General features: G+C 46.5%; 2 protein-coding genes across 5 annotated transcripts; one reads left to right on the top strand and one right to left on the bottom strand.

The window, feature by feature from the left end:
* On the bottom strand, positions 7,875-42,268 carry LOC102166005 (translation initiation factor IF-2-like). The gene is made up of 10 exons (XM_021088391.1): positions 41,732-42,268; positions 40,834-41,639; positions 37,222-37,381; positions 36,484-36,697; positions 31,917-32,624; positions 31,282-31,369; positions 30,212-30,423; positions 22,831-23,048; positions 16,193-16,320; positions 7,875-13,971 (listed from the first exon to the last, which is right to left on the bottom strand). The coding sequence occupies exons 1-3, from the start codon at positions 42,266-42,268 to the stop codon at positions 37,282-37,284; spliced, it is 1,443 nt and encodes a 480-aa protein (XP_020944050.1). The 3' UTR covers positions 7,875-13,971; positions 16,193-16,320; positions 22,831-23,048; positions 30,212-30,423; positions 31,282-31,369; positions 31,917-32,624; positions 36,484-36,697; positions 37,222-37,281.
* Positions 41,174-116,842, top strand: ST6GAL2 (ST6 beta-galactoside alpha-2,6-sialyltransferase 2). 4 transcript variants are annotated; one of them, XM_021087112.1, is made up of 6 exons: positions 41,174-41,256; positions 81,852-82,790; positions 90,642-90,739; positions 92,916-93,017; positions 95,869-96,043; positions 111,535-116,842. In XM_021087112.1, the coding sequence occupies exons 2-6, from the start codon at positions 81,908-81,910 to the stop codon at positions 111,786-111,788; spliced, it is 1,512 nt and encodes a 503-aa protein (XP_020942771.1). In that variant the 5' UTR covers positions 41,174-41,256; positions 81,852-81,907; the 3' UTR covers positions 111,789-116,842. The 4 variants fall into 4 exon arrangements, with proteins under 4 accessions (XP_020942771.1, XP_003124903.1, XP_005662405.1 ...); XM_003124855.4 differs by lacking the exon at positions 41,174-41,256 and adding an exon at positions 41,554-41,643; XM_005662348.3 differs by lacking the exon at positions 41,174-41,256 and adding an exon at positions 41,940-42,123.

Below are 143,733 nucleotides of genomic sequence, written 5' to 3' on the forward strand. Positions count from 1 at the left end.
GGCAGGAAGGCAGCATCTGCGCCTACTGTGCCCTGGGGCTGCAGGAACACGACCCTGAGACGCATTCTGTGCAGGTGGAGGAACCAGAGCATGTGTGTGAGCTGCAGCTTCCATCATTCAGTGGCCTCAGGGATAAGAGGAAGCACAGGAGTTCCTGTCATGGCGCAGTGGTTAACAAATCCGACTAGGAACCATGAGGTTGTGGGTTCGGTCCCTACCCTTGCTCAGTGGGTTAACGATCCGGCGTTGCCGTGTGTTGTGGTGTAGGTTGCAGATGCGGCTCAGATCCTGCATTGCTGTGGCTCTGGTGCAGGCCAGGGGCTACAGCTCCAATTCGACTCCTAGCCTGGGAACCTCCATATGCCGCGGGAGCAGCCCAAAGAAATAGCAAAAAGACAAAAAAAAAAAAAAAAAAAAAAAAAAAAGAGGAAGCACATCGGCCTGTTACCAGAAGTAGGTGTGTGACCACTGAGCTTCAGAGGCCGTTATCAATTTCACACGTCCAGTCTCATAAAACATCAACTGTGTCATTCTAAGACCTTTGGAGATGTTTTCCTCCCAAGACTACATAGTTTAAGAAATAAAAGGGGACCAGGTGGCTTAACTCGCCACACCCACTGACACGCTCCACCACCGACAGTGTCTACCTAATGATCACCCTTCAAAAGCCCAGGACGAAGTGTGATGTCTAGTCTCTCAATAATCCAAGTTGATGTCACCTTGTCAGAGAAGGAAACTGTCAGAGAGGAAACTCTGACATAGACTCCGAAGCTGACAAGTGGTTCTGACTCATTCATCTCTGGAAAAAATTCTTCAGGTCTAAGTAAGACTGTTTACCCTTTTTTCTTATTTTCTTTTCTTTTTTTTTTTTTTTTTGTCTTTTTAAGGACACACCTGAAGCATATGGAAGTAACCAGGCCTGGGATCGAATTGGAGCTGCCACACAGCCACAGCAACATGGGATCCAAGCCTCATCTGTGACCTACACCACAGCTCATGGCAACACTGGATCCTTAATCCACTGAGCAAGACCAGGGATTGAACCTGCATCCTCATGGACACTAGTCAGGTTCGTTAACCAGAGCCACAACAGGAACTCCAGGTAAGCCTGTTTAGAGATGATGATTTTCACAACCCGTAACTAAAGAAATGTCTGCTTGTCCCCATTCATGAAATTTTCTCCCTGATTCCTTTGATTTGTTTCTTTTTCTTTTTTAAATTATAGTTGATTTACAATATTCTGCCAATTTCTGCTGTACAGCGACCAAGTCATACATATATACACATTCTTTATCTCACATTATCCTCCATCCATTTAATTCTTGCCATAAGTACTGACAGTACTACCTGAGGAGAGGTGAGCTGTCTTTCAGGAACAGCATATGTCCAGCTGCCTCCAGGAAGCCTCCCAGGGACATGCAAATCTGCCCACCACTCTCCCCTTCTCTAAAATCCGCATGGCAGCCAGAGTCCACAGCACTCCTTTAAAAACTGACTGTATAAAACTTGGCTTCCAGCACAGCTGCTATCAGCCCAATCCATTTGTCTATCTCCTGGAGACAGAACTCCAGCTATGGGATGTCCACTTCAGGGATAGTCAAATGATTAAACACAGTTTTGTGATCATTCAGAAATGGATTTAGAAGGCAGAGTTCATCCACAATGTACCAATTCATTTTACGAACAGTGACTGTGAAATTCCTACCGTAATTCTCTCAGTGCTGACCCAAGTTGAACTGCCATCTTATCTAAAACCATCCCTTGAGTATGATTTCATAAAATATGATTGAGGTACCATACATATATATATATATATATATATTCACTAAGCTATGGTAGATTCATAAATATATGTAGAATCTTGGTAAGCACAGGCTAGAGATACACAACTAATTAGCTTCTGAGTTTGACAGCCTACTGAGAAGTGGTAACAATCATATAGCATTCTGAAAAGCCTCCCTTTCCTAATTTTATTTACTTATTTATTTATTGTTTTTTGGGGGCTACACCTGCGGCATATGGAGGTTCCCAGGCTAGGGGTTCCAATCAGAGCTGCAGCCACCAGCCTACACCACAGCAATGAGGGATCCAAGCCGCATCTGCGACCTACACCATTGCCCACAGTAATGCCCAATCCTTAACCCACTGAGCTAGGCCAGGGATCCAACCTGCATCCTCATGGATCCTAGTCGGGTTTGTTAACTGCTGAGCCACAAAGGGAACTCCTCCCTTCCTGAATTTAAAAGTTATTAAAACATGCTACTTATAAACCAGTTTACAGAAAAATAAGAAAATAGTTTTCATTTTTAAATGCAATCTGCAGAAAACAGAGATGAGCTCAAAATGTATGTTTAAGAATATTCGTTCTCAGGAGTTCCCATCATGGCTCAGTGGTTAAGGAACCCGACTGAGAACCATGAGGTTGCCAGTGCCATCCCTGGCCTTGCTCATTGGGTTAAGGATCCAGCATTGCTGTGGCTGTGGTTAGGCCAGCAGCTGCAGCTCTGATTCGACCCCTAGCCTGGGAACCTCCATATGCCGTGGGTGCGGCCCTAAAAAGACAAAAGCAAAAAAAAAAAAAAAAAAAAAAAAAAAAAAAAAAAAGAGTATTTGTTGTCAGATTATATATAAGATTAAAAAACGGGAAACATCATAAAGTTTCAAGAAACAGGGTTAATACAATGCAATATTATACACTCATTAAAAGAGTGTTTCAGCAGAATTTTTCATGACACGGTGAAATGTTCAAAATTACATTAAATTTTAAAAAGTAGATTAGAGCACTATGTACAGTATGGCTTCTTATTTATTTTATTTTATTATTATTATTTTTTTGTCTTTTTGTCTTTTTAGGGCTGCACCCGCAGCATATGGAGGTTCCCAGGCTAGGGGTCTAATCAGAGCTGTAGCCACCGGCCTACACCACAGCCACAGCAGCGAGGGATCTGAGCCACGTCTACGACCTACACCACAGCTCACGGCAATGCCGGATCCTTAACCCACTAAGCGAGGCTAGGGATGGAACCTGCAACCCTATGGTTACTAGTTGGATTTGTTAACCACTGCGCCACGAGGGCAACTCCACTTCTTATTTATTTTAATGTATAAGATTTCAAAGAAAAAAAACAAATTTAAAAAACATTAACTGTGGAGTTCCCGTCGTGGCGCAGTGGTTAACGTATCCGACTAGGAACCATGAGGTTGGGGGTTCGGTCCCTGCCCTTGCTCAGTGAGTTAACGATCCAGCGTTGCCATGAGCTGCGGTGTAGGTTGCAGATACGGCTTGGATCCCGAGTTGCTGTGGCTCTGGTGTAGGCCGGTGGCTACAGCTCCAATTCGCCCCCTAGCCTGGGAACCTCCATATGCCGCAGGAGCGGCCCAAGAAATAGCAAAAAAAGAAAGACAAAAAATAATAATAATAATAAATATTAACTGTGATTAGCATTCGAACATGAAAACTAAATTGTTCCACTGCCTTATTTGTGCCTTTCTCTACTTAAAAACCTTTCCACAGTGAAAAAGTAAGCAGTTTTTTTTTCCCCAAAATAATTGATATTCTGTACTGGAAATACAAGTTTTAAATAAATTCTAATTTCAAAGAATAATTTTTATTAACACAAGAAAAGAGATGAAGATAAAATTTTCTCTGAAATTAAAAAAAATAAAGTGTAACTCACCTCATAGTCTGATTTCGTTTTCCAAATACCGTTTTCCAATCAAAGAAACCAAGTATTTTTAAGCGTTGAATTCCAGGGACTGAAGCAGAGAAAGGTCAAGATGAACTTTGAATGTTTTTAAATTTTTAAAAAATTTTTTATTTTGCACAGTTACTTTTGTTCTTAATTATATAAGCGTCCCATACAGAAACAGTGGCTTGCACCCTGGCCCTCTCCCAGTGTTGCCGGTCCTAATCCAAGCCTTTTCTTTCTTTTTGTTTTGTCTTTTTTGGGCCGCACCTGCAGCATATGGAAGTTCCCATACTAGGCGTAGAATCAGAGCTACAGCAGCCAGCCTACACCACAGCCACAGCAATGCCAGATCCAAGATGCATCTGCAACCTACACCACAGCTCACGGCAATGCCAGATCCTTAACCCGCTGAGCAAGGCCAGAGATCGAACCCGAATCCTCATGGATGCTAGTCGGGTTCATTACTGCTGACCCACAACAGGAACTCCCTAATCCAAGCCTTTTCCAAGGCTCAGAAAGCTACCTTCCCACATTGCCATCCCTGACAAACCAGACGTGCTCTTAAGGTCCCAGATAGCAAGCAAGCAGTGCTCAAAGAATAACGCTGTGATGGCAAAAGGACACAGGAGGCATCTTGAAATTGCTCCCAAGGACCACATGAGACAACTCGAGCAAGAAAATCATTACAGAAAAGGATTGTAATCCATTGACTGTCTGAAACATGTCTGAGAGTCCATACTGACATAATGATAGATGATATAGGCAGACAGACTGACAGATAGATAGATAGATAATAGATGATACATGATACATGGTAGATGATAGATAGATAGACAGATAATAGATAGACAATAGATGATAGGTGATAGATAAATAGGTAATAGATGAAAGATACATGATAGAGAAATAACAGATGACAGACGATAGATGATAAGTGATAGATAGGTAATAGATGATAGATAGATGATAAATAGATGATAGATAGATAGATGATAGACAGATGGATAGAGAAATGAGGGGGAGGAAAACTTCTCCTTCCTGTGGAATTCCAGTTAATAAGTGCGATTTTAGTAACTGCACTGTGGTTATAGAAAATGCTAACATCTGATGAGGTTTGATGAAGGAAGTCAAGAACTCTCTGTTCTGGGAGTTCCCGTCGTGGCGCGGTGGTTAACGAATCTGACTGGGAACCATGAGGTTGTGGGTTCGGTCCCTGCCCTTGCTCAGTGGGTTAACGATCCGGCGTTGCCATGAGCTGTGGTGTAGGTCACAGATGCAGCTTGGATCCCGTGTTACTGTGGCTCTGGTGTAGGCCGGTGGCTACATCTCCGATTGGACCCCTAGCCTGGGAACCTCCATATGCCGCTGGAGTGGCACAAGAAATAGCAAAAAAAAAAAAAAAAGAACTCTTTGTTCTAGTTTGGCAACGTTTTTGTAAATTTAAAATTATTTCAAGATGAAGAGTTTGAAAATTAGGATGATTTCAATAACAAGGTATAAGTATTTTATATTCTTCAATTAATATGCCACGGTTGTAGAAAATTGAACAGCAGATAAAAATATCACGACTCATTTGATCCATCATAAGAAGATACATTCCTATTGTCTTTGCTCTTTAATGGATATCTCTGAAGACATTTAAAGGCAAGAAGCCATGTAGATCTAAAGAGAAACTTGCAATGCCTGCAGGGTTGATTCCAGTGTATGACCCTGAGCTCTCACACAGGACCCTCAATAGCCATACTTGCAGTGTTCTGACTCAATTAAATCCACATGTTGAAATGTGGCAGGACAGCAGGCCGCCATCAGACATGCCAAAGACGGCCTTTTCCCAACTGCTCAGAGCAAGCTTCCAGCCTGGAAACCACTGCCAACCCATCTGGAGAACCTTAGCAGGAATTTGCACTGGTAGCATCGAAAGCCCCCACGGGCATGAAGGGGCCTGATAACAACCGGGAGATGCTAAACAAGATTTCCAGCAGCAGAGAAAGGGCGAAAATTAGGTTTAAATTAGGTGACACTTCTTTTCTTAATATAGAACCTGGATCAAAACCCAAAGCGTCCGAGGTCATTGCAAGGCATCGACCTGGTAAGGCACCATGATAACTTGTAAGCAAACAAACGAGAGGCATCCAAAAGGATGCGCCCTCCATTCATAGCCACCAGGACCACGTTTCTTGCTGCTACGTTATGCCCTCCACTAGAAACAGTGGTTATAGCTGGACAGTGAGAGAGAAGCAAGCCCAGAGTTGCACGTGAGCCAGCGCAAGGGACCCATTCTCTCCAGCTGGAACTAGGCTGTTGCTATAGCAACAACCAGATGACGGACAGATTTCTGAATGTGCAGTGGTCCATGGTGATAAGGGCTTCCAGCTCTCCACAAAGTGCTTCCAAATCTTCTAAAACGTGCACCCTGCGTAATGGTTCTAAATGCTATATTTCAAGATCAACCGTAAATGCCATTCTTTTAAAAATTGAAAGGATAGACAATCTGAATGATTTTTAGCTCTAAATAACCATTTGTGCTAATACCAGTTTTCAGTCACTTGCCAAGTCAAAACTCCCATTCTTTTTCTTTTCTTTTCTTTTTGCTTTGCTTTTCAGGGCCTCAACCGGGGCATGTGGAAGTTCCCAGGCTAGGTGTCGAATCGGAGCTACAGTTGCCCACCTACACCACTGTCACAGCAACACCAGATCCAAGCCCTGTCTGTGACCTGTGCCACAGCTCAGGGCAATGCCGGATCCTTAACTCATTGATCGAGGCCAGGATTGAACCCACAACCTAATGGTTCCTAGTCAGATTCATTTCCCCTACACCGCAACAGGCACTCCAAAACTCCCATTCTTTGGGCAGCTCTGCTTAACCTTCTTTCAAGGAAGGTGGAGCAGAATTAATGAAAAAGTAGTGTCCCCTAGATCCCCAGAAGTTCTTTTGGAGGTGAATTTAATGCCAGGAGTTGGGCAGGTTTTAGAAATCATTTTCCAGAAAACATAGCAGGATGCTTTTGGCCTTCCCTTGCTGTAGGTAGTTGACTCACTCCCCTAAGAGAGTACCGTATCTGCAAAGCAATTTCACTTCGGCTGAAATCAAAAGGAATCAAGCCTGTATGACAGGAGCATTTCCAGGCAACCGAGATGCAGTTCTCTCGGTTTTATGCAAAATATCCTTGACTTCAACACATCTAAAGTGCTTTTGACACCCAGCATTTAAAAATGCGGTGAGATGCTTCGACTTCCTGGAATTTGGAGCAAGTGGCTTCCTCAGATGACTGCCTAGCAGAGAGCTTAGGGATCAGGTGTGCCACGGCTAACGAAGGGCTGATCTTAACGTCCACACAAACCTTTCAGTGTGTTTATAATTCTAAGCTAAGTTTCTCTGATCAAATGTGGGTTGGCCTTCTTAAGACCCTTAGGCTAAAAGTCATCATCTATTTTGAGGCAAAGACCAGCAGATTGATTGGCTTCCATAACATTTTCCTTGAAGCATGTTATACTCAGTCAGATAGATGTACCTGGATCCTAAGTGTTATCAGCCCAATTAATTCTCGCCAAAATAACGCACCTGTGCAACCAGCCCCTAGATGAAGAAACAGAACATAAGGGAATAAGAACCCAGAGGGACCTTCGTGCCCTTCCCTGTCCCTCGGCCCGATGACAACGGTACCCTAACCCCATAGATTAGATCCTCCTGCTGCTGAGCTTTATGCCAGCTGTGCCCTGTGTCTGGTTCCTTTAACTCTACTGTCCTTTGTGAGGGTCACCCAGCTCCTTGGTAAGGACAGTTTGTTCATTCTCTTCCCGGTATCATGCTTTATCGTTCTCATTAAAAAAAGATGATCTGGATCTACTTTAACACGGTTGGTTCTAGGGAATGCTTACAATTTTCAAAATAACTTCTTCTCAAAGCTGAAAATCAAAAAGGAGAAGTAGCTGGGAGGTACAAGTATGTTTTTCCTTGAAATCTGAGTGATGATATTCTCGCCGTGTTGCTTTGATGGGATTAGAATGAACATCAAACATGATGGCCTCTGAGCACTGAAAAGCATGGAGAAATAGTTCAAATAGTTCAAAGGCATCGTGACTGTCTCTGTACAACACGTTCAAGTCCCACGTATTTTTCTTCCACTTCTGAAACCCATCCTAAGATTTGGTGGAACAGTTTCAGGAAGGTGCTAATGGATTTCGCCTTCTTCTTCTTTTTTTTTTTTTTTTTTTTTTTTTTTTGGTCTAAAAGACCTAAAATGATTTTCGAAAGGAAAAAAACGAACACATTGCCAGCATGCCTATTTTCAAATACATGACTGGTCAGGGGAGGCAAAAGAAAAAAAAAACAACAAAAAACCCAGGCCTGCAGTAGCATATCTTCAGACACATCCTCATGTTTATTTTTGTTGTTGGGCTTGCGCTGGGACAATTTACAGAAGCTCATATGTAAATACATGATTTGGAGAGTCTGCAGCATCTTAACACAGCTAAGCCATCAGACTGCCTTCCTGGAAGTGCTTCCATAGATCTCATGACATCATCCAGATGAGGAGAAATTAACAGGGTCACTGATTCATTCAAACACACAATATTCTCAAGCTCATTTCCATGGAGAAAAACGCAGCCTCTCTTGCTAAAGGCAGATATAGACCAAGGCTTAAAAGTCAAAATAATTCTATTCTTTAAATCCTACTGCGTTAATTAATGCATCAAACGTAGATGATCGTTTGCTTTTTTTTAATGGCTGCATCTGCAGCCTATGGAAGTTCCCAGGCTAGGGGTCAAATTGCAGCTGCAGCTGCCAGCCCACAGCAACATGGAATCTGAGCCACATCTGTGAATGTCACTGCAGCCTGTGGCAACGCCGGATCCTTAACCCACTGAGCAAGGCCAGGGATCAAACCTGCATCCTCACAGACACTATGTCAGGGTTTTAACCAGCTGAGCCATAACAGGAACTCTGATCTTATCTTTTGAAAAGGAGTTTTAGGAGCTCTCACGACCAAGGAGAGAGAAACCAGGTAAATATTTCACTTACATTCACTCCAAAAGATCTGAAAACACAGAATCTTCAAAAAGTAGAAGTGTGTCTTTTTAGTCAATAGGTGTTTATTCCTGGTCAAGTTCTCCCTTTTGATATTTGCAGAGAAGATGGGTGTATGGAAAAGCAAGTTCTAGGCCGATTTCAGACATGAAGGTGGCATGAACACACAGACACACTTGTGGTTCTGTGAGTGCACACAACACACATCATGAAATCTCAAACAGAGCTGCTGTCTGGAGTGACCGGCTGGTGGAGAAGGGCCAGAACCAGCCTTGACATCGGGGTCTGCGGGGGGGCGGGGGGGGGCAGGCTGGAGGATCAGTCTCCCCAGGAGGTCAGGACAGCAGGGAATCCTCCCTATCTGTGGATCTGTTTTATTTTTGATATAACTCAAAAAGACTTGACTAGATGGGCTGCGTTTCCTTCCAGAACCAACAGACTTTGATCCTTCTTCAGGAATAAATCCAATGGTGAGAGGCGGGAAGGAGGTCAAAGCAGAGGCCAGGAGCACCGAGGTCAGGGTCATAGGAACCTGGCAGCCATTTAGGAATAAAGGATGAGAGCCCCCGGGGATTTCAGGAAAGGCTTCAGGGTCTGGAGCAGCGATAAAGGCACAGAAATGGCCAAATCTTAGTTCCCCATATGCTGCCTGCTGATGAGGGGTGTGGGGGAAACTAAAAGGGGTAGTGTCTGGTCCAAGGCAGGGGGGCGAGTTCAGAGGACCTACATTCCCAGATTGTGGCTCCTCACCCACTTCAGAGAAAGCAGTTATATGGGGCAGAATATAAGATTTGGATTTTTTAAAAATAAATTTTTTAAAAATTTTAGAATAGTTTCAGATTGCATAAAGATAGCACATTGACCACTCTGCTCAACAATGGATCAATAACCTGAATGAGTAATCAACCTTTGTTGGATTAAATTAGATTCAATTAAGCAACTGTGATTTTAGGGTCCCTTTTACTGTAGCATAACCTAACATGGCTTTTGTTTTTGTTTGGTGGTCGTTGTTGTTTGCTTGTGCCCATAGTATGCAGAAGTTCCTGGGCCAGGGATCGAACTCGTGCCACAGCAGTGACTAGGCCAGATTCTTAACCCACTGAGCCAAAGAGGAACGCCTATTGCATAACCTGAATTCTATTTCTGTTGTAGGATTTACCTTTTTTCTCCCAGAAACCTGCCCCATAGTATCATCTCAAATTGTCTATTTTGTGCTTCTTCATCTATCATGCACAAAATTGGAATTAGGGTCAATTTCTGAACTTTTTTTTTTTCTTTTCTGTTTTCCATTGTTCTAATTATACAGCAATACCATGATGTTTTAATGTATCTGATTTACAAATCTCTGTTTTTTGTTTTCTAAGTGTAATTCTTGCCCATTGCCCTTCTATTTCAGAGTTTTCTTCATATTCTTGTTAAACATTTTTTTCACATGCAATTTCCTATTTTCTCAGCTCTGTGCACCTACTATTAAATGTGTCAGTTTTAAAATTGATCTTTTGATCCAGTTATTACAAATACGACAGTTATTTCCACAATTTCTTTCCCTTTTTCTCTCTTCATTGTATCAGTTGTCTCATACACACATCCTTGGGTTCTTTAGCACCGACATTTGTGGGGGTCTTGGTTTTCCTCCTCCATGTGCAATGCTCACCTTAAATCTTTCACTGTGAGGGTTCTTGTAACGTCTCTTGGTCATTAGCTAACAAGCATCTTCCAATAACCTCCTTGGATGAGCTCACAGGCACAATGTTTTCCTGGGTTTGCACAAGTTCAAAACCATTTGCCTGCAGCCCTTATACCTGAAGGATGCTTCCATGAATACAAAATCTTTAGCCCACTCTTCATACTTTGGATGTCTTTACCCTTTGCAAAAGTTGCTGTGTAGAAAAGAGCAACATTTCTCCGTAGGTCTTGGTGTGCCCCACTGCATTAAAAGTTCTTTTTTTTTTTTTTTTTTTTTTTTTTTTTTTTTTTTTAGGGCCGTACCTGTGGCATATGGAGATTCCTAGGCTAGGGGTCAAATTGGAGCTACAGCCACCGGCCTACACCACAGCCACCACAATGCAGGATCCAAGCCCCATCTGTGACCTACACCACAGCTCACCACAATGCTGGATCCTTAACCCACTGGGCAAGGCCAGGGATTGAACCCGCATCCTGGTAGATAACAGTCAGATTCATTTCTGCTGAGCCATGACAGGAACTCCCCCCATTTATTTATTTATTTTATTTTATTTTATTTGTCTTTTTGCCTTTTCTGGGGCCGCTCTTATGGCATAAGGAGGTTCCCAGGCAGCACACTTTTACCCTAAATATATCAGTATATTCCCGAAAAACAAGGATACTCTTATGAAACGACAGAAGAATGTTCAAATCCAGGAAACTGAATATGATACAATACTGTTATGGAATTCGCAGTCTCTGTTCAAAATGTCATTAATTGTCCCAATAATGTCTATCATAAAGGACCCCTGCCCAGCCCAGGCCAGGGTTTCACAAAAGGACACGTATTATATTAATCATGATCACTTGAGTCTCCTTTAATCAGAAGCATGTTTTTACATTTCACTTTCTTTAAAAACTTTGAGCCATTGTTTTGAGAATGTCACTCAGTGTGGGTACTTAGATATTTTGTCGTGATTTGTTGCAGGTCACGTATCTGGGGCAGAAGACCCTCGGAAGTGACGCTGTGATCGTCTTACGAACCATAGCAAGGGTGACTTGACCTCGTTTGGGGGTGAAGGTAACTTCCGTCCTTTGGGGAATGTGGCGTCTGCAAGGTTTCTCAGGTGCAAAGCTCCTCTGTGGTCCTTTCTGTTAAGAAGTATCTTGGACCCTTGGAAACAAGATGTTTCGTGGCTCCAACTTTCTACCCCTGGTTTTGGCCTCAGTCAACAGCTGTCAGACAAGGACTTCCTAACCTTGCCTTCCCTTCCACGTTTCTTTGTTGGTTTTCTTCAGCAAGGAGGAGTGTTTCCTTCCCGTTCACTCAGGGAATGAGCAATTCTCAGTTCATTCAATGGATAACTACGTCTTTCTATCCTTATGTATTTCGATGCTCAAATTGTACCTGAAATGACCAGTGGAACATCTTCATCAGTTGGCTCGTGCAACGTCTTCGTCAGCACGGGGCTCCATTCTCTGGTCACTTTCTTCCATCCCATTCTAGCCCTCACCTTATACGTCCCTTGACACAGCCCTGGACGCAACTGTGTCGCCAAGGAAACCATTGTTTCAAGCCAATTTATTAGAATGGTTTGCAGAGCTCAAGATGTGAGTTGTCACAGGTGCCGAGGCAGACTGCTCCAGGGCCCCTTCACCCAGGAGACCCGAGGACTCTGTGGCTGGAGTCACGAGTGCGTGTGCACATGCATGTGTTTGTGTGTGTGTGCATGCACGCTCACATGCAGTCATTACACAGATGTCCCAATTCCCCTGCACACAAGTTCTTAATCTCCGCCCTCGCCATACTTGGTAACTCAGCTCTCCATCAGAAGAGGAGAAAGTTACAGGTGCTTGTTCTTAAGGCAATTACTTCTCTATCCAAAAATACTCAGAAGTGGTTGCCAAATGAGTAGCCCAAATGACCAGGACCAACAAAGCTCCTAGTTAGAATTCAGCATGGGTACAGCATTTTTATCTTCAATCTGAGGTACAGAGTCAACATACTATGCTCAACATTATTTGGGCTAGTTTCTTGCATACCTGTGTCCTGTGATAAGTTTAACACTTTTTTCCCATTTTCTTTTGACTTTTCTCGCTTCTACTCTTCAGGTCACCTCATTTTTCTTGTTAGTGTTCATTTGCCTTTGGACTCTATCCAATGCCATCCTCATCTTTCTGTCCTGCCCTCTGCCCACCTGTGATTAACATCCTCCGTTTCTACATTCTGAGTTCTTGCCTTTAGGCTTCATTGTACACCTCTTAAAATAGCATTTATTTTAAACGAATGAAGATTTCACTTCCTACAATTTTTCATCTCTTGCAAGGCAATGCTTTTCTGGAGAATTCCCTTCCTCTGTTGGTAATCTGTGCTGCCTTTTCTTTCCCTTCTTTTGCAGCATCTTTGTGTGGCTGTAGCATAGAAAGGCCCTTGTTCTTTTCCCATCATGCTGGTCATGGGAGCCAGTTACCTGCAGGACTTCGTAGGAGTGACAGGGTGTGTCTCCACAAAGCCTATTCGGTCTGTCCCTAGAACTCCACTCAGAGGTGCTTCTGCAAAATTGCTGTTTCTATGCAGGTCCACGCACAGTCCACCTCCTCCGCTTCTTTTCATTGTGTCATCTGATTTTTGTAATCTTTTCTTTTCTTTTTAGGGCCACACCCACGGCATATGGAGGTTCCCAAGTTAGGGGTTGAATCAGAGCTGCAGCTGCCGGCCTACACCACAGCCACAGCCACGTGGGACCCAAGCCGCGTCTGTGACCTACACCACAGCTCGCGGCAACGCCGGATCCTTAACCCACTGAGCAAGGACAGGGATTGAACCTGCATCCTCATGGGTACTAGTCAGATTCATTACACAGTGGGAACTCCTGATTTCTATAATCTTTTTTTCACATTTTCCCTCAGAGTGAGAGCCACGCTTCCTCAAACTTGGCTTTCGTTAGCCCTCTGGAAGATCTGCAGACATGGGGCTCTGTTGTTGAGAGCATTCACAAAACAGTTGGTCTCATAAAAACTGTACTTTCTTAAGATCTTCGCCTGTCATTTTTACCACAGGCCAGCCCTAAGGACAGCTGCAGGTGGGCAGGGGGGTGTCACCAGCCATTGGCGGCCCCAGAAGTTACCCAGGCAGACTTAGGCGGTGGGTCCTGGTTCCCCAGGCGTTGTCCTAGGTTGAGTCTTTGGTCACAGCATGCTCATCAAAAACAACTCTTTTTACTAAAAAAACTGTCTGGAGATGGGTGACATATTATATGGTTATACAGCTGGACCGGGAACAGCAGCCCAGCTACCTAGAGGCAAGTGAGTTTGACACACTTAGAGGCCTCTGATCCACAGTCTGGAACAATTTTCTGGGTGTGTCCGAACGTTGAAGCAAGCTGCCCAATCAGTCACTCACCCTGAGAGGACGGGAAGAGCTTTTTCCTTTGCTCAGAAAGGTTAATTTCGAAGTTCTGGGGACCCAACTGGCTCCTGCATTTGTCCGTTAATATCCAGATATTTGGATATAAACAAAGTGGCAAAATGAATGAGAGAATGTTCACCTGATATTCTCAGAGGAGGAGGTGGGGTATCCAACAGGGCCTGAGAAAATAATGCAGAAGATAATATTCGACCTAAAAATCATCATCTATCGATATCATTTCAGTGGCGACAGGCATTGATTGAGTTTAATTAACTAGTCCCTTGGGTACTATTAAAAAGTTTCTGTTGGAGTTCCCATCGTGGTGCAGCAGAAGTGAATCCGACTAGGAACCATGAGGTTGTGGGTTCGATCCCTGGCCTCGCTCAGTGGGTTAAGGATCTGGCATTGCTGTGAGCTGTGGAATAGGTCACGGACACAGCTCAGATTCTGCGTTGCTGTGGCTGTGGTGTACGCCTGAAGCTGCTGCAGCTCCAATCTGACCCCTAGCCTGGGAACCTCCGTGTGCTGAGGGTGCAGCCCTAAAAAAATGCAAAAAAAAAAAAAAAAAAAAAAACCCTCTGCTCAAAACTACTTCAAGAGCGTACATGCAATTTAGAAATTGTTACAGGGTGTGAAATTCAGCCAAATCCAGAGCCTTATCAAACAAAATTTATCTTCCTAAATAATCTCTAAATATTTCCAAACCCAGACATCGCATTCAAGGTACCATTCTGCTTCTCGTAATTTTGGCTTCAAAGGTAAAAGTTAATGGCATATACTGAAAATCTCAATCACACCCCAGAGGTAAAAGTCATTCATTTTAATTATGAAATGTGCCCAGCACATCCTGTGAGCTGTGGTCGGCCAGCATCTGAAATCCAGAACAAGACTCATTCCAATATGCAAATCACAAAGCAAGGGGCAAGATTTTTCAAAATGTTTTCTTTCCCACAGAATTGAATTTGCATGTAAAAGCACAAAAAGAAATTTCTGAAAGATTAAGTCACAACACCAGCAAGAGAAACATTAGCTGCTACTGCCAAAAAGCTCTTTGCTAAGGCACTAAGGAGAAAGTAGGAAGAGACAGGCCAGAGAGTCCCTTGAGTCAACAGATCAGAAAACTGGGGTTTGGGTTTAGAAGAAAATGATTAGAGATAAGATACTGGAAAATAAAAACTATGACAAGAGTCTCTGCTGTTTTGCTCTAATATACACATATGCTATTTCCTTGATTCTATAATACCATGAATAGAAGTTACATCACCAATTTAATAACAGACTTTTTCTTTTTTTTTTCTTTTTTTTTTTGCTTTTTAGGGCCACACCCGTAGCATATGGAGGGTGCTCAGGGCAACACTGGATCCTTTACCCACTGATCGAGGCCAGGGATGGAACGTGCAACCTCACAGTTGCTAGTCAGATTCATTTCTGCTGCACCACAGTGGGAACTCCAATAACAGACTTTTGGAGGAAAAAAAAAATCTGTGTATATTTGGGCTTTGTGTTTATTTTTTTAACTCAATAAAAATAACATACATACCATATACTAATTCATTATTCGTTCCTTCTACTATGACAAAAGGTTTCCTGCTTTCAGAGACTAAAGATTATTCTAGAAGACTTTTGGCCATCACTCGCCATAGCTAAGATTATAGTGGCACATTGTCTTTCAAAATCCATATTCGCTTGTGTTTTTCACATATTTAGCAGCTTTAGAATCAACAGCATAATTGTGAAACGCATCCGGTAATATTGTGGTTTTGTCTGAATTTCCTAGGATTAAGCGTCTAGCTTAATTTTTTCTCTGACTTGAATCATATTCTGCTGAAAGTTAAGCAGTTCTTCTTGACAGATATTTTGACAGATAAATATTCACTGTCTGAGTAACAGAAACATGAATTATACCAACCATTCCAAATTCCCACTCTGAGACTTCTGGCAAGTCCTACAGCCTCTGATGATACTGCCTGTCACGTGACAGGCATTTTTTGGCACAGGAAATAATGGTCTTGTTCTTAAAACAGCAGTTGTAAAGTTACGATTTAACATATCTTAAGCAGTGAAGTACAGATCCATCCCAAACTGAGTTCAATTTCAGATGCTTCTTCTACTACTATTTCTATTGCAAATAACTCAATGGGTATATAGAGAGGCTGGACAGTACTTTCTAGGGCAAATCCATGAGTGATAATAACCAACACGAGTCAATAATCATTTATACAGAGAGTTTCCACTTCTGGCTGTGATGGGGTGGCTTGCAGCAGATCAATGCTCCTACTACCTACAAGATCCAGGTTAAAATGTATTGAAAAATCCATGTGCAGGAATTGGGGAGTGGCCAACACAAGAGTTGAATGGACAGATTTTGGACAAAAGGGAAGTTTTTAGAGGTGTACCTACCTTTCTGGGTTGCTTTTCTCCTCAAAATATGTTTTGATTCATGGCTCATAGCAAGAGTGTGAGGAGCTGGTCGGTGGGTAGCTGCTGGGAAGCAGAGAAGCTAGTAAAGCTTCAGGCATGTCATAAGCCTAAAAGACAAAAACGGAGTCAAGGTAGTTTTCAAGTAGTCAATGCAGGTTTCAAAGAAGCAACATTTGAGTTTAATTGTCTTTATCAGTTGCTTGTTTCCTTTTTCAATTGATTTCTGCTCTATCTGCTTTATCTTATAAGTAGCATAGAGTCCCTTTGCTTTTGTAGCCAGCCTGAATATCTCAGCCTTTTTATGGGAGTGTTTTTATCATTTACATTTAAAGTAATTATTGATAAGGTTAAGTCAAGGTAACCATTCTGTCTTTTCTGTTTTCCCTTTTGTTTTTTGGTCACTCTCCATATCTTTTCCTGCCTTCTTCTAATACTGTTTCTTTCAATCAAAGACAAAGCCCTTTCACTCTCAGGAAGCTATGAAATAAATAAATGCTCAAAGCGCATAAGTAGAACCTTTGAACCAATAATGCATTTGCCCAGGACCTTCTCATCCTAAAGAGAAGAGGTGAGTCAGAAAGGGAAGAGGGAATAAGCAGGGACTCCCACATCTAGCCACCCCACCCCCTTGACAGATCTTTGCTCAGAGCCAAAGTAAATCTGTCACCCGAGGTTGAGAAGCAACCTTACATATAATGGAATCAAACAGCTTAGATTAACAACAGCCTGAAATTATATTCATTATCTAAGCAAAATGCAACCAGCTGCACATTCGTAAAGAAATAAGTCTTCCTGTTGAAACAATTCTCTTTCAAAAGGAAACAACACATTTTTCTTTAATTAAAATGGACACTTTATTTGAAGACATTTTGAAGATGCACAAAAGTTCTAGTGTTCAAGTTCTCACTGAGATTATACTTTTTAGACTTTTACATTTCTTTCATTAAAGTATAGTTAGTTTACAGGGTTGTGTCAACTTCTGCTGTACAGCACAGTGACCCAGTCATACATACAAACACATTCTTTTTCTCATATTATCATCCATCAAGGTCTATGACAGGAGATTGGATATAGTTCCCTGTGCTATACAGCAGGACCTCATTGCTTATCCATTCTAAATGTCGTAGATTGCATTTACCAACCCCCAAATGAAAAGCTGATCTATAACATTCACATGACTTGCTCTGTCCTCTATTTCTGGCCAACTTCCTAGCCACAGTCCTTTACACAGCCTTCATTAAAAAGAAGGGGGGAGGGGTGGGGAAGCATGAGAATTTACGGGAACAAAAATCACACGCACAAAAAGGCTGTAATATACGTGGCTCAAAAACAGGCATTAAAAAGATGATAAAAGTTAATTTGTTCTCCAGTGGATTTTGATCTAAACTCATTAGCTGTCTCCTTTCAAAAGATACAAACTTGAGAGGGGAAGGGAAGAACAATGGCTGGATTCCCAACTTTTAAGATGCTAATAAGGAGGTGGTTGTTTTTTTGTTTGCTTGCTTTTCAAGTTTCTCACACACACACACACACACACACACACACACACACACACACACACACACACACACACACACACACACACACACACCCCCCAGTGGCTTGAACAACTTCCTTGTTACAGTTTAAAGGCAAGGCGACCAAGCTCTCACCCGCCCACTTAGGAAGTCTTTGCACTGACTACACTTGGCCCACCCCAGGATCCCTCTCTGCTGGGGCATCTCAAAGTCCCCAGAATCTCACCCGCCATTCCCCCCCCACACACACCCCTTATTCTCCAGAGGTCTCCCAGCCCAGTTAGCCTGTCTTGGAGACTTTAAGAAATTCTTGGCTATGGTATTTTCCTCGGCTCTTACAGAGCTTTTAAAAAGTCATTTTTTTTTTAAATAGCAATGTCACATTTAGGTTATTTTGAAGCCTTTGCAATCAGAGACTGCACAAGTAAAGGCTCTTATAGCACTTTCACCCACGTGTCCATCTGTTATATTTTGGATATAGGCAGGATGTTAAATATAAGCCTTAATAAATGCAGCGAGGCTGAAAGACGTCAGCAAGCGTGATATTTGCATTTATTATATTTAACCATGACTTTGCCTCCCTGCTCCAAATGAAGACAGACAACCTTGAGCACGAGAGGAAGAAAGATCAGGCTACTTGGTTTTTTGCCATATGGGGGACATGTATTTTATGTTTCCATTCTACCTTCTTGTTTCTAGTCTTTTTTTTTTCCATTTAGTTTTTTTCTCACCTCTTTATGAAATCTCTTCATAACCTCATATCATGGCTCCAATGTACAGAGAGGGAAACAATACCACAAAGAGTCCCTTTCAGGTATGTCTGAGACAAGACTCGAATGCAAAGGATCAGACTTGCCCGGGACCATGACTCATGTGATGGAAGCTACCATCTGGGTGCCAGCTGCGCTTTGTTTTGTGATTCAAGAGTCCTGACATGATTGCGTAGTGAAAGCAAGAGCTACAGGAGAACACATCCTTGTTACTTGATTTCAAGTGGGTTCGCAAAAGCAGCTTTTCAACAGCCACAAAGGAGCAACAGTCAGGTGCTCTTCCTGTGGAGCGGGCCAAACACCCATTTGGAAACTAAAGATGAAGAATCACTGAATCGTCATGAAGTGAGACACTTAGGTCTTGGGAAACATCAAACACAAGCTCTGGATGACTGGGTCCCTCTTCGCAGCTAAAACTCTATGACAACTGCCTTGTGCTGCTTACATAGAAGTCATAGTGCCCCATGTCACGGAATGGTGCAGAGCTAGAGAGAAATGGGACAGCAGTGGGGAGGGCTCAGGGGCTTGGGGAGGGGGGGCGGGGGAGCGGGACGGCTGGCTTGTTCCCCCAGCAAGAAGATGGGAGGTGAGCTAGAACGGAGGCATCACTAAGGACAGAGAGCTGCAATCTTCAAAGATACACTCCGCCAGGCCGGGGGGTAGGGTGGGGTGTTTGGGAGTGATTCCTGTACATGATCTCATTTAAGCCTCCAAACACCCTCAGCGTGTAATTCACACTGTTACTGTTACACTGGACTGCTAGCCTATGGTAGGTCACACTGTAGTCAGTGGCTCCCGATAGGAGCTCTGACTTACTGAGTGACTGTTGTACATCAAAAACTGCTCTAAGCACGTCATGTTTTACGTTTATGCATTTTGTCCTCATTTCAACCTATGAAATCAGTCTATTTACTAGGGGAGGGAATTGGGACACCAGAGGTCCACATACCTAAGCGACACACTTGGGGAAGCCACAATTCGTGTGACAGGGGTGGTCCTGCAGAGGACAACAATGGGGAACCCATCCCCCATGTTTCTGAAAATTGGGGGTATCTCAGTCTAACGTGTTCTGACCAGGGACCCCTTCCATCCACTGCACACGTGACCACCACGAGTAAGTATCGTTTACGGATGCTCACTGCTCCCAGGTAGAGCCCTGTGCCCTGCTGGTCTTGGGGTTTTTCATGGCTCCTGTTTGTAAATGCATATGCAAACCATCTGAACACTGAATATTTTCAGCTATTCCTCACCTCTGCTCCACACTTCCTGTGTCTTCATCCTTCTCAGAAGCCACAGCCCCACTGCTATTACCAGTTATTAGCAATAGCGAATAATCGAGAAAGACACAGAAAAATGCAGGGAAGAGAGGGGGTCTCGTACTTCCTTTATTCACCACGATCCTGGCCACTAACAACCAGTTTTAAATGTTAGCATGTAGTGCTCTAGGATTTACTACTTTTACCCCGGAATACATAAATATACATTTCTTCGTTCTAAAAATAAGAACCTCTGGTTGGACCTTTAAGAGAAAACCATCATATGTCACGCCTTAACTATCTTTTCTGCAAATGTCGTTCAAGTATTTATACCCACCTCAGATATTCTCAATTCATGGAAAGCTTGAAAACAGGAACTCATTGCCCTGGAGGAAGCAGAATTCCAGCTCCCTCCAATCAAGCAGACAACAAAAGCAACACGAGTAAAGAACGTTGCTTAGGACTATCACCCACCCTCCCCTGTTTGGAAACAAAGTAGGCGGGTAACAAGGGAGGTGAGCCCCAAAATCACCCCTTCAAAAAGAGAAGGCACTGGGAGCAAAAACCGAGGTCGGGAGTTCCCGTCGTGGCACAGTGGAAACGAATCCGACTAGCATCCATGAGGATGCAGGTTCGATCCCGCAAGGGGTTAAGGATCCAGTGTTGCCATGTGTTGTGGTATAGGTTGCAGGCGAGGCTCAGATCTGGCGTTGCTGTGGCTGTGGTGTAGGCTGGCAACTGCAGCTCCGATTCGACCCCTAGCTTGGGAACCTCCATATGCCACGGGTGCGGGCCTAAAAAGCCAAAAATAAATAAATAAATAAAATTAACTAAACAAAAAAAACCTAGGTCGGCAGCTCCCCTGAAACTTAACAGCTCTGAACCTGCCAGCAAATGATTATGATGCTTCTCTAACCTAAGTGTTAAAACCAAGGCAACACGAGCCATCTTTATTTATTATTATTTTTTCGTCTTTTTGTCTTTTTAGGTCTGCACCTGCAACATATGGAGGTTCCCAGGCTGGGGGTGGAATTGGAGCTGTAGCGGCCGGTCTATGCCACAGCCACAGCCACGCCGGATCCGAGTCACGTCTGCAACCTACACCACAGCTCACAGCAACGCCAGATCCTTAACCCACTGAGCAAGGCCCATGGGATTGAACCCACAACCTCATGGTTCCTAGTTGGGTTCGTTAACCACTGAGCCACAACGGGAACTCAGCGTCATTCTTTAAGAAAGAAGAAAACCTTTTCAGAGACCCACCAGGGCCACCAGCAAGGATGAATTCTGTTCATTGGCCAGTTTTTAACTGGTGTCTTGGTTTTCTTGTTGTCCAATTGTAAAAGTTGGTTGACTGTTTGGGACACCAGCTCTTTCCCAGGTGTGTGTTCTGCAGAGATGTTCTCCCAGGCGGTCTTTACATTCTCTTTACAGCACTTTTCACAAAGCGAATTCTTTTCCAGTTGAACGAAGTCCAATGTAAGGATTTGTTTTTCTCTTTCATGGATTACGCTTTGAGGTTTACATCCAAAAAAGTCATCTCCACAGAGTGCCCGTCATGGCTTAATGGTCATGAACCCAACTAGTATCCATGAGGATGCAGGTTCCATCCCTGGCCTTGCTCAGTGGGTTAAGGATCCAGCATTGCTGTGAACTGTGGCTTGGATCCCAAGTTGCTGTGGCTGTGGTGTAGGCCGGCAGCTGTAGCTCTGATTTGACCCCCAGCTTGGGAACTTCCGTATGCCTTGGATGAGGCCCTAAAAAACTAACTACATAAATAAAGAAAATAAAAAGTCCTCACCTCAGCAAACTAAGATTCTAAGGCCATCTAGAATTTCTGCAGTGTCACCTACACCCCAGAAGAAGATGCTGTATAGTTTTGCATTTTACAACTATGGTTATTCTATTCCTCTCCATTCCTCTTACTGGTAACTGCTGCGGAAATGAGCAGAAACACACTTGCCTGCCTATAGCAATCTCTGGTCAGAGGAATAGAAGGAATTTAACTGGCTTTGACTACTGATTTTCAAACTTATTCCAACAATGGAAGCACCTGGCAGATTAGTCAGGATGGGACTATCCAGAGAAACAAAGGCAATAAGGGGTGTGTGTGTGTGTGTGTGTGTGTGTGTGTGTGTGTGTGTTTAATAAGGAATTGGCTCACAATTTATGGAGGCAGGTGAGTGCAAAATCTGCAGTGTGAGCCAGGAGGCTGGAGGTCCGGGATGGTATCGTCCCAGCCCAGAGGCAGTCTTAGGGAATCCCTCTTGCCCAAGGAAGCAGGTCTTTTTCAGTAAACTGGATGAGGCCCAGCCACACTACAGAGGCAATCTGCATATTCAAAGTTCACCCATTCAAACGTTCATCTCATCCAAAAATACCCTCCAAGTTGACACATAAAATGAACCATCATAATAATGCCATGGGCAGCAATATGGATGGACCTAGAGATGATCATACCAAGTGAAGAAAGTCAGACAGAGAAAGCCAACCATCATATGATATCACTTATAGGTGGAATCTAAAATAATGATACAAATGGACTGACTTACAAAACAGAAACTGACTCACAGACTTTGAAAACAAACTTATGGTGACCGAAGGGGAGGGGGAGGGGCAACTGAGGGGTTTGGGATTAACCTATACACCTACAATATATAAACTAGATCATCAACAATGACCTCTTGCGTAGCACAGGGAGGTCTATCCAATAGTCTGTAAGAACCTACATGGGAAATAAAAAAATGGATATACGTATATATATAACTGAACCACTTTGCTGTACAGCTGAAGTTAATACAACGCTGTAAATCAACTGCATGCTATTTGGAAACAAATCTGACTAGTATCCACGAGGGTGCAGGTTCGATCCCTGGCCTCACTCAGCGGGTTAAGGATCTGGCATTGCTGTGAGTGGTGTAGGCCGGCAGCTATAGCTCTGATTTGACCCCCTAGCCTGGGAACTTCCATATGCCACAGGAGCTGCCCAAAAAAGAAAAAGAAAAAAAAAAACAAACCCGACATGCCAATGTAAAATAAAAATTAAAAAAATAAAATAAAATCAACCATCATACCTGGGGAGCTTTACAAAATACTGATGCTGGCTGAGTCTCATCCCCAGTGACTGATTTCCCTGGTCCAACATGTTCTCCGCATCCTGATGTTTAAAAGTCCCCTGAGGCACTGCGCTGGGCCACTCAAGTTAAGAACCTCTGGATTGGCCAATCTTTGGGGTTGGAGAAGAGCTCTGGAAGCATGAGACGTCTCGATTTCCTGAACAAAACTGGAGTCGCTGAGAAAAAAGTAGATGGGGTACTAAAATGATAGTGTGGATTTGAAACCTACTGCTTCTGCAACAAAGTTCTAAAAAGGTTTTTGTTTTTTCTAATTCTTTCTATTACTCATCAATCTCCTCATTCCTCCTTGTCTTACATAAGGCCATTTAAATTTATATTTATAGTAATTAAAAATAAATACAATTGGGGACTCCTTTCATGGCTGAGTGATAAAGAATCTGACAAGTAACCATGAGGATGCAGGTTCCATCCCTGGCCTCGCTCAGTGGGTTAAGGATCTGGCATTGTCACGAGCTATGGTGTAGGTCACAGACACAGCTCAGATCTGGTGTTGCTGTGGCTGTGGTGTAGCTCCAATTCAACCCCTAGCCTGGGAACCTCCTCATCGCAGATGCAACTGTAAAAAGAAAAAAGACAGAAAAGAAAAAAACTAAAAAATAAATAAAATTTAGGGTTGTTGCTGCTGTTGTTGTTTGCTTTTTAAGGCCACTCCTGTGGCAAATGGAAGTTCCGGCTAAGGGTCGAATCACAGCTGCAGCTGCCAGCCTACACCACAGCCGCAGCAACACCAGATCCTTAACCCACTGAGCGAGGCCAGGGATCGGATCTGCATCCTCGTGGATACTAGTCGGATTCGTTCCCACAGAGCCACGAGAGGAACTCCTAAAATTCAGTTTCTTAATCACAACAGGACTTTCTCAGGATTCAGTGGCCACCCGCTGGCTAGCGTCCAGGCATCAGGTAACACAGATACAAGCTACTTCAACTTCAGGGAAAGTTCTGTTGGGCAGCCCTGATCTAGAACAACAAACTTAGCTCCACTCGATCTGTGCCAGAAACCATTATGAACACACAGTCCTCCCTTCACAACCCTTAATAGGCAGCTGAAGAAACAAAGTATGTGAATACATCATTATAATAACATATGATATTAGCAATCATAACATACTCATGGCACAAATATTTTGGAGATAAAGGTGATCGTGATCCACTTTTCTTTTAACAATCCATCTTTTAAAACATTTCAGTCTCACTTTCTCCTTAAGTATTAAAATAATTTTAAAAACTTCCATATAGTTTTTTTTTTAATGTTTATAAGCATGGGTAACAGGAGTAGTGGGGTAAGGATACACATTTTAAGTATTTGCCTGCCCCATAAAAAAGGACCCCCCCCATCACCAGCACTAGGGACAGGCCTTGACCCAGGGTGGACCCACCAAGTTCAAAGCATTGAGCCCTGTCTGTCAAGTATGACAGAACCAGGAGGACGTAATTAAATTAACCCTCAAGAGTTATAAACTGAAATGAGAAACATGAATCCTGAAATTTGACCAGAAGCAGTGATGCAGCTTCTCCCTTGGAAAGCTGACAAGACAGAGCAAATGCCAGAATGGGGACTCTCACATTCACAGCCAAGCAGGCCAGAAACTTCTGTCAGCCCCACAGTGGAATTCTCACCCCCAACCCCACCCCTCCAGCCCCCCACCTCCCTATCCCACCACCTTCCCACCCCCATCCCTCCACCCCCCCACCCCTAGGTGAACTGCAAGGAAGAGGGGCTAGTCCTCAAAATTCTGTTTGTGCTGTGGCATCAGTTACTCTGTTTGGCAGTGAAGTGGTGGCCCAGGGTGTCTACAGATCCAGAAAGGAACTACCGTCAGGCTGCTTAGACATGCCAAGGAAACAGGGTCTCAACACAAAGCAGATCAACTTTGGGATTTAGGTTTGGATCAGCAGATCAACTCTGAGATTTAGGTTTGGATCCCTCTCTACTCCCTGTTCTTCCTCTGGTAACTGACCCGCTCCTTTCCCCCAGACCGACAACCTGAGAAGCGAGTCCAGAACCTGGGGAAACCATTTTCTCTTCGCTGGGCATCTCAGCTCTGTCCGCACACCAGGCAGAGGCTCAAGGGCGGTCACATGACACGGGACCAGCCATTCAGAGTCCTTCCCCCTGACTGGGTGGGGAATCCACCGAGGCCTCATTTCTGGGTCCTGACTTCGCGCTTGGAGCCCTGCTTCTGGCCTTGCGGAGGATGCTTCCACTCGCAGAGAACAAACCTTCAGAGGGATCTGCAAGCCTGTAAGTAGTAACGTCTCTTCTCAAAGAGCAGAAATGCTGGAAAGGGGAAATATAAAGGTGTTTGCTCTTCCGATACAACTTTAATTTTACCATAATTTTAATCCAGGGAAACACATTAAAAAAAAAAAAAAAGGAGGTCTCACTGTGGCACAGAGGGTTAAGAATCCCGATACAGCAGCTGTAGAGGCACAGGTTTGATCCCTGGCTCATCTAGTGGGTTAAAAGAGCTGGTGTTGCTGCAGCAGCAGTTTGGATTCAGTCCCTGGCCTGGGAACTTCTATGTGTTATAGGTGCAGCCATAAAAATAAATAAATAAAATAACAATTAAATTAAATTAAAAACAGAGAAAGAGAAATGCTATAGTGGATTGAAGGAGGGTCCATAAAGACAGGTCAGGTCCTAACCTGGCAACCTATGAACATGACCTTGTTTGGAAAAGGGTCTCTGAAGATGTAATTAAGCTAAAGAGCTTGAGACAAGGCCATCCTGTATTATCTGGGTGAGCCTTAAATCCAATGACCAATGTCACAGAGGAGGGACACAGAGGGGTCAGCCATGTGAAGACAGACACAAGTGATGCAGCCAGGAAAAGGAACGCGCGGAGCCAGCAGAGGCTGAGGGGAGCCAGGAGGGGCTCTTCTCTACACCCTTCAGACCAGAACCTGGATCCTCAGCCTCTGACCTCCAAACTGAGGAAGAACAAATTCTATCATAAGTGACCACGTTCTTGGGCATTTGTGGCTGCAACCTTAGGAAGCCAATATAAATGCTGAATAAAAAACACAGTTTGCTGAATCATTCAAAACATTGGCTATAGGGCACATATACCTAAAACCAGCTTCTGGGTGTATTAATGCTTTTGGTCTGACATTAAACAAATATCAAAATGCTTGGTGCCCATCCAAAAATATTTTCTTTCAAGCTAAGCCATTTTTGGAAAAAGTCTTGGCCTGGTTTCACAGACTGGCTTCGAATCCTATTTCTTAAGTCAAAAGCAGTGCCCTTTTTGATTGCCACTAGAAGTGGCAGAGGAAGGGAATTTAAAAGGGAATTTTTATCTTCAAATGAATCCCGGATTTCTTACGTGAGGTTTCTAATCATGTGAGTATTTTGACAGATGCGTTTAAGGCATTTAAAAGTATTTTCATTGTTTGGTTCCGTAGTCTTACACTACAGGCCAAGATAAAACACAGAAAAAGGGTTAAATTGCTATTATGTTTCAGGAAGTAGCGGACACCATCTCCTCTAGACATTTAAATTGGGGTCTTCTTACATTTTTCTAAGGCTTCCAGTACCCAAGGAGCAGAAACGGCACTTCCCTCTTTTAAAGTGTCATGTGGTTCCCAGCCAGGAAAGCATCCTATGTGATTGTAGGGAAAATTAAACAATTATCTTTTTGATTGATTCTCACAATGCCCCAGTGTGGGAGCTCAATATTATTTTCACTTTCTTGGCAGATGAAGAACAACGGTGTTAAATTATTTCCTCCCAAAGCATCCAGTGGCTCAGGAAAGGATGGACCTCTGGCTTCCAGGTATTTGCATTAAAAGTCCAGGGCCTGGTGTTAATTTCCTCATCCACATGGCTCCCTGGCCCAATGGAACCTTCCCAGGAGGCTGCTGGCCCTTCAGCGGAAGCCAAAAGGACACTGGCTCTAGAAGGGCTGTGTGAGGCCACCCCCTGGAAATTACAGGTGTTCCCCTCCCAGCCTGCAGAGGGCAGCAACTCTCAGGGGCTCAGCTGCCCCTGAGATACTGGCTAAGAGGACCACAGCTCCCAGAGGAAGTCCCCAGGCCCAGAGACGAAATGGTAGCAGCTGGAAGTCAGCCTGGCGCATTGCCATGGCCAGGCCTGGTGGACTCTGAGCACCTACAGTATCAGCACCACCAGCCAAGCAGGCATCTAGAGGGCACCGAACTGCTCCCTTGGCACACTGTGGCACAGTCTAAAATCCCCAGTGAAAGAATGCCTTTGGACAGTCCTTCCTTCCCCTCTTAGAAGGTGACAGCCTACAGTGGTAACATCTCGTGGTGGATTTGTCTGAAGCTGTCTGAGAGTGATGAGATGTGAGGTCACTCAAGAGCCCTGGGACCTGTTCTTGAAGGTCTCACAAAGGGCAATGACGTTGCTGACACAGGATCCCGAGAAGCACCATCCTGAACAGCAAGTGCAGAAGGAAAAGTCAGGGAGGGAGGGCTCCAGCTAAAAACGACATTCCCCTTTCACTGGGGATTTTAGACTGTGCCACAGTGTGCCAAGGGTACTTGGGTACTGTCTAGATGCCTGCTTGGCTGGGGGTGCTGATGCTGTAGGTGCTCAGAGTCCACCAGGCCTGGCCATGGCAGTGCGCCAGGCTGACTTCCAGCTGCCACCATTTCACGTCTGTGCCTGGGGACTTTCTCTGGCGGCTGTGGTCCTCTTAGCCAGCATCAAAGATTAACACCCCCTTCCATCCCACCTACCCCTCAAGCAACCCCAGACCTTGAACAGGAACTAATGCGGGAACCCCCTGCTCCATCATGCTCTGAGCTGAGTGTGCTATGCTAGTGCCCATGGAGCTCTTGCAGAATTAAGCTCTGGGTTGTGATGCTGTGATGTGCTGCACAATACTCTCTTTATTGGCCTCTTTATGCCTCTGCCTTCCTTCTCCAATCCCCCTCCTACCGATGTTTCCCGGGATCGCCTCCAAAAACACTTGCACTTGTCTAAAGGCCTGCTTCTGGGGAAACCAAATTCAAACAATTGGCAAAGCTTTCTGTAAGCAGAACTTTCGCTCTGCCTAATGGCTGTGGGCTCTGCATTCACAAAGGTGCTCCCTGTTCATAACAGTATCTTATTGTCTCAAGAGAGAATCAGCCAGAATGGTCATCTGGCCTAAATACAGTTTTCCTCTTGGCTCATGAATTGCTTGTTGACAGAAAAATACCTTTAGATCTATCACTTTTAATACATCAAGAAAGAACAGTATGCCAGGCTGCCAAGGTGGTGTCAGCAGATTCCTGGGGGGTTACATAAATCCCACCCCCACCCAGAAATCCAGAGTGTCCCACTCCGCCCCCAAGGAGGCCAAGTGGAGAGTCTAGACTTGCTCTTGGGCATATATCCAGACAAAATTTTCCTTGAAAAAGACACATGCACCCATATGTTCACTGCAGCACTATTCACAATAGTTAAGACATGGAAACAACTTCAATGTCCATCGACAGATGATTGGATTAAGAGGATGTGTATGTATACACAATGGAATACTACTCAGTCATCAAAAAGAACAAAATAATGCCATTTGCAGCAACATGGATGCAACTAGAGACTCTCATCCTGAGTGAAGTAAGTCAGAAAGAGAAAGACAAATACCATATGATACCACTTATATCTGGAATCTAATATATGGCACAAATGAACCTTTCCACAGAAAAGAAAATCATGGACATGGAGAATAGACTTGGGGTTGCCAAGGGGGAGGGGGTGGGAGTGGGATGGATTGAGAATTTTGGGTTATAGATGCAGACTATTGCCTTTGGAATGGATAAGCAATGAAATTCTGCTGTCTAGCACTGGGAACTCTATCTAGTCACTTATGATTGAGCATGATGGAGGATAATGTGAGAAAAAAGGATGTATGTGTGACTGGGTCACCTTGCTGTACAGCAGAAAATTGACAGAACACTGTAAAACAGCTACAATGGAAAAAAAAAATCATTACCAAAAAAAAAAAAAAAAAAGAGAGAGAGAGAACCTAGACTTGCACCACCACTGGGATCTCACAAGGTGATACCCCCTTCCTCCCAGTGGAGTGGCCAGAGGAGCTCTGCCAAAACACAGGACTTAAATAAGATTCTGAATCGTATGATACCCCCAAATATCCAGGTTTTAATTTTTTAAAAATCGCGTGTCATACAAATATCAGATGAGGAAAGACAATCAGTGAACATCGACACCAAGACAATACAGTCATTAAAATGGTCTGACAAGGATTTAAAGCAGCCATCATGAATATGCCTCGCTGACCAAATATGAAAAGCCTGCCACAAATTTAAAAAATAGGAAATCTCAGAAAAGATGTAGAAGATATAAAGAAGAAACAAAAAGTTTAGAACTAAAAAGTATAATAACCAGTGATGGGATAGAAATAAAAAAACTCTGTGATGGGAGCAACCGTAGAATGGACAGGAAAGAAGAATCAGTCAACTTGAAGATAGAATAGTAAAAATTACCAAATATGAACCACACAGAGAGAAAATAGCAGAAGAAAATTTAATAGGGTCCCCGAGACATGTGGGATTGCAACAAAAGTTCTAACAGTTGTGTCATCCTAATCCCAGGAGATCAAAAGGGGGATGGAAATAAAGGAAATCAGGGAGTTCCCATCGTGGCTCAGTGGTTAACGAATTGGACTAAGAACCATGAGGTTGCAGGTTTGATCCCTGGCCTTGCTCAGTGGGTTAAGGATCCAGCGTTGCCGTGAGCTGTAGTGTAGGTTGCAGATGCAGCTTGGATCTCACGTTGCTGTGGCTGTAGTGTAGGCTAGTGACTACAGCTCCGATTAGACCCCTAGCCTGGGAACCTCCATATGCCGCGGGAGCAGCCCAAGAAAAGGCGGAAAGACAAAAAAAAAAAAAAAAAAAAAGAAAGAAAAGAAATCAGGACTGAACACTTCCTAAACTTGCCAACAAGTATAACCCTACAAATCAAGAAATGAACAATCTCCAAACAGAAGCAAACCAAAGAAACACATGCTAAGCTACATTATGGGCAAACTTCTGAAAGCTGAAAACACCTGTGTGAGACACCGCTTCCTTCAGGTCTGTATCCTGAGATGCTCAGTTGTGGTTCATTGCTAATGAGTCAACCAAGTGTATTAAACAAGATGTCTTTAAACAAAACACACATTGTAAATGGTTATGAATTGATCAACTCATGAAACTGTGGTGGTCAGGAAAAAATACTTCTACTTCATTCCTAAATATCAACAATGACTTCGTGTGTGTGCCTGCTGGGCGCTGTATGACTTCGCAAGCTTGGGATCGGATGGAGCCTCTATATCTGATTCCACTTGGGTTTTCACATAATACTTACTTTTAATCCCAACAACTTCCAGAAATGCGATTTCAGAGAGAGATGACATCTTCAGTAAGTGCTGCACAGTCTAATGGAGAGACCGTCAAACCATGTTATCCCACAGGGGCCAAGCATCACTGTGCTTCCCTTGAAAAGTTAAACCTTCCTGCAGCCTCTCAGTGAGTTTCCGTGGGGTCCACGTCACCTCACACAGTTTGAGCCCCATGGATCTAATTAGAGGAAGAATAAAGACACAGCAAAATTGAATATTTTGTTTCATAAAGGACTAATTTTGTTATTTTTCCAATATGGAAAAAAATTACATTCGGGGAGGGGGGCAGAAAATAGTCTGGGAAATGATGTTTGAACCAGCAGGTGAAGACTGAATGCAACTTTAAAAGTGTTTAGTGGAGTTCCTGTCATGGCTCAGGGGAAACGAATGCAATAGGAACCATGAGGTTGCGGGTTTGATCCCTGGCCTCGCTCAGTGTGATCTGGCGTTGCCGTGAGCTGTGGTGTAGGTCGCAGACACGGCGATCTGGCGTTGCTGTGGCCCTGGCATAGGCTGGCAGCAACAGCTCCCATTAGACCCCCAGCCTGGGATCTAGATCTCCATATGCCATGGGTGCGGCCATCAAAAGACAAAAGACGAAAAAAAAGTGTTTAGTTTTTATTCTGAAGGCATTAGAGAACCAAAGATGGTCTCCAAGAGGGCAAGGCAGATTGGCAAATCTGCATCTAAATATGCTGATATGATATGCAGATATATCTGTGCCTAGAGATAGATAAGTTTAACTATGTCTGTGTGTGTGTGTATGTAATAGAAAACATGATAGACGTGAGTAATATATATGTAAAGTATGCAAATATAAATATAAATAGATAAATGCATGAATTAATTATATACATAAATGCATATGTAATTATATACAGAAATATATACATAATTCTATATGTTTTTTAGGAACACAACATGGTGGCCATGAAGGATGAATTGAACTGGGGAGAAATTAGAGGCAGGAAGACCCGACTGTACAATAGTTTCAGTGCGACATGGTGAGGGCACATTATACAATGTGTGTGTTTACCTGTATGTGTGACGTCCTCTCTGATGTTTCCTAGCACCTAGAGCAGGTCCCGGAATGAACATGTGTTGAGTGTAATTAGTTTTGTCACCTGTAACAAAAGAAAGACACTCTGTGCCACGAAGTTATATTGTTAAAGGACCTAACTGGGTCTGGGGTGTCAGGAGGTTTCCTTGAAGCTAAGATGTGAAGGATGAAAAAGGGCTGCTGGAGGGTAGACACCAGGCAGAGGGTCCAGGGAGCAGGTGTGTCAGGAAGGGGACAGAGCAGGACGGCCAGGCTACACCAGCCTGCAAGGTGATGCAGGGTCCATGGCACTTACTGAGGTGGGCAGAGCAGAGAAAAGACAAGTGGAGCTCAGACCACTGTCCACCAACCAGGGGCCCCATGTTCTAGAACATTCTCAAGGACAAATGGGCTCCAGTATAGGAGTTCTCAAACCTTTTTATCTGGGGACTTCTTTCTGTTCTTAAAAACTATTGAGGATCCCAACTTTTAGGTACGTGGGTTTGTCTATGCAAATCAACTGTAATTATTTGTTGGGTTATAGCGATTGCATATTTCCCCAAATTAAAACTGAGGAACTTTTAAACCATGTAGTTCATTTAAACATTACAATTATAATAAGCTATTATTACCTGGTCATGCCAGTCACACATTTTTGTGAAAATGTAACTATGGTTTCCAAAACAAAACCAAAAAACCTAGGCAGGAGAGTAACATTGCTTCCATTTCTGCAAATTGCTGTAATGTCTGGCTAACAATACAGGTGAATGTTCATAGCTGTTTCTGCAATCAGTCTGCACCATCAGTCTGCACTCAGTTTGCAGTTAGTCTCCACCGTCAGTCTGCACCATCAGTCTGTAGTCAGTCTGCTCAATCAGTCTGCACTATCAGCTTCTAGAAAATTCCCCTGTACAATCAGGAGAGCAGGAGACTGAAAAAGGAACAAATCTCTGGTATTATGAAAATAGTTTTGACCCTAGGAACCCTTTTGGAGAGGGTCTTGAGGACCCTGGGCCACGCTTGGGGTCACTGCTCCCCCACGGAAAGTGTCTGTGGGCATGAGAACAACCCAGGATGCTGACGTTTCTGTTCTCTTCCTTCAAGAGGGCTCCTCAGGGGATGTTATCATTCTCAAAAAATTTTTTAAAAAAAGGAAAATCATGAATGTGTATGGACTTCTCCTTTTATCATTTCTCAATGATTCAATATATTAAAATATCCTCTCCAGGCGTTCTGCTGTAGCCCAACGGGATTGGTGGCGTCTCAGCAGCACCAGGACACAGGTTGTTCCCCAGCCCCACACAGTGGGTTAAAGGATCAGTGTTGTTGTAGATGCAGCCCTAAAAAAGAAAAAAAAGAAAGTAAATTTTACTTATTTTTATTTATTTATTTTTGCTTTTTAGGGCCGCACCGTGGCATATGGAGGTTCCCAGGCTGGGAGTCGAATCGGAGCTCCAGACTCTGGCCTACACCACAGCCACAGCCACGCCATATCTGAGCCACATTTGCGACCTACACCACAGCTCGCGGCAACGCCGGATCCTTAACCCACTGACAGAGGCCAGGGATCGAACCCACATCCTCATGGATCCTAGTCGGATTCATTTGCACTGCACCACGATGGGACCTCTAAGAATGTAAATTTTAAAAGCGCTAATCTTTTCAGAACAAGCAGTTGGTATTGTGACCCTAAGCTTCTGCTACAGTAAAAGGGGAAAGACATCAATCCCATTCCTTCCCGTAAGTTTTCATGTCACAGGATAACGGATCCGCCAAAGACAAGGCCCTCAAAAATTTAAAAATTTTTTCTTGCGTGGGATGTGATACCTTGGCAAATTCTCTTTTTCTTAACTCTTGTTGATATTTGAATTAAGAGATGTAGGACTATTTAAATTGTGCGATTCAACACAGAACTTATCATCAGTTTCAGCTCTGTGAGAATTCTTTTGGGAAGCAAGTATTGATTTCAAACTGCTCTAGTTAAAGGAGACCTAGATATATGTTGGGGAGAATAATTTGAGTTGAACAAGAGACGTATCATGCAACTTAGTACTTCTTTAAAAAAAAAAAAAATGAACAGGGTTTTAAAAAGTGGTCCAAAGTTCCCATTTGCATTCATGCCCCTGCTGGCTCTTAGATTAGTGCCATTATTACCCATTAGTTTCTATAACTAAAGCCATCTCATACCATTTCCATCATTGACTGAAAAAAATTTTAAACTGCATTGGATTTAGACTTCTGAAATGGAATGCTATTTTTCACTCTGTTGTAATTGTGTGCAGTACAGGCTGCTTCATCCTAAAATGATTAGTGTTTTGTGAAAGAGAGATAACAAATGGCAGAGCTCATCAATGGGAAAATTACCCAGCAGTTGAGGTAGGTTTTAATTAATGATATTGCTCGCTTGTTAGAGAGAGGTCTTTGAAAAGGTAATCACAGAAACATCACATGTGGGCTGTTTGTTCTCGTGGGACCATTTCATTTTATTACTGTTTTTATTTTTTTGTCTTTTTAGGGCCGCACCTGTGGCATATGGAGGTTCCCAGGCTGGGATCGAATTCAAGTTGTGGCCACTGGCCAACACCACAGCCACAGCCACACGGGATCCAAGCCACATCTGCGACCTGCACCACAGTTCATGGCAATGCTGGATTCTTAACCCACTGAGGAGGCCAGGAATCGAACCTGCGTCCTCATGGATACCAGTCAGATTTGTTTCCACTGCATCGTGGGACCATTTTTAAAAGGAAAATGTCTTGACTCATTTTCAGTCCATCTCCAAATCCTCCTAAGGATTCAGGATGGAATTATGTGCCCTTCTAGCAACTTTCTGATGGGTCCCCTATTTCCCTGTGTGCAAATGAAGATGCCCCCCCACCCTCCTACAAAAAAATGAGAAGCAGTAAAGGCTGGGTATTCAGGGCCTGCGAGAGTGGAGGAGTTGGATACCATCACTTTATTTTGACAGGGACTCAAAGGCAGATAAAGGAGTAGGAAAGGTTGATGGAGAAAAGAAGGGACGCTTCTGGGCATGCCTTGATTAGAGGCTGCGGCCCGGGGAAGCTTATATAGGTGTTTTACTTTGCAAGGATTGCCATAAGGAAAGACTTCAAGGTGGGTGGTTACTTCCCACATTCCGGGCGCTAGAAGTCCAAGATCAGGGTGTCGGCCCAGCCCCTTCCTTCCCAGGCACCTCTCCTTGTCTGGCACAGGGCCAGCTTCTGGCCCTGTCCGACCCACGTGGTCTCTTGTCTGTGAGAGGGTCCCTGATGTCTCTCTGTGTCCTGAGCTCCTCTTTGTATAAGGACAGCAGTCACACTACATTAATACCCACCCCAATGACCTCATTTTAACTTAATAATCTCTTGAAAGGCTCTAGCTCAAGATACAGCACATCCTCAGGTATCAGGGGTTAGGGTTCAGCATATGAATTTTAGAGGAGAGCCTCAGGCTGACTAGAAGCAGGGAACCCTATGTGGCTGGGTAGGGAGCAGACGTGGCTTTGCAGGAATGGTGTGAGGGTGGAAACGGGGCAAAGATTTGAGAAGCTGGCACTTATTGGGGTCTGACTGTACAGACGCTGTGATTTGGCTTTTCTGGTCTGGCTACTGCAGATCATAGGGCAGAATTTTATTGTCAGATATGGTCTGGGTGTTACAGGTTCTGATATTTGGTCTTAAACAGGAGACCAAACCAAACCAAACAGAAACACCTGCTCTGTCACTGATGTCTGTATCTGCAGATCTGGAACAGACCCTGGCAGACGGTTGGCGCCTGAAAACAGGGGCTGAAGGCGTGGGCTTGGGGTCAGGAGGCTCCTTTGTGACAGGCAGTCTTGCACCATCCTCTCCCCCCACACCTGGATTTTCTTATCTCTAGAATGGGCACACTCCCAGCTCCTAATCACAGCCTAGTAAGAGTAATAATTGTTATTATTTATAGTATTATAAAAGTACTGAACAATTACTAGATGCACAGTTGGGGTAGGCACTTTTGACAAAATGTTTCTCTATTGATAGTGGACACAAAACCCTAACTGAGGGATTTGCCAATTCCGAACTGCAAGCCTTAGCCCCGATACGGTCATTAGTCCTAAAGGATCTATGATAATATACATACAACTGAGGCGATTTCTAGTGACTATCCAAAAGGCACGGGTCCTTTCCCCCAGTGCAAATGACTTTTTGTGTGGTCAGTTGACTTTTCCAGTCTAAGTCTCATGGAACCAGTGATCAGACTGAACAGCTCTGCGGATGATTATTTTCATTTCCCCTCCAGGTGTGGAAACGGCTTCCGAGTTACTGCATTGCCCAAGTTACTTCAGGTCACTGGATGTGTCTGTGTCACCCGGGACGGTGTGCTCCCTCCATCTGTGACCTTTCGGTTTCCTCTTTAGAAAGAAGGAAACAAAAACCCTGGCATCAGAAGCGTGTTGTGAAGTCAAGAAATGAGGGGAAAGAACAAAAAACTCTTCCTTATGGCAACATGGGACTAGGAAATGGCCATAGATGCAGGTGAGCATCCTGATCCGAAGCTTAAACCAGTGAGTGAAAGTTTGAGGCGAAACAGAATATCTACATGGTCTCCACACAAATTCCTTTTAGTTCTAAAGGAACAGTAATTTTGCTGCAAAGAAAACTGGCAGATGCCACTTTAACCCAGTAACAAAAGTGAAGCTCGTCAGTATTGGAACAAATGAATCATGTGTCGTTTGGAAATGATACTCTAAGAAGGACATAGCACTGCCATATTTGGGGCCAAAAAGAAAAAAGGAAAAAAAAGCATAGCTGGAAGCTAATCTGAATTTGACTGTGAGGACACCAGAGACAAGCCCAAATGGAGGGCACTTAAAAATAAATGGTCTGAACTCTGCAAAAACGTTAAGCTTTAGGAAACTCTGTTCCAGATTAAAGAGACCCAAGAGATGAAACAACTAAATACAACAGATGATTCTGAATTGGGTCCTGGGCCTTATTGTTTACCATTATTATTTGCGCTATAGAACATTAGTGGGACAGTTGGTAAAATCTGAATAAGGTCCAAGATTAGATAATAGTGTAACAGTATTATTTCCCTAGTTGCTTAAGAGACTGTCTCTGTAATGAGGAAAATAAAGTACGGGTTTCCCCTGCTATCTGAAAGCACCGCAGTCCCAAGAAAGCGTTCATAAACTGCAACAGCATAAAGGCAAGAAGGTACCTTAGGTCCATGAAATAAACCAGATAAAGCACAGATGCACCACAGATGTGGTTCACAGCTCGAGCTGGATGCTGAGATTCGGAGGTGCTGAGATGTGGAGATGCTGAGATGCTGAGTGGTTCCAGGAAAGAAGTTGGCCGGGCCCATCTTGCTGCCTCTACAACCATTCGTGCAAAACACACGCTGAATGCAACTTCCCACTTTTCGCCTTTTTCTGTAAAAGTGAAAAATTATCCTAGGATTTATCTCTGTTAGCGAAAGCAGGTACTCATATAGGTTTTTTCTAAAAGCAAAGTGGCTTAAAGCAAACTTACAAAAAGTGCAGGATGCCTGTATTTAGGGGGAAAGGGGCAGGATGACAGCAACTTGCCCTCCCGAAGTTCAGGACAAAATAAACAGGAGTACAAGATGATAAAGCAAACTCAGCCCAGTGTCAGTGTTTGGGGAATCTGGTGGGGGGGGTAGGTATTGGTTATCCAATTTTCTCTAATTATTTCAAAATAAAAGGCAGGAGTTCCCCTGTGGCACAGTGGGTTAAGGATCCCGTGTGGTCACTGCAGCAGCTCAGGTCTCTGCTGCGGTTTGGGTTCAATCCCTCGCCCAGGAAATTCCCCATGCCACAGGCCCTGCCAAAAAACAAACAAACTAAAAAAATATTTTTTAAAAACCCATAAGCTGATAATTATAAAGGGCTTAGAATGCAGCCTTAAAACATCAGTGTTAAATATTACTGTTTACCATTTAGAAGTGGCAAGGCCACCTGTAGATGGCTTTCAATCCCATCAGACCTTCATTTCCTCAGAGATGAGGGAGGAGAAGCATTTCCATCAACTGTGAAGTGCAGTGCCCCTGTGGATGCCTGGGAGCTTGTGACGTGTACTCGGGTTCTGGAAGGTGACTGTGAAAGGGGGTTTAGTCTGCATTGCGGACAAGGCCACTGAGGCACAGAAAAGAATCAGCTTCACAAAGGTGACAGGGTTGGAGGAAAACCCAGACCTCCCTGCCCCAGGTCTGAGTCCTGTCCCATCAGGTCATGGACTCCAAGGCAAAGTTTAGAAAAGGGGGATTTCTTTCACAGCCTGACTTGTTTTCACCTGCTCAGTCCTGCAGGTGTGGCTGTGACCCCTGATCCTGCCTGAGGCCAGCTCTGCTTTCCGGAGAATAGCTCTGGGAGGGGAGGTGCAGACTGGGGGCGGATGGAGAGGCAGCCTGGTGGGGAGGAGGGAGCAGGCTGGGGGGGATGGGGGTGCAAGCTGGGGGGAGGGGGTGGGAAGGGCAGCCTGGGGAAGCCAGTCCCGTCTCAGTGTCTTCTCTACATCTGATGCTGAAAAGGCATCTTTCTTATATCTGATGCTAAAAAAGATCTCTTTTTCTCCCCATCTGAAAATATCAAAGGCACGCTGGTATTAGCTCCAGCAGGCCCAGGATTCTGGCCTCGAGAGCATCCAAAATCCTGAGGCTCGTTCTTATTAGTGGTTGTCTCCTTATTAACCTTTCTAAAGACTGAACTTCTTTGCAGAACAGATGCTGACTCACAGACATTGAAAAACTTATGGTCTCCAGAGGAGACAGTTTGGGGGGTGGGGGGATGAGCTTGGGTTATGGGATGGAAATCCTGTGAAATTGGATTGTTATGATCATTATACAACTACAGATGTGATCAATTCATTTGAGTAATAAAATAAATACATAAATAATTAATTTAAAAAAAAGAGACTCCTAAACAAAACATACTAGCCTGGAGTTCCCTTGTGGCTCAGTAGGTTAAGGATCCAGCTGTGGCTCTGGTTACTGCTATGTCCTGGGTAGCCTGAGAACTTGCTCATGCCGCATGAGGCCAAAAACAAACAAAAGTAGGCTAAAACAAGCCTTTCCTAAAGAAATGTATTACTTGCATCTATCTGCTGTAATAAATATCAAGACTTTGATTACTTAATAAAATAAAAACTATTTGTGATCAGATAAAAAATAAAGACTAAATGACAATTAAAAAGAAAAAAAAAAAAAACATGGGATGGCTAGGGAAAAAAATTTTTTTTCTGACTTTAGCATTGATTGATGGGCTCCAAACAAGTGACTATCCAAAATTCATTTCTGCATGGATCACATACAAATTTATTTCACTGATTAGGTATGAAGAACACGTCTATAGGTTATTTTCCTGGCTGAGGAACTGGTTTCCTGGACAGAATGGCAGTCTCAGGAAAATCAAAACCTGAAGACATTACGGACTTTATGCTTAAAGAAAATGGTTCTAAAAAGAAATATGTGCCAGCCTCAGTTTCCCCATCTGTAAAATAATCTGTGGGTTTATTGTGAGAGGTGAACGGCATAACAAGAGAGGAAGATTTTCTATGAACAGCAGTTAAGTGGAAACAAAGACCCCAGATTTAGCAATGCTACAGTGAGAAAATATTCACTCTTCATTTCCTGCCCAAACCCAGACACTTCTCAGCTAGGTGATTCACGGAGCTTCCAATGATGCTAACCAAAGACAAACTCCTCAAAATGGAAAGAATGTTCCCAACGAAACACAGCCCATCATCCATCCACCAACAGTGGATAAGAAGCAACACAGTGGTGGACCCTCTGTTTAACATCAGGAAAGGCAATTCAGTTTGTTAAGAGCAAATGGATAACTGCAAGCGAGCTTCTGATCCTCAGGAATAAGTTTCTTCTGGATTTGGTTTGGTTTTGCTTAAGGACAGGAATATTAAAGTGCCAGAAGAGCCTGGGAGTTTCTCAAAAATCTGTAGACTAATAAAAAAAAAAAAAAAAACATAATCTGCTCCTCCTTGGGGTGCCTCTAAGCAATTAAAGGATGTCAGAATATTTTATTTACCATATACTTTGACAGAAACAATCATGAGTTGATAGCTTTATGTATATCAACTAGCTTTCTGATTTCTTTAGGAAACAATAGATTAACTCGATTTAGCCCCACTTCACTGATTTACCCCGACCGTAAATAATAGACTCAATCCACTTAAAATTTTACAACAATGATTTGCATAATTGCCTTCAGGTGGTAATTTTTCTACAAGCATAAAGTTAATTGTTATTTGGCCACTCATTAAAACATCTTGTGAAAATTTCCTTAAGGTAATCAAGACATCAACTTCTGCAGCATTTAAATACATACACGCTGTAAGAAGGGCATGAAAATTATTTTTTCTATTTCATGGTTAAGGTATTTTAATAACAGCTACCATTATTTATTCATTACCTCAATTATTAAGTATCACAGTCCAGGCACTAGGGAGACATTACAACACTTGAGTGCTACCTCTTCTGATAAACTTTGAAGGCAGGTACTGTTAAGCGCCTTACACAGAAGGAAAAACCAAGGCCCATAGAGTTTTCAAACTGGCCAGGCCCCTCGAAGATAAGGGGTGGATTTTTGGACATTATTCCCACCCCAATGGCCCCAGGACTCTGTCACATCACTTTTTTGGTAGCCATATTGTCCATAGTTAGGACACATGCTTGTTTCAATCCCTGTGACCTCTTGCAGTTCCTCCAAATTCCAGCTGTCAGAAACCAGGCAACACTGAGGGAGCACTCAAGGTCCACATTTCTGATGGAGTATGGGGTGCATTCTACCCATGGGGTGGCACCCCTGTGATGCTGCTAATATCTGCAAGCTTCTTTTTTTTTTTTTTTTTGGTCTTTTTAGGGCCGCACTCCATGCTTCTGGAGATTCCCAGGCTAGGGTTCAAATTGGAGCGGTAGCTGCCGGCCTACACCACAGCCACAGCAACAGGGGATCCCAGTCGCCCTGCTACTTACACCACAACTCACAGCAATGCCAGATCCTTAACCCACTGAGCAAGGCCAGGGATCGAACACTCGTCCTCATGGATACTAGCCGGGTTGGTTAACCACTGAGCCCCCCTCGGGAACTCTCCTGCAAGATTCTTGAGGGCAGAAGAGAGATAACCAAACTTTACACCTCTGCTGCCCAACTCAGAGTCCCCAGCACGTAGGAAGCACTCAATAAATACTGCATGACTTGGTATGCAGTGCAGTTAATCGTTTTCTTCTAAAATCCACAATTAGGTCACTGAACGTACACACTAATTTTAAAATAGTGTATTTAGTGAGGGATTTGCGTCTCCAAAATGTTAGCCTCCTGCAGGGGCCTGGGATGTAGGGGGCAGGTGTAACTGGTCCCTCTGAGATGGCCACTACCTGGCAGTATCTTCAACTCAATCTTGCTCCACCTGGGGGCCCCACACCCACACCCGAAGGGCTCTTTCGGTCCGCCATAAGGACCACGGGGTGGGGAGCTGCCCACCGCCTCCCGGGCACATGAGAGGAGCGCGCTGAAGTTCAAAGGCTGGTGTTTACCAGCAAACAAAGGGCGGCGCGGTCTCGGTCCGGGACCAGCTGCGGCCGCTTCTCAAGAACCAGAGGTTGGAGGCAACAAATGGACATCCCGCACGCGAGCAGACGGACACCCTATCCGCAGCCACACCCGCGGCTCCCGCGCCCGGTTCTCCTCGCGCCAGGCCAGCAGTCCGGGTGCCGTCGTTCCGTGAACTTTGCTGGTCCTCTGGGAGCCAGTCGCGTTCGGTGGGGAGAACCCGACCGACGGAATTCCCAGTGGCAGGTGGCTCGCTCCCAGTCCACCTCCGGCTCCCGGGAGCAAGGGCCGGGCGGTGGCGCGGAGCCTGGCCGAGCGGGCGGAACAAAGGGAGCGAGCGGCCCGAGAGGATGCTGCACTCCCCGGCGCCCCACCCGGCCGGCTCCCGGGCACTGCCTGGCGCGCAGGTAGCCCGGCCTTCAGCGCCGCGGGAGGGTGTGTCAGAGCGGGGCGCACAAAGACTCACTTCCGCGGGGCCAGGCTCCGGGACCCCTTCCCCGCACTCACGGCTCGTCCTCTCTCCAGCATCCTTGCGGCCCGCGGGTGCCACGCGCCGTGCCAGGCGGAGCCTGTGCAGGTGACCCCCGGAGGACCGGGGCTGGCTGGAGGCAGCGGCGGGGGCTGGCTTGCCTTTCAGGCCGCCGCGCCGCGCGAGTCTGCGGCCACTCTCTGCCGGGAGCCGGGCTCGGCGCGCAGCCGGGAAGCGCCCCGCCGGGCACCCCTGCGCAGCCGCGGCCAGGCAGCGGAGCCGGGGCGCCGGGAGCGGCCGGGAACTTCCCGGGACCGCGGGCTAGGTGAGCGTGCGGGGAGGGGGAGGCCGGCGGCAGCGGCGCGGGCGGAGGGGCCCGGGGCGGCCGCAGGGGCACGCGGGGCGGGGCGCGCAGGCTCGGCGCGGGGACCGGGAGCCGCCGCCGGGAACAATGAGGCGCGCGGCGCGGGCTGAGCGCAGCCCCGCGTCCCCCACCCCCCCCGGAGGCCGAGTCCCCGGCGCGGCGCGCTCTGGCCCAGAGGCGACCCCGCCAGCCGCCCGGGACGGGAGCGCGGGTCGCCAGGGCTCCGAGGCGGCGCCGGAAGGCTGCTCGGCGGAGGCCGGCGGGAGCCGCTGAGCGGCGCGCGCGTCGGGCGCCCGGGCCCCGGGTCCCCGCTCCAGTCCGGGCGAGTGTGGGAGCGCGTGGCGCGCGCCCGGGCGGCTGCCGGGAAGGAAGATGTGACACGCTCGTCACCGACTCCAGCGCCGCGGGGTCGGACGCCGGGAGGCGCGGCGTCCGGAGAAGGTGGGCGATCCGGGGCTTGGGGTCGGGCGGTGCCAGGCGGGGTCGCGGCAGCCAAGGCGCAGCTCAGCACCGAGTTAGACTCGGCGACCCGGAGCCAGACCTGTGTGGGGACATTGAGGGCGGTTTGGGGGGAGAAGCGGGACATTCTCAGAGAGGTAAGCCCACCAGAGGCTTGCGCTGGGGACGGGCGGACTCGGTGTGGGTACCCCAGTGGCCCAGTAACCGCGGTCTTTTCTTTAGGCTTTGGAAGGGAATCGAGATCTTTTAATTGTTTTTCTCGACTTTCCCCTCCCCCTCCCTTCGGCCAAACTGCACTTCTTCGAGCTTCAAGTGCGTTCCATTGATTTCTAGTTTTCCGTAGCTGGAACGTTTTGGGGCAGAAGGTATCTTTCCCGGGTGTTCGTTCTTGCGCACTTAAGCGAGGAAAACTCTTCCTTTTGAGTTGTTTTACTTTCCAGCGAGAGGATATTTGATGCATTGGGGGGCGCGGATTGTAACATCCATCTTGTCCGGATTATGCGATGCGAGGGGACGGAGTTAAACTCCTGGCTGGAATCGGCAATCGGAATCGCTATTGGGAGAAGCCGTGCTTTCCAGGAATTTAAATGAGACTTTCTGTGGTCGCCTTCCAAGGTCTCCCTCCTAGTACCATATTTGTTTTGTCAGGCCGAACTTTCAAAGCTGTTTTATAATCCGAGAAGCACTTTAGGAGAAAAGCAATGCTCGGCTGGATTTTTGCGAACGTATTTTTAGTGGTCATGCTGAGAATTTGAGGAGACACAAACCATATTTGGTCGAAATCTTTGCTTTCTGTGCGGTTGGCGTTCTAGCGGTGAAGGGGCCAGCTGATTCTCAGCGCGGCCGGCTGTTTGCTTGGTGAGGACATTGGTGGCGGACTCGGAGGGCGTTTTTAGTACTTTCTGCACATTTTTAAAGCTTCGTGTGGGTTACTTGATATTTACCTTTTTTTGAAATTTTGGTCCGCATATTTTGCCATATTGAAATAAAATTTGTGACTGATGCATTTCAAAAATCGAAATGAGGTATAGGTCCAGATGTTGCAAACTTGGCGTTAACACTTATTTTAAAAGAAAAAAAAAAATGATGTGTGGCCTTGAACTTGGTTTTACCCTATGATTTTGGCAACCCAAATTTTGACAACACTTGAAGGCTTGCATTTCCCACTAGAGCATCAGGAAAACTGTTTTGACAGCAAGGGATGGATTTTATGACTGAAATGAGGTGGAGCCTAAAATACTGGGTGGCTCGCCTGGAATTTTACAGCTAGGTTTTAAAAAGTCACTCGAACATATAAGCTGTGGCATTTTACATATAACATATAAGCATATAAGCATATATAGCATATAAGTGTAACATTTTACACTCGAACATATAAGCTGTGGCATTTTTTGCTTGAGGCAGTTGAAGGTTCTAGGGCTTTGAGCTAAGTCCCTGCAGAGATTGTGGTGCGAGCCTCAGCTCTAAATGGGGTGCCGAGCCCCACAATTTAGTTGGGGGGAGGCCATCGGAGAGAGAGTTCAGAGCGGAGACTAGCATTTGGTGAGTTTATTATGTGGTGCACGCGATCTGGGAAGTAAAGATAAAGAAATGAGGACCATTAGGCAGGAGGATTCAAGGCTGAGATCATTTAATATTTATTATGCAGAGAAGGGCAGTCAACTGTGCTCAGTCTCTGATGAGGATAATTAAGAGGGAAAGAGTCTACTCCTGGGGCGTAGACTGAAGTTGGATCTTCGGCTTTGTGAGCAACCAGCGGGAATGGTTATATAGTGAAGTTGTTGCTGAGAAATTCCTATAAATGTTCCTCTCTTGGGCTCTTTTTCTGAGATTCACCTCTTCTGACTGAAGTGTCTGAGTCTCTCTGATCAATTGCTTATGCTAACTGAAATTTTCTGCTCCAAGGCTACAGTTTATCCAGGCGTTTCTCAAGGGCTTAGGTTTTCCCACAAGGACACACTCTTTCCTAGGCTTCTGCACCTACCCCTTAGGCAAACAGACCATGAGGTCCTTTCCAGAAACTTGGTGATATTTGCCCTTTGAGAAACTTTTAATTAACTTTCAGATCTGGGTGTCTTATGCTTGATACTTTTGAATAAAAATATCTTACATGTTGATAATTGGGAGTCTGTAACATTCACCTCTCTTTAAGGACACAGTTTTTTCCCCCTTCCAGATCTTGTGTTAGATGATCTTAAATTTTTTGTTTAAATTAAGTGAACTACCTTATTCGACTTGCGCAATGACTTAGCAAAAGATGGTGCCTTCAGAGTTCCCATTGTGGCTGAGCGGTTAGCGAACCCGACTAGTATTCATGAGGACGTGGGTTCTATTCCTGGCCTTGCTCAGTGGGTTAAGGATCTGGCGTTGCCGTGAGCTGTGCTGTAGGTCAAAGAAACGGCTCGGATCCCGCGTGGCTGTGGCTGTGGTATAGGCCAGCAGCTATAGCTTGGATTGGCCCTCTAGCCTGGGAACTTCCATATGCCATGGCTGCGGCCCTAAAAAGACAAAAAGACCAAAAAAAAAAAAAAAAAAAAAAAAAAAAAACCCAAAAAAACAAAAACAGATGGTGCCTTCAAGGTAGGTGTATGTTAAGTTTTGAGATTTTAAGCATTGAAAGCCTCTTCTTAAATAAGAACCATGGGATCAAACTCACAACTGACTGTAAGAGAAATAATTTAGTAGAAGCAGATACTAATTTTGGCATCAGGGCAGTGCAAGTGTAATTTACACAGCAGTTTTCACTGTTCCTTTTTTTTTTTTTGGTTTAAATAGAGTTTATTTGATTATTAAAGAGGAGGCACATTTCTTCATATGGTAAGAGCTCTTGGGGGACTTTTTTTTTTTAATTAACGTATAGTTGATTTACAGCGTGGTGCGAATGTCTCCTGTACAGTCAGCAGTTCTTAACAGGTTGGTTAGGAACCAACCCTGAGTCTGCTGTAGAAAACCAGCTACTGTTAGTGGGTAAACCTCAGACTTCCCATCGAATACATCTGCCATGTTTCTGAAAGCCCTCCTTCCTACTTTTGAGAGATGTGTTTGTAAACACAGGGCATAGGCAGAAACATGAATTTCTTAGGACCCTTACCAAATTCCACCTGATCTGAAATTCCAAGCCCGCCCCCTCCAAAAGTGATGGAGAACCATGGCAGGTCCGAAGGCTTGGAGCCCACCTGCCCTGTGGTTGAAGTGGCGGCCGCAGGGTACAGGGCGTGAGGCGTGGCCCCAGCAGCCCTGAACTGGTGGTTTGGTTCAGCACTCGCATCCACCTTACACCTGCCGCTCGGCGAAAGCTGGATCCCACAGTCACCTGGCTGCTGGCTTCGCTCGGCCACAGGCAGGTTCCACTCTGTCCCTCAGGGTGGAGTCCCTCCTGCTCTGGGGAGGAACTGCTAGAGGATGGAGATAACATCACAGCACTGTCACCCCCCTCTCAGGGCTTCTGTCTGTGCCGAACCATCTGGGGCCCTCCTAGTCTCTGCTGCCCCCTGCGGTCTTCTCTAGGAAAGCGTTCCCAGTTCAAGGCAGATGTCCTTTCTGATCAGGGTGTGAGGGTTGGGGTTGCAGTTTTGCACTGGACTTACTCAGCGAGGTAGCAAGGAGAGAGCTTGGCAAGCACTCCTGACACAAGTCCTGGAGTGACCAGCGCAGTTTCCAGGGCTGTAAGATGAGGCTCAGGTTAAAGCCTCTCCAGGTACAGGGATTGCTGCCGGGGTGTTCTAGCATCCTGGAAAACTGATCCCCCTCCTCCGAGAGAATGAACCTTTACTTAACATGCTGGACACCCCTTCCGACACCAAGCAGCCCAGGGGGGAGCAGAGATTCAAAGAATAGTAACAGCCTCTGCTTGGAGGTGCCACCCACCCCACCCGGCCACCCTGGGCATCAAGGGGCACCTTGGCCACAGCCTGGGGCCGCTTATTGCCCCCATTTTACAGGTGAGGAGGCCGACCTCAGGAAGACGGAGCACCTGCCTCAGGAGTGAGAACGTGGCAGAGCTGGGACTGGAACCTGGGTTTGTGTGTCCCCTGAAGCCGTGCTGCGAGGTGACAGCCTGCAGAGGAAGGGGGTGAGGTGATTCCTCTCCTCCTGTGCTGGCCCAGGAAGGTTGTCCAGGATGCAGTCAGATTCGGGGAGCCCATGTCTTCCAGAACCTGGAGGCAGAAGGGGGCTTTGAGCTGCAGCTTAAAGGGGGCCCTACCATTGGCAGTATCCAGTATTAGGATGAAGTGCAAAAGCTCACAGGGTGTCACAGTGGTGACATTTCCAAGGGAGAATATAAGCCAGAGTTCAAGAAAATTATGCCCGTGCTTTGAGTTATTGGGTTGGTGAAGAGAGGAGGCTTAGAAAGTGGTCTCTTGGGACATTTAGAAATATATTGGCTAAAGTATTAGCGAATACGCTGTAAAGAAAAATCCGGCAATGTCTTCATCATAAGCCTCTGTTTTCAGAAGTTTCTAATTCACACATTAAATCCTCCTCTAGGCTGCTGCTAGGATTTGAGCTTGAGAGGAAAATGCTTTTATTAAATTTAGAACAATTGCTTTTCTGTGTTCAAATGATACAAATTTTTCAGGGAGTGATTCTTGTATGTTGGCAAGTGTCGTGGTTTCTAAAACGACTTAGCTTTAAATTCAGCGGGGGAAAGGGTCAATCTCACAGATACGCCGATTGCTCTCAGGCAGAAGGAAATGTGAGAAGTCGCTTCCTCACAGGTGGAGTGATGACTTTTCTGAAATCTCAATATATTATGTATTAAAAACCTACGTTTGTACCTCTGGCCACGCATGGATACAACAAAGTACAACCAATACAGGACTTGTTTTCTCAATGATACGCTTAATCCAATGACCGTGTGAAACTCTAGGTGCATGATTAAATGAGTAAATTTGGTTTTACTATTAGAAGAGGGATCTTACTATGTAAATTACATTTTACAATTGGGAAAACTATATCCCCTGAGATGTTCCATACCAAAAAATAAATCAATAAATAAAAGACTGTCTTTTAAAAGAACGCACACACTCACACCCACACATAACTAAGGGAGTGATATACCCCTGAGCTGATGTGTGTTTATATCAGTGATGAGGAAAGGAACTTGAATTAGGATACGTGCATATTCATGGCTAGGATTCATGGCTATTGAGGAACAAAATTGGGACTAGATTCCTGACCTTCTGGCCGAAAGAACATTCCATTTGCTGTATCACTGATCTCTGGAGAATTCCAGGTTATTAATGGAATAGGAAGAGATCAAAAATGTTTGGAATTTAAATTGTATTCTTGATTAATTATACATAGGGTATGTGTGGGAACACACACCTGTGTGAGTATGTGAGGGTCTTTCTTGGGCGTCTTCGGGGCCCCAGGTGGCCTGCAGGATGCATTCGATCACTGGGACTGATCTAAAGGGCGGCATCTCCAGCAGGGGCTCCAGAGCACTGGGCTGGCACTGCCTGGGGACTGGAGCCCTGGAGTCACTTAGCTGCTGGTGCCATGGCAGAGGCTGATCCATTCCAGGTGTTTCAGGTCAACTGGAATTGGCCACATAGTAGCGCTGACTCATTCCTTCTGGAGAACAGGTGATTCTTCCAAATCGCCCCGAACCATAAAGTCTTCTGATCACTTCAGACTTTAGGAAAAAGAATTAAGCCTATAATCTCATCAAATACTATACCTTCAAAGGGTCCCTTTGCTGCACAGCGGAAATTGATACAACATTGTAAATCAACAATACTTTAATTATATATAATATATATTTAATTATATGTAATTATAATATATAATTCTATTTATACATATAATATATTATATATTTATATGTGTGTGTATATACATACACACATTATATCTTCTATTTCCCAAGGTACTTTTTGGGCCATTTATAACTAATGGGAAGCTAACAGGTGCACATATACTATATATGTGTATATGCAAGTATGTAATGTGTATATATTTACATAATCTCTACTTTTCTTTTTTGTCTTTTTTTTTATAGTCTCTACTTTTCAAAAGGAAGTTTGCCCCTTTGAGTCACAGTGTAGTTATGAACTGTATTCCTCTGCCCTGTTTTCAAAATTAGTAGCTGGGAGAACTGGACTAATCATTTGCCTGTCTCAATACTTGGTATTTATAGTGACTGGATTCAGAGAATTAAACAGCTTTCTTCCTTCACTCTGGTTCTTCTCCCTCCATCGTCTAGGCTCTATTATGCACCCCGGATGTGCGCGCGCTTGCGCGCGCGCGCACACACACACACACACACACACACACGGTGAGTGGTCCCCCCTGCTGCAGCCTCGTCCCTTAACTGAAAGATCCTTCTTGCAGGTGGCCCTGCAAGCTGTTCCCTGGCCTCTCAGCACACCTCCAGGGACCAAGCTTAGATGCTTGATCGTGTCGCGTGAATGGAGCTAACATTCTGTTAGGTTGAAAGGACTTTAAAAAAACAGAGTTCCCCAGTGGCTCAGCTGGTTAAGGACCTCGTTTTCACTGCTGTGGCACAGGTTTGATCTCTGGCTGGGAACTTCCACATTCCACCAGCTTGGTGAAAAAACCAAAAAGAACTACCATCTGCCCCCTAAACATGGTTTCTGAAAATAGAGGGAAATGGTGAGGTCTTTTGTCTTTTCTTCAAGTGGAGCCCCTGTCTATGGATCTCCCCCGGTTCTAAGGACAAGGGACCATGAATCAGGAGGACCATTCTGTGCACACATTATCTTTAGAGTTGCCGTTCATCACTTTGGAGGTAGACACACTTACTAGCTATGTTAGGAGGTCAAAGTTAAACCATTCAACCTTACCATTTTTATGCCTCTGTGAATCTCACAGAGCAAACCTGAAAGCCGCCTTTCTTTTCATAATTATTACCAGTGTGGTTGGGCATCTCTGTTCCTTTCTTTAACAGAGCATTCAGAAGTGAGGGACACGTGTAATTGGTCAGTAATTAGTAAATAATTGAGTAGGATCTGCCCAGGGAGAGTTTATAAAAGCACTTCGCCTGGGATTCATAAATGCATCAAATTCTAACAATGTCCATTATTATTACCTGGTGTGATAATAAAGTCTGTGCCCCAGTGCAGCCAGGGCTCAGCAGCGTTTGTGGTTAGGCTGCGTTTGTTTCTGCCTGCCCACGAGTCATCTGTGAATAGACAGTAAAATCTGGAACGGATATCCAGACCAGAGAAAGTATCGGATACCAGCTGTCCATGAAGAAGTGTAAATCCAGTGTCTTGATGCTGCGATCAGAACAATCAGGTGCTCAGGGAGGCGAACACCTTTGGTGGGAGCCCGGGGTTGGCATGGGCAGTGCCTCCCACCCTCCCCTGTGTCAGATGTGGCCGTGACCTTGTTCTGCCTGCGCTCCCTGTAGGAGACGACCCCCCAGGCTGAGGGCACTGCCAGGGACAGAGGGTCAGCATGCATTTGGGGTCGTTAGAGGTTACGTGGAGCTTCGTGCATTTTCAGAGCATTTTCCTGGGCTCACATCCTCTGTGTGCTAAGTGCTGTCTGTGCATGTCTCGCCCCAAAGGTCTCATCGGAGCCCCGGGCATGGCTGGATGAGTTGGTTAATTAAAGAAACTCTCCCTTACTCTGAACTCATCCTAGAATTAAAATAAAAAAATGTAACCAGTGGTCGAAATTAGGGACTTCAAGCAATGCTCTGTGGTAAATAGAACATGGCAGGAATTTAATGATAGCACATGGAGCAAAAAAAAAAACCATACATGGGATATTTGAATATGCTATTTCCCTGCTCCATTTACATACGCTTAAGATACAGGGGCTCGCTTGCAAATACAGAGAGAGGAAGCTAAGTGTGGCTTGCCTCTCACCCGTGGAAACAGTTGCAAATCGCTTTCATAACCTAGTTAAGTGGATTTTAATGACTTCATATGTGTTGGTTATCAGCCTTGGCGCTGCTAGCTGCCCGCTGCCTGGGGTCTCCACAAAGTCGGCACAGGCTCGTTTCTGTCCTGGAGTCACATGCCCAGCAGAGACTCAGCCCTTTGGAGGAAAACTCCATCTACCTTAGAGATCTGAGTTAGGTCCTGAAGTTGCTGTTATTTAAAGTAATCTGTTGGAGTTCCTGCTATGGCTCAGCGGTTAACAAACCTGACCAGTATCCATGAGGTTGCAGGTTCAGTCCCTGGTCCCGTTCAGTGGGTTAAGGATCTGGCATTGCCGTGAGCTGTGGTGTAGGTTGCAGTCATGGCCCAGATCCCGTGTTGCTGTGGCTGTGGTGTAGGACAATGGCTACAGCTCCGATTTGACCCCCCGCCTGGGAACTTCTATATGCCACAGGTACAGCCCTAAAAAGACAAAAAAATTTTAAAAATAAAGCAACGTATTAACATTTGAAAATCTGTGGAAATGATAACAATTTTCTTAAGGACCTTAGCTCTCTGCACATCCGCAAGGCCTTTTAATTTTCCCGGTGAGTCTCACTGTACCAGCCTAGTAAGGTTCTGACCAGTTGGAATTTTTGCACTTTTTAGTTATGTTCTTGTCCTAGACAAGGTTTTTTGTTTTTCATGTGCTTTTTTTTAGGGCTACCTTCACGGCACATGGAGGTTCCCAGGCTAGGGGTTGAGTCAGAGTTAGAGCTGCCAGCCTATGCCACAGCCACAGCAACATGGGAACTGAGCCGCATCTGCAACCTACACCACAGCTCACGCAACACTGGATCCTTAACCCACTGAGCGAGGCCAGGGATTGAACCCACATCCTCATGGATACTAGTCGGATTCGTTTCCACCGAGCCACAACAGGAACTCCCCTAGACAAGGTTTTTGAAAACTGGGTGTGATTAGAAAATTGTGTTACTGTGTTCTGGAATTCTGGGGCCAACCAGGAAGGCCTTAGCCTTTGATTAAACCTAACCCACCAACTTATGCTGTGCTCCTTAGGGACTCACAGCTCGAGTTAGCTGTTGAAACTGGTTTCCAGTGAGTCACAAGCTTTGGGGAGAGGCCATGAACTCAGCCTGGGCCTTCATTATGGGCTTGGTGTTTGCTTGCTTATTTGTTTGGTTTTCGTTTTTCTAACTGCTTTAAACTCATGGAGGAGGTTCTCTGTCAGGCACAGAGCCTCGAGATCAGCAGAATTTTGTGGGCTTCTAGAAACTAGTCATGAGTAATTTGAATCCAATGAGAGTCCTGCCTTTTTCTCGCTTACCCTCTATGAATCTCTGATGTAGGTGGTAATCTCCACATTTCAGCCCCTCTTAGGGAATTACTGTGAAGTATTCTGTGTGCTCACCAAAATAATTGTGTCTTCTTTTTGGGGAAGAAAGGCCTTGCCCTGAGGGTCAGGGGCGTCCTACAGGGTGGCCTGCACACAGCCCTCAGCCCTCTGCCGAGTCGAGGTGGAGATGGTCTGTCTGTTGGGTGGTTGCGGGGTTCCTCGTCCACACCTGGCTGAGGGACACTCCTTGGGCCTAGGTGACAGCCTAGAAGGGTGGCCCTCTCCTCACCCGCTGCCACTGGCCATTTTGCAGACGTGCCTCCTGGCCATCTCCCCAGCCCCGTCGGCCACCCCGGGCCAAGGGGAACGTGGCTCAGCACAGAGGTGGCCCGACCGCAGTCCTCACCAACAGGTGGATAGAGGTCGGTGGTCTCCCAGGCGCAGAGGCCAGGTGCCTCCTGGGCTGAGCCCTCTATTCAGCCCTGCCAGGAAGGGGTGAGGGCTGCCGGGTGCTTCAGCTTTGGCCTCAAAGTCCTGAGCTGCTGATGGCAAGGCCTCAGCTATCTGTCAAGTTAATGAGAAGGACTTAAAAGCAAACGGATCCTTTCTTCCCTCTGCGAGGTCCTTCCCCTTCTGGAGGGATCTGACTGACAGCTTTGAACCAGACTCCGCCCAGGGAGGGGAGACAGCAGGAGGAGCCTCTGCCCTGTGCTAACCCAGCCTCTCCCTCCCTGACCCAGAAAACAGGAGGAGGGGATCCCTCTGGCCCCCGTCTCGGCAGGCGTCCTAAGAAAGGAACAGTTATTGCCTTCAGAGGTAGCTGTTGTTTGGAGGCTTCTGGAAGAAAAGATGAAACGAAGAGATGAAATGTGTTTTCTGTTTGCAGAAGGAAATGAACAGAGTAGCCTGGATTTGGCATTTCCTGAAGTATCTGAGTGGAAGGGTGAAGCTCTGGGTCCAGGGAGCTGCCTGTGATGCAGCCGCCTTCCCAGCTCCCTGGTTGCCCCTGCAGAAAGCTGCCCTTCTAGATCCTGATCCAGATCCAGACCCAGATTCAGATCCAGATCCTAATCCAGATCTAGACCCAGATCTGGATTCAGATTCAGATCCCGATCCTGATCCAGAGAGACACTCAGACTCAGATCAAGACCAAGACCTAGACCTAGATCCAGACCCAGACCTAGATCCAAACCCAGGCCCAGATCCAGATCCAGAGAGAGACTGAGATCCAGACTCAGATCCTAATCCAAAGAGAGACTCAGACCCAGATCCAGGTCCAGAGAGAGACCCAGACTCAGATCCATCAAGAGACCCATATCCAGATCTAGACCCAGATCCTGATCCAGACCTAGATCCAAATCCAGATCCAGATCCAGAGAGAAACCTAGACTCAGATCCAGCAAGAGACGCATATCCAGACCCAGACCCAGACCAGATGTTTGTTGAATTGAAGACCCCCCCCTTTGTTGCAGTCAGGAACTGGATCCTCACACATGGACTCTGTCTTGCAGCTGTGGTGTCACAGGCTGGCATGGTGCTCCCTCCAGAGTCATGCATCTAACAGGGTTTTTCATTCGCCCTCACCCCTGATTCACGCTCTTTGGCCAGAATGAATGTATGGGGGGAACAGTTTGACTGGGAGGTGAGACACTTCCTTCTCAAGAAGAGAAACAAGTGGGCTCCTTGGTCTTGTCTCTAAAGCCCCAAACTCTGCACTCAGGCTGGGTGGATGAGTTTCCATTCTGGTCTCTGTGCTCATCTTTCCTCAGCCTCTGTCTCTGACACATCGTGTCATTGCATTCTCACATCCACCTTAAGAGCCCGCTCTGTGGAAGCGCTGCTGGCCGATTCCAGCCACTGATCTCTGCCGTGAGACTTGTACGCAAATACTTAGTTTGTTATGGCAGGTCCTAAAAATTTATGACCTGTGAAAAGTTTCTTGTCAGTGTAACTGGGGTCAGAATGGCACATTTAATCTGAAATCCGCCTGGTACCGAGTGGCACAGGATGGGGGAGGTCTTTGTAAACTGTAGGGGGCAGCCTGCAGGAGACACAGGCCCTGGAGCCCACAGACTGAGTCTCAAATTCCAGGGCCTCCACTTTGGGGGTATTTGTGGGTGTTATATTTTCATTTCTTTTTTCTTTTCTACTTTTTTTTTTTTTTAATTAAGACTTTTAGAGCAGCTTAAGGTTCCCAGTACAATTGAGCAGAACATTACAGAAATTTTCCATGTACTCCCTGCTCTAACACAGGCATGGTCTCCCCCATTATCAGCAAACCCCCAAATGGTACCTTTGTTGCAGTTGATGAACAAGATTGATACATCATAATCTCCCAAAGCCCAAGAGTTTACATTGGGTTTCTTTTGGGCTGTACATTCTGCTGGTTTGAACAAACGTATCGTGGCTTGTATCCAGCATAATAGTACCACACACGGTAGTTTCTCCTAAAAAGTCCTCTGGACTGTACCCATTCAGCCCCCCTCACCCCCATCCACCTTCTCCGGCAGCCACTGATCTCTGACGGACCCCAAGTTTTGCATTTTCCAGAATGTCACATCATTAGAATCGCACAATATTTAATCTCTTCAGATTGGCTTCTTTCTAAGTAGTTATATGCATTTGAGGTTCCTCCATGCCTTTTCATGGCTTGATAATTCATTTCTTCTTTAGTGTCAAATCACATCCCCTTGTCTGTATGGACCACCATTAATTTATCCATCGCCTATTGAAGGACAGCTTGGTTGCTTCCAAGTTTGGGCAGTTGTGAATAAAGCTGCTATAAATATCTGGGTGCAGGTTTTTGTGTGGACAGTAAATTTATTCCTTGGAGTAAATACCAGGGAAGGTGACTGCGAGATTGTCTAGTGGGAGTATGTTTAGTCAGTGTTTTTTGAAATATGACTCATTCCATGTATGCTTTTATCAGATGAACATTAACTACTTGATATAACAAAATAGTCATTTTTAAATTACACACTCAAACTAAAAAAGGTTAATATACAGTTGAGATCAACATTAATAACAGCAGTTTTTGACAATATCAGTCCTTAAGGGGAAGCAATAAAAGAAAGATTTGGTTTCTATGCAGTCAAAACAGATGGAATAAACCCTAAAAATTCATTATGATTCATGCATTCATATATTACACTGCTTTTCTTTTAAGTTACTTTACTGAATTGAAACCTGTGTACAGTTTTTTAAATTAAGAAATCAGTTCTTGGAGTTCCCATCATGGCGCAGCAGAAACGAATCCGACCAGGAACCATGAGGTTGCGGGTTCAGTCCCTGCCTCACTGAGTGGGTTAAGGATCCGGCGTTGCCGTGAGCTGTGGTGTAGGCCAGCAGCTGTAGCTCCGATTGGACCCCTAGCCTGGGAACCCTCCATATGCCGCGGGTGCGGCTCTAAAAAGACAAAAAAAAAAAAAAAAAAAAAGGAAGGCAAAGAAAAGAAGGAATCAGTTCTTTGCTTTTATTTACTTGTGCCCATTCAGTCTAAACAGATGGTCAAGGCAGCTGTAATGAATACCTGAGGAAGATTTTGAAAGCATTCCTTCCTCAGAATGACAAAATTATTAGAGATAATTCCTTCTAGTAATTGTTTAAAAAAAAAAAAAAAAGCAGAAGAAGCATGACATTCAAATAGTTAAAAGTGAATACACTATCTTGTGGGCTGATTCCAAACATTCATCCCTTGAGAATAACTTTCTGCAATGAAGGCTATTTTATCTTACTTTGACCTCTGATGGTTATTAGCTGGTTGGGGTTATCTGTTGGGCACTACAACAAAGCTCAGCGGCAGAGTCTCCTGTCCCTGATGTTCTGGATGATGAGAGAAATGGTGGTGTCCATGTTGAGGATTTTCTGACCTTGTTTTTATTCACTTGCTCTTTATCTCTGATCTGTTTCATAAAATTGTCTGCCATGGTGGGTTCAAATGTACACGATAAGCAATGACAAAAATTCCTGTGTGTTAGATACCTCCGTAACTAAACTCGAATAAAGTGTGTTCCGTGTTGAAAGAACTCCCCAAACTACCTCCCAAAGAGGCTGCTGTAGCAGTTTGCATTCACCCCCAGCAGAGAAGGAGAGTTCCAGTTGCCCCACATCCTTTCCAGCCTTGGAGGTGGTCACTGTCCTTCTAGCAAGTGTGCAGTGGTTGCTGAGGGTGGTTTTAATTTGCATCTCCCTGATGACAATGATATGGCACATCTTCTGGTGCTTATGTACCACCTGTATGGCTTCTCCAGTGAGGTGTCTATTTAGGGCTTTGGCCCATTTTTCAATCAGGTTGCTTATTTTCTTGTTGTTGGCGCTTTAAGCCTTCTTGGTGTAACTTCAACTACAGTCCTTTATCCGGTGTGTCTTTTGCAAACATTTCCTCTCAGTCTGTGGCTTGTCTTCTCCTTGTCTTAACCTTCCTTTCCCAGAGCAGGACTTTGTAATGTTAGGGAAGGCCAGCTTATCAATTCTTCTTTCCATGACTGTGCCTCTGGTGTTGTGTCTAAAAAGCCATTGTCACGTCCAGGGTCATCTAGGTGTCTTCCTATGTAATCTCCTGGGAATTTTACAGTTTTGTGTTTTCCCATTATGTCCGTGATTTCCTTTCCTTTTTGTTATCACAAAACAGAAAAAAGCTGGCCAGATGCTGGGCCCCCGTTTCCTTCTCTGAAAAACGAGAGTGAATGATCTGGGTCTTTTTGACAAGCCATGGTTTCACATGTCAGTCAGCACATCTGCCCAGGGGTAGCATCTGAAGCTGTTACTGTCAGAACATCATTGCCATACAGTGGTCCAAGGGAATGGCTTTGACTGCGGGTCCAGAAATGCTTTTGGCCCTTCCTTGTGTAGCCCTCCTAAAGGTTTGGGTTTGTTGTCTTGGCTGTTGTGTTACCTTCTATATTACACCTTACCTTGGGACATGACTTACAGCTGATATCACTTACAGACCAGGGGTTTAGTGATGCAGAGGTCTTGGGGTGCTAGTTCCCTGCCTTGGAGACTGTGGGGCTCAGGCACAAAGCTCATCTGCTGCTGGGAGACCACATTCATGTCACCCAAACAAGCCCCCTCTGAGGCGGAAAGACTGTCCCCTTGGCCTGCCTGGTTGGCCCCTCCTCCTCTGGACCAGCCCCCCACCTCGAGAAGATTCCACCTGCCTCAAGTCAGGAGGTGATTCAGTGTCGGGGGTGGGCGGCAAAGAAGCAAGGAAGCCTTTGAAGTTCCATGAAAGTGATCATTGGGTTGTTTTCGGTCAGATTCTTAGAAATGCCTTAGCATCCTTGTCAGAAGCAGAAGCTTGGCTGACTCGCCTTGAATGACGCAGTTATGTGTCCCTGGGTCGGAGTGACTGCTTGCTCAGTGGATGGAGAAAATACAGCTTAAATGAGTCAGAGAAGGTAGGAAAAAAGGAAGAGTCAAAGGAAATGAGCACAGCGCTTTCAAATGTGCAGATTGTGGCCTAATGGCAAAGCTCTCCTGAAGCTCCTCAAGGAAGGCTCAAAAGGGTGGTGCCGACACAAAGGCCATGTGGCGTCAGCCTGGATTCACATCCTGACTCTGCCGCTCATAAGCTGGGTGACCCCCCAAGCCAGTGGGGGACCCCCAAGGGAAATGGGAAAAGCCCACGAGAGGGGTCCTGGCTCGATTGTGTTTCTTGGAACACCACTGCCTCTTTCTGCTCTTGATGCAACTTCTGGTTCCAGCAGAAAGCTTGGTCTGGCAGGCTATAGGATTCCCCCACTGAGATACAGGTGACAGGCTCACCCTGCCCTCTCTGGGAGTCTTGCTGCACTGCGGCTCGTGGCGGGCTCGCTGGCTTCTGTGCTCGCTGGACATCACGGCTGCTGTGGGTGGATGGGGTGATAAGGATCTGAGGGCACACGTGGTCCACATGTGTTCTGTGCGTCTGTTCCGCTGGATCACACGCTTCCCAGTCCTGTTCCCTCATGGGACTTGCTTAGAAAACCTAGACTCAAAGACACAGCTATTCAGAACTTCAGGACAGGGCAGCATTCTGCCCGATCTGGGGTACAAGTCATATGCCCATGAAGCCAGCCCTCATGATATCTGACGATTCCTTTTTTTGTTTTTTTTTTAGGGCCACACCTGTGGCATATGGAGGTTCCCAGGCTAGGGGTCGAGTCAGAGCTGTAGCTGCTGGCCTACACCACAGCCACAGAAACACCAGATCTGAGACTCATCTGTGACCTACCCCACAGCTCACGGCAGCACCGGATCCTTAACCCACTGAGCGAGGTCAGGGGTCAAACCCAAATCCCCATGGTTACTAGTCAGGTTCTTAACCTGCTGAGCCACAACAGGAACTCCTTTTTTCTTTTTTTAATTAAAATATAGTTAATTTGCAACATTGTGCCAAAGTCTGCTGTATGGCAAAGTGACCCACTCATTATCTTCCATCATGGTCTATCCCAGGAGACTGAATATAGTTTCCTGTGCTGTACAACAGGACCTCATTGCTTAATTTTTAACACACGTGCAGCACCACACCCAGAAATATTATCTGTGGCTTCTGTGTCTTCCCCGCTGAGAAGCGAGGACTCAGGAATTAAAATGAAGCTCATCCCAACTTCTTGGCCCTTGACACCCCGTCTCCATCTGTCCCCATGGTCACCCTGTGAAATGTTCAGAACGGTCGTGTCTCTCCTTATTTTTCAGTTGTGAGAACTCAGGGTGGCAGAGGTTAACTGAGGACCCCCGCTTCTCTCCATTTACCATGTGGTTCCCTCAGGGATGCTGCCCCTGCCCGCAGGAGCCCTGGCCACGAGTCCCAGGCCACCTGGTGGTGACCTGCTCCGGGCCAGCCTTGGAGACATTGTGCCTGGAAGGGGGCACCCCCCCCCAGCCCCAGGATATCTGGAGCTCCCCCAGGGTGATTCCACAGACGCGACAGGTAGCTGTTCGGTTCTTCCCAGTCCTCAGATGCATTTCCCGCGGCATTCTGCTCAGCTGCAGGACTCCATACTATCGCGGAAGTAAAATCCATGAGTGGATTTATTTAGCATCATTAGATGAATAGATGTTGCCCACAGAATAGACTCCTTCGGGTCTTAGGTATTTCCGTCCCTCCCCATCACTCAGTGGCAGAGAACAAGGCAGGACGAGGGCGGGAGCTTGAGCCAAGGAGCCTGCATTCTCATTATCTACCTCCAGCCAGCTTTGCAGCCACGGGTTAGCAAAGTGTGTCCCTAACCATGGGCTCCTCAGGGGCAGAAAGTGGGAGCTTGTGTTAGGTTTTCCCCAGTTTATGTGAAGGCTCTCAAGTGCAGGGAAAAAATATTGGCCCAGATTTCAGGTGCTTTGGCTTTTCCAAGACAAACACCACAGTTACATTGTGAACCATGCACTCACTTCTCTGTCATTGTGTTCATTGATCCGGGGCGTGCATAGAATAGAAATGTATTTTACCCATCAAACTGAGGATGTTTAGTTTAGTTCCATTGTGGAGTTCCCATTGTGGTGCAGTGGAAATGAATCCAACTAGTAACCATGAGGACACAGGTTCGATCCCTGGCCTTGGTCAGTGGGTTGAGGATCTGGTGTTGCCATGAGCTGTGGCATAGGTCGCAGATGCGGCTCGGATCCCGCGTTTCTGTGGCTCTGGCGTAAGCCGGAAGCTGCAGCTCCAATTGGACCCCTAGCCTGGGAACTTCCATATGCCACAGGTGTGGCTCTAAAAAGAAAAAAAAAAAGTCCATTGTTTCTTCTCTAAGGTTGTCACTTTTGTTATCTGTCCTGCCTGCATCTCTCTGGAAACTTGTTCTTCTCTGACCCATGTCTGTTTAATGCCTGGGTAAAGATGCTGGATGTAAAGGATGATAAAACCGCCTTCATCTCGGCCCATGTTCTCACATTTCGCTTAGAACTGATATTTATTTTATTGTAGCAGTGGGACTAAAAATTTATACTGGAATTACCTGGTGGCTCAGGGGGTTAAGGTCCCTCGTTGCCATTGCTGAGGTTCCAGTTGCTGCTGTGGCGTGGGTTCGGTCCCTGGCCAGGGAACTTCTGAATGCCACGGGCACAGCCATAAATAAATAAATAAGAAATAATTACAAATTTAGACTAAAATGAGAAGGGCAACCAAGTGAGAAGTGCTCTCTTAGCCTGTAATGGAGAGTAGACCCAGAGTAGCCGTACACAGCTTCCCTTGAACTTCTATTCTGAGAGCCAGAGCATATTCAAGAGTGTATTCATTTCCTTTGAATTCAAAGTAATAACTATACATTGTTAAGAAATGAACTCCAGATGTAGATTTTTTTTATCAAACTTTTCCGACATGTTAAATAAATTTTAGACCGATGAATTCAGTGTTTCTGTGATAAAGATCATAAAAACATGTTCCTTTTTCAGAAAGCAATCTGGGAGTGCATATTTGTACTGGAGTTAATGCCGTGTTAAGTCAGTGTAACGTAGCTGCTGCAAACATTTGTGGAGCAAAGAAAAAAATGCCTTTATTTAAATCTTGCCAAGAGCAGAAAATGAAATGAGCAAATGCATCCTGGAGGGAGATGCAGTGGGATGATTGGAGCTGTTTTATTACTGTGGGGCAGTGGTGCTGGCCTCCTGTTTAAGCCTCATGTACTAAAATGGTTATGACCACTAATAATCTCATGTCAGAGGGTGTCTTACAAGAGATGTTTGATGAGTGAATAAATGTTGGAGCAGTGATTTTTTTTTTCTGCTACGGAACTTTTATTTATTCAATGTAGATATTCGAGACAGAGACCCTAATTGTAATACTATTTGTATATTTACATAAAAGTAAGAAAGAAGAATAAATGAACATCAGTTCCATTTAATAATGAAATCCCTGGGAGTCCCTTTGTGGCGCAGTGGAAAAAGAATCCCACTGGTAGCGGAAAACAAATCCGACTAGTAGTGGAAAACGAATCTGACTATTACCCATGAGCATGCAGGTTCAATCCCTGGCCTCACTCAGTGGGTTAGGATCCAGTGTTGCTCTGAGCTGTGGTGTAGGTTGAAGACTCGGCTCAGATCCAGCAGTGCTGTGGCTGTGGTGTAGACTGGCAGCTGCAGCTCCTATTTGACCCCCTAGCCTGGGAACTTCCATATCCTGCAAGTGCAGTCCAAAAAGCAAAAAAGAAGAAAGAAAGGAAGGATGGAAGAGAGAGAAAGAAAGAAAGGCAGGCTGGCCCTTGGATGACACAGGTACCATCAAGTCAATGTTAGCAATATTTTCACTAAATTGTGGAATCATGAAAAATAAGACTCTGTTTTATCCTTTTGATTCCCACCATCTATCCCAGCACCTGAATAAATGCTTGGACATACTGTGTGTGCATGCGTGTGTGTGTGTGTCTGTTTGTGTGTATGTGTGTCTGTGAATTCTCATCAGGGGTGGTTAGACAGCTTATTTATGTGCACAACGTATTTGCAAATTGGGAGAAAGTCTTTGGAGGCCAGAGAGCGATTACAGCAGCTGGAGAAGGGGCTGGGATGGAGAGATACCCAGATTACTTGTTTAGCAAGAATATCAAACCAGAATTCTGTGATGCACAGGGTCACCTCAGAGACACACGATGTTCAGACAGCCTCCCTGACCTCCTTGGATGTTTGAGAGGAGGCTGCCCCAGGCAGAGGAAGGGCTCGTGGGAACTTGGGGCTGAGTATGCTCAGAGCCACGGGGACACAGCAGGAGCAGGGCCAGGTGGGCAGGTGGGATGTGACGTCAGAGAGACAAGCAGGACACGCCACCCACTTCTCGGAGGCCCAGCTGGCAGGTGTCTAACAGCAGGAAGAATAAAGGGTTGAGAGCAACCAATTGCTACATTATATCACCACCTAAAAAGTTCATCCCTGGTGGCTCAATGGGTTAAGGATCCATCATTGTCACTGCTGTGGCTTGGGTTCAGTCCCTGGCCTGGGAACTTCCACAAGCCTCGGGCACCGCCAAAAAAAAAAAAAAAAAAAAATTCCACCCTGCTCTCTGGATCATCTGCAGGAGCAGGTGCAGTAGGCAGGGAGCTTATTCCAGCAGCACAGGGGAGAGGAGGCCACCATGGCCATGGACATGAAGAAGACAGTCAGTCCTTCAGGTCTGGGTGTATTTTAGGGTTGGGACTGGACGTGAGCTTTTAAATGCAGAGAAGAATCAAGAATGACACCACTCTGTGGCCGGAGCGGCTGGGTGAGTGCTGTTCCTGGATGGGGACACCTTGCCGAGGAAGGGAGAATAAGTAATGATGTCTTGTGTGGATCTGGGGAGTTTAGGTCCCTGGAGCCATCCCACAGCAGGGGGTTTTATGCATCTGCAGTTGGGAGAAGCTGGACTGTGGGGTTGAGAGTGGAGGCATCGTAGACACAGGAGCAGCACTGTCACAGCCCTGCGCTGATGTGTGTCATCCTCACGCCACCTCCTGTCGTCCTCAGGCCACCTCCTCAGTGATCAGGGAGTGCAGCTCTGAGCTCCAGGGAAGCTGTATTTTGAGTTTCTCACTCTTCTGTTCCATTTCCCGTTCTCCTTTTCCATCAGCCCTGGGGCTGGGAGAGGGGGTCGTTTATCTGGCGCCTCCCCACCCCGTGCAGCAAGTATTCTTGTCTCCACCCACCTGCCCCTTAGGTACAGTTTCTGAAATTAAAAGCAAAGAATGGGGTCCTGGTTCCCTGTGACAGTTATCCGTGGAGCGGGCAGTCTTCTCTTTGTCCCCATGAGAGAAGGAGAGTCAGGAGCCAAAGGGAAAGTGGGCAAAAATCAGAACGCATGGTGTCCTGCAAGCCTTGGGTCTTTGGTGGCTGTCTTTCCCAAGTCACTTTGGGCTCAGCGTTTTTTTGGCTCAGGATATTATGCCTTGAATCAGGTTGTAGCAGGTGTGGTGTCCAGATACTGAGGAATTTATGAATGAATGAACTAATGGAAGATGAGTGCTGTGCTAGCATGCACACGAGGACCAGATAAAAAAGTATTGGACTCCTATCCACACAGGGACTGTGACCCAGACACCACTGGCCATGACCCGGGGTGGTTGGGAATTACAGGATGTTGTAACAGGTGACCTAGTTTCAGAAACTTCAGAAATGATTTTGTAAGCTGGAAATGTTTTCCTGGTTTGGAAAATGAAAACTGGAGAAGCATTCCAACCGTGACCGGTTACCCTGACGTCCACTGGGTCCTACCCCAGCCCCTCACCTTTACAAGAGGGGAGCCCTGCAGGAGGAGAACTTGGCTTTGAAGCTCACAGGGCAGAGCTGAAAGCGCCACACGGAGAGCGGTCTTTGAAGTCTCACGGTTTGTACTAAATCTTCGAGGTGATTTTATACTTGGCTCCATGGTAAGTGTGTATATGTGTTTTAAATCAAAAATGGATGTGTTTCTTCCAGCCCACTGTGGGCTCAGAGCTCTTTTATGCCTTCAGAAATCATTTTGGCTTTAAGTTTTTCTCTTCCACACTGAGAACTCATGCTGCCACATGACAGTTTCAACCAAAAAGTTGGAATCCAGGGTAAAAGGTTAGATTTGTATTTTTTTTGGGGGGGGGTTGTTTTTTGGGTTTTGTTTAAGATTTTAATTTTTTTATTAGAGTTGATTTACAATGTTCTCTCAATTTCTGCTGTTCAGCAAAGCAGCAAGTGACCCATCACACATATATACACACACACACACACATTCATTTTCTCACGTTATCCTCCATCATGTTCCATCACAAGGGACTAGATAGAGTTCCCTGTGCTATACAGCAGGAGCTCAGTGCTTTTCGATTTGCAGTTTGTGCTCATGTATTAACCGGAATTCTTACCTAGAGAGATTAGGGAAGAGAGATATAAACACAATTCATGAATTCTCCTTGTTTTTGAAACTTTCACGACAAGTTTGACGTTTACAAGTTATGTGGAAAGTCAAGACTTTAAATCTGCGTAAAACAGAGAAAATAATAAGTGAGTTTCCGTCCCCAGATTGAGTACTTGTTAGCATTTGGCCATGTGACACCAGATCCTGTCTTTGTGAGGAAGGACATATTGAAGCCTGAACGTGGCATCCCGCCTCCCCTCCCTCAGGTCTCTTTCCTCCTCAGGGGAGCTTACTGGCTAAAGTTGGTGTCTGCGTTGTCAACTTTTACACAGATGGCACCATGCGCTGTGTTTGTTTTTGCAGGTTCTGTTTTTGCCTCCCTGTTCCACTGAGATTTGCCCTCACTGATCTGGGGAGATGGAACTAAAGCAGAGACCCTGTTTGTTTTTGTTTTTGTTTTAAGATGGGGCTCTTGCCACAGAAAACTCTTTCTTTCTGTCAAGATCCAAAAGCCCCCCCATGGGGTGTTTGAAGCCTCCTGGAGGCTGTTCTGCGAAGCTCCCTTGCCTTGTGAGGTGCCCCGTTGCCCAGATGGAAGAGAGATGTCAGATTCTGAATCTTCAGTGTACTTTTGGTTTGCTGTTCTGCTGCTCAAGAGGTTAAATCTTAACTTTCTCAAGAACGTGATTCTGGTCTCCAAGGGCAAAGCAACAGGGGATATAGAGTCAGCCTCATAGTAGGCTGAATAAAGGTTCATTGAATTATAGCCGCATCCATTAGAAACCTCTGAGCAGGATGAAGCCACTGAAGGATGTTCATCAGGACCCTCAGGCCATGATGGGTCTACTTTTTACACCAGAAATGCCAGGCAGAGGGCTTTATTGGGGGTCACTTGGTGCTTGTCAGCTTGATCAGGGGCAGGTGTTTATCTAGCTAGACCAGGGCACACCCCATTTGGAGTCGTTAAACAGAAGGATGGCCACAGGTAAACCCTGAAGGTCCAGTATCCTTGGAACCAATACTCAACACAGTGAAATCCAGCATGGGGTGACTTTTTTAGTGTTATAGAATTCCAAAACCTGGATTGAAAAATACTATTTCTTGAGCCCTCCCTGTGGGCCAGGCACTGTGCTAATACATCTCCTAGGGCAACGAGAATCAGGCTGGATCAGGCTTTGTGTGAAGAAACTGAGGCTTAAAGGAGTCCTCCAGGGAGGGAGTGGGATGGAGGAGGAGTTTGGGGTTAGTAGATGCAAACTATGATGTGTAGAATGGAAGAGCAATGAGGTCCACCTGTACAGCACAGAGAACTAGATCCAGTCTCTTGGAATAGACCATGATGGAAGATAGTCTGAGAAAAAGAATGTATCACTGGGTTCCTTTGCTGTACAGCAGAAATTGGCCCAACACTGTAAATCACCTATACTTTAATTTTTAAAAAGTAAAATAAAATATTTTTTAATTTAAAAATTTAAATAAGTAAATGATTCATCCAAAGTGGCAGTGTGACCAGGATGTTAGCAGGGCTGTCCCGACCAGGGCGTTCTGGTCAACTCCACTCGGCAGAGCCATCCCAGTGTGGAGACCAGGGATAGTGTCCTTGAGCTGCCTCCTGAGTGGTGCCAGGACCCCTCACCACTGCATCTCATCCCCTGTGGACCTAAGGTGATGTTCTGGACGCCTGCTTGGATGAGGATGGAAGGCCTCTTCTCCTAAACAGGGGCGCTCCTGTTAAGAACCACCTGGCTGAGAAAGCAGTATGGAGGTTCCTCAGAAAACTGAATACAGAGTTACAATATGACCTGGGGAAATCCCGCTCCTGGGCATCTATCCTTAGATAAAACTACTATTCAAAAACATACATGCACCCCTATGTTCACAGGAACACCATTCAAAATAGCCAAGACATGGGAACAACCTATATGTCCATCAATAAATGAGCAGATTAAGAAGATGTGGTACATATACACAATGGAATACTACTCAGCCATAAAAAGAATGAAATAATGCCTTTTGCAGCAACATGGATGCAACTAAGAGATTCTCATACTAAGTGAAATAAGTCAGATAGAGAAATACAAATACCATATGATATCCCTTCTATGTGGAATCTAAATAAAATACGGCACAAGTGAACCTATATACAAAACAGAAAAGACTCACAGACATGAAGAACGGATTTGTGGTTGCCAAGGGGATGGGGGAGGAAGAAGGATAGAGGGGACGTTTGGGGTTAGTAGGTGCAAACGATGCCATTTAGAATGGATGAACAATGAGGTCCTGCTGTGCAGCATGGGGAACTCTATCCAGTCTCTTGGGATAGACCATGAAGGAAGATAATATTAAAAAAGGATTGTATATATATATGTATGACTGGGTCACTTTGCTGAACAGCAGAAATTGGTACAATGTTGTAAATCAGCTATTTTTGTATTTTAATATAAAAATAAAAGAATCACCTGCTGGCCGCCTACATGTTCACCACAAATCCCACTTACATTTGAGGAATCAGAGAAAAACTTTCAAATCTCAGTGGCAGGTATGCACTCTTGCATCTTGCCTATTAAACATAAGCGTGAAGCTAATTAACAATGTCTGCCATGAGCCTTGGCATGTTATGGTATAAAGTGTAAATATTTGAATGTGAATTGTCGTAAAACAAACAGAGCCCTGCGTCCGGAGCAGACGGGCTGTTGCAGGCAGCCCGAAACCCCAGCTGGCCAGCAGCCTGTGCCATCTCTGCCCAGCAAGTCATGGGCATCTGGAGCCCCTCCCCACTGCTGGGCACCTGCCACTCACTGCAGAAAGATCCAGAAGCTAAAAGCTGCCTAGAGCTGCTGGCCTGCCTGGGTCTTTGCCTTTTCAACAGCTTCCTACCTGCCCCGCCGCCCCAGGACAGAGCCTGTAGTGCTGAGCCCATCGGGGCCTCAACAGAAGGCCCCTCGCTCCTGGCCGCCCGTCTCACACCTGTCCCCCACCCCTACTGCCCAGCCGGAGGCAACTGGCCCCTCCATACCACTGTGTTCCCCATGTCCACTCGGGCCCCTCCTCTCTGAAGTAGCCCAGGGTGACCTCAGCCTTTGTCACGCCTCTGACTATTTACCCATCCTGGGAGCGAGAGAACAGTCGAATCGTTCTGTCTTCTGCCCGGATAACAAGCCCCGAGATCACGTGCCTTCACCCCGCAGCCTCTCTACGGCTGTTGGGGGCTGACCTCCCATATTCTGACCTGCAAAATCGTCTTGGTTGGTGCTCTCTGGTGACAACCAGCTCAAGGCAGTGTGGGTGCTGAGGCTCTCCTGGGAAAGTCCGTGTCTCCAGCGAACACAAACAGGGATGTTGCAGAACACAGGATGTTAGGGGACCACGTGGTTCCGCCAGGGTAGGGAGCTGGGCTGAAGTACCACGTGGTACTTCGAGGCAGAGAGAAAAAAAATCTCATTAAAATGTTAAATGTGGGCATCTATCCGGACAAAACTCTACTTAAAAGAGACACATGCACCCGCATGTTCATTGCAGCACTATTCACAATAGCCAGGACATGGAAACAACCTAAATGTCCATCGACAGATGATTGGATTCGGAAGAGGTGGTATATATACACAATGGAATACTACTCAGCCATAAAAAAGAATGACATCATGCCATTTGCAGCAACATGGATGGAACTAGAGAATCTCATACTGAGTGAAATGAGCCAGAAAGACAAAGACAAATACCATATGATATCACTTATAACTGGAATCTAATATCCAGCACAAATGAACATCTCCTCAGAAAAGAAAATCATGGACTTGGAGAAAAGACTTGTGGCTGCCTGATGGGAGGGGGAGGGAGTGGGAGAGATCGGGAGCTTGGGCTTATCAGACACAACTTAGAATAGATTTACAAGGAGATCCTGCTGAATAGCATTGAGAACTATGTCTAGATACTCATGTTGCAACAGAAGAAAGGGTGGGGAAAAAAATGTAATTGTAATGTATACATGTAAGGATAACCTGACCCCCTTGCTGTACAGTGGGAAAATAAAAAAAAATATATTAAAATGTTAAATGTGGCGCCACCTCCCTGTGACTTCGAGATACAGGGCCAAAAAGAGCTTCTGGACCAGAGGCAGGCAGGGAACCACTCAATACCGAGAGAATAATCCATTTGTCAGGAGTTGTTATAAAGATTAAACTGAGACGGAAGGGTTCAAGTGAGACGGTCCAGGTGAGGCGCTGGGCACAGTGCCTGCTGTGTGAGAGCCCCTCGGGAGGGATGTCTGATGTTGGTCTGCTCCGTTGCCCTGACAACTGCTGCTCAAATGCTGACTCGACCCGACCCAACCTGACCTGCCCAAAGTCACCCACCCTGGCACCTCTGCTAGGAGCCGCCCACCGGACTTCAAGGAGCTCACGCTCTTCCACATTGACACCAGCATCCAAATTTTGAACCGAGAGGAAGCCTGCCCTCATTTCTGTCATTTAGGCGTTTGCCAAGCGAGCTCCCTGGAGTGGTCCAGCCCCAGCATCCTCCTCCCCCCCACACACAGTTCTGCTCCCTCGTTCCTGGGGCCTGGGGTCACAGGTGACTGGCCAGAAGCTGCCAGCAGGGGCTGCCCTTCTGGAGGACCAATTCTGGTCCCAAAGGGGTGCTGAGTGTCAGGGGCTGCCCTCCCACCCCCGCACCCTGCTCCACCCCGGTTGCTATACTTGTTCTTTCTGTCCTTCTGGATCTTAGCTTGAGAACGAGCTGGGATAGAGATGGAGTGAATTAGGGAGTGGGCCCTTAGTGGCCTTTAGGATGCCTTACATTTATAAAAAAGATGAAAAAAAAAAAAAAGAAACTGAGTCTTTTGTGAAAGGACCCCTGAGGTGGTGAAGAGGCAGCAGAATTCCAGCTGAGTGGCATCTCCTGTGCTCTGCAGACAGCGTTTTCCTGGATGTGTGACAGAGCTAATTTTAGAAAGATGATTCTTAAAAGAAAATGACCCCCAAGGCTACTAAGATAAACTAAATCTTCTTCATTATTATTTCAGCATTAAGACAAATACTTAGAATTAAGATCATTTAGACAACGTCTACACACGAAAACGGGCACCAATGTTTCTCAGACCAAGAAAAAGCATGGCCCAGGGGCACTTGTAGCAGACACATCCATTCACGTGTGTTCAAAACACACTCTGTATTCAAGGAAGCTGGTGCTCAAGCTTGTCCACCTCACAGTGTGGGAAGGACATCATTGCAGCAGCAAAAGCCCAGGGTTAACCTCTCTTTACCCTGGCACAAAATAAGAAGGTATTACCCCTCAGCTGCATCGTAATGTTTGTCTGCGGTGGTGCTTACATTTCATAATTTTACTGGCCAGCATCATAAATTGTGCCTTTTGGGCAACATGGATGGAACTAGAGACTCTCATACTAAGTGAAGTCAGTCAGAAAGAGAAAGACAAATACCATATAATATCACTTATATCTGGAATCTAAAATACGGCACAAATGAACCTTTCCACAGAAGAGAAACTCATGGACTTGGAGAACAGCCTTGTGGTTGCCAAGGGGGAGGGGGAGGGGAAGGGAGTGGGATGGACTATGAATCTGGGGTTAATAGATGCAAACTATTGCCTTTGGAATGGATAAGCAATGGGCTCCTGCTGCCTAGCACTGGGAACTCAATCTAGTCAGTTATGATGGAGCAGGATGGGGGATAATGTGAGAAAAAGAATGTATATATGTATGTGGGACTGGGGCACTTTGCTGTACAGTAGAAAATTGACAGAACACTGTAAACCAACTATAATGGAAAAATAAAAATCGTTTTAAAAAATAAAAATAAAAAAACAAACTGCCTTTTGGGAAAATGTGATTTCTTTTTGAATGACTTGAAGGCTTTTGAGGGAGTTCCTGTTGTGTCTCAGTGGAAATGAACCCGAACTAGTACCCATAAGGACACGGGTTCGATCCCTGGTCTCGCTTAGTGGGTTAAGGATCCAGTATTGCCATGAGTTCTGGTATAGGTCGAAGACGTGGCTCAGATCCTGCATGGCTGTGGCTGTGGTGTACACCTGCAGTTGCAGCTCTGTTTCAACCCCTAGCCTAGGAACTTCCATATACCACATGTGTGACCCTAAAAAGCAAAAAAAAAAAAAAGCAAAAAAAACCCCCACTAATTATCATTTCTTTGAGAATTAGTATCTAGGGCGTGAGCACCAGAGTTTCCAAGCAGGTAGAACAATCTAAAGCATTTCTAGGAGTTCCCTTCATGGCTCAGTGGTAACAAACCTGACTAGCATCTATGAAGATGCAGGTTCTATCCCTGGCCTCACTCAGGGGGTTAAGGATCCAGTGTTGCTGTGAGCTGTGATGTAGGTTGCAGATGGGGCTCGGATCCTGCACTGTGGCTGTGGTGTAGGCTGGCAGCTGTGGCTCTGATTGGACCCCTAGCCTGGGAACTTCCATATGCTGTGGGTGCAGACCTAAAAAGAAAAAAAGAAAAGTATTTCTAGCAGTGGAATCATTGTTTTGTCTGTACCATTGCCTTCATGTTTCCTGGAGGCTTGGCTAGAAAGGAGACAGAGAGTGGGGGAAAGGTAGGAAATGGGGTGGGGGGCAGGGGGTGGAATGAGTGGAAACAGGCAGAGAATGTGCCCTTGGAGTTGACGCCCTAGCACGGCCAGGCGGCAATGTTGGGATCATTGCTGTGGGAGAGAAGAGAAAGCCACATGCCCAGCTGGCGTTTATGCCAGACCTCCTCCCAGGGACGGGGCAGGACCTCCACAGCCTCCGTTACTGAAACCATCCCGGTGAGGCTGGCGTGAACCTGTGGTTGGGAAGCCCCTTTTCACCTCGCCTGGGGACCAGTGATTTGCCTGATGGCCTCTATTTATAGCTGCCTGATGTGGATCATGCTGATGATGAGATGGAGTGGGGAGTGTCAGCTTGCAGTATTTCAGATGTGCTATACTAGGGGGGAAAAAATGTACTTATCCAACATTTCTTCCTATTAGGCCATATAGGAAGGCGAAGGCTGGTCCACAGCTATGACTTTGAGCCCATCCTCCACCTCTCTGTGTCCTGGATCTTTGCAGCTCTGCCGATGACAGGGGCCACGATCCATGTAATGATTTCTGTAGCATTTTGCCAGCAGAGGATGTGTGCAGCCTTGAGAGTTCATCATTTTGGAGAATGTTCCCTTAATGGGGAACAGGGGTTTGCCGTATCAGAGGATGCAGGGAGGGCTTTGGTTTATTAACGGCTGAAGGCTCACCAAGAACAGAAGCAGCCAACCCACGCCTTTCTACTATTACTGAGCATCAGGGCACGAAGTCTCACCTGACGAGAAGTGGTCCTGCGAGGAGTGATGCTGGTCCTGGCTCAGCAGAGGCCTCACAAACCCCACCCTGAACACCTCCCAGCACTTGGGGCAGGGGGCAGGAGGGTACCGTCTCCTCCAGGGTCCTGGCCCCTTGCAGCCCCATCCATTCTCTGGGCTTTCCCTTCCTCTCGTTTTTCTTTTCTTTTTTTGTCTTCAGGGCCACACCTGCAACATATGGAAGTTCCCAGGCTAGGGGTTGAATCGAAGCTGCAGCTGCAGCTGCCAGCCTACACCACAGCCACAGCAACGCCAGATCCTTAACCCACTGAGCGAGGCCAGGGATCGAACCTGTGTCTTCATGGATACTGGTCGGGTTTGGCACCGCTGAGCCACAACGGGAACACTCTCTTTCTCTCTTTGAGTCCCTGGACCTCCCTAATTACCTTCCTCACATTTCTCATCTCCTCATGAAGGAAAGGGCTTCGAGACTCCTTGGCTAGGTGGGAGCTGGGCGCCCCTCGGAGGCAGATGCTCTGAGTTCTGCCCTGCAGTGTGGGAGGTTCCTCTCCAGGTTCATTTCCTGCAGCCTCTAGACTCTGCTAAGTGGAGGCAGTTGGGGGGGGGGGACGGCACCTGGCGTGGGGGGACCCTGACCCTCAGCTCCAAGCTGCAGGCCCCTCCCCAGATCAAGGCTTCACCCACCCCAGCCCTTTGATTTGGGGCATTAAAAACAGTCTCTCCAAGTTCCCGCTGTGGGTCAGCGGTAATGAGCCCAGCAAGTATCCATGAGAACGAGAGCTCAATCCCTGGCCTTTCTCAGTGGGTTAAGGATCCAGCATTGCCATGAGCTGTGGTGAAAGGTTGCAGACTCGCCTCGAATCTGGCGTTGCTGTGGCTGTGGTGTAGGCCGACAGCTGTAGCTCTGATTTGACCTCTAGCCTGGGCACCTCCGTATGCTGCGGTGTGGCCCTAAAAAGCAGAAAAATAAAAAATAAAAACAGTCTCTCAAGCAAATGCTAAAGTAGGAGACCTCTGTTCCGTGTCCTTCAGTAGCCCTCAGACTGTTCTCAGTGCCGACAACAAGGAAAGGAACATTTCCAGCCAGAAGCAGACAGGCTGCCTTTTAAATCAGCCACTGCAGCCTTCCTTCCGTACCATAATTTGGTCTTTGTCCTCCTTCTGGCCCTGGAGCTTCTAAAACCTGTGGAATTTCCTGAGTTCTCAGAGTGTCTTTGTTATGCTAATGAGTTTACTCTGGGTGGCCTCCCAGAATGGGGTCCAGTCTCCAGGAGGAGCTGTGATTGGGGTGGGGGGTGCTTTGGGCCAGCCTGACCTGGAGGCCGGGAGGGTGTGGCAGGGGAGATGGAATATTGAGTTCGGTCCCAAGCCCAAGAGTCCATCAGTGATGTCATCTAATGAGACCCACCAAAACTGGAGACCATAGCTCACTGGAGCTTCGTGGTTGGTGAAGGCCTCCATGTCCTGAGAGAGTGACGTTCCCCCAACCCCAGGAGGATGGTGACATGGACTCTCTGCATTTGGGACCCTCCGGCCACCTCCAACTCTGTATCCCTTCCAGAAAGCCTGTGACCTCTAGTTCAGGGCTTTCCTGTGTCCTGCAAGTCATTTTAGCAAATTATCAAACCTGAGTGGCGGCGTGGGAACCCCCAGGTTGTAGCCGGACCATCAGAGGGGTGGGTGGCCTGGGGGTCCTGCTTCATTCAGGCTGGGGTCTGAAGTGGGGGCAGCCTCTCCAGACCGAGTCCCCTTGGGGGGGTTGCCGTGCTAACCGCTGTGGCTGGTGTCAGAACCCTATGGTCCTGCTCTCAGCTGGGGGGAAGCAGAATAACTGTTGTTATGGGTAATTCTGTGATTTCCAATAGGAAAGTGGAAATCCTGGAAACACTTTTAGATCTTTAGGCTGGGCTTCACAGTTTGAAGCGCTGTCTCCGCTGTCTCCTGAGCGGATAGGTTTAAAAAAATCATTTAGCAGCACCTGCCCAAAGCGTGGTCCCTAGGCAGTGCACGTCCACACACAGCTCTTTGGGTGTCCCTGATAAGATGGGGACAGAACTTGGGGGTGAGCATGGGGACATGGATGAGACATTCAGGAATGGAAATAGGAAAGTACTGAGATTGTGACAATTTAGGGGAAATGATCCTTTGCCACAGACTGTGTAAGAAGGGATATTTAGAGTCGAGAGCCTCATTCGATCCCATCAGATGGAATCAGAACTTAGGGCTAAAAGTGTGAGCAAATGGGCTTTTCTGTGTTATCTGCTGCTTGCTTTCTTTGTGGCTTTGAGAAAGTTACTTAACCTCTCTGGGCTTCAGCCTCTGCACCTAGAAAATGGGTAGAGCCATATTTCCATGGGAAGACCAAGTGAGATAATCCAGGAAATGTGGGAAGTGAGCACACGGTCTGGCAGAAAATGAATTGATGCAGCATTATTTCCTGTATGTTCCTTTCTTGGCATCAGTGTTTCTGGCTTGGGGAGAGCTTGTTCTGTATATGTGTTTGACACACGACTGTAAAGGAAACCCAGAGCTTCATTTGCATGTGAATACAAGGCCAAGCAAATGCTTTTTAAGAAGCCACAATTTACACACGTCATCCCTCTGAGAGGCCAGGCTCCTGTCTCAAGGATATAGGACTTTCAGAAGCATTCTGGGCACTTCTCGCTTGGCGTTTTTATCAGAGCTTGCTCCAATGATCGTTTCTTTTCTTTTCTTTAAATGACTTTTTTACTTTTACCATCATAGCTGGTTTACAGTGTTCTGTCAGTTTTCTCCTATACAGCAAGGTGACCCAGTCGCACATACATATATACATTCTTTTTCTCACATTATCCTCTATCATGCTTCATCATAAGTGACTAGATAGCATTTCCAGTGCTAGACAGCAGGATCTCATTGCTTATCCATTCCAAAGGCAATAGTTTGCATCTATTAACCCCAGATTCACAGTCCATCCCACCCCCACCCCCCTTGGCAACCCCAAGTCTGTTCTCCAAGTCCATGAGTTTTTTTTCTGTGGAAAGTTTTATTTGTGCCATATTTTAGATTCCAGATATAAGTGATATCATATGATATTTGTCTTTCTCCTTCTGACTGACTTCACTTAGTATGAGTCTCTAGTTCCATTCATGTTGCTGTTGCACTGAATTTGTAGATTGCTTTGGGTAGTATGGCCATTTGTGCAACGTTAATTTTTCCAACCCAAGAGCATGGGATAGCTTTCCATTTCTTTGAATCCTCTTTAATTTCATTGATTAATGTTTGAGACTTCTCAGCATATAAGTCTTTCACCTCCTTGGTCAGGTTTATTCCAAGATATTTAATTTGGGGGGGGGCAATATTAAAAGATATTGTATTTTTTATTCCTTTTCTAATATTTCATTGTTAGTATACAGAAATGCGACCAATTTCTGCATGTTAGTCTTGTATCCTGCTACTTTGCTGAATTCATTGATTAGTTCAAGGAGTTTTGGGGTTGAGTCCTTAGGGTTTTCTATATACAGTATCATGTCATCTGCATACAGTGACAGTTTTACCTCTTCACTTCCAACTTGGATACCTTTTATTTCTTTTGTTTGTCTGATTGCTGTGGCTAGGACTTGTAATATTATGTTGAATAAAAGTGGTGAGAGTGGACATCCTTGTCTTGCTCCAGATTTTAGTGGGAAGTCTTTCAGCTTTTCTCCATTGACTATTATATTTGCTGTGGGTTTGTCATAAATGGCTTTTATTATGTTAAGGTATGTTCCCTCTATACCCACTTTGGTAAGAGTTTTTATCATGAATGGATGTTAGACTTTGTCAAATGATTATGTGGTTTTTGACTTTTTTTTTGTTAATGTGGTGTATGACGTTGATTGATTTGCATATGTTGAACACCCTTGACACCTGGGATAAATCCCACTTGGTCATAGTGTATCATTTTTTTTTATATGTTGTTGGATTCGGTTGGCTAAAATTTTGCTGAGAATTTTCGCGTCTCTATTCATCAAAGATACTGGCCTATAATTTTCTTTTTTGGTAGTATCTTTTTCTGGTTTTGGTATTAGGGTGATGGTGGCATCATAGAATGTCTTTGGGAGTGTTCCTTCTTCTTCAACCTTTTGGAAAAGTTTAAGGAGAATGGATATAAGTTCCTCTTTGTGTGTTTGGTAGAATTTGCCTGTGAAGCCATCTGGTCCCGGACTTTTACTTTTAGGGAGTGGTTTTATTACATATTCAATTTCATTTCTAGTGATTGGTCTGTTTATTTTTTTTTTTACAATATTTGAATTTTTTTTCCATTTTTTTTATTCCTCAAATGAATTTATCACATCTGTAGTTGTATAATGATCATAACAATTTGATTTCACAGTATTTCCATCCCACAGCCCAGGCACATCCGCCCACCCCCCAAACTGTCTCCTCTGGAGACCATAAGTTTTTCAAGGTCTGTGAGTCGGCATCTGTTCTGCAAAGACGTTCAGTCTGTCCTTTTTTCAGATTCCACATGTCAGTGAAAGCATTTGATGTTGGTGTCTCATTGTAGTTAATCTGTTTCTTCTTGGTTCAGTTTTGGCAGGCTGTAAGTCTCTCGAAAGTTGTCCATTTCTTCTGCATTGTCAAATTTGATGGCATAAAACTGTTCATAGTTATCTCTTATGTTTTTGGATTTTTTGTGGTTTTTTTTTTTTTTTTTGTATTTCTGCAGTATCCATTGTGATTTCTCCTTTTTCATTTCTTATTTCGTTTATTTGGGTTTTTTTTCTCTCCTTTTCTTGGTGAGTGTAGACAGAAGTTTGTAAATTTTGTTTACCTTTTCAAAGAACCAGCTCTTGGTTTTATGGATTTTTTTCCTTTTGTTTTTTGAATCTCTATTTTATTGATTTCCTCTCTGATCTTCATGATTTCCCTCCTTCTGCTGATTTTAGGTTTTGTTTGCTCTTTTTCTAATTCATTTAGGTGGTGGGTTAAGTTGTCAGCTTGAGATTTTTCTTTTTTTGAGGAAGGCCTGTATCCCCCTAAGCACTGCTTTTGCAGCATCCCGTAGATTTTGGATGATTGTGTCTTCATTATTATTTGTCTCAAGGTATTTTTAAGTTCCTTCTTAATTTCCATGTTAACCCATTGGTTTTTTAGTAGCATGTTGTTCAGTCTCCATGTAGTTAGTTTTTTCTCATTTCTTTTCCTGTGGTTGATTTCTCCTTTCATGCCACTGTGGTCAGAGAAGTTACTTGAAATAATTTCTATACTCTTCAATTTGTTGAGGTTAGTTTTGTGCCCCAGTATCTGATCAATCCTTGAGAATGTTCCATGTGCACTTGAGAAGAATGTATATTCTGATTTTTTTTTTTTTTTTTTTATGTAATGTCCTGAAAATGTCAACTAAGGCTTTAAGTCTTCAAGTCTATTGTGGCATTTAGGATCTCTGTTGCCTTAATGATTTTCTGTTTAGAGGATCTGTCCATTGATGTGAGTGGGGTGTTAAAGTCTCCTACTATAATTGTATTCCCATCCATTTCTCCTTTTATGTCTGTTAGTATTTGTTGGAGGCATCTGGGTGCTCCTATATTAGGGGCATATATATTGACAATTATAATATCCTTTCTTTGAATGGATCCTTTTACCATTAAATAGTGTCCTTTTGTGTCTTTCTTTGTGGCCTTCATTTTAAAGTCTATTCTTTCTGATAGGAGTATTGCAACTCCTGCTTTCCTGTCTTGGCCACAGGGATGAAATATCTTTTCCCATCCCCTCACGTTCAATCTATGTGTGTCCTTTGCCCTAGGTGAGTCTCTTGTAGACAGCAGATGGTAGGTTTTTGCCTCTTTATCCAAGCTGCCACTCTGTGTCTTTTGATTGGAGTATTCAGTCCATTAACATTTAAGGTAATTATTGATAAATATGTATTTATTGCCATTTTAAACCTTGTTTTTCAGTTGATCCTATGTTTCTACTTTGTTCCTTTCTTTTTTTTTGGTTGGATGATTTCTACTTGTTTTATGCTTGAGTACTTTTCTTTTTGGTTTTTGTGAATGTAGTGTTTGGTTTTGATTTGTGGTTACCCTGTTTTTTAAGTATGTTAACCCTTCCTATATCTGCCTGCTTTAGCCTGATAGTCGTGTAGGCTCAAGCACATTATTAAAATTTAAAAAAAAAAAAGTCTAGATTTTCTCACTTTCCTTCCCCACATTTTATGATTTGAAGTCTGTTTTTAACATCTTCGTGTTTGTCCTTTTACTGTTCCTTGTGTTTATTGTCACTTTTATAGTCTTTTCCCCCCTTTTTAGATCTGTATGCTGGCTGTTGAAGTGATTGCTTTCAATTGTGATTTCCTCCATCCTATTTCTTCTTACTTCTTTTTTTATTTAGAGAAGGGCTTTCAGTATTTCTTTTAGAATGGGTTTAGTATTGCTGTACTCTTTTAGCTTTTGTTTGTTGGAGAAATTCTTTATTTCCCCTTTTGTTTTAAATGATATTATTGCTGGGTAGAGTATTCTAGGCTGCAAATTTTTTCCTTTTAGAACTTTGAATACATCTTGCCACTCTCTTCTGGCCTGAAGTGATTCTGTAGAGAAATCAGATGATAGCCTTATAGGGGTTCCCTTATAATTAATACTTTGTTTTTCTCTTGCTGCCTTTAGAATCCTCTCTTTATCTTTAACTTTTGCCATTTTTATTATAATATGTCTTGGCGTGGGTCTGTTTGGGTTCAACTTGTTTGGGGCCCTCTGCTTCCTGTATCTTGATATCTGTTTCCTCTAGATTTGGAAAGTTTCCAGACATAATTTCTGTAAATATCTTTTCAACTCCCTTTTCTTTTTCTTCTCCTTCTGGAATGCCTATTATGCATAGATTGGCCTGCTTTATAGTATCCCACAGATCTCTTATATCACTTTCGTGTTTTTTCATTTGGTTTTCTGTCTCCTGTCCTAATTGGGTGATTTCCCTTATTCTATCTTCCAAGTCACTAATTCATTCCTCTGCATTATTCATTCTGCTCTTTAATGCCTTTAGTTCAGTTTGCATCTCTGCAAATGAATTTTCTAATTTTTCTAGCTCCTTTCTAAAGCAATCTGCATTACTGCTATATCTTCTCTTAATTCCTTGATATCCAGCCTTGATTCCTTCAGTATTTTCACCACCTCCGTTTTGAGCTCAGTGTCCATCAGACTGCAGAGGACTGTTTCATTGTTTGCTGCTTCAGGTGAATTCTCCTGTTCTTTTAACTGGGAATGGTGCCTGAGCTTCTTCATCTTGCTTATGTGTTTCTTTTTCTGTGTGTTTAGGGAAGCCAACTGTAGCCTTGGAGGGCTACTTCTATGCAAGAGCACCCCTTTGTATTTTGTGGGGGGTACTATTTATTTTTGGCACAGGAGTTTGGCTATTTGCTTTCTCTTTCTTCAGTGTGAGCAGGCTGTTATCCTCGGGATGCTGAATGTGGGGCTAGTAGTCAGTGCCTGGTTGCTGGGCTCTTAACAGCATCAAGGACCTCAGGAAGGTGGAGCAGGCTACTCCTAGTTTCAGGGCCCTGGGAAGTGGTAATGAGCCTTAGGCAGATTTATGAGGTGCCCAGGGCATTTGGCAGTGGCAGCACCAGGGTGTGTGAGCTCCCAGGGGAGTGAGAACAACAACAGGTGGTGTTTGACCACAATGCTCTCCTCTGTGGTGCCCTCTGAGGTGATTGGGGCCGCAGGTGGTGCCTGTTCAAGGACCCCTGTTGGTAGTAGGCCACACACTTCTGGAGTCAGAGATAACTGCAGTGGTTTGTCCCCATCACCTGCAGACCATGCAAGAAGCCTCCTTTCTTGCTTAGCCCACAAAGGAGGTGCTGCCCTGCTGCTCCTAGTTGCAGGGTCCTGGGAAGTGACAGTGATCAAGCCTGTGTGGATGCTGCCTGGAGCATTTGGTAACATCAGCAGTAGGGCAGGTGTGTTCCCAGAAGAGTGAGAGCAACAACAGGTGGTGTTCAGTCACAGTACCCTCCTCAGTGGTGCCCTCTGAGGTGATTGGGGCCGCAAGTGGTGCCTGGTCACAGACCCCTAGTGGTGGCAGGCCACACCCACCTCTAGAGTCAGCAATAACTGCATGGTTTGCCCCTGCCACCTGTAGACCATGCAAGAAGCACCTGTTTCACCCACTTTATCCCACACAGGAGGTGCTGCACCAGTTGCTCCTAGTTGCAGGGTCTTGGGAAGGGACAGTGATTAAGCATCTAGGCACTGCCTGGAGCACTTGCTAGTGGTAGCAGCAGGGTGGGTGTGTTCCCAGGGGAGTGAGAGCAACAACGGGTGGTGCTCAGTTGCAGGGCCCTCTTTTTTGCCAACCTCTGAGGTGCCTGGGGTCACAGGTGGAGTCTGTTCACAGAGCCCTAGTGGTAGCAGGCCACGCCTCCCTCTGGTTTCTGAGATGACTGATTTGGTCTGTCCCTGAACACCTGTAGATCACACAAGTGGCACCATGTGCACTCAGCCCCCTGCTGCCCTTAGCCCACACAAGAGGTGCCCAGATACCCATAGCCCACACAAGAAGTGCCCGGTCTCCTGTAGCATGAGCAAGTGGCTTCTCAACACCCATAGCCTGTGCTGGAGGCGCCCCACCCTCTGAGAGCCCACGTGTGTGCAAGGAGATTCCTGTGGTGGTCCCCCCTCCTCCTCTCGCCCTCCCCAACAATGGCGCCTTGCTTCTCCTGTGGGCCCAGACCTTCTCCCAGGTTCCCTCTGCCGTGGCATTCCACTCTCCAGCCTGTAGCACACTGCTCCTTAGCCCTCAGGCTGTCCCCACACAGCCAACCCTAGTCCTCTCCCTGGAACTGACCTCCAGAGCCTGAGTCTCAGAGCCCAGCCTCCAGCCGAGTGTCTCAGGCGATGGTATCCAGGTCGGTGGTGCAGACAATCTGTGTGGCTCTCACTCTGCTTTGCCCTCTTCAGTCCAGCTGCTGTGCTTTTCTCGGCGACTTTGAGGTCCCTCCATCTCAGCTGATCTCCTGGTGGGTTAGGTGGCTTCCCAGAGTGTGGGTTCCTTTTCTCCTTCACAGCTCCCTCTCAGGAATGTTAGTCCTGTCCTGATTCCTTCTCTCTTTCTCTTTCTCTTTCTTTTGTTTTACCCAGTTATGTCAGGAGTTTCTTGCCCTTTTTGCAGGTTTAAGTTCTTCTGCCAGAGTTCAGGAAATGTTCTGTGCAAATCGTTTTACATGCAGATGTGTTTTTTCATGTTTGTGGAAAGGGTGAATATGACGTCTTACTCCGCCATCTTGATTCCTCTTTTCTTTTCTTTCTTTTTTTGTTTTTTTGTTTTGTTTTGTTTTTTGCTTTTTAGTGCTGAACCCACCACATTTGGTATGGAAGTTCCCAGGCTAGGGGTCAAGTTGGAGCTACAGCTGCTGGCCTACACCACAGCCACAGCAACTCAGGATCCGAACCTCGTCTGTGACCTACACCACAGCTCACAGTAGTGCCGGATCCTTAACCCACTGAGCGAGGCCAGGGATTGAACCTGTATCCTCATGGATACTAGTTGGGTTTGTTTCCACTGTGCCACAGCGGGAACTTCCCGGTGATCATTTCTGATGTGAGACATCACCTTGAAACTTGGTGACTCAGAACAGCGATCCGTCATTACCACTCCTGGTTCTGTGGGTTGACTGTGCTCAGCTGGGTTCTCCTTTGGCGTCACACATGAGGCCACAGCCAGAGGCTGGCCAGAGCTGGAATTATCTGAGTGCTACACTGGACTGAAGGCCAAGGTGGGGAGGGCTGGGGACACTGTACAGTTTAGTCCACGTAGCCTTCCCACGTGGCAAGCTTGGGCTTTCTCACTGTGTGGGGGACTCGGGTTAGAGAGGCAGCTTTGCTGGTGGCCAGTTCCCCCAGCCTCAGCGTTTTAAGGGCAGGATGTGGAAGCTGCTGGATCTGGGCCTGGTAGTTGGTCAGAGGCCACCTGTCCATAGGACGAGGGCCAGAGGACCCTTGATCCCTGTAACCCCTGTAGGGCCACAGAGCATGTGGGTTTCTCTTTGGCATATCTTTTTTCCACCTGTGTCTAGCTTCCCCAGGTGACTTCAGGGACCTGGGTATCACCCACTCTGATTGATTTCTGAGTAAAACCCCGCCCCCATATTACAGCCTGTCACATGCCCTCATGTCTTCCTGGAGGCAGTCAGCCCGCGCCGGGGAGGAGGTCCCCCTGTGAGTGCCTCCCAGCCAAACTGGCTTCCCTTCCCGAGTCTCTGCTTTCTAAGGTTCTCCCTTCCCTGGCTGCCTCCTTCCCCAGTGCCCCACCTGCCCCTCTTCACCCCTTCCCCAAAAGCTTCTGCAACCACCTTCCTCCCTGGCCCAGAGACCTTCCCTCCTCCCTGCTTCTCACACAGTCCGTGGCCCAGACTTCCCATTATGCCCCGTAGACCCCCCAGGGCTAGAAGGGGCAGCTTCCCAGTTAAGCTTCCTCCAAATGTCTTCCCTACTGCTTCTAACCCTGTCAATGAACCCACAGATGTGCCACCTGCAGATGCACAGCTCCCACCCTCAGCACACACATGTCCCCACACACACACACACAGGGACTCACATCATTCTCTCAGCCAGTGCTTATTCAGAGTCAGCCTAATGCTCCTGTAGCTCACGCATTATTCCTTCTATTTTCCCCTTTTGGGGGCTTCGCTGACATTCCTGAAGCTTAGGCGCATTTCTTATTGATACATTATTGTTTTCCTTAGTCCTGAGCAGAGCACCTGCTACTCCGGCTAACACCATAGGATTAATGAAGAGGGGGACACTGAGTGGAGGCGGGTCCTTCTCTCCTTACCTGGAACACCTCTGCCTCCTCCCTCCCCCTCGCCCCATTGGAAGCTCACCTAGAATCAGGCTCTTCCCTAATCTGCCTCGTTTCAGAGTTTGCATCCGCCCCTTATTCCATCAGAGGCTCCTGGAGAGGGTGATTATCCAGGGGCTGTTTTGAAGTCCACAACCCAGCACAGCCTCCCCCGGAGCCTCAGTCACTTACTGAGGACCATTGGTGCCCTTCTGGAAGTTTCCCTTAGAAACGCTGGCAGGACGGCAGGACAGAAGCTGAGCTTTGAACCTTTGGTGATTGGAGGGGTCCTTCCTCCTTGCTTCACCCCCCGCAGGGCTCTGCAACTCACTCACCCAGCTGCAGGGAGGGGTGCCCAGGATGGGCCGGGATCAAGCAGCCCTGGGGTAGAGAAGCAGATACATCACTGAGGCACCTCCAGAGGTTTTCTGGGGTACACCCACGGCATCTCCCTCTCCCAAGACCCTCAGCCAAGGCCGTGGGTCCCCGTGTCTTACAGACGTGGAGGGCGGAGAGACATGGCCCCTGAATTTAGCAGAAACCCCAGATGACTGCGGCCCCTCCTAACCCTCCGCAAAGCCCCTCTGAGGTAGAAGGTCCCCAGCATTGTTCCCCGTGGCTAACTCGAACTCCTGGCTATTTTCCAGGTCCATCCCGCCTCCCGCCGCCTTGGGACACTAGGTGCTGACCCCGCGGACCTGCCATGAAACCACACTTGAAGCAATGGAGACAAGGGGTGCTGTGCGGGATATTTGCCTGGGGGCTCTTCTTCGTGGTGATTTTCATCTACTTCACCGACAGCAACCCTGCCGAGCCCGCGCCCAGCTCCTTCTCCTTCCTGGAGACCAGGCGACTCCTGCCCGTGCAGGGGAGGCAGAGGGCCATCATGGGTGCATCGGAGGGCCTACCCGAGAGTGCGGACGCACGCAGGGGGCTGCTCCATGGACACCCGCCCGGCCCCCTGCACTCGAGGCCGGCTGACCCTCAGACATGGGCCCAGGACGGGTTGGAAGATGAAGGGTTCTTTTCGCCCCAGAAAGGGAGAAAATCTCAAAGCGCTTTCCCCGCGGAGATTGCCGCTTCGGACACGTCGGGGCCCCTCTCCCCCGCAAAGCTGGGCTGGCCTGAGAGGGTTCGGCCGGAGCATCAGGCCCGTGGGCGGCGGGCGAAGCGCCGGCCACGGAGGCAGGGGAGGAGCGTGGTGCCTGAGGAGGACGGGGACCGGCTGTACTCGCCCCTGTCCCGGGCCCTGCTGCGCCGGCTCTGGAAGGGCGACGCGTCCTCGAGGATGCTGCACCCGCGCCTGCAGAAGGCCATGGGCGCCTACCTTCGTGCCAACAAGCACGGCGTGCGCTTCCGGGGGCGCCGGGCGGCCGGGCGCAGCCGGGCGGAGCTGCTGTGCGCGCTGCGGGGCCGCGTGCGGGTGCGCACCCTGGATGGCACCGAGCCGCCCTTCTCGGCGCTCGGCTGGCGCACGCTGGTCCCCGCCGTGCCACTCGGCCAGTTGCTCCCGCGCGGGCTCCGGAGCTGCGCCGTGGTCACGTCAGCCGGTGCCATCCTCAACTCATCCCTAGGCGAGGAGATAGGTGGGTCCCGCGGCTACCGCCTGGTCCTGAGCGCCAGCCCTGCCCAGTGCTCTGAGCATCCTTCCACCGTCCCACCCCTGCCAGGAGGGCCTGGTGTTTCTAGAGAATTTGAGGTCACTTTCCTTCTCTGGGACAGAATGAGCCTGGTTGGGATCCCAGCAGAGGTCTCCTTTGGGGCGATTTAGAGCAGAGGTGGACTCCGAAACTGGGGGCTAGGGGAGTGGGAGGCCAAAGGCCAATCTGGCTGCCCTGTCTCAGAATTCACCTGCGGGAGAATCCAGCCCGCTGGCTGCTGAACGCATAATGTGGCAGGATTATGGGGGAGCAGGAGGAACAGAAAAGACAGCAGGGGAACCCCCACAGGACAACGCCCATTAAGAGTCAGCTCCAAAGAGGAGTTTGCAGCATGATAAATTTAACTCCTTCAGGGACTAACACCCTGTCCCCAGGCTCTGCTGGTTTAGAGCATCATTCCTAGGGAGCCATGAGCTCTGACCTCACAAGGTCGGCTCACGCTCAGCCTCTGGGTCCTGGCCAGGGTGCCTCCCAGGGACCTGCTCCAGGATGGCAGATAAGGGACCTTCCCTTCTGAACTGTCCTCAGGTCCACGGCTGAGCCCTGGAGCGCATTCCTGCAGTGGTTCCTGTTAGTCTGGCCTCTCTAGAGAAATACCAGTGAGATATGCATGTAAAGAGAAAGATTTATTTTAAGGCCTTTGCCCCTGCAGTGTGGGGATAGCGAGTCCAAAGTCTGCAGGGCAGGCAGGTAGGATGGCTGGAAATGCAGGTGGGAGCTGATGTTGCAACCTGGAGCCCCAAATCCACAGGGCAGGTGGCAGGTGGGCCGCTCAGGAGGGTTCCTGCATCTGGGTAAAGACTTCCTTCTTGCTCGAGAAACCACAGTGTAGTCCAAGGCTCCAACTCCCCTCAGTGCCTAGGCCAGCCTGCTGCTGCCCCAGGACCCTCGGGCTCTTCCACTCACTTAGCAAACACGGGCGTAGCCCCTGCTCTGTGCTGGCTTCTGTACTGGGTGCCAGGAAAACAGGTGTGGATCAGCCTCAGCCTCAGCCTCAAGGCTAGATGTAAAACAAGGCGTTCATATTCCCACTGCACGGGGCATTAGCTCAGAGCTGAGTTCGCAGTCACCTTCAGGAGGCACTGCCCACTGGTTAAAGAGGGGTCACCACTGTTGGTTCTGGGACCCATTCATTGTTCCACATACTTGAGGAGTGGCTGATGTTACAGGGCCCTCTTGAAATAGAGCAATGCCCTTACCATCAGGCTGCACAATCCTGCTCTCCTCGCATAGACTCCTGGGAGCAAGGCCGAATGTGAAATTTTTAAGAAGTTGAAAAAAGATAAGGCCTGAGTCTGGGCTTGGGGCCTGGGGTCCCAGTGTCCCCACGCTGGCAGTAAGCAGCCTCATAATCACACTGGTGCGTGTGTCACATCCGCTTGCAGCCAAAGCCGGAGCGGAGCAACTGCAACCAATTAGTGAGAAGCGGTGGTTCTGAGGCCCCCGGGTGAAGTAAAGCCACACGTCCACTCTGTTTCCAAGGACCATGATTAAGCATGTAAGAAGGAATTTAAGCAGCATGCTTTCAGGCAGGCAGTGACTGGTTCCTGGTTTGGTTTTGCTTTGTTTTAAGCCCCACCACATCTGTAGCTGTGCATTTGGATAGTTCTTGCCTGTTGGGGAGAATTCCTCGCTCTTTATTCCTGCATGAATATCCCTGACCAGAGCCCTGTAAACCCTCCTCTCTTCAGAATTTGAAAGAGAGTGTGAAAGACATTGGGAACTGCATATTTCTAGGGAGTGTGACATGTCAGTTATGTCTTTGTTAGTCTCTCCTATCCAGTTTAATTGATTAGAATTTGCACTTGTATGAAGCTTTATGTTTAGAAGCATAGACAGGAAACCGAGGAACAAACATACCCAGAAGTTTTTTAAAATTCTCTATAAACAATTTTGTAGCTACCTTTTTAAGAATCTGGTCACAATAGCGTAGTGCTGTCTGTATAGACAAAAAGCCTTGTTTCTATAAGCTGTACCTCTCAGCCTCCGCTCTGGTGCCTGCCAGGGGCTGACTTGGTTCCTTCCAACTCACCTGAATGTGCACACACCTAACAGCACACAGTTGCTGACAGCTCTCTTAATGAAAACCAATTCACAGGGCGGATTCCTTCAGGAAATCTGGAATTGGGCTTGCTGTACTCTTTCTTTCCTTCTTTCTTTCTTTCTTTTTTTTTGGCTTTTTAGGGCTGCACCCGTGGCATATGGAAGTTCCCAGGCAAGGGGTTGAATCAGAGCTGCAGCTGCCAACCTATGCCATGGCCACAGCAACATGGGATCTGAGCCTCATCTTTGACCTACACCGAAGCTCATGGCAATGATGGATCCTTAACCCACTGAGTGAGGCCATGAATCAAACCTGCATCCTTGTGGATAGTAGTCGGGCTCATTACTGCTGCGCCATGGTGGGAACTCCGGGCATGCTGTACTATTGAGCAAAAGTCATCCTGACCCCTGAGCATGTACTAGGTGAAGAGCCAAAGACTTGCCCAAGGTCATGGTCTGATGGAAAACTGAGGGCAGAGCCAGGAGAAGTACCCGCTGCTGCCCAGGTCAGTCTGCCACCCCTCCGTGGGGCCCAGCCCCTCCCCCTGGGGGACCAGGCGGTCCCAGGGCTGCACGTGGCTGCCCTCTTCCCACTGGCCACTCCATTCCCATTTCCCCAATTCTTTTAGATGGAGTCATACCTCGTCATTGTTTTCGAGAAGAACAGCATAGCAGTTCTAAACACCTCCACTTTGAATGTGTCATCAGAAAGCAAGCTGAACTGTTTTGGAAACATAAAACATTCTTCTTTAGAGTCGTGAGATGATCTTTTTTCACCCATCCTAGAAACGATAATCATCTGATAGTGAGATCTCTCCCAGCAATCTCAGAGAAAGATGCTCCAGACACAACAATTCTACTCAGAACTAACTGACAGTCTTGGTCTTGAATATAGGCCAGGATTTGTTCCTTGAAACAGATTCGGGGACGTGTGTGGGAAACGGGAGGGTGGGCGGAGACTGTGAGGGAGTCGAGCATCTTCCTGGGAGAGCTTGAGGTTTTGCATGTCCTTGTTACCTCACCTTAAAAAAATCAGGAAGGCAGATCATATAGTCATTCAACAAGCATGGATCCCCCAACTCTCCACCAGATACTGTGCTCGCCACTAATGACAGAAAGATGGATAAGGCGTAGGTCTGACCCGCAAATCCTCTGCTGTCTAGTGGGAAAGACAAGACTATAAACACAGTTCTCATATCATGATGAGAAAGACAAGAGAGCTGCTTAGACTAACAAGGAAAAAATGAGAACGGAATCCCACCCCACCACAAGGGCTGGTGTCTTAAGAGGGGAATCCAGGCCAAAGGCCAGCAGAGCAGGTGGATGAGAAACAGCACCATGTGTGGGTGATGAGGGCTGGGGAACTGGGGATGGAGAGCAGCCTGGGAGGCTGGTCAGCCGCCGCATGCTCCAGTATGTCATTCCCCACACTTTACGTAAAGGTGATGACAACAGACACTGCTTATTGGTGCTTCCTGCATAGATGACCCTGCCCTAAATGTTTGTGCACGCTCACTGGCAACCTTGCAATGCTCAGTAGTAGATGCGATCATTCCCATTTTATGGATGAGGAAACTGAGGCACAGAGGGCAGAACTGGGTGTGAACCCCAGTCTGGGTCTCAGAAACTCCAGCTCTGGCCCCTGAGCCTCGTGGTGTTGAAATCTTGGAAGTGGGGGAGTGATGGGTCGGCTTTTCATGTTGGAAAGCTTGCTCTGGAGCCCAGATTCAGCACACCAGAGAAGGAAAGAGATGGCAGGAGTCCCATTGAGGCAGGACAGAGCGGGTCGGTGGGTTGGCAGGAGAGAAGACCCATCTTTTTGGCAGGTCATTCCCCAAAGACTGGAGGCACTGGCTCTCTTGCTCTTGCAGATTCTGTTTTCTGGCTGAGTTCAGGAAAGGAGGAGGGACGCTGGGTGCAGTGCCTGCGGCTGGACATGGATTTCATGCTGATGCACCTCCTAGCTGGTTGCTCCTTGCAGGGTTTTCATCTTCCCACGTGGATGCTCCTAGGCTAGCTCTGTTCTCAAGGTCACCGTGAAATGGCTCTAGCCTGGAAATGCCGTCTCGAGAAATGACACTTTGTTCTCCGGCGCTGGCTGTCTGATCTGTTCCTTCTTCTGTAAATATGAACGGACAGCTAGTTTTTCAGTCGCCTTATCTGGGAGAAGCACCACCAGATGCACATTTACAAATAAGCCTCGCCTGATGGACCAACTCAGCTCGTCCCCTGATCTGCTCCCGGTCCATCCTAGTCCATCTGCTCACTGATGCTGCGGCAGGGGGCGTGGGAGGGGTTAGTCTTCAAACAGCAGCCCCATCCCTACCTCTCCACCGTCTCTGTCTCTGCCTCCTCCACAAAGTTGGCCTTTTAACCCTTCTGAGTCCCACCACTTCCAAAGGAGTGGAAGCTAGGTGACGTTTCTTCACTCTGTGCCTTGGCGGGTTGTTCTAAGGCTTCAAACCCACACACACACACACACACGCACACTGGCATCGGAAAGCTGGCACATTTTCCGGGGCAATGGGATTAATTTGGAACTTCTACATGTTTAGAAATATGGCCACTGCCTGGCATCCAAGTTTTGTCCGCCTTACCTCTTGACAGGGGCTGTGTCTAAGGGCAGCAGAGTTTGGTGGCAGCACTGGTCCAGGAGTGCCAGCATCACACTTCTTGCCCTGGTGCCTATAGTAGGCTATTCCACTACTCTGCCTTTGGGGGGTGGCCCCAGGTCACAGAATGTGCTAGCCTGGTGCTTGGAGTCTCCAAGACCCTTTCGGGGCGTCACAAGGTGAGAACTATATTTATACTAGTTTCAGTGTTCTTTTTTTATTACTCAAATGAATTTATCACATCTGTAGTTGTATAGTGATCATAACAATCTGATTTCACAGGATTTCCATCCCACAGCCCAAGTACATCCCCCCAACCCCCATCAGTGGTCTTTTTAACTGCTGACGTCTGAACGGATGATGTGGGAGCAATGGCGAATGAACAGCTTCTTAGCACACATTAAGGCAGTGGTATCCAACTAGAACTTAGGGAATATTTTGCTGCCAAGCCCAGCAGTAAAAGAAAAGTGTGCCAGCTCCATGGACCAATGTCTGATAAAGCAGTAAAAATGGTTCGTCTTATTAGAGGTCCGTCTTTGAAGTACAGGTGTTTTAAGTCAAAGTGGGAAATAAGATGAAAGCCTTTCTGCAAACCAACCCACAATGGAAAAGCGCTTGTGGGACTGAGTCGTGAGTGGAAGCGGCCACTTTTGTCAGGCAACACAATTATACTTGAAACAGATGACCGATAAACAGACACTATTTAGACTTGGATCCTTGGCAGTTATTTTCTCAAAGAGGAAGTAAGCAAGCCTGTCACTTTTAGGAAAATAACTGACACTGTTGGTTGCCAATGATAAAATTAAAGCTTTTCAACCATGAGCCTGGAAGCCTCCCAAACTTAAAAAATCATGAGATGGGTGGGAATATGAATGATATTTGATATTTTATAAGGAAATGCACCAGTATTTGGAAGATGTGCATAACTTACCGAGCTGAGAGTTTGTAGCTAACTGCGAAACAGATGAATCCTCTATTTTAAGAGCAACATTAACTCAGAGATTTTAATGTAACAGCATGAGAAGTTCATTGATACTGTTTTTCATTCCACTTTGCCAGGGACCTTTCAGAAACTAGCTCTTGTCCACTTTGCTCAAGTATCAGAGGAGAATATTGCCAGTAATTGGAAAGACTCTTAAAATACTTCATTCTCAACGATGCATCTGAGTCTTCATAAACTTCAATGAAAGCCATATATTGCAACAGATTGACTATAGAAGCAGATATGGGAAACCTGTCATCTCCTAAAAGACCAGATGTCAATGAGGTTGGCACACGCTTAAAACAGTGCCCATCTTCTCATTATTTTTTCCAACGTTATTTTTCATTAAAATGTGTTTTGGGGGAGTTCCTGTCATGGCTCAGTGGTTAACGAACCTGACTAGCATCCATGAGGATGCAGGTTTGATCCCTGGCTTCACTCAGTGGGTTAAGGATCCCGTGTTGCCATGAGCTGTGGTGTGGGTCGGAGACATGGCTTGGATTCCCACATTGCTGTGGCTGTGGTGTAGGCCGGTGGCTACAGCTCCCATTCAACCCCTAGCCTGAGAACCTCCATATGCCACAGGTACGGCCCTAAAAAGACCAAAAAAAAAAAAAAGTGTGTTTGCAAAGATAACAAATAATTTTTTCTTTTTTTTTTTTTACTTACTAATGTGATATGTTTTGACAGATATAATCCAAGCAAACAGAAGTTCTCTGAGTTGTCAATAATTCTCAAGATTGTAAAGCGATCCTGAGACTAAAAAGTGAGAACCACTGCTTTGGGTGATCCAGTTTTTTTAGCTCAAGTATCATCTGAATTTTGAAGATTAAACTCTATTCAAAAATAATAATAATAATAATAATAATAATAATAAGGCAAATCATTACCCCCTCCCCAAACTGCAAACCAGTGCTTAAGTTGTGAAGAAAGAAAATTGGAAGTGCCTGGGGTTTTGGCACCATTTGTGAAAAGCCAAGATCACCTGAAATCTGGAGATGTGCTGACTCTTTCTAAGAGCCAGGCAGTGACTATTTTAGGCCTTGAGCCACTGGGCTTCTGTCTCAGCTCTGCCGTTAACACAGATGGTAGATAAACACACGCGTGAGCCTGTGCCGTAGTACAATTTATTTACTAAAACACACCAGAGCTTGCCGACTCCTGCAGAAAGTCCCCTAAAAGAATGCTGTAGGATTTTTTTTGGTGGTGTAGCCAGGCATCCTGTATGCCCTCTTTGTGTTCCAAAAGTGGAGTCATTTCGGTGCTCAAAAGGAATCCAGATTCTTCCGTGTTCAGGGCTTGTAGAGAAAGACTCGCCGTTTTGGAACTTGGCGTTAATGCACATTGAGTGTCTGCCGCTTAGGGGGTTGGAAGCCCTTCCAAGAAGACCCGTCAGAGGGGGCAGCAGGCTCCATGACGAGGCCACCACTTTAGGGGCTTGTGTGGGTGGGGTCTGGCCACAGGGTCACCTACAGGGCTCTTGGGCAAATCAGACATTTGCAACCTCAGCCCTGGCTCTCTCACAAGCAGGCATTGTCCTTGCTCCAGGTTAAACCAGAGCCCCATGCTTGGGATCTTTGGAGCTGAAGGAAGCCCACAGACACTCCCTATTGCTGATTAACTCTGGTTTCAGCCTGAGTCTGAGAAACACATTAGACTCCACAAAGCAGTCTAGAAATACATGCGTGTCTTGGAATGTCCCACACAATGCATGTCTTTAAAGACTGACACAGACCAAGTATCTAAGAATAACTTAGATGATGGAGGAACAGGTGTAATGGATTTATATGTTTTTCATGTTTCTTTGCCCCCTGGCCAGGGTCACTCTACAGTATAGGAGCTCCCTGGTGACTCAAAGAGTTAAGGATCAGGCACTGTCACTGCAGCAGCTCGGGTCCCTGCTGTGTCGCAGTTTCCATCCCTGGCCCAGGAACTTCTGCATGCCAGGGGGACAGCCCAAAATAGATAGATAGACAGACAGACAGTATACCAAAAAATGTGTTTGGATCTCTGAACCTTATTAAAAGGGGTCTCAGTGGCTTCAAGTGTTGAAAGATTTGCTTTAATCTATTTTCCTTGATTATGCTGATTCTGCAGAGGAAAAAAAAAAAAGTGAGTCTGTCACTTCTGTGCCCTTAGATTCGCATGATGCAGTTTTGAGATTTAACTCTGCTCCTACACACGGCTACGAGAAGGATGTGGGAAATAAAACCACCATCCGCATCATTAATTCCCAGGTAAGAGGATGGAGTGCTTTCGTGGCTGGACATTTTATAAGCAAATAGTTTACATGGGTGAGTGAAAAGAAATCACGCTGCTATCCATGACTGTGACCTGGCTTGGTTCTGTGGGTCTTTTAATTAAGAGTATTAGTGATGGAGTTCCCATCATGACTCAGTGGTTAAGGAATCCGACTGGGAACCATGAGGTTGTGGGTTCGGTCCCTGGCCTTTCTCAGTGGGTTAAGGATCCAGCGTTGCCATGAGCTGTGGTGTGGGTTGCAGACTCGGCTCGGATCCCGCGTTGCTATGACTCTGGCGTAGGCCAGTGGCTACAGCTCCGATTCGACCCCTAGCCTGGGAACCTCCATATGCTGTGGGAGCAGCCCAAGAAATTGCAAAAAGACAATAAATAAATTAATTAATTAATTTTAAAAAAGAGTATTAGGAAAAATGCAGAGAAATGGGAATTCATGTGTGATGTGAGGAGGGAAAAAATGAGTAAATAAAATCAGGAGGAAAAATCGGAGTAAAGGTAGAAATACCTTTAGCCTATTGCATTTTGTGAAAGGAGAAAAGGAAAGTTAAATCAAAGAAGTCATCGGGATAAAGGGAGAAAAGCAAAGGAACAAAATTCAGGGCTCGGCAGAGCAGCTCAGCAACTTGAGTTTGTTATTGGAAAATTTTTTAAATGAAAGTATCTCTGCGCTTTTTTTTTTTTTTTTTTTTTGCTCTTTAGGGCCAAAGGTGCGGCACATGAATGTTCCCAGACTAGGGGTAGGATCAGAGCTACACTTGCCGGCCTACATCACAGCCACAGCATCCTGAGATCTGAGCCTCACCTGCAACCTACACCACAGCTCACGGCAATGCTGGATCCTTAACTCACCGAACAAGGCCAGGGATCAAACCCACATCCTCATGGACACTGTCCCATTCATTTCTGCTGAGCCACAGCGGGAACTCCTCTCTGTGTATTCTGAATAAGAATATTTTCCAAAATCCATAGCAAAATTATTCTCGGCACAAACCACAACAGGTTCCAGAGTTTCAAACTATATAGAGACCTGGGGGTGAAAAGCAATTTATGGTGAGTTTCTTATAGCACAAAAGGCTCGTTTCCTGAATGCAGAGACACCACTGATTGAAAATTCCTCACCTGTCTGATGACAGTTCTTCAGAGAGGAGATGAGCCCACCAAATTAAAATACATGTCACTTGTAAGATACATCCTAACTTCAGAACTATTAAAATGTGAAGGAAAAGGGGGGCAGCTTTCTAAGGGTGGGGAAATTGCACCTTAAAACTGAGGGCAATCAATGCATCATTTTCCCCCAGACTCTAATTTACAGAAGGTGATTGGCAGGTGACCTTGAAGGACTGACCCAGAACCGGAAAGGGCCCCAAAAGGGGACAGTTACACTGGGTGGACTCACGGCCCCTGGACTCTGGGCCCCATTTGTCCTGAGGCTGGCACTGGGGAGGCACCTGAAAAACCCAGCTCTTCCAGGCCTGCAGCTTTCTCTCCCATGACCTGTGAGGGCAATTATGAAAGAGGCTTTGGGGGCCTCCCGAGTCAGCCAGGGGTTACATCTTCTAGGAGCAGATGCCTCCAGACATGAGTCCAGTCCTGGTAGAAGTGGAAGAACAGGTGGATTTTTATTTTTTATTTTTATTTTTTTTTTTTTTGCTTTTTAGGGCCACACCTGCGGCATATGAAAGTTCCCAGGCTAGGGGTTGAATTGGAGCTACAGCTGCGAGCCTACACCACAGCCACAGCAATGCAGGATCTGAGCCTCGTCTTCGACAGACACCACAGCTAACAGCCACACCAGATCTTTAACCCATTGAACCAGGCCAGGGATCAAACCTGGGTCCTCATGGATCCTAGTCGGGTTTGTTATGGCTGAGCCACGATGTGAACTCCCTAGGCAGGTTTCTATAAAAGAAACCTTCCTTTCTCCAAATGTTTCTGAAGTGCTTTGCTGTGGAATGCCAGTCCCTTCCCTCCCCTAGAAAATCTCTGGAACATTTTTCTTTTCTTACTCCAACCCCTTTCTAAAATTGTCACCTAAATAAAAAAAAAAAAAAGTAAATAAAATTTAAATAAATAAATAATTATCACCTCTTTTTAAAATGTAGTTTTGAAGAATCAGGACACAGGCTGTGACATGATTTTTCTATGTATTTGCAGATTCTGACCAACCCCAACCATCACTTCATTGACAGTTCGTTGTATAAAGATGTCATCCTAGTGGCGTGGGACCCAGCTCCTTATTCTGCAAACCTTAACCTGGTGAGTATTTCCGCAGGTGCCCCGACCCTTAAGGGTCAGGCAGTGCCTTTGACCGATAAATATCAGGAGCAAGTCAGGGGTTAAACTTTGACACAGAATGCAACCAATTGTGGGTGCTGGTTAAATTCAAGTGTGGTGATGCCCAGTTCCAGTAGCATCCATGGTGCGCATTACCCATCTGATACTAAAGTGTTTTTGTTCTGCAGAAATTTTTTTTTTGGTTTTTTTTTTTAGGGCCACACCCACAACATATGGAAGTTCCCAGGCTAGAGGTCAATTGGAGCTACAGCTGCCCGCCTACACCACAGCCACAGCAATGCAGGATCCGAGCCACGTCTGCAACCTACACCACAGCTCACAACAGCGCTGATGGAGGGCAGGGATCGAACCTGCATCCTCATAGATCCTACTCAGATTCGTTTCCACTGCACTACAATGAGAACTTTCTGTTCTAGAGGATTTAAAACACAAAAGCAAATGTACAACATCTACATGCTCAGAAATTCCCAGTTACACCAGAGGTTGGGCTGATTAAACTCAAATTTTTTCCATTGTGAGATGGTTCGGTCTGTTTCCAAATACTCCAGGACCTTTTGAAATAAATTGGAGGTTCTCAGCAAGATAAGACTAACTTTTGGGAATCAACAGCTCATTATTACTGAAATGGGATGCATCACGAGCTTTTTCTGAAGGTTGGACTCTCTGGCTTCTGCCTCCAAACCCTTTTAATCTCATACGATATAGTATAAACAAGACTATTGCTAACCATCAAAATGTAAGCAAGTTACAGTCATGGCCCGTCTACTTTTGGGGAAAACCGGCATGAAGAAGCCAGCCTTCTTGTTCTTAAAGAAGGCTGGGAAGGTGGGTTATAACTTGGCCTCCAGAGCAATGCTGTCAACTGTGTCATTGTCTCTGGACTTGTCCTGCTGTGACTAGAGAGGGTGCCGGCTTCCTAGGAGGGATGTGGGAACAGCTCTCGGTCCCTCCAAGGAGTAACTTTGCAGGGCAGCTGCCCTAGGGCAGTGGTCCCTCTGGCAGGAGCACTTGTCACTGTGCATCCTGAGATTGAGCTGCACCTGGCCCCATTGTGACTGGTTCTCAGCCAGGTGTGCATTGGGATTGTTGTTCAGATGTGTTTATCAGGGCCCCATTCCCAGGATTCCTGGCACATAGAGCCTGGTTGATTCTCGTGCAAACCATCTTCTGAGAACCAGCATCAAAATTGTGTTTGAACTTGGCAGCTTCCTTCCAGCCCCAGGTCCTGTGACTTTAAGTGCGGACAGCCCTCTGCTGTCTGCGGACCAATGAGAGCCTCTGGATGTTGGACTTTTTCTCCTCCGGGGATAGAAGCATCCCAGCCCAGGGCACAGAGCTGTCCAGCTGACAGAGGTGGCTGTTCTCTGGTGACTCCTCTTCTGCTGTGTCTGGATCTGGAGGAGGCAAGGGGGGGGGCATCGAGCCCCAACTTCCTTTTGCTTCCCTCTCGCTGCTGGGGTTTGGGTGCCCAGTTCACTAAAGATGAACTAGCCTGTGCTTTCAAAAGTTTTATAGCCACAGACCCCATGCAACCAGGGGCTGTGCCTTAGGATCTTAATCCAAGCCCAGCTTTGCCGAGGTGTCTGTCTGAGGGACCATCAGGCCCTATGAGGTAAGCCCCTCCCCACCCACCGTCTTCACATCCCATTTCTTGGTGGCATCTGAGACACTTCTGAAGACTTTTTTTTTAATCAACCTTACTGTTAATTCTTTTCTTTTTTTTTTGCCACCCTGTGGCATATGGAGTTCCCAGGCCAGGGGTCAGATCTGAGCCACAGGTGCAGCCTCTGCCCGAGATTGAATCTCTGTCCCAGCGTTCCAGAGGTGCCACCAATCCCATTGTGCCACAGCAGGAACCCCTTTAATTCTTTCATGCAGTAATTTTTGTAGAATCAGTGTAAGCATACATTCTGATGGGTATTAGTCGATGTGCACGGCCCTGTACCCACCACCATAATTAAGAAATCAAACCTCCAGAGTTCCCGTCATGGCTCAGAGGAAACAAATCCGGCTAGGGACCATGAGGTTGTCGGTTCGATCCCTGGCCTTGCTCAGTGGGTTAAGGATCTGGAGTTTCCATGTGCTGTGGTGTAGATCACAGACTTGGCTCAGATCCCCCATTGCTGGGGCTGTGGTGTAGGCCGGCAGCTGTAGCTCTGATTCGACCCCTAGCCGGGGAACTTCCATAAACCTTGGGTGTGGCCCTAAAAAAAAGACAAAAACAAAAAAAAAAAAGAAGAAGAAGAAGAAGAAGAACGAAAGAAAGAAATCGAGTCCCTCCATCACTGCAGGAGCTCCTGTGTGCCCCTCATATCCCCCAACCGCAGCCCCAACCTACACACTGATACCTTTCCACATGATACATTAGATCTGGAAAACATTTCTGAAATACAGTGATTGAAACTGCAGCCGTGGGCCAAGTCTGGCCCCGTTTTTGTAAATAAAGTTTTATTGGAACACAGCCACGTCCATTCTTCCTGGACCCTCTGTGGCTGCTTCCCAAGTACAGGGCGGAGCCTAGTAGCTACAGCAGAAACCACCTGGCCCCAGAAGCCTGTGTGTTTGTTATCTGGCGCTTTATAGAGAAGTCTGCTGAGGCCGTCTCAGCACCTCTGCCTGACTTTATTGAAGAAGAAGGCGCCGGGCTCTCAAGCCAGACCCCGGCCTCTGCACTCGCTCCCGCATCGGGTGTGGAAGGGGTGTCCTCAGCCCCTCCCTCCTAGCCTGGCCCTTCAGCCTCTACATGCCCGCAACCTGAGCACTGGCCTGTTTCCTCTATCTTGGACTGTGTTCATCTTCTGTTCTCTCTCAGTGGTACAAGAAGCCGGATTACAACCTGTTCACTCCATATGTTCAGCATCGTCAGCGAAACCCAAACCAGCCATTCTACATTCTGCATCCCAAATTTATATGGCAGCTCTGGGACATTATCCAGGAGAACACGCGGGAGAAGATCCAGCCCAACCCGCCATCCTCTGGCTTCATCGGTAAGTGGGTGTTAGACACGGGAGCAGCCAGGCGGGCCAGGGTGAGGCGTCAGGTTTGATAAAGGTACATTCATGCTGTGTCATAAGAGCGGTCAGAAGGCGTCTTGAGAGGGGAAATCGATTAACTGGAAAGAGGACAAAAACCCAGCTCCAGTCACGGGGGCTTCACAAACCAGCTCCACGTTTCGAGGTGCACAACAAGAACTGCTTTGTTTTTCTCTTGATGATGGGGGCACGGGACAGGCTCCACTGGTGACCCCTTTGCTCCCCAGGCACTGGGGGGAGGGTCACTTGCTGGTATTTAGCGGTGACACGGGGTGACCTCCCTCCCCTCTCTGGCCCCTTGGCAGGGATGGCAGGGAGGCCAGCTTAGCTGGATGATGACCTTGTGCTGCAGGTGGTGGCCTCGGGGTAACTGGACCCTTAACGGAAGCTCAGGGCTCCTGGCAGGCATGCCACACACGGGAAACAGAACTGCGGTTCCTCGGGGTGGAGGCCTGGGAACTCTCTGGCGTGCCCCACTGCTGATGTGGGGACAGGTCCGGGAGGGGATCTGCAGCCACTGGCCACACCAGAGTTGCAAGGTTTCTGGTGGGTCTGGGCTGGGCGGTGTTCAGCTTCCTCCACCAGTCAGCCAGCTCCAGTCTGCAACTCTGAGTCTGGACTTGACGTGACAGGACAACACACTCGGCTTACTGCATTAACGTTTTGCAGCCAGGCTTTGAGCCTCCAAGTTTTTGGTCCTACCCCATTTCTTTTCCCGTTTCAGCCTCTTGCCCTATTATTTCCAGAGTAGGTAACATGAAGGAGGCAATTAGATCCCCTTGGCAACATGAAAACTGCAGTCAAACCAAAGGGCAGTAATTTGGTCCATAAAGTTAGATCCTCTCCACCCTAATTCCAGTGAACTCACCAACCTGCAGCCTAACCTGGGCTCCAGAGTAGGTGCCTGTGCTTAACGGGGTATATAGGGAGGTGACACAGTTTGGTGACAGAGGCTGGCACAGGGGCATCGGAACTGAGGCTTTCGGAGTTTGGAGTGGGTTTGGGGAATATAATAATGTGAAATATTTTATGAAGAATTCCAGATCAAACTTACCAGTCCGTCCATTCTCCTCCGTGGGCGGCGCTCCCCCACCCATTTTAAAGTCCCACCTTTGACATGCTTTGTTTCCAGGTCCCTTTGTGAAATCCTAAGTTCTTGTCTTTCATGCAGCTTCACAGAGTCCTGTCAGTGTAGGAAGAAAGTGTAATCTAGTTGGTCAGCCAAGGATCAACCAATGGAATGAAGCCGAGACAGAACAAAAGGACGTGGGTACCGGAGTTCCCGTCATGGCTCAGCAGTAATGAATCCTACTAGCATCTCTGAGGACACAGATTCGATCCCTGGCCTCACTCACTGAGTTAAGGATACGGCATTGCTGTGAGCTGTAGTATAGGTCACAGACTCGGCTCGGATCCTGCGTTGCTGAGGCTGTGGTGTAGGCCAGCAGCCACAGCTCCGATTTAACCTCTAGCCTGGGAACTTCCATATGCTGTGGGTGCAGCCCTAAAAAGACAAAAAAAAAGGGGGGGGAGGACATAGGGGTGCTGCATCATATCAGTGCCTTCCCAGGAATTCCTGTAGCTGATATGTGATTAGAGCGAGAGTTCGGAAATCCTTCCTATCCACCGTGCAGTTGGAACGCTTCCACTGATGTAGTCCTTGCGGGAGAACAGCATCCCCGTGTGTTTTGTGGGAAGAAGTCACGCCCCCGGCGGCCAGCTTCCTTTCCCAGCTACTCACTGAGCCTTCGGAGTTTCTGGGGGCCACTGCTCACCTCTGGCTTCCTTTCCAGGACCAAGCAGGTGGGCAGTTGGATGTCACTGCGGGGGTGGGGGCTGGGTGAGTGAGATTGCTGCTCTGCCTTCACTAGTTTTCCACCTGGGGGCGTTATTTGCTCCTCTGAGCTTCCTCCTGCTCCCCTGAGAAGTAGGAGTCATAGCACCACCTTTTCATCCTGTAGTTTGCGACTGTTCCTTATTTTCCAACATGGTCCAGTCCAGTCTGGCAGCTATTAGCCACATGCGGCTCTTTACATTTAAGGCGATTAGGATGCAGGAAGAGGAAAAAAATGCCCCTTCCTCAGTGCACTAGCACCATGTCACGCTCTGATAGCCATGTGCTCCTGGTGGCTATGGCTTGGGCAGCGTGTTGGGCAGTGTAGACCAAGGAAGGCTGTGACGTGCAGCAGTGCTACATTCTGCTGATCACAAAAGCATGAAAAGCATGTGGAGAAAGTCCTTAGGTCCCCGCTGGGCGGCTGTGGCCTGCGGGTGGACACATCTCGTAGAAGACGTGACACTGGCTTGAAGCTCTTGTCCCCGCCATATCTCTGTGAGAGACCCTCCAAGGGTGGGGAGGGGGTCAGGAGGCAGAGCCTGGGCAAGTCGTGCCCCCTGCTCGCGCACAGGTTGCCAACAAGCACCCCACAGATATTGGCGATGTCCGCACCTGCGCAGAAGCGCCCTGAAAGCCATCAATAAAATGACGTCACCACATCTCAGGAGAAGGTTTGAAAACCAGTGAGCCGCTATTCTCTGTTATCAAAGGTGCCTCCAAGTGCCTCTTCTCTTCGTCCCCAAGGTCACGTTGAGAAGCCATTGCCTCACCGTCTCACTACCGTGCCCTTTGCCAAAGCCCTAACCTCTGATGTCAGGGCCATGGGGCAGCAGGCCCCACGTCCCCTGTCCTGTCCCCCTGAAGCGGAAGCCGGCAGATCCCTTTCCTTCCCTGATGTGCATCTGCCTATGGGAAAAATAGATTCACATTTAATTCCTTATGTATCTACCCCCACTGCATATGTTTTCCTTATGTGTGTTTATGAACGTGCAGGTGTGAAATAGAGGGACTCTGACAGTTGACTAAGTTGACCATAAGAGACATGTCTTTTTATGGAATTGTTGTCGATGGCAGTTCAGTTCCCTGTGACACTGATCCCCTGCAGTGTCATGTTGTTAGTGTTATTCAGAGGCTGCTCCGGGGGTCTGGCCTCATCATGAGGAGGAAGGCAGTGAGGACAAGGAGAAAAGTGGCCCAGGCGGGTATAGACGGAGCCCCTCCTGGGTGCCAGGGACAGGGTGGACCTGAGGGGTGGTGGTGAGGAAACCAGGCAGGGGCTGCCTCCCTGGAGTTGACAGTGCAGGAGTGACAGGTGTGACACGGGTGTACGCACATAGGTCAAGTGTAATTACAGATTTTGATCAGGGGCTGAGAGGTGTCTGTTTTGCCCACGCTGTGATCCTGCTCTTAGCCTGGCACATAGTAGGTCCCCAAATCCGTTACCCCGTAAATGAATGAACGTTCTAGCACACATCAGGGTCACCCCGACGGCTTGTGTACTAATTGTCTAATGCTGTGAAGCAAGTTGCCCCAAAGCTTCCATCCTGAAAAGAACAAGGGGTTTATCATCTCAGTTTCCACAGGTCAGGAACCTGGGAGCCAATGAGCCTGATGACTCTGGCCCTGTGTCTCTCGTGAGGTTGCAAGCGAGTGTCTGGCGGGGTTGGCCAGTGTCCCTCCAGGATGGCTCCCTGGGGCCTTGGGTCCCACCACATGGCCCTCTGTGGGGGATGCTTCAGTGACCTCCCAACGTGGCCGTAGGCTTCCTCAGAACAAGGCTTTCCCAGCTTTGGGAGCAAGGAGGAGGCCACCATTCCTTCGAGGTCCTGCCTGTGACATAAGTCAGCCCCGTTGTAAGGGTAGAGCTACACAGACATGAATACCAGTTGGGGACCATTGGTGGCCTCGGTGGGGGCTGGCCACGGCAGCTTCCTGACAGCAGGTGACTGGACCCAGCCCTAGGGTTCCTGGGTAGGTGCAGAGGCAAGAGTTTGCGTTGCTAACAGGTCCTTAAGTGATGCTGACACTGTTCGTCCAGGGTCCACACTTTAAGAACAGTCTTCTGGCTTTTTAGAATCTTAAACTTGGAGAGAACTTCCAAAATCTAGTCCACAGATGGATTGATACCTGTGCCATCAAGGTGACTTGCATTTGGCTCAAGAGAGAAACACAGAATTCTTTCATAACCACTAAGACTCCACTTCCGCTCAGTCCCTGACTTTATACAGTGTTTAAACACATGTGGAATAATCCTTTTTAGTTGTGCTTAGTTAAAATGATACAACATATTACTAAAAATACTGTTTATTTGTAGCTTTGCCTTTTGAAATTTTGCAGCATTAAATCCTATATTCCAGCATTAGTAGCCCTTTAACAACAAACATTCTTTTTTTGTTTCTTTGAAGATGTAGCTCTAAAATTTACTCTGTTCATTACAAGGGGACCCATTTCCTGTCCTGAAAACTCACTGTAAAATGACACACGTGAGAGCTAAGTGTGAAAGAGGATTTTTGTTTGTGTATGTGATTGGTTGGTTGGTTGGTTGGTTGGATGGTTCTACCATCTTGGGGCCTGGGTTCTTGGATAGCCTGATGGGTGGCATTAAAGTTTGGGAAGCAACAAGGAAGGTCCCACCTCTCCTTGATTTCAGGAAACCAAGCTCTCAGTAATAATTGGGTCAACATGTTTTATTCAAAAAGCATAACATCTTTTATCATCGTTGACCAGTAACCCCTCACCAGCACCAGCAGTCTCCTTGATGACACACAAAGCATGTGGGCTGGCCCTGTTGTGAGGGGTGTGTTGTGTGAGAGTGTGTGTGTGTGTGTGTGTGTGTGTGTGTGTGTGTGTGTGTGTGTGTGTGTGTTCTGCTGGGAAAGGGAAAGCAATAAGCACTGAAGGGAAGAGGAGTTCGGGAGCAATTTCCGTTCAGGGCCCCTTCCAAGTGTCCCTTAGGCCATGTGGGCCTGGAGATGTTTCTCCATCAGTTTGTCCTTGAGCACAGTGACCTCAAGGGCAGGGCTTGTTTTTTCCTGGCTTCCGTAGGATCCATGTATTGTATCAGTTCCTGTGGAGAAGTTTCCTTTGGGGCAAGATGTCCTCAGGAAATCAGATTTGGGCACAGATTCTTAGTTTGCAACTAAACAAATCATTGTTTTATCTGCAAATAGGGGGACTTTTTCTACTTATAGAGGAAAGGGAGTAAGCTGTAGGTTTGGAAAAACAGATTTATCTGGCATAAAAAGAAAAAACTAGAAAGATGCTTATCTCTCCCACATCACTTTATGTGTATGCTGTGGTTAAGATCTTGGGCTCTGCAGAGACCAGAATCTAATCTCGGCACCACCCGCCAATGACCTTGACCTTCAGCAAGTCACTTAATGTCCCCAAACCTCAATTCTTCCAACTAGAAAATAATAGTATCTTTACTTTGAATTATCATGTGCCCAGTGTGATAGCCAATATTTGCTGTCTACTCTTATTGGGTGGTACCCCACCTAAAACTCTGTGCTCAGTCAAACAAGACTGCTGTCCCAAATATAAAAAGGCCATTCTTTCAGTAAGATGTATGATCAGGGTGATAAGAGATCTTTGTTTTCTCTGATATTACAGAGACCATGTCATTACATCAAATAAGTACATCATAATGTATGCCTTTCTTTCACTGTCGAGTATTTAGATTGTTTCTAATCATTTGATATGATGAAACAGTCATATTGATGAGTCATTACTATATCCGTGGACTAATACATAATACACACTATCATTTATCCTGTATGTGAATGTATAGACTTTTCTTTCCTTTAAACTCTTTCCTTGAGACAAATTCTCAGGAGCAAAGGGTACGACATGTTGATAGTTGTTGGTAAGCATTGACTTATGACTTTTTCTTTGACCTCTGACCAGAGGCCATATCTGTCCTTCCTGATCACAGACAGAGGCTCACTAGTAAGGGCCTGGAGATGTATTGTGTGTCCCCTCTCCGCCTCCAGAAGAGCAGTGCAGGGATCTTTACCCGTCTTGCACTGCACAGGTTTTTTTAAAACTAGAAGGAAGGAACATGGTTCAAGGTCATCCGTGGGACCTGTTTCTTGGGAACAGCCCTTCTGTGAAGCCTCAGCTGGGACACTGCTTGTTCTCATAGGAGGAGCCTTCCTCTCTCAGCCCTGGTTGGATACAGAGATTTCCTCCTGCGGTTTGGTCCTAGGAGGTCGTTTTGACTGCACCGTGGCTGACAGGATAAGGAGTCCCTTGGTTTTGACATAGCCCTCATAGAGACTGCTATTTCTGTAGAAGGTCCGTGAGCTCACCTGGGGCTCTGAAGGTGGCTGAATTGTTCTGCCACCTGCCTGCAGTGAGGCACCCAGCCATGCAGAAGGCCCCAGTCTAAACTTCTGGCTGGGGGCAGAGAGCCTCTGTGGATAGGCCGGGGGCACAGACCCAATCAGCAGCTTAGAGATGGCACTGGCATTAGCCTCAAGTCGGCCGTACTTTCTTGTAGGAGCTACCAACACCTCCTCTCACCTTTTTAAAAGGCACCCTCTATTGGTTATATTGGACATCGTATTTCTAGGTTTCATAGATGCAAACACTGCAATTTCAGGCTCTCTAGTATATACGCAAGAATAATCAGCTTAAAAACAGGTCATAACTTCCTTTCTTTCCCATTTTATTTCGCATGTGTGGCTCTAATTTGCCAATATATCGTCCAAACTCAGATGCTAACACAAAATAATAAAACGTTAACACAAAATAATAAAACGTTAACACAAAATAATAAGCCATTTAACATCTGTATTTATGAGCATGTAAACTCAATTCTGTTATGTTGATTAGGAACAACTTTTTACATTTTCCTGTAAATAATGAATCCTGAATGTATGTAACCATCCAATAGTACAATATAAATGAGCTGAAAATTGGCCTTCAGGTATTAATCCTGCATGGTATGAGTTTACTTAATACAGTAGATGCTTCTTAAATTATTATTTTATTACCTAAAATACAAATTTCCAGACTACCTTTTTTATTATGGCCACACCTACAGCATATGTAAGTTCCCAGGCCTAGAACTGAATCTAAGCTACAGCTGCAGCAACGCCAGATCCTTTAACCCACCTTGCCCAGCCAGGGGTTGAACCTGCACCTCCATAGCAACCCCAGCCACTACAGCCAGATTCTTAACCCACTGCACCACAGTGGGAACTCCCTCCAAACCACTTTCTCATGACAGATGTTTTCAAGAAATATCACTTAAAACATCACCTTTGCTCCTTAAATAATCTTTATTATACTTCTCGTTATTTTCTATCTTATGGTGTGGAAACCACAAAACGGCTCTAGATTTCCGCCAGACCAGCATATTCAGTACACACACCCTTCGCCTTCAGCCCTCATTCAGAAACAGGTTTTGTAGTGTTTTATTGGTTAGTCTCAGAAATTTTGAATTTACCTTACCTATACATTATGTTCCAGTGTTAGCTGGAATTGTTGAAAGTCAGTATCTTTCCTGCCACTTGCGTTATGTTTTAGTTATGTCCTTGGGTTATTTTGCGACTCATTAAAAGAGTATGTTGGAGTTGTGTTTGTGGCTCAGCGGATTAAGAACCCGACTAGGATCCATGAAAATGAGGGTTTGATCCCTGGCCTCGCTCAGTGGATTAAGGATCCTGTGTTGCCCTGAGCTGTGGTGTAGGTCACAGATGCAACTCAGGTCCCGCATTGCCATGGCTGTGGTGTAGGCCAGCAGCCTCAGCTCTGATTTGCCCCCTAGCCTGGGAACTTCCATGTGCTTCAGGTGCAACCCTGAAAAGCCAAAAATAAATACATAAATAAATATGCGTATTGAGGAGAAAATTCTATTATCGTTAATGATTTTGGATGTTGCTTTCAGTACCTTACCAGTGAAAAGGAAGACAGTTTTAGTGTGATCACAAAGGTGAACTCTGCTAAACTCTGGCACACAAAACGCTTCTATATACATAAAGCAGAATTTTAGAGGAGAAACCTCCTTCTTGCAGAATTCGTGATAATCTGAACATGGGTTGAAGTTTGCTTGTCACCCAGGTATTGGACATGTAAATAAGTGTACATACTGCTTGTTATGCTGAATCCTATAATGTGACATTCTATGAAGACCAGCAGAAATGCTTTTTAATTGGTTTAATAACTATATTGAATTATACAACATTTTAAAACATGTAACTTGGCAAGTGAATGCCACTTGAGTCATCATTGCCCAGGAAAAATGTGCACTTTTTTTCCTTCAAATGAATCCCTCATTTGTACATGAGGACTCATTTGTAAAAAACTAGCCCAAGAAACAACATGAATTGAATGATGTTCAAAAGATTTTTAAGAGCTGGCCTCGTGCCTATTTGACTGGCTTGGAAAAATATATTAAAAGGTGTCTAAATATTGATCTGCCTCTCAAAAAGTCTGGCTCCACATAGAAAGCAGTAAAATTTGATGAGCGAGGAAAGCAGTTACTTTGTGGTAGTCCATAAACAAAATGATGTAACATAAAGGTTCCCTAAGTGATGTTTTGAAAAATTCTTTACAGGAGTTCCCGTCGTGGTGCAGTGGTTAACGAATCCGACTAGGAACCATGAGGTTGCGGGTTCGGTCCCTGCCCTTGCTCAGTGGGTTGACGATCCGGCGTTGCCGTGAGCTGTGGTGTAGGTTGCAGACACAGCTCAGATCCCGCATTGCTGTGGCTCTGGCGTAGGCCGGTGGCTACAGCTTCGATTCGACCCCTAGCCTGGGAACCTCCATATGCCGCAGGAGCGGCCCAAGAAGTAGCTAAAAAGACAAAAAAAAAAAAAAAAAAAAAAAAAAAAAAATTCTTTACAGAACCACACAACATTAGAAGACTTATATTCATTTTGCTTTTTAGGTAATCCTGAGCAGCCTTAAGAAAGGAAATTAATTAATTAATTTTTTAAAAAATATATATATACACATATATATGGAGTTCCTGTCATGGCTCAGTGGTTAAGGAACCCAACTAGTATCCATGAGGACGAAGGTTCGATTCCCAATCTCGCTCAGTGGGTTAAGGATCTAGTGTTGCCGTGAGCTGCAGTGTAGGTCACAGATGTGGCTGATATCCCCACGTTGCTGTGGCTATGGTATAGGCCAGCAGCTACAACTCTGATTCGACCCCTAGCCTGGGAACCTCCATATGCAGCGGGTGTGGCCCTAAAATAGCAAAAATAAAAATAAAAATACCAGTTTTAGCATAGCCAGATGTGACTTCCCCTGTGGGGCTGGCTCGGGTAAATGAGTAGGAAAGAAGGTGACTGTTGAGTTTACATATGGTGAGATCTTCGCAGAAAGGGTTCAGCGTGCAGGCCTGACTGCTGATCATCAAGGAGCCCTGCTGGCAAGATGACCCTTGGCCCCCGTACCTGAGAGGTTTGGGTCTCTGTGCCCACACTGTCTCTGCAGCAGTGGGGTCTGTGCCCAGCACCTGCTTCCTCTGGAGGCCAGGTTGCTGGTGTGTGCCTGTGTGACCAGCTCCGCCTCCAAACCTGAAGCTCAGAGTCGCTGCACAGCTCCCTGGACAGCGGCGTTCCACGAGTGCGCCTGCGCGAGTCCACTGCGCGGGGTCTTCAGTGTCCCCTGGGGGGCGGCATTCCACGAGTGCGCCTGCGCGAATCCACGTGGGGGAGGGGGCTCCGAAACCTCGCGCCCAGTGTCCCCTGGACCTCGCCCGTGTGCCTTTCCTTTTGCTGGTTTTCCCTTGTGACCTTCTGTGGTAATAAACCACTGACCATGAGCTGGGCCCAGTGGGTCCTCGTAGCAAATCATCAAACCCAGAGGCGGACTGGGGAGGTAGGTGGGTGGGAGGTGGCGGACAGGGCCCCGGATCCGTGTCATTCAGGGATCATCTGAGAAACGTGTTGGTGGTGGTTACATCATTTATGGATGACAGGGCCCAGCATCAAGGCATCACAGCCCCTCGGAAAACAGGCTGGCAGCAATGCTTAGATGTTTTTCTCGGTACAATAGTTAAGATGCTTTCTACTAGTTCTTGGCTTTGGGGGGCGGGGGTTGGGTTTTTTTTATTTTGGGGTTTGTTTGGGTTTTTTTGGCCACTCCCGCAGCATGTCAGTTCACCGTGCAGGGATCAAACCCTTGCCACAGCATCGATCCCAGTCACAGCAGTGACAATGCCAGATCCCTACCCCTGAGCCTCCAGGGAACTCCCAAGATGCTTTCTTCAAGTCATCCTAAGAACTGGAGGTTGTGGGCTTGCCACCTTTTTTAAATTTAAAGGTCAGGTCTTCAGTTTACCTTTTATTTTCCTCAAAGGAACTTTCTCTAAATCCCCAGTTCTCGATACGTGCTGAGTTTAGGTGAAGAGCCTTGACAGTACTTGAAGGCCCCGGTCTCTCCCAGTCCTGTCCCCCTCCCTTCCCCAGTCAGTACTGCCCACACCCCCTTTCTCTACCACACTCTCCGCATTGTGCCACACCTGTTAGGCACCTCCAGACAGTGCCACCCACCTAGTCCCTCTTTTTAACGCAGGAAGAGGTTTCCCTTCAGGGTTTTGTGTTCAGCTAAGTGCTGTTAACTCACAGGAAAAGCAATGTGAAGATTCAACCCCATGTAATACTAGTGGCCTATTTATTACGTGACAGAATCTGAATCTAAACTCAAATTTCTATGTAATATCTGCCTTAATAAATGAGAACGTGAGAGTTCTCACTGTGGGGCAGTAGATTAAGATTCTAACTTCAGTGGCTCGGGTCACCGAGGAGGTGCAAGTTCGATCCCTGGCCCGGCTCAGTGGCTTAAGGATCTGGCATTGCTGCAGCTGCAGCATAAGTTGCAGCTTCAGCTCAGATTCAGTTCCTGGCCGGGCCTTCCAAATACCAGGGGTACAGCCATTTAAAAAAAAAAAAAAAAAAGATGGAGAAAGAAGAGTAGGATGGTCACAGGAACCCATACGTTCCTAGGGGAACACAGAATGAGATGGAAAACCATTGCTACCATGTCTTTATCAGATAAGCAAAAAACAGGAAGAAGTAGGCAGACCCCTCAAGATAAGTACCCACTTCCTGAACCTCTGTTGGCCTTCAGTTTGGACTGCCATGAACTACCTGGCAAGGTTCTGTATTTCTGAAGCTCTAGAGGTCATTTTAAAGTATTAAGTATTTAGGAGTTGCCGTCGTGGCGCAGTGGTTAATGAGTCCGACTAGGAACCATGAGGTTGCGGGTTCGGTCCCTGCCCTTGCTCAGTGGGTTAATGATCCAGTGTTGCCGTGAGCTGTGGTGTAGGTTGCAGACGCGGCTCGGATCCTGCGTTGCTGTGGCTCTGGCGTAAGCCGGTGGCTACAGCTCCGATTCAGCCCCTAGCCTGGGAACCTCCATATGCCTCGGAAGCGGCCCAAAGAAATGGCAAAAAGACAAAAAAAATAAAAAATACAAAAAAAATAAAGTATTAAGTATTTAGGTGAGAATAAGAATGTATATATATAGTATGTATACATATGTATGACTGGGTCACTTTTACGTACAGCAGAAATGGTCAGAACATTGTAAATCAACTATAATAAATGTTTTAAATAATAATAAGTAAAATATTAAGTATTTAAGAGGTCTCTTGTGGAGCAGTGGGGTAAGGATCCAATCCTGTCACTGATGTGGCGTGGGTTTGATCCCTGGCCTGGGAACTTCCACATGCCATGGGCATGGCCAAAAAATAATAGTAAACTAAAACATGAAGTACTCATATGTGAAAATGCTAAAGTGTACCTACTTACAGTAAAATCATAACTTTCAGCCCAATCTTATGACAAAAATCTATATTGTCTAATAAATACGTGATTTATAATGCAGTCATTCACTAGCAGCAAGAACACACTCTCTGGAAGCCTTTCTAGGAAACAGTCATGAATTCCAGCATCTAGCAGCTCTTCAAGGCCATGATAGTAGGCAGGACTAACACAGGCAGGAAGTACCCCAAGGTCCTTCATAGGTGGTGTGGGTAGCAGTTTCACCGAGATTAATGTCCAAGCTACAGAGGTCCAGTCACTTAGGAGACAGTGTGGGGATCCCTTATAGCAGAGGTTTTCAAAGAACACACATGTGAGCCCAGCCTGGTCCCCCACACATGCTCAGTGGACCAACATTGGTCCAGAAACATTTGTAATTGGTCTACAACTAGGCCATTGTAGAAACTGACAGTATTTGGAAGATTTGATGGCAATTTGACATAGCATGGCATCCTAGCATGATGAAGAATGATCATTCTTCTCGTAGGTCCTTGTTCTTGTATTTGTTTTTGTTTTTGTTTTTTGTTTTTTTTTTTATCTTTTGTCTTTTTTTGTTGTTGTTGTTGTTTTGTTGTTGTTGTTGTTGCTATTTCTTGGGCCGCTCCCGCGGCATATGGAGGTTCCCAGGCTAGGGGTTGAATCGGAGCTGTAGCCACCGGCCTACGCCAGAGCCACAGCAACGCGGGATCTGAGCCGCATCTGCAACCTATACCACAGCTCATGGCAACGCCGGATCATTAACCCACTGAGCAAGGGCAGGGACCGAACCCGCAACCTCATGGTTCCCAGTCGGATTTGTTAACCACTGCGCCACGAAGGGAACTCCTGTTCTTGTATTTGAAAGAAGTGCTGCCTGTGACGAATAGGAGCTTTCTGAATGGCCCCTCCTCACAGACAGTTTAGGAACGCTTGTTAAAAGTCCTGTTTCCTGGAGTTCCCTTTGTGGCTCAGTGGTTAACAAACCCGGCTAGGATCCATTTGGATGCAGGTTCTATCCTTGGCCCTGCTCAGTGGGTTAAGGATCCAGTGTTACCGTGAGCTATGGTGTAGAGCAGACGCAGCTCGGATCCCGTGTTGCTGTGACTGTGGTGGAGGCTGGCAGCTATAGCTCCCATTCAACCCCTAGCCCTAGAAAGCAAAAAAAAAAAAAAAAAATCCTGTTTCTTGGACCCCAACCTTTTTCAGTGGAACCCAGGTCTCTGGGGACAGGGACAAGTCTAGGAATCTGCATTTTAGCAAGCTGCTGGAGTTGCCATTGTGGCACAGTGCCCATGAGGATGCAGCTTTGATCCCTGGTCTCACTCAGTGGGTTAAGGATCTGGCACTGCCACAACCATAGGTTGCAGATGCAGCTCGGATGCGGTGTCACTGTGGCTGTGGCCTAAGTCAGCAGCTGCAGCTCTGATTCGACCCCTAGCCTGGGAACTTCCATATGCTGTGGGAGCGGCCTTAAAAAGAAAAAAGAAAATGAAAAGCAAGCTGCCCTTTCACACTGAAGGCTGAGAGCTGCTTTCGAGGAGGGACAGCGACATCCCTCAGGTATAAGGACATCCCTTAAGTATAATGTTGGCGCCGCTGGAGACCAGAGTTGCAGAGGCGACACCTGGCACGCACCAGCCACAGTCCCCCTGGATGAGGCTGTGTTATGGGCTGACAGTAACAGGGATGTGGTTTCTAGACCCAGTTCCAGGCTCGTATCAGATGCCTTTGTGCAAGACACAGCCTGGAAGCCTCTTCACAGGGCTGCAGCTAAACTGTTGTAATAAGTGTGCAGATAGAGGACATACAGAGCGTGCAGGACAGGCGGCTGTGATGCTTTGATGTGGCCCCGCACCGCACCTCAGGGAGGGAGGGCAGCCGGGCTGGGCCAGCGCGAACCTGATGGGCAAATGCTGAGCCATCCTTGGCTCCTCAGATGCCCAGAGACACACACAGCAGAGGCATCCTCGCTCATCAAAGGTGGGTAACAGGAATGGAAGGATGTAATTCTCCAGGCATGTGGCTTTCTCATCCATTGTGTCAGTTCCTTATGGATGGTCTCGTGGGGAAGAGAGAAGTGTTCGTGGAGCAGCCACGCTGAGCAGGAAGCAGAGGTCCCGTCACCTGTGCCTTGCTCCAGGCTGGTGCCCACCCCTTGGTGACTTTGAGAGGAAGGTCCCTGGTTCACGCCGGGTCCCACCTGAACCACGGTCACATTGGACTGGCCCACAGAAGGGGGAGGGCAGGAGGGAGCCAGTAGGACCAGGCGGGAAGGAGGGGCTGACCATGACCTGAAGGTTGGACGCTGCCCTTGGAACAGCTCTTCTGCTTCCTGGAGCTTGACCTGAAGACTCTCTTTCCCCCCCTTAGGACCATGGTTTACTCTCAGCCACAGCCTTGTGGCCGTCAAGTCAGGCACGTGCTAACATCTTCTAAATGGGACATCACTGTCCTCTCTGCCACTCCCCACCCCACCCACAGCATCCACTTCACCCGTCACCCACCTGGCGGAGCCTGCAGGTTCAGACGTCAGTGCCCCCGAAAGTTCCTGGATCCCCAGGTGGCAGGAGTCATTCCCCTCCCTCTGCATGCTCCAGTGGTGGGAATTTTCATGGTGCAAACAGGATTGATTAATTAGAAATACGATTGCCCCCTGGAGGCAAACCTTGTCTGTAACAGAACTCACTGTGTGACTATGTTTTCGTAACAAGGGCTATACTTTGAAGGCTGTTAACAAAGGTGATGGTGGAAGTAGGAAAAGAAAGCTCTTAGGGCGTTCCTGTTGTGGCTCAGTGGTAACGAACCCAACTAGTATCCCTAAGGATGCAGGTTCGATCCCTGGCATTGCTGTGAATTCTGGTGTGGTCGCTGCAACTCGGATTCAATCCCTAGCCCAGAATGTCCATATGCCGCATGTGTGACCCCCCCCCAAAAAAAAGAGGAAGGGAGGAAGGAAGGAGGTGGGGGAGGGAGGAAGGATGGAAGGAAAAGAAAAAGGAAGGAAGGAAGAAAAGCTCTAGAAAGAAAGGAAGGAAGAAAGAAAAAGAAAGAGAGAAAGAAAGAAAGAAAAGCTCTTTAGCTGAGATCCAGAATGAGATTTGCTCAGTGATGATGCAGTTTTATAGTTATTTGAAACTTTGGGGAGGGGGAAAGAAATGAAAGCAACTTTAATCTTCCCTGTCCAGCACCTGTTTGATTGATAGTCAGCTTTTTATAACACATTCCTTTTTTGGGTCACAGTCCTCCCCTTACAAATCAGGTGGGCATGCAGGTGGAAGGTGACAGTGTGACAGTGATGTTCTCCCTTGGGGATGCAGGTCTGTCTGTCTGTCCTGTCCTGATGTTCAACCACTTTATCTTTTCTTCTCTTGGTCCTGGACTCCCAGTGGTCAACAAGGACAAAAGACTGTATAACAGCCTCAAGTCTTAACAGGTCCCTAAACCAGCTGCACACATGCCCCTCACTGGAAGTTAGAACTTTAGAGCCACAAAGTGAGGATGACAAAGGAGGAAAGGCAGAACAGGCATCTTGGGCCACCCCTACCCTTTCATCACTTCTCCAGAAACACCCCCACCCACCACTTTCAAAAGCAGGAAAGCAGATGGTATAATCATTCAACAAGCATGGATCCTTAAGTCTCCACCGGACACCCTGCTCCCCACTCCTAACAAAAGATGAATAGGGTGCAGAGCTGACCTCAAATCCTCCGCATCTAGTGGGAAGGGCAGGTCTCAGATGGCAGTGAAGAAGACAGAGCATAGACTCACAAGGAGGCCAGGACCCTGGCCCTGCCCCCACAGCGGGGGCCCCTCCCCAGTCGCTCACGGCCGTCTCCCCTCCCCCACAGGCGTCCTGCTCATGATGAGCCTGTGCAGCGAGGTGCACGTCTACGAGTACGTCCCGTCGGAGCGGCAGACCGAGCTGTGCCACTACCATGAGCTGTACTACGACGCCGCCTGCACGCTGGGCGCCTACCACCCACTGCTCTACGAGAAGCTGCTGGTGCAGCGGCTCAACACGGGCGCGCAGGGCGACCTGCACCGCAAGGGCAAGGTGGTGCTGCCCGGGCTGCGGGCTGTGCGCTGCCCGCCGGGTGCCTGAGGCCCGCCTGTCCAGCCGGCTCTGCACCCGGAGATGCTGGAAGGCGCCCTGGAGGCAGCGGCCTTCCGCCTGCAGCTGTAAGGTAGTGCTGGCCGTGGTGTCCGTCCCTTTTTAAGCCATCGAGTTCTGACAACTGCTTTGAATATAGAAATGGAATTCAAAGGAATAAACTCAAGAAAGATGTAAAAAAAAAATTTTTTTAAAGGAGAGCTGGGAGAAAAAAGCAAATTATTACAAACAGGTGCATAGCTCCTGAATGTCACTCTTGTCTTTATGGTGGGCACCTCAGTAGTCAGGGCTGGTTTCAGCTTCAGGGCTCAGTGACACGCCTGACACATGGTTTGTCCCTGGAGGGTCAGTCCCTGTCACAGCTGCTGTGTCACAGGCACATGCATTTCTTGTGAAAGTCCCTAGGGGAGAGGACGTACTCTGGACTGTCACCCAGCTGTGTCTGTGGTCACACAGGACCCCCACACACACACACACAGCACATCCCATGAGGGCTCTCCAGCCCCTGGCCTCTCCATCTCTGCTCCCCGCTGCCCAGCGAGGGCTTTGCTCTGTGTATTTCTAAAATTCACACCTTTCTAAAGCCGTGGAGTACCTTTCCTGAGCGAGCAGTCCAAGAAAAGCTGACCTGAGAAGCAGCCCCAGGAGGCACCTTGTTTTCTTGCACTATTTCCTTAGTTGATTGGGAGGCCCCCAGGCACCGGAACACAGCGGCAGGTAAATACAGATTTGGGGGCAACAGGGCCATCCTGGACCCCAGCTTTTCTGGCCTCACCTGCCAGCTCGCCCTGAAGTCTTCTAGCTACAGGTGCTCTCCTGACCCCATATGGGGGATTCCTTCCAGCCCGGAGCCGTCCCTTTGTGTCCAGGGCTGCACAGATGTCTGTCTCATGCATTTTTCTTGCAGGTTCCTATCAGCTGTTGGCATCCTGACAGTGATGTGCTGCTTTCCATGAATTCTTCCTGAAGACAGATGTTTAAGAATCCCACCCTTGGTTTTTTGTTTTGGGGTTTTTTTTTGCTTTTTAGGTTCCTAGACTAGGGGTCAAATCGGAGCTATACTGCCAGCCTACACCACAGCCACAGCCACAACCACAGCCACACGGGATCCCAGCCTTGTCTGTGACTACAGCTCACAGCAATGCCAGATCTTTAACCCACTGAGCAAGGCCAGGGACTGAACCCACATCCTCATGGTTCCTAGTTGGGCTCATTAACCACTGAGCCACGAAGGGAACTCCAACCTCACCCTTGTTTTCACAGCTATGTTTTACATTGGCAACATAACAAAGCCATATACTTCATACAGTTGCGCGAACGCTTCACACTTTCCCAGCCTGGAAAATAGTATATACCTCCAAGGGACAGGCAGTAGCAGGAAGCTTGTCACCCAGTGTGTTCACTGAACCAGTTTGTTTTGTTGTAATCTCAACTTTCGTCACGGATACAGTGGGGGGCGGGGAGTGTTTTTACTGTGATTCTAATGAAACAGAGACATTTTGGAATACTTAGTTAAACATGTGATTTCAATCTATAACCAAAATATATCTCAGTGGTACAGTGAGGGGTTCTGGTCAATGACAGGAGCAGCTTAATTCAGTATGTGCTCTTTTGCAAGTCTGTGGATTTCAGGAGAGTTTAGTGCAAAAGTGTTTTTGTTCCAAAATGAGTTATTTTCCTGAGCAAGAGTGGTTGACAGAAGCTGGTTGCTCTGTCCGGTTGGTCTACACCACAGAAATCGGGTCTGGTCCCAGCCCTGTCTTGCGGCTTACTGTCAGAGCGAATTCGAGGGTCATTGAAAAGCCTCAGTGGTGACAGTATCCCCTAAAAGCCCACCTGGAGAACTTTGCTTCCAGACCTGTGAGAAGGGATGGCTAATTCTGTCCAGAACGTTGGTTTCTGTCTGAGCAGACGTGGCCAGACCACTTTTCTCCCTGGATTCCCGAAAGAGCGAGATCTTGTCTTGTCCGCTATTTAGCAAGTGATGCGTTCAGTGACTCTGGGCGCTGGGAGGTGGCTCTGACTGGGGATGAGCAGTCCAGCCACTTTGTCCCTCCCTGGACCCTCCAAGATCTGCCCCTCAGATGCTTATGACGTTCCTTTAACAGTCTTTCTACCTGATTTCCCCACTGGCCTCTCTGTCCAGGGCTGCCCCTTAGGTGGCATGAGATCATGGGCCGGGAAAAGGTACCAGGGGTCCATGTAAACAGTCAAGTTCAGAAGCCCCAAAGGACACTTCAGAGATCTTTAAATACATTTTGTTGTAACACATGTACTTTAAAACAAACTTTCAGTCTCACAGAGGTCATAAGGAAGACCGGAGAACATAAGAAAATTTAATGCAAAGTTTTGGATTTATTATGGCCTTGAAAACCATTATGGGGTCTGGGCTCTGGTAGACACTGAGAAAATGGGGTGCACGTATGACTATAACATGGGCTGGACTTTCTTCTTTGTAAAAGTTTAAATTGCGTAGCTGCTCAAAAGTACTAGGCAGTTAGAGCTGATGGGATGACTGTTTCTCGTGTTAACCAGATTGGTTCTAAGTGGCAGCATGTGGCCAGACCTTAAGTCCACAAGTGCCCCGTCTACTGACCTGCAATAAACACAGGGTCCTTCCACGCAGGAGTTATGGGAAATGGTGCCCTGCTCTTTTCTTCCAGGCTTCGCCCCTTCCAACCACCCACCTCTCTGTGAAGGGATGCCGATAATCAGAAGCCATTAAGTGGTGGCCCTTTTATCACGCTCAAGACTGCTGAGGTCAGGTGGCTTTACATTTCCAGAATTTCACTTACTTTTTTGTTGCTGTTGTTACCACAGTGAAACAGACACTGACCTGAGTGACAACTCGTCTCCAGTTTCTCCCCAGCACGGTTCCCCGGCCCCTTCCAGATAGGAGGGACAGTCCCCAGGGAATGCCAGCATGTCACCTTCCCCTCAGGTGCAGGGAAGGAGATGGACAGCGAGGAGCTGCAGGTACAAAGCACAGCCTCAGGGTGAGTGCTGAGAGGGCTTTTGCTCACCTTTTGGTCATGAGGTCTGTCCTCGTCCGCTGGACACAGAGCTCAAGGACCCTGAGTCCACAGCTCTGGCCATGCGTCCTGCACCTCAGCCCATCAGTAGGAGCTTCCTCTGTCCCACACTTTCCAGTGGTCATTGTCACGGTAGCCTAGCATCTGGACAAAGCCATGCTGAAATCATCATTAGCATTTTCAAAATTGGGAATGAAAGTAACTGTTGGAAGCTGCCCCGGCTCACCCGGTTACATGTTCATAAGCCTGTTCATCTGGGTGGAACAGATTAATAACCTGATACTGTGGGCTGACCCGGGCAGAGACACTCACAGCCACTGAATTAATTAGGTCCTCTTTGGCTGTGTCAGGTGGAATCTGGCTCACGTGAGTCATGGCAGGTGGTGGAGGAATTTCATGTGCATATAAGACCCAATTAAAGCTCTCTCCTGTCCTTTTTTTTTTTTTTTTTTTTCCTGCTTTTTAGAGCCATGGATGCGGCATATGGAAGTTCCCAGGCTCGGGGTCAAATTGGAACTGCAGCTGCCAGCGAACACCATAGCCACAGCAACACCAGATTCAAGCCGTGTCTGTGACCTACACTACAGATCACGGCAATGCTGGATCCTTAACCCACTGAGCCAGGCCAGGGATCGAACCCACGTCCTCGTGGATACTAGTCGGGTTCATTACTGCTGAGCCACAATGGGAACTCCCTCTCCAGCCTTATTCTTAGAGATCAACGCACAGTGCACGGTTGGGGCTGGTGGCCAGGGTGACCTGGAACCGTTGCAGCTTAGCTGTGGAGAGAGATGGAGCCAGCAGTTGGGAGATTCGTCCAGAAACACATGACTGAATGTATAGGCCAGATAGTATCTGAATATTTTCATCATATGGATGATGTTGTCTCTCACTTGCTGATAACTTAGGACTCCTAGTGGTTCCACAGCTGATGAGGGTGGCTGCCTGTAGAAATCAAGCGCTTAGGTAAAGTATTCCTGAGTTCAAAGTTGCTTTTTATACCTTGGATATTTCCATCGTGAAATTATTTTGCATGGTTCTGTCTCTCGGGTATTATTTCCACAATTTGGTAAATGAAAGGTATTTCTCTTTCAAGGAAATAAGTTGTGAGTTCTGAACTCTTGTTTTATTAAGTGGATGAAGGCTTTTAGTAAGAAGAAATGATCCAGCAACCTTCGCGACCAGCTTGGGCTAATGGAATTTAAAGAATTAAAGATACCGATACAGTTCTTATTCTTGTTACAAACAGTGTGTATGTAGATATAGTTATGTAATTGTATATATACTTATCTACACACATGGTTGCTTTTCTGTTGTCTTTTGTCATCCCACTTTCTTTCTGAAATGTTTACAGTAAATTTGGTTTTAATTATGCAAACAGCAGCTTTTTAAGAGAAGTAAGTAAATGTTAGGTCCTTCTGTTTAAACAACCACAAAAAAGAAGGCTTCCCCTACATTCATTTTGCACGGTTCAGGCCACATGAACAAGTGCAGCAGAAATATCGAAACGGCATTGGAAGGGTTGAACTACTGCCTGAAGGTTGCATCCTCATCAGAAGCCTAACTTGACTGTGAACTTTGATGGGAAATTGATGGAGAGCTCCTGGCTTTTGCAAGATTGGGGAAGAAACACTTACTCAGTTCTATGGAAAAAAGTCATCTTACTAGGAAGGTTTCACACAAATTAACCGCATGGGAACTGTTAAAACCTAACATTCATGATCCCACACATTCTCTTGTTCTTGAGATAAAATACGTACGAATTCTTTCCAGTGGAAACCAGTGAACTTTTTTAACAGCTTTGGGAGTTTTTTGGTATAATAATTTTTTTACCAGAAATGTGTCCTCTGCAGACTACTTAAGGCTTGAGGTTTTCCAGGAGTCCCATTTTAAAAGTGTTTGTACACGGTTTAACACTTTGCTATTTTCTATTTTGGTTTTGTATATTTTTATGTGTACACAGTGTACAGACTTTTCTCTTGTAAATAAAACATGTTCACGATTTGTCTAGAAGTTTCTGTTTTCATTTGGAGAAGCTGCACATACCGGCGGGCTGTCCCTTGGGGGGCGGGGGGGGGGTGGAGGCACAAAGCCGAGATCTGATTGGAAGATTGTCAAAAGAGTCACACCAGCAGGACTTCAGGCGCTGAGTGTGGACACAGCCGGGCCTGAGACAGAGGTGGGGTCCATCACTCTCCCAGAAGTTCACTGCCAGACCAGAACAGCCCCAGCGAAAGCCATCAGAAAAGGCATCACTAGGCTGACAGCTCCTGATGTTGACTTGGTTATCCAAGCATTTCGATTGATTGATTACCTCACAGGTGACAGGGCTTTTAGTCTCAGACAATTTAAACAAGTGATTTGAGGAAAACCTGGAGACATGGAAGGCACCTGACCCATCACATGTCACCTGCCCCTTGCTGTCTCCCTACTTGCCACCTGAAGGGCATCAGTTAATTAGGCTCCGAGAAATTGCTCTTTCTGGTGCGAATGTGAGGGAACCCTTGAAGACAGGGCCCAGGGTTTGACCTGGGCAGCTGGGGAGCCGGGGAACAAATCCCCTCCTATGGTTATGCTGGACCAGAGGGGCTCCCACACCCCGGCTTGTCCTCAGGCTTTACCCCCTGCAGGATGGCAGCCTGCTTCCAGCTCATTCAAATCTGGACAAAAAAAAAAAAAATAAGGGGGAGTTCCTGTTGTGGTGTAGCAGAAACGAATCCAACCAGGAAACAGAAGGCTGCAGGTTCGATCCCTGGCCTCCCTCAGTGGGTTAAGGATCCAGCATTGCTGTGAGCTGTGGTATAGGTTGCAGACGCAGTTCAGATCCTGCGTTGCTGTGGCTGTGGCATAGGCCAACAGCTGCAGCTCCGATTCAACCCATAACCTGGGAACCTCCATATGCCTCAAGTGCAGCCCTAAAAAGCATAAAATAATGTAAAATCTAGACAAAACCATAATTTGAACACATACATGCACTCCGCTGTTCATTGCAGCACTATTCACAATAGCTAAGACACGGAAGCAACTAAGTGTCCATCAACAGGGGAACCGATTAAGAAGATGGGGTACATATACACAATGGAATACTACTCAGCCATAAAAAAGAACAAAATAATGCCATTCACAGCAACATGGATGGACCTAGACATATGATATTAAGTGAAGTAAGTCAGAGAAGGACAAATACCATATGTTAGCACTGTATGTGGAATCTAAAAAAATGACATGAATAAACTTACTTAGAAAACAGATACAGTCTCACAGTTGAAAACAGACTTATGGTGACCAAAAGGAACAGGTGTAGGGGAGGGATGGACTGGGGGTTTGCGATGGGCATATGTCCACTGAGGTATATGGAATGGATGGTCAGCAGGGACCTGCTATATGGCACACAGAACTGTACCCAGTGTTTTGTGATCATCTATATGGGAACGGATACGTGCATGTACATGGCTGAATCACTGTGCTGTACAGCAGAAATTAACACAACACTATAATCAACTCTACTGCAGTAAAGCTTTTTTTAAAAATGTAGCCCAATTGGGAAGGACTGGAGGGGGGCCCTGGAAGGATGAGGGGATGAGGCAGCCTGGGACCAAAATGAAAACACAGATGTGGCAGCGAAGAGAGGACTATGGGACCCATTACAAGTGTCTCAGGCTGCAGGTGCCTGGTGGGGAGTGGGGGCACCCAGTGCTGTGCTCAGGAAACCCAGGGGTGCTGAATCTGCCAGGATGAAGGCCCTCTGGAACCAAAACTCTGCTGACCACTCATCCCAGCAGGAGCAGCAAACGGTGGTCCACGGCTTACTTTTGTCAATAAAGTTTTATTGGGCCACAGCCATGTTCATGTGCTAACATCTTATCCAGGGCTGCTTCATACCAAGAATCAAGTAGTTGCAACAGAGACCTTATAGCCCCCAAGCCTGAAGCGTTTATCATCTGGCCCTTTACAGAAAGGGTCTGCAGAGCCCCAATTGGAATGCAAAACACCCCGAACTAGGTAGGCCAGCCTCGTGGAGGATGGTGGGTATGTGGGCCTCACACACCTGTAAGGTCGGTGTAATAGCAGCTGCAGCCAAGTGGGGTCAGCCCGCAGTGCCACAGCCAGGGAACAGTGCCTCGCTTGCAGTCCTCATCTCATTCAAAGCCCCTGCTTGGAAGCCTTAGGTCAGGCTTTTTTCCCCTTTTTGGCCTCCCCTGGGCATTGGGAGTTCCTGGGCCAGGGATCACATCCCAGCTGCGGTTTCAACCTACTTTGCAGCTGCAGCAATGCCAGATCTTAAGGCCGGGCAAGCGATTAAACCTTTGTCCCAGCGCTGCAGAGATGCTGTTGATCCTGCCATTGCACCACAGTGGGAACTCCAGGTCAGGCTTTTTAAAGCAGCCTGTCCCTGGGACACTGCTCTGGTGCTCAAACACCCCCGTACCCCATAGTGCAAGGGCTCAGCTCTGGAGGATAATTAGACTTTGAGTATTTTGAGAAACTGTGCTTTGAAATTTTGGGGATGTGACAAAGGACTCAGGTTTTCTACATCCCGGAACACTAACAGGCATCTGAATGGTACATGTCCATCAAGTACCATTTCTATGCTGTTATGACAAGCCAGTCTCTGTGTTTGTCACAACCCAGTGGAGAGAGTGGCTCTGGCGTCAAGAAAGCCAACAGGGAACACTGGCACCCTGTAAACTCTATCCCCAGATCTGTCCTGACTAAATGGGGGCATATGCCAGAGAAGCCAGCTTGAAAAATGAGACATGAGGTGTGAAATGATCACAGCGGTCAAAGGAAAAGGAAAATCAATGACTTCGAAGATGCTTCTCTCCTGTCATTCTGACTCCTTGACCCTCTCACAAGGGTGGTGGAGAAAGAGGATTGGAACAGCAGCATGACCCTCAGCTGCTTAGCTGCTTTAACACGATGCTGGCACCAAGGGACTGGGACTCTTCTCATCCATGACACCTGTTTTTTTTGTTTTGTTTTTTTGTTTTTGTCTTTTTAGGGCTGCACCCGCGGCATATGGAAGTTCCCAGGCTAGGGGTCTAATGGGAGCTGCAGCTGCTGGCCCATACCACAGCCACAGCAATGTGGGATCAGAGCTGCATCTGAGACCTATACCACAGCTCACAGTAATACCAGGCCTGAGCCTTGTCTGCGACCTAGTTCACGGCCACGCTAGATCTTTAACCTGCTGAGCAAGGCCAGGGATTGAACCCATGTCTTCATGGATCCTATCAGGTTCTTTACTACTGAGCCACAGTGAGAACTCCCCATGACACCTGTTTGAAGGAGCCCAGGACACGGACAAACCTGGACAAGATGACCAGAAGCCTTGGTGGCCATGTGGGGCCCAAAAATTGTTGCTGGCAGAGATGGTTCAGCAGCTGCCTCCTTATAGGGACCAGAGAGGATGACTCACCCGGAATATGAGCAAGCAGGGTGTTCTGAGTGGCTCTCATCCACCTAGGTCACAGGTAGGAATAAAAAATGTTTGCAGAATAGAAGTTCCCTTCGTGACTCAGCAGAAACGAATCTGACTAGCATCCACGAAGACGCAGGTTTGATCCCTGGCCTCACTCAGTGGGTTAAGGATCTGGTGTTGCCGTTAGCTGTGGTGTAGGTTGCAGATGCGGCTCAGATCCCACATGGCTGTGGCTGTGGTTGTGGCATAGGCCGGCAGGCACAGCTCCAATTCGACCCCTAGTCTGGGAACCTCCATATGCCTTGGGTGAGGCCTTGAAAAGACAAAAGACCAAAAAGAAGAGGAAGGGGAAGAAGAAGAAAAGAAGAAGAAGGAGAAGAAATCTTTGCAGAACAGACCCACAAACTTTGAAAAACTTATGGTTACCAAAGGGGACAGGTGGGGGATGGGGAAGGAGGGGCTGGGGGGTTGGGACTGGCAAGTGCCCACTGAGGTCTATGGAATGACTGGCCTATGGGGACCTGCAATGCAGCACAGAATCTACCCAACATTCTGTGATAATCTATGTGGGAAAAGAATCTGAAAGAGAATGGATATGTTATATGTATAACTGAGTCACTCTGTTGTACAACAGAAATTATTACAACCTTGTAAATTAACTACACGTCAATAAAACTTAAAAAAATTGAAATATTGAAAAAAAGAAATGTTACTGACAGGGGAGAGGTAAGTTAGGAGTTTGGGAGCAGCCTAGGCACACTACTATATATAAAGCAGATAAACAACAAGGACCTACTATAGGACCAGACTCCAGACTCCATATCTTATAATGATGTTGAATGGAAAAGAACTTGGAGTCTATAGCTATATTGAGATAGCAGAATCACTTTGCTGTACTCCTGAAACTAACACAACATTGCCAATTAACTACAGTTCCATTTTTTTAATGGTTTTTTAAAAAGACATGTAACTTTCTCCATGACCAAACGTAACTTCTACCTTGAATTCCCTTCCCAACGCAAGGTGAAGATGACTTTACTTCACCTAAGACAGCATTAAGCATGAGATGCACCTGTCCCTTATGTGCCACTCTAAAGAAAAATGCTGTAATTGGACCAGTGGGACCTTAAGTGCATGCAGTGAGCACAGTAGCCACAAGCTACAGGAGGACACTCGAGCTGGGATGTGCCTTGTCAGAACCGAGACGTGGAGTATAAAATACACCCTGGTGTTCTAAGACCTGGCGTGAAAAGATGAGCATAAAATATCTCAATGATTTTGTTATGCGGAGGGCATGCCGAAATGGTATTTTAGCTATAAGGGGTATGCATGGTTCCTAGACTGGAAGGCAAAATAACTTAATAAAAATTGGAAAGGTGGTACGTGGCAGGAGCAAGGTCTGACCCAAGAGGTGGGTTCCATCGCCCTTACTCATCTGCTGTGCTGCTTCTGTTGTCAGCTGTTTGAAGGAGAGCATGGTGACACTGCGAGGCTGCCAGGCTCGCTAGACCGCCGTATCCGATGGTCGTTATTAGACAGATAATCAGAATCTGAATACTAGCCTTCCCCACAGAAAGGAAATCTGAGAAAGGAATTAACCCTGGAGCTGGCGCTAATTAAAAAATTGAAATAAAGAAATGTAAGGGGAGGATAAGTTAGGAGTTTGGGATTAGCCCATGTACCTGCTATATATAAAGTAGATAAATGACAAGGACTTATTGTAGGACCAGACTCCAGACTCCATATCTTATAATGATGTCGAATGGAAAAGAACGTGGAGACTGTAGCTATATCGAGATAGCAGAATCACTTTGCTGCATTCCTGAAACTAACATAACGTTGCCAATTAACTATAGTTCCATTTTTTAAAATGGTTTTTTAAAAAGATGTAACTTTGTTTTCTCCATGACTGAACATAACTGGAGCCAGCACTAAACACCCAGTATGGACAGATGCTGCCCAACTTCATCCTCTTAATCCATCCAGTGTCCTTAGGAGGGATCGTCACCCCCACGTGACACACAGGGAAACCGAGGCGCCAGGTGGCTCTTACTTGACGCGGGTCCTCACGATGGAGCATGTTTGAGTTCAGGTCTTCTCAACCCAAAGTCTAATTTTTTCACCCGAACTTTCTGTCTAAGAAACAACAAATTCCAAGAATAAACCCTAGGGCTTATCCTGCATCAAAAACCTGGGGACATCCTTCGTGAATTAACATATTTCCAAGGAAATGTCCTAGGCACTTCACCAACCTAACTTTGCTGAAATGTCAGCGAGTACAAAGCCAGCCAGGGATTCCACACAGTGGTGAAAACCATGGCTAAAAAGTAATGAGATGGGGAAAGTTCAAGGCAGAATGCCAAGGAAAAAAAAAAAAAAAAAACCAGAATGGAACGTTGTATCTACATTAGAGTAGAAAGTTGTATCTAAATTAGAATACAACATTGTATCTAAATTACCATCTTTTCTCAGGTATGCACACACACGTATGCACATAGTACTAATACCTTTATATACCTATGCACATGTGAGTCACACATCAATACATGCATGACTTAAAATTTTTTTTCTTTTTTGCTGTTTTAGGGCTGCACCCGAGGCATATGGAAGTTCCCAGGCTAGGGGTCCAATCGGAGCTGTAGTTGCTAGCCTGCACCACAGCCACAGCAATGCAGGATGTGAGCCTCGTCTGTGACCTACACCACAGCTCACAGCAACGCTGGATTCTTAACCCACTGAGTGAGGCCAGGGATCGAACCCAAATCCTCAAGGATTCTAGTAGGGTTCATTTCTGCTGTGCCACAGCCAGAACTCCATGACTTAAAAATATTGTAAAAGGTCAAAATAATGAGAACCAGAAATTCTCTCTGCATGGTGGGGAAAGGGTGGTTTATATCTTATCCTAATACTTTATTTTACACATTTCAAAAGATATATAAACATAATTACAAAAAATCAAATTTTTAAAAATATTCAGCAGGTGTTAGGGTCTCATGGGAAGAGATGGGCTTTGACAGTGTGGCTGATGAGAGAAGAAAATCCACCTCCAGCTTTGCATTTATTCATTTACTTGATGAAAAAACAGGTGTGATGAGGGACCCCCAAACTTCCTAGCAATACAGTCTAGTTCAGCACCCCGGCCCTCTAGCAACGTCACCACCAATGGCCACCAAACTCTGTGGCAGGCATATGGGATCCCATTATTGATTAGAAAGGCATGGTCAGTGCCTGCTATGTGACTCTCCCTGAAGTTCCATTTCCTCATGTGCAAAATAGAGGTAATAATAGCACCTGCTCATTGAATTATTACAATTAACTGAGTGTGTGGGTTTAGCACAGAGCCTGACACCTAATGAAATGATTTGACATTGGTGTTATCATGATTAGAATATTGGAGTTCTCATTGTGACTCACCGGGTTAAGAATACAATATAGTGTCCATGAGGATGTGGGTACGATCCCTGGCCTCACTCAGTGGGTTAAGGATTCAGCATTGCCGTAAGCTGTGGTGTAGATCACAGATATGGCTTGGATCTGGCGTTGCTGTGGCTGTGGTGTAGGCCAGCAGCTGCAGCTGCAATTTGACCCCTAGCCTGGGAACTTCCATATGCTACAGGTTTGGCCTAAAATAATAAATAAATAAATAAATAAATAAATAAATAATATACATATATAATATTCTGATCTCTTCGGTCTAATACATCTAAATAATTGATAGAAGAAAGCAGTGATGTATGCTAAAATTTGCAGAGGGTTGCTGTCTGTTTACCTTTTTAGAGTAAAATAAAACTGAGTCTTTGTGATGGTGATTTGTTTCCAAGGCTCACTAACAAAACACTGGCAGGAATCCTTTTTCATGAAATAAGCAAAAAACAATAGAGAAAATTAATAAAAGCAAGAGCTGGTTCTTTGAAAAGGTAAACAAAATTGACAACCCCCTGGCCAGACTCACTAAAAAGAGGAGAGAAAGAACCCAAATAACCAAAATTATAAATGAAAAAGGAGAAATCACAATGGATACAGCAGAAATACAAAAAACCATATGAGAATACTATGAACCACTATACGGCAACAAGTTTGACAATCTGGAAGAAATGGACAATTTTCTAGAATCTTACAGCCTGCCAAAACTGAATCAAGCAGAAACAGACTAACTGAACAGACCGATCACTAGAAATGAAATTGAAGAGGTCATAAAATCACTCCCTACAAATAAAAGTCCAGGACCAGATGGCTTCACAGGTGAATTTTATCAAACGTATAAAGAGGAATTGGTGCCCATCCTCCTTAAACTCTTTCAAAAGGTTGAAGAAGAAGGAATACTCCCAAAGACATTCTATGAGGCCACCATCACCCTCATTCCAAAACCAGGCAGAGATACCACCAAAAAAGAAAACTATCGCCCAATATCATTGATGAATACAGATGCAAAAATTCTCAACAAAATCTTAGCCAACCGAATCCAACAACATACCAAAAAAATTATACACCATGACCAGGTTGGGTTCATCCCAGGTTCACAAGGATGGTTCAACATACGCAAATCAATCAGCATCATACACCACATTAACAAAAAAAAAGTCAAAAATCATATGATCATCTCAATAGATGCAGAAAAAGCATTTGACAAAGTTCAACATCCATTCATGATCAAGACCCTCGCCAAAGTGGGTATAGAGGGAACATTCCTGAATATAATCAAAGCCATTTATGAGAAACCCACAGCAAATATAATCCTCAATGGGGAAAAACTGAAAGCCTTCTCACTCAAATCTGGAACAAGACAGGGATGCCCACTCTCACCACTGCTCTTCAACATAGTTTTGGAAGGCCTAGCCACAGCAATTAGACAAACAAAAGAAATAAAAGGCATCCATATAGGAAGAGAAGAGATAAAACTGTCACTGTATGCAGATGACATGATATTATACATAGAAAACTCTAAAGCTCAACCCAAAAACTCCTTGAACTGATTAATAAATTCAGCAAAGTAGCAGGATATAAGATTAACATTCAGAAGTCAGTTGCATTTCTGTATACCAGCAATGAAACATTAGAAAAGGAATACAAAAATACGATACCTTTTAAAATTGCACCTCACAAAATCAAATACCTCGGAATACACCTGACCAAGGAGGTAAAGGACCTATATGCCGAGAACTATAAAACTTTAATCAAAGAAATCAAAGAAGATGTAAAGAAATGGGAAAGATATTCCATGTTGCTGGATTGGAAAAATCAATATTGTGAAAATGGCCATCCTACCCAAAGCAATCTACAGATTCAATGCAATCCCTATCAAATTACCCAGGACATTTTTCACAGAACTAGAACACACAATCCAAACATTTATATGGAACAACAAAAGACCCAGAATTGCCCAAAAAATCCAGAGAAACAAAAACCAAGCAGGAGGCATAACTCTCCCAGACTTCAAGAAATACTACAAAGCCACAGTCATCAAAACAGTGTGGTACTGGTACCAAAACAGACAGACAGACCAATGGAACAGAATAGAGAACCCGGAAATAAACCCTGACACCTATGGTCAATTAATCTTTGACAAGGGAGGCAAGAACATAAAATGGGAAAAAGAAAGTCTATTCAGCAAGCATTGCTGGGAAACCTGGACAGCTGCATGCAAAGCAATGAAACTAGAACACACCCTCACACCATGCACAAAAATAAACTCCAAATGGCTGAAAGACTTAAATAAACGACAGGACACCATCAAACTCCTAGAAGAAAACATAGGCAAAACACTCTCTGACATCAACATCATGAATATTTTCTCAGGTCAGTCTCCCAAAGCAATAGAAATTAGAGCAAAAATAAACCCATGGGACCTCATCAAACTGAAAAGCTTTTGCACAGCAAAGGAAACCAAAAAGAAAACAAAAAGACAACTTTCAGAATGGGAGAAAATAGTTTCAAGTGATGCAACCGACAAGGGCTTAATCTCTAGAATATATAAGCAACTTATACAACCCAACAGCAAAAAAGCCAATCAATCAATGGAAAAATGGACCTGAATAGACATTTCTCCAAAGAAGATATACAGATGGCCAGCAAACACATGAAAAAATGCTCAACATCGCTGATTATAAGAGAAATGCAAATCAAAACTACCATGAGATACTACCTCACACCAGTCAGAATGGCCATCATTAATAAATCCACAAATAACAAGTGCTGGAGGGGCTGTGGAGAAAAGGGAACCCTCCTGCACTGTTGGTGGGAATGGAAACTGGTACAGACACTATGGAGAACAGTTTGGAGATACCTTAGAAATCTATACATAGAACTTCCATATGACCCCGCAATCCCACTCTTGGGCATCTATCCGGACAAAACTCTCCTTAAAAGAGACACATGCACCCACATGTTCATTGCAGCACTATTCACAATAGCCAGGACATGGAAACAACGAAAATGTCCATCAACAGATGATTGGATTCGGAAGAGTGGAATGGAATACTACTCAGCCATAAAAAAGGATGACATCATGCCATTTGCAGCAACATGGATGGAACTAGAGAATCTCATCCTGAGTGAAATGAGCCAAAAAGACAAAGACAAATGCCATATGATATCACTTATAACTGGAATCTAATATCCAGCGCAAATGAACATCTCAGAAAAGAAAATCATGGACTTGGAGAAAAGACTTGTGGCTGCCTGATGGGAGGGGGAGGAAGTGGGAGGGATCGGGATCAGGAGCTTGGGGTTATCAGACACAACTTAGAATAGATTTACAAGGAGATCCTGCTGAATAGCATTGAGAACTTTGTCTAGATACTCATGTTGCAACAGAAGAAAGGGTGGGGGGAAAAATGTAATTGTAATGTATACATGTAAGGATAACCTGACCCCCTTGCTGTACAGTGGGAAAATAAAAAAATTAAAAAAAAAAAAAAAGAAATCACAGGTCAATAGATTTCAGAACTTTTCTTCTCGTTTCTGCCCTTTTTTTTGCCAATACAGAGGACCAGCACCTACTGTCAGAAGGAACGCAAGTTATCGCCCCAAGGAAGGGGTTAATCATCTCTAAGTGATCTTGTCAGACTCTGTACCAACACTCATGAAACAGGAGGAAGCCGCAAAGCGAAGCGAGGGCGTGTAGTCAGTAGCCTGAGGGGCCCTAGGCTGCAAGCTGGGGGCGCCGTCACTGCTGACAGCTCATCTTCACACAAAGCAAACCTGGCAGCCCATGTGGGGAATCTAAACACTGAAATAAAAGACGTCTCAAAGGAGCAGGGGAGGGAAAGCCAATTTGAAAAGGAAACACTAAGCTGAGAGAACCTGGAAAGTCAGGAGTTTCCCCAGGACAAGGTCAGTAGATGGGAGTTGGGGGACAAAGTGGTTTTCACAATGTGGGTCTCAGCTGCTCATGTCCAGGTGTCTGGGCCACCCACCTAGACCTCTGGAACCACAGCCCCTGAGAGGAGCCCTGGAATCTGCATCCCTGAGGTCCCCTGTGGTCCTTCATCCCCACACCCGTGAGCCCCTGGTCTGTCCAATGGTGCAGCTCCATAAGCGACCATGTCCAGAAGCTTGTAAAGATCCCTGTAGCTGCAGAATTGTTTCCCAGCTCCCACCAAGCTGCAAGAGAAAGAAATTAACATTGAGTCCTTCATTTGCATATAAGTACTTCCACCCTGGTGGCCTTTCCAAAAGAGCTGTGTTAAAGAGTTACCTCTTTCCTTTTGCAGAATCCCATCTGCAGATTGTCTTGGAAGGTCCAGGGTCTGAGTTTCCTGAGATCTCATGCCTCTATGTGTGTGTTCATTGACTGTATTCCAGTGCTGGTTCTGACGAAGGTCCACCAGGAGTGCTTATTGCCGTGTATTGTTTTCCAGTAAGACAAACTAGGATCTCAGCTTAGGTTATTGATAAAATCCTATTCACATCAGTCATGAGACATTCGAGAGGAAAAGTTCAATGGCTTGGTTCTCTATTATGAAATAGCTTTGGTCCTTGGTGTGTTTTCCACCGTGACTCAGTAATATAAAATCCCAAGGCCAAGTCGTGCCTTCCTAAGAGCGCTAACTGCCTATATGGGTGTCTACAAAAAAAGGCCACAGTTTATAACAGTAGGTGAGAGACTATTCAGTTTGCTGAGAGACGTGATTTACTGCTGTTTATGAAATGTATCCCAATTAGGACCATTAGTCTTGAATTCATTTTCGATTGTTTTACTCTTAACTATATTCTTTTAAAAATTCTTGAATAAAACACCAGCTTTCAGAGTTACCTTCGTGGCTCAGAGGTTAATGAATCCAACTAGGGAGTTCCTGTCGTGGCGCAGTGGTTAACGAATCCGACTAGGAACCATGAGGTTGCAGGTTCCATCCCTGGCCTTGCTCAGTGGGTTAAGGATCCTTCGTTGCCGTGAGCTGTGGTGTAGGTCGAAGACGCAGCTCGGATCCTGCGTTGCTGTGACTCTGGCATAGGCAGAGTGCCTGGCCAGGTGCCCAGCTGACCCCTGGTGGCTCCCACAGCCCTAGTGAGGCAGAATATTAATTCAGGTGTTAGTGTAGGAACAAGGGCTCAGATACATTCTTTTGATATGGATATTGATTAGCCTTTGTGGCTTAAGGGCTCCAGAGAGTAACACTTTCACAGGCCTTGTTTTATTGTAGGAAATGCGCATTCCCCACAGACTGTTTACTATAGGAAATTCGAGTCTCTAACCCACTCCTCAACTGGTAAAAAAGAAATGAGAGGAATGATGACTTAGGCTAAGTAAAGAAAAGGACAAAGAAACCATAAAACTTACGGGACATTTCCACCCCTAAAACCCTATTGGAGAAGGACTGATAGAGGTAATTGAGCAAGGCCAAGGGGAGAAAACCACATCTTTCTGGGCCCCACGTTGGTACCCATCTCATCTTTAAGGAATAAAAACCCCTAAAGGACAATAGAGAAGAGGGGCTCTTCTCCCCTCTCCCGGCCTGTCCTGGGATCTATTTGCTTTTCTTTAATAAAGACTTTGCTTGTTTTCTTGCTGCCTGTGTGTTCATGGAGTTCATTCTCCGACTGCCATGAACAAGAACCCGGATTCCAGTATCATCTTTCTGGTCTCACTAGGAGTGTCCTGCCAGGGTCCCTGACTCCCAGAAGCTTGTGGTCCAGGGGAATAATGGAACAGCAACATGTTCAGTCAGAGAGCATGTGAGTAATTCTGCGTTCAAACAGCAGACTCAGGCTCTGCAGTCAGGACCCTACATTCTCGTCCACAACCACTCGGACACCAGCAGGTCAACCATGGAAGCCTCCAGGACCCCTTCTCTGTACAGTCAGGATACACAAACAGCACTGCCCTGTGGGGCGGTGTCCAGCCTGGTGCGTGCACCAAGCGGAGCCCATCTGTGGTCTCCCCGCTGACCTGCCTCCCCTGCTGGCTGCCAGCACCCCAGACAACTAGTCCCCAGGCGGCCCTCACTCCAGATGCAGCTGCAGATGCAGAGGGAAGGTGCTACATTTCAGGAGCCCCAGCTGGGCCTGCACCTGCCCTGGAGAGGCAGCTCCTGGATGTCCCACCTCTCCCTCCTCCCAGCAGGGCTGGGGGAGGGGCAGCATCCCCATGGGTGCAGCTGCCCCTTTGGCCATCTGCTGAGATAAGTGACAAAGCTACACCTGGGACAGTTTGCTTTTCCTCACCTACAAGATTCCTTCCCCTGAAAACGGCTCTGCAGCAACAGCCCAGTTGAATTAAAGGCATCTCAGGGCTTCACCGAAAGAGAGCATAAAGTTTGCCCTGGTAATGAAGCAAAAAACAGACAAGATGTTTAGCAGAGACATGCAAATTATCCCTGTGCTGGAGTTAATGGGAATCTGCTTCTCCGCCTTTCTCCTTGAATGTGAAGTTGATCTGGCAGATTAGCTGTGGCCGTGGTGCATTCAGTTCCCCCAGTGAGAGCTTCTGCAGAACAGAAGGAGGCAGACCCTGAGCTTTCCTGGGGGCGATCTGCCTTTCCCACCCATCTCTCTCTCAGCCTGGTGGTGCCAGAGGACCCACTGTGGGTCCTATTATCAGAGAAAAGGGAGCCAGACAGGAGGATTCATTTCCTTTCCAGGAGTAAGAAAAGCGAGGGGTCAGCCTGCTAAGAAAGCTCCCAAACAGCCAAGAAAACATCTGGTGAGGATGGCGAGGGGGACCCCGGGACATCCAGGAGCTGCCATCTTGGACCCCCAGGCAGCCCAGCCCAGTCTCCGGAAGCCTGACTGGCTTCCTGAAGGCTTCCATTCATTCACTCACTCACTCTTTCACTCCTCTGACAGTGAATGGCCATCAGGTACAATGCAGGTCCTCTGACACACTTTGGGGCTGCAGACATAAGTCAGACCATCAGTGTCCGTCTCCAGGTCAGAAAATTCCCAGATTTTGTCTCCGACACATCTCCCCACCTTTCTCACCAGGCCAGTTCTAAGTTCCATCCTTATTATTCCTTGGGTGATTTTTTTTCCCCCCTTTTTACCTTTTTTGGCCGCTCTGTGGCATATGGAGTTCCTAGGGCCAGGGATCAGATCTGCGCTACAGGTGCCACCTACACCACAGCCACAGCAATGCAGGATCCTTAACTCACTGTGCCGGCCCAGGGATTGAATCCACATCCCAGCGGTTCAGAGGTCCTGCTGGGCCACCAGGAACTCCTTAATGGTTGTTCTAAAGTTAATATATCCTTTCCTTTTCCTTGAATCTACACAACAGATATTTTAGGCACTCACTCGAATAACGCAGCCTCAAAGTTTGAAATGCTATCCAAATACCTACAAACACCAAATTGATTCTCCAGCACTTGGATTCTGGACCCATTGGGCCAAATGCTTTCCCGACACATCTTGAATGGACTGCGGAGCTAACATATCCAAAACTGAGTGTTCCATCTTCAAAAACCTCCCACAGACCCCCCTCGTCTTGATGAACACAATGTCCCTCTACTAATTGCCCAGCATAGAAACAGCAGTCACCCTGGCCTCATCCTTCTCTCTCTCACCCACATCCAATCCACCAGCAGGTGTTGGGGGTCTCTGAAGCCGTCAGATCCTGCCCACCCCTGTCAGTCTAAGCCGTGTCCTCTCTTCTGAGGAATATTCCAGGAGCCTTGTCACTGGCGCCCCCCGCTTTCTTTCTTGCCTCCCTTCTGGGTAACAACTTGAAAAATAAAACCTGGAGTTCCCGTCGTGGCTCAGTGGTTAACAAATCTGACTAGGAACCATGAGGTTGCAGGTTCCATCCCTGGCCTTGCTCAGTGGGTTAAGGATTGGGCGTTGCTGTGAGCTGTGGTATAGTTTGCAGACGAGGCTCGGATCCCACATTGCTGTGGCTGTGGTGTAGGCTGGCAGCTACAGCTCTGATTAGACCCCTAGCCTGGGAACCTCCATATGCCGAGAGAGTGGCCCTAGAAAAGGCAAAACGACAAAAAAATAAAAATAAAACCTAAGCCTGGTCCAGAAAAAGCCTTCTATCAGTGTTTGTTGATTGAATAAAGAAGGTGGGCACTCTCGTGATCTGGCAGCCAACATGCCGCCAGGTGGCTCTGGAGCAGTAGTGCCACACCAGCTGGTTGGGTTCTTTCCTGAGCTTCAAGATACACTAGTTCAACAAGGAAAATCATGCCAAGCTCTGTGCTTAAGTTCTGCAGATCCCGGCCCCGCAGCTCACTTCCTCCTGCAGTCCTTCCTCAACTCCTGATGGAAGGAGGTGCCATGTCTTGGTCAACCCCACTTCACAGCCTGTCCCCGCCTGTCACTCATCACTCTGGCCCAGCCCACCAGGGGTAGACCCCTTCTCTCTGAACCCTCCCTCCTGCCATTGCTGCCAACTGCAGGCTGACCACAGCCTCCTTGTCTCTTTTAAGGTTCATTGATTCTCCCCTTTTGTTTTGAATCACAACTGAATATCTGATCTGATGCCTTGCTGGGGATTCTTCCGTCCCTGCCTCCGTGCTGAGTGCCATGCTTTCCAGTGTTGTCATTACTGTCGAGTCCACTGCAGGAATTTCAGCAGAGGCTTGAGACAAAGCATGCACGTTCCTAAGGAAGCTACAATGTGTGTTTGCATTGCTGCCATAAGCTTCACATCAAGAAGGGACTGTTTTTAAGGAACAACAAGGGATGCTGAGAATTCAGGAGACTTAATCAATATATGTGATATGCTTTCTGGACAAATTTACAGCTTATAGGAATAAAGCTAGGCTACCTTGTATCAGGACACCAAAGAAAAAGAAAGAAGTTATTTACAAACATTGCAGGAAAAAGTCATGAGATTATTTTGACAATGCCTATTTCTTCAAACAAAAGGTTGAAATTTCATAAAGACTTTGATACTTTTGTAAAATGCGTCTTAAAATCTACTGCATTCCATTGTTTTGGATGAAATGTTTAGAGTGAAAAAAGTAATGGATTTCTAACAAAGCATATTTTCCCTTTCTTTCTTCCTTCCTTTCTTTCTTTTTGCTTTTTAGGGCCACACCTGCTGCATATGGAAGTTCCCAGGCTAGGGGTGGAATTGGAGCTGCAGCTGCTCCACAGACACAGCAGCTGCTGCACAGCCACAGCAACCCGAGATCCAAGCCGAGTCTGCCACCTATACCACAGCTCACAGCAATGCCAGATCCCTGACCCACCAAGTGAGGCCAGAGATTGAACCCACATCCTTATGGATCCTAGTCGGATTTGTTTCCACTGCGCTACAACGGGAACTCCCAAACAAAGCATATTTCCAACATATGCATAAGTCATTCCTACGAGGCAGCAAAATCTGCCACTCCAAAATACGTTTGTCATGGGGATTGTGTTGACCTGAAAACAATCAAGCCCACAAAACTCAAGAAGAAATTTTGACCTTCCCCATAACTGCCAGGAGAAAGGTATATAGGGGAACACTTTTGGGAAGGCCCCTGTCACCATAGATTAATTCCAATATGCATGAGGCTCATAGACAGGGAGGAGCCAGCACGTGGACGAATAGAGACAGTCCCTCACTGTTTAGGGACACTTTAAACCCCCAGCTGAGTGCACAACAGGCAGGGATGACAAAACTTTCATTGAAAAAGACACATGCACCCGTCTGTTCAGTGCTGGAGGCTCTTGACTTTTCTCCGTGAGCTGTTGCCCCGGGTGAGGGGGACCATAGAATGTCGCTGCATCATTTTGGATAAAATGCCAACATCTAAAGTGTCATCTCTTTGGGATGATGGCACTTTACAGGGAAACCGATGATTATGAAGAAGTCACAGGTGCTTGCCACTCAAGAGTTTAAACAATTTGCAGGGCCAGTCTTTTCAAGTGGCATTTTAAACTCTGGCATAAAGCAACAACCTAAAAGCCAGACCAATCTAACACCTGCTCACAAAGACAAAATAGAAACAGACTCAGATTTCAAAATCAAACTTCTGGTTACCAGAAGGGAAATGATGGGGGGAGAGATAAATTAGGAGGCTAGGATGAACATATACACACTACTGTACATAAAATAGATAACTAACAAGGACCTACTGTAGAGAACTGGGAACTCTACCCAATATTCCGTAATAACCTATATGGGGCAAGATTCTGAAAAAGAATGGATCTATGTATATGCATCACTGAGTTTCTTTACTAACCCAACATTGTAAATCAACCCTCCTCCAAAAAAATTTTTTAAAAGACAGCCATTTTTTTCTAAGAAAAATGCAGCAAGAAACATAGATCAAATATAGAACTACCATATGATCCAGCAATCCCACTGCTGGGCTTATAACCAGACAAAATTTTCCTTGAAAAAGGTACATGCCCTCCTATGTTCATTGCAGCACTATTGACAATAGCCAAGACATGAAACAAGCTAAATGTCCATCCGCAGATGAATGGATTGAGAAGATGTGGTACATATACACAATGGAATACTACTCAGCCATAAGGGATAAATGAATGCCATTTACAGCAACATGGATGAAACCAGAGACTCTCATACAGTGTGAAGCAAGTCAAAAAGACTTATTTGTGGAATCTAAAACATGGAGCAGATGATCCGATCTAAAAAAACAGAAACCAATCATGGCCAAGGAGAGCAGACTTGGGGTCCCTTGGGGCACCCGGGGGGAAGTAGGATGGACAGGCATTTGGGGGGTTTTGGGGATGTAAACTATCACATTTGAAGTGGATGGGCAATGGGGCGTAATTGGGTCGCTTTGCTGTACAGCAAAACTTGAAGAACCACTGTAAATCAACAATACTTTAAGAAAATAAAAATTTAAAGAAAGAAACAGAGATCCCATGAGTTAACAGAACATAGAAATAAACAAAATCCCTGGGTCCGGAAGACAGTTAAGTCCCTAATGACACAGAGAATCAGTTGGGTTCCTTGGTCAAGAAAGAAATGAAAAGTATTCACTTGGTACAGGTTTGTTTATCTACAGACCACAGGAAATTACATATTCTTTGTTTTCCTCCTTCCTTTTTCCTCCAAGTTTAGGTGTTCCACACTCAGGTTCAGTTTCTTTTTCTTTTCTTTTCTTTTCCTTTTTTTTTTTTTTTCTTTTAGGGCCTCACCTGCAGCATATGCAAGTTCCTAGGCTAGGGGTCGAATTGGAGCTACAGCCTACACCACAGCCACAGCAACACGGGATCCAAGCCATGTCTGCGAGCTACACCTCAGCTCACGGCAATGCCCGGTCCTTAACCCACTGAGCAAGGCCAAGGATCGAACCTACGTCCTCATGGGTACTAGTCAGGTTTGTTAACTACTGAGCCACGACAGGAACTCCCTTCTTCTTCTTCTTTTCTTTTCTTTTAGGTTCCGTTTCAAAGCAGTTGATATCAAGGCTTTAATGTCCCGTCAGTGGGAAAAAAGAACAAAAGAGAGAAAGATCTTTACTAGCAAAGTTACAAAGGGTCCTGCAAGCTGCTCCTTCTGGATTCAAATTCCCACAGACAACTGGTTCTCAATCCCAGTGGAGTTGAACACAATGCGTGTGAAAAGGAAGAGACTGAGTGAGAAATGACCTTCCTAAAAGGAAAAGCCAAAAATGTATTCTTTGTGGGGAAGGATCACTTGACAAGAGAATTTGCAGGGATGAGAGGTTGTTCTCTTAATCTGAGGAAACAGAACGGCTCACTGTTTCCTGAAATCTAAGTCAGCAAGCCTCATCAATATCATCCCTTAGAGATCGCGAGAGAATTTTTAGAAACCCCATTGCTATGTATTACCGAATAGAACTTGAGGTGCCTGAAAAGCCAGTAAAGGAGTTCCCGTCGTGGCTCAGGGGAAACAAATCCAACTAGGAACCATGAGATTGTGGGTTCAATCCCTGGCCTCACTCAGTGGGTTAAGGATCTGGTGTTGCCATGAGCTGTGGTGTAGGTTGCAGATGTGGCTCGGATTCTGCGTTGCTGTGGCTGTAGTGTATGCCGGCAGCTGTAGCTGCGATTCGACCCCTATGCCACGAGTGTGGCCCTAAAAAGCAAAAAATAAAATAAAATAAAATAAAAAAGGCCACTAAAAAGTTATCTTCGCACAAGTGGAGCCCTGTAGAGACCAGAAGGCCACACATGGCCAGAAAAAGGTCATTATCTCTTCAGTGGGTGCAGAAGGAGAATGTCCAGGTGGACTTGGGCAAAGTCTAGGCCATGGTCTCTGTCACCTGTTTCTCGGACCCTTCCTAGCTCTGATGGATAAGTGGAAGGAGGTGGAGGGAGGAGGCGGGTAAGACAGCTCTCAGTGTCGAGTTGGTGCCCTGGTCCCTGGGGCTCTGTCCCTTCTCCAAGGAATGCTATGTCCTTTCACATTTTAGATTTTCACCAGCTCTTGCTGTTAATTTAGAGCATTCCTTAGGATTCCAGACGGCCTGGACCAGTGGCAGGAAGGTGACAGCATTCTGTCTTCAGAAGGACACCTCCACTGGGGTGTCCTGCATTTCCCCCCCTGTCTTCGGAAGGACACCTCCACTGGGGTGTCCTGCATTTCCCCCCCTGCCCTCTCCCTCCCTGCCCACACTCCCTGCAGCACACAGACCAGGTCCCTGGGGAGCACCAGCAGAGGCACATCCGGGCTTTGCTCCATCTTTTACCTCCTTTAGTTATTTATTTTTGCTTTTTAGGGCTGCACTTGTGGCATATGGAGGTTCCCAGTCTAGGGATCGAATGGGAGCTGCAGCTGCTCGCCTACACCACAGCCACGGCAACATGGGATTCAAGCTGCATCTGCGACCTACAGCACAGCTCACAGCAACACTGGATCCTTAACCCACTGAGCAAAGCCAGGGATTGAACTCACGTCCAGTCGGATTCATTTTGCTGGGCCCCAGCGGGAACTCCCCTTTTACCTACTTTAAATTCCACCTTTGCATTTTCTCCCATGACTCTAGGGCTCTTAATCCACACTGACCGTGAGGTCTTGTGCTCTGTCACAGAGAATCCTCAGCACTCTTAGCTGAGCACGAGAAGAAACAGTCCCACTGATGCAGGTGGGAAGCCTTGACTGAACTGGCTGTGAAAAACAGCTCAGAGCAGTACCGAATTTTTCACCTTATTTCCTTCGAAAGGCTAGACAAATGTTTCTAAAGGTTTTCAGTGATATACCTTTAACTCCTAGTTGTTCTTTTCTTTTTCCCCCACAGCATGCAGAAGCTCCTGGGCCAGGAATGGAACCCAAGCCACAGCAGTGACAACGCCAGGTCCTTAACCCACTGTGCCACCAGGGAACTCCTAATTGCTAATTTAAACTCAGAGCCTTAGTAATTTCTAGTTTCTCCTGATTAGGAACCAGTGAGTTGACCTGGTTTGTGTCCCTTACTGAAGATGTCCTGGGATAACTAATACACCATCCCTCCCGGAGTTTCTTTCTTTCTTTTTTTTTTTTGTCTTTTGTTGCCATTTCTTGGGCCGCTCCCACGGCATATGGAGGTTCCCAGGCTAGGGGTCGAATCAGAGCTGTAGCCACCGGCCTACGCCAGAGCCACAGCGACACAGGATCCGAGCCGTGTCTGCAACCTACACCACAGCTCACAGCAACGCCAGATCGTTAATCCACTGAGCAAGGCCAGTGATCGAACCCGCAACCTCATGGTTCTTAGTCAGATTTGTTAACCACTGCACCATGACAGGAACTTCACCTCCCGGAGTTTCTTAACACCTGCTTCCGCCAGGAAAGGGAGCCGAGATTGCAGCTGTGAACCCACTGCTTTTGGCTTTTGGATTTCCCTCCTTTAAGTAAGTCACTTCTTTCACCCAGGTCTTGCTTTTGTCAGATTTTCTTGGCAATTCGGGAGATCCCAGAGGAATTCCTCCTACCCAGACTTAATTAGCCCTTTCCACTGGCAGCCCCAAATCTTTCTTTAAGATCTTTTTCTTTTTCCAAGCTCCTTGCAGAGAAGCGCTCTCCAGGATCCAGCTGCCACTTCGAGTGCAGCAGAGGGGACAGATCCCACCAGGTGTTCCTATCCTGGTTCCCTAGCAGAGGCCCAGCCCCCAGGGCTCATGCCACTCCCTCTGCCAACAGCCCTGCCCCAGTCTGGCTCTTAAGGGCACAGGAGAGGGTTTGGAGATGATGGGGGGCAGGGTTGCATAAGGGAGGAGCCCCAAGGCCATCACCCACGGCTACAGCAGGGGCCCCCACAGCTTAGCTAGGTCTGCTGTTTAGACTCAGCACAACTGTGACCTAGAGCTCCTTCGAAAGATTCTCTGCCAGGAGAAGGCCTGACCTCCTTAAGATTTCCTGCCTCAAGTCAAAGTCGCAGGCCCATCCTAATTAACCGCCTGGTCCTTTCAGAGATGAAATGGAACAAGCGATTTGCGGTCTGTTTGATGTTCTCCGAGCATAAATTACCCGCTCAGCCCGCCCCCAACATCCCAGTCAAACATACTCAGGGAAGATGAAATAGAAGCGGATAAAACCTCATCTCCCACAAACCGTCTACCAAACACTTGGAAAATGAGAGAAAAGGGACTTGTCTGTAGGGGTCCCGGCTTGAAAAATTCATGCAATTTCCTCGCCCCTCCTCTGTTTTCCGAAGACTTTTTTTTCCCGCTTCCTCGTTCAATCAGGAAAGGCTAACAGCTGTTTCATCTCTCGCTCTTATAAATTGGTAATGGATTTTTAGCAATGCAGCAAAGCTCTATAGCACAAAAATCAATAAACCCTACGGATGGTGTGAGAGTGATTTGACCTATTTAAGGGACGAATAAAGGATTAATGAAATCTAGTGGCAAGTCCTAAAACTGAGCAGGTGTCAGGCTGCCCCCAGCCCCACCTGCCTGTCCTTCCAGGAAGGGACTCAGGTGGGGGCTGCAGCTCTGTCACTGTGCTCTGTGTGGGTACAACGGGGCCTGAGTTCTTACGACTTTCACTCCCCTGCTCCCTCTGCTCCAATGCCTGCCCCCCCACCCCACCCCTGTCCCTGAATCTGCACAGCACTGTCCCAGCCTGACAGCCCATCCCTGTGTCTACACAGCACTGTCTCAGCCTGACACCCGGCTCCCACAGAGCCCCCTCCTCGGCCCCCTGGGTGCAGAGCAAATAAATCTTTCCCATGGTTTTCTTGGCCCATTCCTCTGCCATCTGTCCCCTGCCTCCGCTCCTGTGCTCCATGATCGTGGGAAGACCGGCAACGGGTCGGATGCAAATTGATCATCTTAGTTAGTGAGTGGCTGAAACAAGTGTGCAGCCCTCGGCTGGTCTCCACACTTTATTCATCTGGTTCCATGCCTACCACGCCTTCCCTCCATTCTCCCCTCCAGCTGTTCAAATACTCCCATCCACTAAGAACAAGCTCAACCCCCACTTCCTCCCTGAAGCCCTCCAGGACTACCCTGTGTTGATTCCTTTCCCTCCAAGCTCTCTTGATACCAGCTGGTCTGGCGGTCAGGGAAGTTTCTTTGTCTCGCCTCTTTGTGAGTTTGTCTCTTCTCTCCATTTCTATGAGAAGGTCCTTGAGCAGAAATCAGTATGACCAAGTGACCAAATACACTTTTCACAGGTAAGTGAAATCAACTTATGATTTTTTAACTTTATAACTTTCCCCAGCCCCTGCCTCTGACAACTACCAATCTCTGTACCATGAGCCCTTTTTTTTTTTTAATTCTACATATAAGTGAGACCATAGAAAGTCCTCAAATTCCATCCATGTTGTTACAAATGGCAAGATTTTTTTTTCTTTAGTTGAATAATATTCACATATGTATGAAAATGCTACCTATGAACTGGAGACTGGCAGAGGCCATCAGCCTCCTCACAGGTCGTCCTGGTCATGAACCACTGCACCTGCCAACCCTCAACACCCCCTGAAAGAGCTCAGGGCACAGATCAGGTGTGAGGTGCTCTATGCTGTAGGAAAACCGGCAGAACTGGTCTTCAAATAGCCAGCTGATTTCAGGAGGGTTTTTTTGTTTGTTTGGTTGGTTGGTTTTTTTTGCATTTTAGGACGGCACCCATAGCATATGGAAGTTCCCAGGCTAAGGGTCGAATCAGAGCTACAGCTGCCGGCCGACACCAGAGCCATAGCAACACGGGATCTGAGCCATGTCTGCGAACTACACCATAGCTCACAGCAGCGCCGGATCCTTAAACCACTGAGCAAGGCCAGGGATCAAACCTGCAACCTCACGGTTCCTAGTTGGATTCGTTAACCACTGAGCCATGACGGGAACTCCGGATTTGCAAAAGTTTTCTCCCATTTGGTAGGTTGCCTTTTCATTTTGTTGATGGTTTTCTTTGCTCTGCAAAAACCTTTTAGTTTAATGTAGTTCCACTTGCTTATTTTCGCTTTTGTTGTCTTCGACTTTGGTGTCAAATCCAAAAAATAATCACCAAGTCTGATGTCAAGGGGCTTACTGCCTATTTTCTCTTCTAGAGAGACTTGGGAGTTTATAAGGGAAAAAATGATACATAAAGACATTCACATTCCTAGAAAGGTAACAGAAGGAAACGTCATTGGTCTCTTGGACTGGCTTTGTGTTTCATCCTGTTCATTTTCCACTCAGTGAGAAGTTCATTTAAAAGCCAAGTGTGCGAGCTTGCTTCAGCAACACATAGACTAAAATTGAAACGATACAGAGAAGATTAGCATGGCCCCTTTGCAAAGATGACTTGCAAATTCATGAAGCATTCCATATTTTCTATACGGCACAAATAAACCTTTCCACAGAAAAGAAACACACGGACTTGGAGAACAGACTTGGGGTTGCCAAGAGGGAGGGGGAGAGACCTGGAGGGACTGGGAATCTGGGGTTAATAGATGCAAACTATTGCCTTTGGAATGGATAAGCAATGAGCTCCTGCTGTATAGCACAGGGAACTCTAGCTAGTCACTTGTGATGGAGCACAGCAGAGGATAATGTGAGGAAAAGAACGTATATATGTATGTGTGACTGGGTCACCTTGCTGTGCAGTAGAAAATGGGCAGAACACTGTGAACCAGCTATAAGGGAAAAAATAAAAATCACGTCTTGGAACTGATGTTGCTGTGGCTGTGCTGTAGGCCAGCAGCTGTAGCTCCAATTCAACCCCTAGCCAGGGAACCTTCATATGCCATGGGTGCGGCCCTAAAAAGCAAAAAAATTAAAAAATAAAAGAAAAATAGGAATCCTTTGGGAGTTCCCACTGTGGCACAGTGGGTTAAAGGATCTGATTGCAGTGGCTCATGTTGCTGCAGAGGCAAAAGTTCAGCCTGGCAGTGGGTTAATGATTCAGCATTGCTACGGCTATAGGATGGACAGGGCATTTGGGGTTAGCAGGTGCAAATGATGCCATTTAGAATGGGTGAGCAATGAGATCCTACTGTACAGCACAGGGAACTCTATCCAGTCTCTTGGGATAGACCATGATGGAAGATAATATGAGAAAGAGAATGTATATGTATGTACGACTGGGTCACTTTGCTGTACAGCAGAAATTGGCACAACAGTGTAAATCAACTGTACTTTAATAAAAAATAAATAAATGTAAATCTTGACATTGCAAACACAAAGCTAATTCTGAAAAACAAGAAGAGAGAGGGCCTGAAATATTCCGACTTGAAAGAGTGATGGACAGATAGCTATGAAGATGCCGCTGTACAAATGCTGGGTAAAAAGGCAGCTTCAGAGAACAGCGGTATTCAGAACAATTATTAACAGTGGAGGCTAGAGATCATTGGATAAATCAGCACTCAAATGGAAGTCTCTTCCTGCTACCTCTAGTGGGAATATCTGGGTCTTCAGGAAATATTACAATGCAAATCTCAGCAGGCTTTTCTAACATCTGCATCTGTGTCTCAAAAACAGTGGTGCTTACTGGCTGTAATATGGAAGATATCAATTACGTGATGCCATCTTTGGAACTTTTTATTGATCCCATTTTGTCACTGCCCCAGCAATTATATTCACATTCCATCCCTTTAAAATGGCAATGCACCATTGATTTTTGTCTATATTAATATTAGGTAATAGTATTTTATGAACATGCATGATTGTCATTTAGATAATAATGGCATTATATATTATGAAACACAACAGCTATCAAAGAGGAAATAGTACATATCATAGCTCATCTGCAGAAATTTGTGGACCTTGAGGCTTGGCTCTGAGGGCAAGTTCTCAGGGCCCATAGTCAGCTCAGGACCTCCCCACCTAGGGAGGCTCTTTCCTCATTTTTTTCCCAACTTTGGTTCTCTTCGCAAAGGCTCAGATCTGTCCTGTGTCTGAGGTCGGAGCTGAAGGGGAGTGCCCTCCCCCTGAACCTGCTGGCCTGAGTGGGCAAACCAGGGGCGTCCTGGCCTTCCAGCTCAGCTGGCTGCGCTGGGCAGGTGCTGGCAGAGGTCAGAACAAAGACGAGCAAGTATGGTGTGTGTATTCTGCAAGAGTGGCCATAGTTAGCTCAGAAGCTCTTACACGCGTCCTCACTTTTTTTTTTTTTTTTTTTTAGGGCCGCACCTGAAGCATGTGGAGGTTCCCAGGCTGGGGGTCGAATCGGAGCTGTAGCTGCCAGCCTACACCACAGCCACGGCGACACCAGATCCGAGCCCACATCCGCGACCTGCACTGCAGCTCATGGCAACACCAGATCCTTAACCCAATGGGCAAGGCCAGGGGTCGAACCCACATCCTCACAGACACTGTATGGTTCTTCACCTGCTGAGCCACAAGGGGAACTCTCTCATTGGTTTCTTTTTCTTGATTTGTAATTGTGGCAAGATACACATAACATGAAGTTTACCATCTTAACCCTTTGTAATTGCACAGGTCCTTGGCATGAAGCAGTCACATCCCTGTGTGGCCACGGCTCCATCCATCTCCAGAATTCTTTTCATCTCACAAAACTGAAACTCTGTACCCATTACACACAACTCCACGTTCCCTCCCCCAGCCCTGGGCATCCATGCTTCCACTGTCTGTCTCTATGAATCTGGCTGCTCTAGGGACCCTCATATAAGCGGAAGCACACAGTACTTGTCTTTTTATGTCTGGCTTATTCCACTTAGTATAATGTTCTCTAGATTTATCCACGTTGCAGCAGGGGTCAGACTTTCCTTCCTTTCTAAGTCGAATAGTGTTCCAGTGAATGTGCAGACCGCATGTCAACGATCAGTCCATCCATCAGGGAGGGGACACCTGGATTGCTTCCACTTTTTGGCTCCTGTAAAAAATACCCCATCAATTTCTGAAATCCTGCCTCTGTCTTTGAGAGCAATTCCTGTGTGAAACTTCCTTCGGTTACCAGTGAGCAAGCTGTCTCTTTTCTTTTTTTGCCTTCTTTTTTTTAAAATTTATTTTTATTTATTTTTTTGTCTTTTTGCCATTTCTTGGGCCGCTCCCGCCACATATGGAGGTTCCCAGGCGAGGGGTCTCATCAGAGCTGTAGCCGCCGGCCTACGCCAGAGCCACAGCAACGCGGGATTCGAGCCGCATCTGCAACCTACACCACAGCTCATGGCAATGCCAGATCGTTAACCCACTGAGGCTGTCTCTTTTCTGCAGGGACCCTGGCTGACACAGAAGCCATGGGAGCTAAGACAAGGCTGATGGTCCTGCTGAGGAAGAGAGAGCTTATATTACCCCAGGAAAGCGCAATTCAGAGGGGCACCAACGGACTGAATGGAGCATCAAAATCAGCCAGATGCAATTTAATACAAAAAAGGTAAAGCTCTGGGAGTTCCCATCATGGCTCAGTGGTTAATGCTCCCAACTAGCATCCATGAGGATGCCGATTCAATCCCTGGCCTTGCTCAGTGGGTTAAGGATTCGGCATTGCCACGAGCTGCGGTGTAGGTCGCAGACGCAGCTCAGATCCTGCATTGCTGTGGCTGTGGTGTAGGCCAGCAGCTGTAGCTCCGATTGGACCCCTGGCCTGGAACCTCCATATGCTGGGGGGCAGCCCTAAAAAGCAAAAAAAAAATTTTTTTAAAAGGTAAAGCTCTTGCTTTACATTAAATAATTAACCACACACCAACTACCTAACAGTATTTCACTTGAAAACAAAATTCTTGGAACTGCCCCCGAGCAACGGGTCTCGGTTGGAGTG

The sequence above is a fragment of the Sus scrofa genome, chromosome 3 (assembly GCF_000003025.6).
Source record: "Sus scrofa isolate TJ Tabasco breed Duroc chromosome 3, Sscrofa11.1, whole genome shotgun sequence".
Lineage (NCBI taxonomy): Eukaryota > Metazoa > Chordata > Mammalia > Artiodactyla > Suidae > Sus > Sus scrofa.

What these genes read in the sequence shown, in the direction of transcription:
- ST6GAL2 (XM_021087112.1), top strand. Translation starts at nt 81,908, where the DNA reads ATGAAACCACACTTGAAGCAATGGAGACAAGGGGTGCTGTGCGGGATA. An exon ending in ATTCTGCAAACCTTAACCTG is followed by an intron (nt 93,018 to 95,868) that starts GTGAGTATTTCC and finishes GTTCTCTCTCAG; the next exon opens with TGGTACAAGAAGCCGGATTA. An exon ending in GCCATCCTCTGGCTTCATCG is followed by an intron (nt 96,044 to 111,534) that starts GTAAGTGGGTGT and finishes CCTCCCCCACAG; the next exon opens with GCGTCCTGCTCATGATGAGC.
- LOC102166005 (XM_021088391.1), bottom strand. Translation starts at nt 42,268, where the DNA reads ATGTCCCGCTTCTCCCCCCAAACCGCCCTCAATGTCCCCACACAGGTC. An exon ending in CCGGTCCCCGCGCCGAGCCT is followed by an intron (nt 41,640 to 41,731) that starts GCGCGCCCCGCC and finishes ACGCTCACCTAG; the next exon opens with CCCGCGGTCCCGGGAAGTTC. An exon ending in GCGCCGCCCTTTGTTTGCTG is followed by an intron (nt 37,382 to 40,833) that starts GTAAACACCAGC and finishes CCCCTTTCACAG; the next exon opens with TCACCTTCCAGAACCCGAGT.